This window comes from Gouania willdenowi, chromosome 8 (assembly GCF_900634775.1).
Source record: "Gouania willdenowi chromosome 8, fGouWil2.1, whole genome shotgun sequence".
Classification (NCBI taxonomy): Eukaryota; Metazoa; Chordata; class Actinopteri; order Blenniiformes; family Gobiesocidae; genus Gouania; species Gouania willdenowi.
In genome coordinates, this window is record NC_041051.1 from 31,472,054 (window position 1) to 31,616,232 (window position 144,179).

General features: G+C 38.3%; 3 protein-coding genes and 2 non-coding genes across 14 annotated transcripts in view; 2 read left to right on the plus strand and 3 right to left on the minus strand.

Moving 5' to 3' along the window:
- Positions 1-7,564: 7,564 nt before the first annotated feature.
- syt3 (synaptotagmin III) lies at positions 7,565-76,775 on the minus strand. The gene is made up of 13 exons (XM_028455924.1): positions 76,490-76,775; positions 61,111-61,285; positions 59,883-60,253; positions 40,460-40,852; positions 38,072-38,180; positions 36,106-36,282; positions 29,056-29,182; positions 22,919-23,137; positions 18,651-18,771; positions 17,018-17,189; positions 11,248-11,377; positions 10,042-10,136; positions 7,565-7,909 (listed from the first exon to the last, which is right to left on the minus strand). Exons 3-12 carry the CDS (start codon positions 60,031-60,033, stop codon positions 10,047-10,049), a joined length of 1,689 nt encoding a protein of 562 aa, XP_028311725.1. The 5' UTR covers positions 60,034-60,253; positions 61,111-61,285; positions 76,490-76,775; the 3' UTR covers positions 7,565-7,909; positions 10,042-10,046.
- A 31,395-nt stretch (positions 76,776-108,170) lies between these two features.
- On the minus strand, positions 108,171-131,619 carry LOC114468917 (protein kinase C and casein kinase substrate in neurons protein 3). Its single transcript, XM_028456091.1, has 10 exons — positions 131,431-131,619; positions 126,837-126,901; positions 121,752-121,908; positions 119,763-119,998; positions 118,717-118,872; positions 115,838-116,013; positions 114,943-115,063; positions 113,954-114,024; positions 113,801-113,880; positions 108,171-110,632 (listed from the first exon to the last, which is right to left on the minus strand). The coding sequence occupies exons 2-10, from the start codon at positions 126,894-126,896 to the stop codon at positions 110,523-110,525; spliced, it is 1,167 nt and encodes a 388-aa protein (XP_028311892.1). The 5' UTR covers positions 126,897-126,901; positions 131,431-131,619; the 3' UTR covers positions 108,171-110,522.
- A 2,767-nt stretch (positions 131,620-134,386) lies between these two features.
- Positions 134,387-134,478, plus strand: LOC114469100 (small nucleolar RNA SNORD88). Its single transcript, XR_003674725.1, has one exon. It is a non-coding gene; the product is annotated as a small nucleolar RNA SNORD88 (small nucleolar RNA).
- A 387-nt stretch (positions 134,479-134,865) lies between these two features.
- LOC114469101 (small nucleolar RNA SNORD88) lies at positions 134,866-134,953 on the plus strand. Its single transcript, XR_003674726.1, has one exon. It is a non-coding gene; the product is annotated as a small nucleolar RNA SNORD88 (small nucleolar RNA).
- A 3,635-nt stretch (positions 134,954-138,588) lies between these two features.
- Positions 138,589-144,179, minus strand: part of shank1 (SH3 and multiple ankyrin repeat domains 1) — a 102,494-nt gene continuing 96,903 nt past the window's right edge. For all 10 annotated transcript variants that reach the window (XM_028454578.1, XM_028454575.1, XM_028454576.1 and 7 more), the window contains 2 exons: positions 143,969-144,179; positions 138,589-141,304 (listed from right to left, as the gene is read on the minus strand). The exon at positions 143,969-144,179 is cut by the window's right edge and continues 680 nt beyond it. In XM_028454578.1, coding sequence (XP_028310379.1) covers positions 141,217-141,304; positions 143,969-144,179 — 299 coding nt within the window. In that variant the 3' untranslated portion in view covers positions 138,589-141,216. The remainder of the gene's footprint in view (positions 141,305-143,968) is intronic.

The window sequence follows — 144,179 nt, forward strand, 5'->3', positions numbered from 1 at the left end:
TGCAGCACCAGTGAGACTGTGCAGCACCAGCGTTTAAACAGAAAGCTCATCTAGGAGTAACGACTACACTCCAATCTGCAGAGGAGCGACAGGGGAGGAAGAGGAAGAGGAAGAGGAAGAGGAAGAGGAGGATTAAACAAATGAAGGAGGATAAAGAGGATGAGAAGGCGAATGAGGAAAACACCTAGATAGGAACTGGGCTCAGAGCGTGCACGTGCATGTGTGTGTGTGTGTGTGTGTGTGTGTGTGTGTGTAGACACACTTGCAACAACAGTTCAAGATGTGACACACACACGATCCTACACGTGACATGCACCAGTTAGCCTTTAATGCTGTGCTCTGTTGAGAAAGATGAGAAAAGGAGGGGCTTAGGGGTTGGGTGTGTGTGTGTGTGTGAGGGGTGGGGGGGAGACTGCTGTCTCCATGGCAACTTTCCCACCAACGAAAAAAAAAAAAAATTATTTAGTCGGAAAGACGTTTAACTCATTTCAGTGAGCTGACAGAGGAGGGGTGCGTGTGTGTTTGGGGGGGGTCTTATCTAAGGATGGGGCTGTGTAAATTATATGTGGTCCTAAAGGCCTGCAGTCCTGCACAGTTAGATGTGTCTCAGCTACAGAACACCAGGAAGCCTAAACATGCAAGATTGCAGCCCTCCAGGAACTGAGTTTGTAGCCTGCAATTGGGGTTCTCAACCATTGGGGCCAGGACCCCATTTGGGTCTAAGAGAATCTGGATGGGGGGTCGCCAGATGCCTCCAAAAACAAATATATATATATATATATTTTTTTTTTTTACTCTTTTTCTGCAACTATACCAAACCTGTCATATTTTAACCTATTTTTAATCGCTTTTTCTTGTAATATTTTTGTTCCTTTATTTTTGTTTCTCCCATTTCTGACAATTCTACATCACATTTCAATAAATTTTCTGCACATTTTTTCCACTTTCAAGACATTTCCACCACTTTTCTACCTATTGTTTATTATGTTGACCCAATATTGTCACTTTTAACCTCTTTTCACCATATTTCATGATTATTTTTGCCAATTTAACCACATTCACGATTTGTCATGCCCATTATTTGCCATTTGTTTCTACTTTTTAAATTAAAATGGTAAATGTTGATTTATATAGAGCTTTATCCCCACACTGAAACAGTCTCAAAGCGCTTTACATATCAGCTCATTCACCCAATCACTCTCACATTCACACACTAGTGGGACAGGACTGTCATGCAAGGCGCTAGTCGACCACTGGGAGCAACTTAGGGTTCAGTGTCTTGCCCAAGGACACTTCAACACAGTCAGGTACTGGGATCGAACCCCCAACCTCTCGATCAGAAGACGACCCTCTACCACCTGAGCCACGGTCGCCCAAAATGACATTAATGCAAGCCCCTCCCTCAATTTCTGCCACTTTTAAGCCCTTTTTACCACTTTTTCTGTCCATTTTTGTCCACTCTAATTTTAACCAATTTCTGTGGTTTTTAAAATCCTATTTCACCACCTTTTCCAAAATGTTTGTTCACTTTGAACCTGTATTTTTGATTAAAAGAAGGATTGGGTTGAGAACCACTGGCTAGTGGCAAACAATATATGAAAGAGCGGCGTTAGCCCCCCACTTTCTGCCACGTTTGAGCCAATATTGACATTTTGAACTGTTTTTACTGTAATTTGCCATTTTTAACCAATTTCTGTGTTTTTTTAAAACCCAGTTTCACCTTTTTCCACTATTTTTGGTCACTTTTAACACATTTTATTTCTGATTAAAACTAAAATTTACATCTTTAAGATGACTATATACTATGGTGTAAATAACAATAAAATTCCTGGATAACAGTAACAGTGGATATTAATCAGATAAATAAATAAATAAATGTGGTTATCACAGATTCATAGAACAATGCAGGGGTAGACTGGCCATCTATCATACCAGGCATCGTCCTGGTGGGCCGTTGACCCAAAGTGGGCTGGTCCGCTATGTTTCCTTTAATGATTGTTTTCACATGACCCATCAGATGGTTTATGTGGGGCGGTGCAAGTTTCTTCATTTTCTAAATTCACTCCAATGTGACTCACACAACTTAAATAACCGGTGCCAAAACCGTGGCAAAAAAAGAAAGAAAAGTGACGACAATGGGCAAAAAAGTAGTCGAGTGCCAAATAATTGGGTAAAAAAGAGGGAACAGGTGATATGTAATGGCAAAAGGTAGCAAACAATAGTAAAAATGTGAAACAAAGAGGAAACAAGTGGTATTTATTGGGTAAAAAGTCATGTTTTTGGATGAAAGGTTGCAAAAATGCTCAAAAAAAGGATAAAAAATTGGATAAAAATGTCAAAAAGGCAATGAAAATGGACCAAAATAGTAAAATGAGGATATTTATTGGAAAACAGAAACTAAAATGTGAAAAAAGGGACAAAAATTTTGACAAAGGAAGATACAAAAAAGCCAAAGAAAAAAGGTAAAAAAAGTGTTCTGGGGGAAATAATTAGAATGAAGACAAAGTGTCTCATGTTGAGCATCACTGACTTAATAACAGACTGTACGTGGTGACACTGATAATGTAGTGGTCTGGTCTGGATGCAAAATGCCAGCACTGGAACAATGGACCATCATTTTTCTGACTTTATGGATGGACGCCAAAAAGCTCTCCCACTTTCAGGTATAGTGGGGGTCCCTGGTCTCTGGGACCATTATTTTAAGGGTCGTGGGCTGAAAAGGTTGAGAAGCACTGATCTAAAGAAGTGTGTAACATGAGGCTGGATGATAGATATCCTTTATTTTCTTCATCATTGCTTGAGCCACAGTGTCATCCACACACCCACAATGGTCCTGACTGAACCTCTCGCTCCATTTCTCAGCATTAACCGATAAAAAAGTAAACCTCTTGAATAAATTATACATATATATATATATATTTATAAAAACAAGTGGAAATCAAAAACAAAAAAAGGAGAAATACCAATTTGAGAAAGATAAATACAGCATAAACAATGTTTTTTTTTGTTGTTATTTTTTTACCACTGCTGTTGGTGAGCACAGTAATAAAGAACTGCTAGGTCTCCGTTTAGTCGTCATTAGTAGTATTAGTATCAAGTTCATTGTCAGATTTTTGCTTAAAGCATCACTTTATATAATTTTTCGTTGCATCAAGTTGACATCATTCATGTTAATATTAGCATGCAAACATGTTTCCTCCCATGATCATTCTGAACTGCACAAACGAGAGAGAGGGAGAGCGAGGAGGAGTCGCACCTTACAAGTGGGGGTGGGGGGGCTAGGGAAGAAAGAAAAAGGAAGTAAAGATCGCTAAAGAAGAAGGGAGTGAGTAATCAGACGGTAATCAGGGACGGAGAGAGTCCTGCAATCTATCACCAGAGGCTGTAACACAGGAGCTAAACAGGGGGGGGGGGGAGTTGGGGGGGGAACGAGGCAGAAATATGGGCCTCGGGACCAATGGATCGATGCCATTCCCACTTAAACAAGCCGATCAATAATTCCCAATCTGACCAACGCACAGTAACCAGTGAGCCTCACTTTCCCTGATTTGGAGGTAAAGATACTCAATGCCTGCACACGCACACACACACACACACACACACACACACACACACACACACACACACACACACACACACACACACACACACACACACACACACACACACACAATCACACCGCAGATAAAAAAAAGTGTGTCTGTGTGAGAGAGAGAGAGAGAGAGAGAGAGAGAGAGAGAGAGAGAGAGAGAGAGAGTGGCCATTTTTACATGAGAGCTTTAATTCAGAATATAATTAAATCTTCTTTAAACTGACCTTGTAAACACTTCATTCTGAATGAAAATGGTAATTCCGAATTAAACTTCAAATCTGAATTAGGTGGCTGGTTGAAGGGTTGGGGTCAATTACATTTTCCAGATTTCAATTACCAGCATTCCCCCCCCCCCCCCCCCCCACCAATTACAATTAAATTATAATTATTTTGTATCCTCAGAAAGTCAATTACAATTACGTTCTCAGTTACTAAAGTTAAATTCCAATTAATCACAATTACTGAGCCTGAAATAAATAACCTAATAAAATGTAATCTTACTCTTGTGTTAGCTTTCTGTTAGCATCTCTTATGCTAACGGGTCCTAAATCAGCTGTAAAATACACTAAAAACAAATATATATCATTTATTTTCTGTCCTCTCTATTGGTTACTTTGTTAGGCTTCACAATCAATGAAAATATAGGTTTTAATATTTTTTTTGGGGGGGGGGGGGGCGTCTGAGCCTTTTAAGTATTAGTATACACCTAAATTTAATTTTTTTAGTGTTAAAATGCAGAAAAGCTTGATATGCATTTCCATTTATAACTTATATTAAAGTATGTAAAGTATATAAGGCACTGATAGTATCTAAGCAATAATTGACAGGTAGTGACTACATTAAACAATGTGAGAATTGAGCAGAATTTTGGAAAAAATTGGTTTCTTTCAACAATTTGAGAGTAACAATGACTTTCATTGTGTTATACAAACATGGGAAAACTGCCAACCACTGCAAATATTGTAGAGTTTTATTGGATTTGTGACAATTTCAATAAAACTCCAATTGAATAACAGAAAAGTTCTACTTCAAAATAAAACTATTAAAATGTGTTTTGTATTATGTTGCATGGATGCCAATATTTGTTTGGATATGATAGTGATTTTAGAATTTCTCCCAATTTTTGCTTGATTTCAATAAATAATTTCCATGCTTGTTTGAAGTCATTGTGTTAAAGTGGTTGTGGTCTTAGGTTAGGGTTTGGTTTGGTGTCTTTGTTGTCATTTTAAGAATCCTTTGTATACTTTGTGTGTTTTTTTGCTGCCTTTTTGTGTGTTTTGGGAGTTATTTTGTGTATTATGTTGGGCTTCATATTCCTTCCAACTTCTTGAATTACACATTTTGGGGGATTTGCTTTGGGAGCTGCCTGAGGGTCATCTGTGGCCCCTGGGCCGTCAGTTGACTATGTCTGTTCTATGTTGTAGCCGAAAAGAAAAGGTTTGTTATGTGTTTTTTTTCCCGATAGACGTAAATACGTCTCGATCGCCCCCTGTCCAACCTAAAGCAGAATTGAAAAGATCTGAACAAACCTGTTTTCAATGTAAAACTCAATTCAGAATTTCTATTTCCATCTAAACACAATTATTTAATTCTGAATAATTAATCCAGAATTAAAAACATCATGAAACCGTGGCCACTGTGAAGAAATGTCGACGCTAGCAGTAAAGAAGTGAAGTATTGCCACTGTTTTACTGAGGTTAGTCTATAGTAACACACAGCTGTAATCTGAGGCTCTGTCCACACACTGCCAGATGTTATCCGTTAAACACTGTTAGCAACACAGGAAAACCAACCCTAACCCCCCCCTCCATCCACGCATGTGACATGAATGATAAAGAGACTCATACACATGCTTACGGCTGCCCTCGGTTATTGTATTGCTCATTTTTACCCTTTTTCTGCAACTACACCAAACTCTCTGTATTTTAACCAATTTTCAACACTCTTTCTTGCCATATTTTTGCTCCTTTTAATGTATTTTTGCTACATTACTCCCATTTCTGCCACTTCTCCATCAAATTTCAATGCCTTTTCTGCACATTTTTTCCACTTTAAAGACATTTCCAGCATTTATAAACCATTTCCACCACTTTTCCACCTATTGTCACATATGTTGACCCATTATTGTTACTTTTAACCTCCCATTATTTGCCAGTTTGAACAAATTGTTCCTAGTTTTTAAATGACATGAATCAGATCCTTTTTCAGAATTGAATGAAGTCATAATAGTTCATCAAAACACACTTCAGATGAAGGTCTGGGTTAATTTTTAGTCACAGGATTACACAATCACTACTCGAACCGTAACAAGTAGCGCAAGTTTTTTAACTGGATTATGTTCGGTATTAGACATATTTGTCCATTTGTTGCACTTTCACAACATTCAATCCCCAGTTTTTAGGTGAAAAATAGCGTGTGAATGTGTGATTTTGTCTGTATTGTATTTCAGTGTTGTGATGGGGCCTAATTTTATATAAAGACATAAAAAAGGGTTAGATTTTACGTTTCAGAACCTGAATTCCGTTTAGTTTCGTCCATTTTCTGCAATCCTTGAAAATCAGAGATCCTATATGTGTATGAGTGTGAAAGAGTTCATTTTGACGGCAAATTCTAGTCGTGAAAACTCGTTTTAGTCGTAATCGTCTTTCTTAATTCTGCACATTTGACCGGCAAGTGTTAACTGTCACAGCTTTACCCACAGATGGCTGCAGTTATTGTTGGAGGAGGAGACGGAGGCAGAATCAAAGGCCATGCAGTGAACGCTGCTTTTATTAAGATATTGAAAACATTTCTAATGGGTTATTTTATATCCGTCTATCGCAAAACCATTTACAGATAGACACGTGAAAGTTCGCAAGAACAACTGGATACATGTGGACAAAGCCTCAGCGCGCCAACGTCCTGTCCTTGGACGTTCTCGTCATCTTTTATCTAGTTTTCTGTTGTTGTTGTCTCTTCTCAGAAACATCATCAAATCACACCCAACGATTTCTACTTTCTATCACTGTGCCACTGGATTTTTTAGTTTTTTTATCCCTCGGACGAACGCTACACAAATCACTGAAAAGAGTTACACAATCGACACGTACATGAGGCAAAGGGGACGCTGAACGGCTGGAAGCTGATCTCACAGACGACAGACGATACGAGTGTTTCCCCCACCCTAGTGCAATGAGGCACGTGTAGCACACGCACACACACACACACATCTGTCCACACACACAGTAAATGGCTCCTTGTAAAGACACGAGACGGACGACACGAACTTCTCCGTTTGGGAGGCAAAAACAAAAACAGAAGAGGGAGGGGGTCGAGGAGGCACAGAAACACACACGTGTCATACACACGGATACAAAACAAACACACAACACACAAAACACAGAGGTACACACTGAGAAAAGCAACACAGATGCATGTGTCTTTCCTAAAGTCACGTCAGGGACGGACGCTCAGCCCGATGGCGTCTCCTTAAATCCTGTCCAGTCTCTCACACAAAGACCATCCGACAGTTTGCGGAGGGACTTCTGTCCTTATGACGGATGATGGATCACAGTAAAAACAGCAGTTTGACCCAAAAAAAAAGGAGACTTCAAAGTGACGAGAACGCAGGAGGAAGAGGGACACACTTAAAGGTTGTGTAACATGCTTAGACCAACGAGTCTGTCCTGGTTTTTCCATCATTCCTCTGACATCAATAAGGAACCAACGCTGGATGCTCCGCCGTCGTCGTCACTCCTCTGGGGAAAAACAAGCCTGAGAGGGAGCGAGCGACCGGGGGGAGAGAGAGAAGGCCGTCCATCACGGAGGTTAGTCAGGCTGAGCACACGGAGACGTGATACAGTACGGCACATACTGCACACAAAGAATATCGACTTCTTTCCACAGTCTGTACATGAAGAAGGGCTGGAACCTCTGGTCCTGGTCAGGAGAACCATTCACTGATGGCTTTCTTTTTCTTTTTTTTCTTTTTAAAGAGAGAAACACGTCACACTCCTTCTAGATGAGTTACTACAGTATTCCGAAGCACACGTGGACTATATGCACAAACTACAAACTCACTATCTGTGTGTGAGCATCTGTGTGGTTTTTTTTCCTTCCGCTGACATCAGCCCCCGGCGCCGTTTTTTTTTTTTGGGGAGGGAAAAAAAAACGCGTCGTCTGGTTGAAGTGGAGATCGCGATTGGAACGTGTGCTGACTCCGCCCACCAGCAGTCGGACACTGACGGCGTCCCCGCGTCTCTCTTTCTTTGATGGAGAAAATTATTCACAGATGAGAGGGAAGAAAGTAAAGTCTGGAGCTGGAGAGAAGATGAAGACCTGAGGGTGGAGAACAGGGAGATTAGACAGGAGGAGGACACACACGCACACACGCACACACACTCTCTCTGAACTAGTGAGGTGTGCGTTTGGAAAGGCGTGTGTGCAAACACAGTGCAGTTTTTCTACAATGCAAACCATCAGATTAATGTACATGTGTCAAACTCAAAGGAGATGCAAACATATCAATGTGATTCATCATACGGAAGCCGTGTGGGTGTATGCAACTGTCACAGCTTTACTCACAGATGGCTGCAGTTATTGTTGGAGGAGGAGAACCAAGCCATGTTTTCTCAGCAAGAAGTCGCCATTAGGGTTGGGCCAATCCAAATAGGAACCGGTTCCTTACGTTTGGTTCCGGAATCATTACGAAGATGATTTTTTTTGTTCGATTCCTAAATGCCCGCACCAGTTTGTTTCCGCGGCTTGCTCTGTTTGTTTACGCGGGGTTTGTATAAGATGCGTTCAGAACGCGACTGCAGTCTGTGTGTGTGTGTGTGTGTGTGTGTGTGTGTGTGTGTGTGTGTGTGTGTCTGGCGACAGTTTCAGTTTGGACCGCAGAGCGGAAGGGAGATGCAGTATGAACTAATCACCGGTAAAAAGCCCAGTAAAACTCTGGAAAACACTCACCAGTAATAAATAGTTGCTCCCTGGTAAAGATAGTAGCTCTAACAACTGGTAAAATGATAAACTTGTGATATTACAGCCTGTACATGCAGTACGGGGATGCATTTACTCCTTCGTTGGGTCCTAGTGCCCGCTGTCTGGTGAAGCCTGTTCTGTTTACTGAGGTCCGTGTGTGTTTACTAAGTCTGTGTGTGTCCGTGTGAAAGTCTGCATGTTTATGCCTCCGTCCATCCACTCTTTTCATTAAATCCATGTCTTTTAAGGCTCTTATTAAGTCGTGTCGACTGGAGCCCGGGCCGCCGCCATCTTGGATTATGCCGTCACCAGCGCATCATCGCCGTAAGTCTTGCAAGCTCAAAATGACCAAAATGAACCTAATCTTTCTCAACAAGAACTGTTGATTGATTTGTCACATGACTGTTCCAGGGTTTGAGTTTGTTTTATTTAGTTTCACATCTACCTGTAGCTCTTTGTTTTTCACACTGCTGACAACTTGTTTATAGTTTTATTTCAGCAAGTTTCACTTTCACAGTTACAGTTGGGACCTTTGTAATTGAATACACTAGTTACAGTACAGCAAACAAATTAAACTGTATCAACTAAGGGAATTAATAAAAATGATTTGTGTAAAGGCTTTTTCAAATGAAAAAAATGATCCTGTGAAATCTGCGACCTGTTGACCTGCACAACTCAAAGAATCGGAATCAAGAATCGTTTAGAAAGTGAATCGAAATTGAGAATCGGAATCAGAATCATTAAAATCTAAATGATGCCCAACTCTAGTCGTCATGTGACCAGGTACGTCACGTCCTGTACCCATAATGTAATTGCGAAAAAAGTGTTTCCATGGCGCTTTTGCGATACCTTTCAATATTGAAATGTCTGAAAAATCTCCTCATGAAAGCGTAAACACCAAAGTCTCCTCTCGCCTGGAGCACCCTATTACCCCTAATACTGATTATGTTGTTGGGGTTCTTAGAACAAATGGAGAACAATTGCATAATACTGGATCTTTAAGATACATCTAGTGACATTTTAATATCACAGTATCTTATTGTGTGATACATCGTCTCACCTTTACACTCTATGCGTTAAATAGGAGTAAATGGTGATGGTTGACGCGTGTGAGACTGTGTTATGTCAACGTGGACAAACATCTGTGAGTAAGGTTGATCAGAGCGAGTGTTCCTAATGAAGTGGCCCATGTTCAGAGCAGCATAAGTGGAGTGCATGAGCAGTATGGTGCATATGTGAGGGGGGAGCGTTACGTAACGCACATTATCTAGATTATTGTGCCTCAGAGCGCCCACATCTGACAGCTCCTCAGCCTCCGGTTTATCACACACTCCCAGCTCAGTCATGCCTTTCAAAGCGTCGCGCTTCTCCTTTAAATCACTGAGGAGCATCTGCTGCTCAGAGCACGAGCCTTCACTTCAGAGCGCTGCCGTTTTACAGGCAGAAATCAAGAGGTTTGCGTGGGTTAATGACGGAATGATGAAAGTCACCGTTTTTAATCCGAGTGAGGACTGTCCACCACGATGTGAGGCTTGGGGGACGAGGCAGGGGCCGGCGTTGACACGAACGTACCAATGAGCTTCTCCTGTAACACACACAGCACACACTGGTCACACACTCATTTAACCCTCCTATTACCCTTAAGGTCAGTTTGACCCCATTCAATGTTTGTTATTCAAAAAACAATAGTAATGATCATTTTTGCTTCACATTTCATAACCTTTCCTAATTTGATTGGTACAAATTATCGTGATATTCTTTCAATGTGCTAAACACATATTGCACACACTGGTGTTCCTCTGGGGTCAGTCTGAGCCCATGCCCACAATCCCCTACTTCCTGATTACTTCCAGCAATATAAAATACATGAAATCAATAAAACTAAGCAAATACTCAGGCTTTGGATGTGCTAAAATATGATTTAAAATAATGACCAATCTGAGCATTACTGCAGATAAGAACAAAGTTTATGTCATTGTTTTGTATTTTTGCTGTAATTTTATACACTTTTTTTGCTGTTCTTGTAGTAATTCTGTGTTTTTCTGTTGTCTGTCATGTTTGTATTTTTTTATTGTCTTGTTGAGTATTTTTTGTTAAACTTTCTGTTATTTTTATGTATTTTTAATGGAACTGTGCGAATTGTGTGTATTTCTGTTGTCGTTACAATTATTTCCCCCAGAAATCAATCACAATTGCGTTTATTGTGACATTACGTTCTCAATTACTAAAGTTTAATTGCAATTAATCACAATTACTGAGTCTTTATTAAATAACTAGTAAAATGTAATTTTCCTCTTGTGCTAGCTTTCTGTTAGCATCTCTTATGATGACGGGTCGGTTTTGACTTATATCTTAAATAAATCATTTGGAAAATACACAAAAAATATTATCTATGATTTCATTTGTTTCTCATCTATTGGTTGGTACAAGTTGATTATGAAACATATTTTATTAATAAACTACGTATGTGTAAGTTCTAGAATTGTAACACGGTTTCCCAGTTTTGCATTTTAATTAAATTGTTCATGACAATTACAATGACAAAGTCAATTATCTGAACTGAATTACAATTCAATTACGGTTACAGCAGCAATATATTCATTTGTCAATTACAGTTTTAACTATAATTCTGTCATAATGGTAATTAATTACCAACTGTGCGACCCCAACCCTGCTCAGAACCATGCACTCCTTACCTCCAGAAGCTGATGCCAGTGCTCTATTGGTTTGCGTGGATTGGCCAGCATGGCCGTCCAGTGCTCCCTCCCTGGACCGTCTGCATCGCTGCCCACACGACACATTCCTATAACCTCGTTATGTCCGATGCTGACGCGCAGCAGATACCACAGCACAACGAGAGACAAGAGAGAAAGTAGTTAAATAACCACAGTTCTACATTCTACTCAAGTAGAAATACTGTTACTTGATGGAAATTGTTCTCAAGTACAAGTAAGTTATACATACAGTAACTTACTTTAACCTCACATGTTTATTGTTGGTAATAAATCTTGGTACGGGTTCCTTGCATATAGTAAACATCTCATTTATAAACTTAAAAGAAAGAGACAATATTGCACAACTGGAAGTTAATTTACTTTCCACAAAAGCATCCGTTGAAAATAAAAGGTTTGTCAAAATATACAATCCTTTTTTTTTTAAATAAATAACATAAAGCTGCATGATTATGGCCAAAATGATAATCAAAATTATTTTGATCAATATTGTAATCACAATTATTTTTCATATTTGGTAAAAAAAAAACAAAAAAAACCTGTTTTTATTTCAATACTTTTAAACAAACAATATGTGTACAGTTTACAGTGCAAAACCAAGCTTTAAATAAAAATATAATATACATATTTTTTATATTAACCCAATGTACCAAAGGCTAAGCTTTAAATAATCACTGTAATAAAAAATAATTAAAAAAAATAAACCCACTGTACCAAAGGCTAACTGAATGAATACACTATTACAGAGTGCAGAGCTCGTATTATAAATGTTAATATTAGAGACAATCAGGTTAATTTAATCATAGCCCTAAAATAACACCAATAAATTCAATTAAAAATGAAAAAAATAGTAATAATTCTCAGGCTCTAAATCAGGGGCCAAATACAGTGCAGTTTTACCTCAAATGGGCCACAGATTTTATGCTGGAAAACAAGTAATTTCAACATCATTGTGCCCTAGTTTCCCCTTCTACGTATATATAAAATACTAAATATATAAGAAACGGACAATATTCTAACAATAAGTGATAAATATCAGTCTCAACACAATCGTAACTTTAAATTTCTGAGATTTTGAGACCAGTTTCTATTTAAGTAAAGGAAATATATTCATAATTTGAGGAAAAAAATTGAAGGATTTTGAGTTTTTCAACAGTTGATCATTAAAAATGACTATAAGCACTGGGAAAACTGTGAACCTCTGTCAATATTGTTGAGTTTCATTTAAACAATGATTCATGTTTTCTCTGTTATTTTTACTTTCTCCTACGGGCCGAATTGGATGCTCCAAAGGGCCTTGATTCGGCCCCCAGGCCATGGGTTTGACTCTTGTGCTCTAAATATAGTTAAATGTGCCATATGGTCAACAACATAACAGGTGTACATTGGGTGTAGAAATGTAACACATTACTTTACTTATTCTAAAACGTACTTAAGTACAAGTAAAATGACTGGTTTTGAAATATACTCAAAAAAGTACAAATACCCATAAAAGAAACTCAATTACAGTAACGTAATTACTTGTAATTCATTATTTTCACCTCTGTAAATAATAATAAGTGTCAAGGTATTGATTGAAATCCCAGCTTTATGGGATTTTGAAATGTTTACGAGTTTCAAAACTAGTTTTCACTCGAGAAATGAAGCAGTTGATTTCCAATAAAGATGTTTTATTTCTGAGTTGATGAATTTATTGATTTTAACACTGAATAAATGATGAATTCTCTGGTGAAAAACCTTGAGTTGTAACAGAAAAACAAACAAATGTCAGCGCTTAAACATTTCAGTTGAACAATTACTTTCTCACAAACTATGTTTTTTAAATGTATTAGCTTTATCAATACCTTAAAGTTCATTTAAATCAAAGACAAAAAACTAAATGTAAAGCAAATGAACCTTCTCCACTTAATTGTTTAAGGAATGTTTAAGGAATGTTACCATTCCTTAAACGTTCAGTTATAATTCACAATTTTATTCACATTTTTTTTAAACTTTAATAAATTCATTCAAATGGCAAGGCAAGGAAAATGTATTAGTATAGTGCAGGGGTCTGCAACCTTTACTCTGAAAGGAGCCATTTTGTCTAATCTCACCTGGATTAAAATCCTTCTGGAGCCGAAAAAATACCTTCTCAACGAAGAAAATATAGTGTTTAAAATTCTAAACACTTAAAATAGTATAGAATAATGTTGTGAGTTAATAGATTGAAAGGGCTACAAAAAATAACTTGAATTTGATAACACATGATCATGTGATGTCACATGCTAATTGCTCATTTCTTGCAACATATCAAGCATGCATATTAAGCCGACATGTTGGCAAATAAATAAATCTTTCTTTAAACAAATAAAATCTCTATTTTCTTCCAGAATAGTGTTTTTGTTAGTTCAGTTATCTTAAAATTTATGGTTAGCCACAGGTGCAGGAAAGTTGTTGGTTGATGAAGTAGGAAGGTGGCACAGTTATTGCACAATGTGATTTATTTTTTAGCTTAACAAATTGTTTTATCATAATTGTATTTGAAGTTAATGTCATCAATCATCTATACCCTCTGTAAGAAAAATAACAATTCATTATTTTTTATTCTTTTAAAGCTATAGGGAGCCATTGCAAAAGAGTCAAAGAGCCACATGAGGCTCCAGAGCCGCAGGTTGCAGACCCCTGGTATAGTGCATTTCATACACAAGTCAACTCAATGTGCTATACATGATCAAAAAGTGCAACAGAAAACATTCAACAGCTTAAAAATCAATAAGAACAATAATATCAGCAGTAAAAATGTTTACAATCAGCAGCAAAACATTTAAATAAAGTTTAAATTATGAAAATGTTCCCACAAACTCAACTCGTCCAATATAATTTAATTTAAATTTAGCTTGACCAAAGTACCTTTACTGTTAAACTTTAATTTAACGTTTCTTTTTTTAATTTACAATTCAGTTTAACTACTTTATTTAATTATTTCATACATTTTGTTAAATGTTACATAATTTAATCTTATTGGATAAATTGACAATGATTAAAAACATTAAAAGTATAATTAAACAAGAAGACATAGTCATCCACATCCCCCGCCAAAAAAAAGAAATTACTGCGCGCTTCTCATTTTCGAACTCTATCATGACATTGATACCCTGAAACCACACACCGAATTTGGTTATCCTATCTTCTATCTTAGGATTTGTAAGAAAAGCTTTGCCCTTTGAAGATACCTTGAAGAGAGTAAAGAAATACGGAACAAGGGCAATAACTCTGGAAAAAATAATTGCACACTTCTCATTTTCGAACTCCATCAAGGTATTGAAACCCTGAAGCCACACATTGAATGTGTTTATCCTATCTTCAACAGTTTCTGACAAAAGCTGTCCCCGTTAACGCTAACGGACAGATGGACGGATAAAAACGTGATTAATTAAGCTAAATTATTCCAACTCGACATATAATCACTGTAGCACTGTTGCTCTGCACCGCAGACACACGATCCCTCCGGTCTGCGTTTTCTCTGCTACCTGACTCAGTTTAACTTCACAATAAGAGAGTGAGGGGTGGGGGGGGGGTGGGGGGAGGGGTTGGGGTGGCACTCATTTATCACACCGAGCACATAAAGCAGTGACGGATATTGAACACACACTGTATGAAAGCTGGAGCGCACAGGCACCAGCCCTCAGACACACACCCTACAGGGGACGCCAAATGGAGAGCGGACAACGCCACCGTCGGGGAGCGCGTACACAAACACAAACACTCCGAGCGGCCAAGTGTCGCCGCGGGCAACGACGAGACAAACAAACACAGGCAGGGCTTCACTTCTTCTCCTGCATTTGCATAAAAGGCTCGATACGACACCCAGGAGTGTGACTCATAACGGCTCGGCGTGTTCCACACAACCCCAGAGTGTGTGTGACAGCAACACACTGTGAGCACTACACAACCAGGTCAACACACTGTGAGCACTACACAAGCTGGTCAACACACTGGGAGCACTACACAAGCTGGTCAACACACTGTGAGCACTACACAACCAGGTCAACACACTGAGCACTACACAACCAGGTCAACACACTGTGAGCACTACACAACCAGGTCAACACACTGTGAGCACTACACAACCAGGTCAACACACTGTGAGCACTACACAACCAGGTCAACACACTGTGAGCACTACACAACCAGGTCAACACACTGTGAGCACTACACAACCAGGTCAACACACTGTGAGCACTACACAAGCTGGTCAACACACTGGGAGCACTACACAAGCGGGTCAACACACTGTGAGCACTACACAAGCGGGTCAACACACTGTGAGCACTACACAAGCGGGTCAACACACTGTGAGCACTACACAAGCGGGTCAACACACTGTGAGCACTACACAACCGGGTCAACACACTGTGAGCACTACACAAGCAGGTCAACACACTGTGAGCACTACACAAGCAGGTCAACACACTGTGAGCACTACACAAGCAGGTCAACACACTGTGAGCACTACACAAGCGGGTCAACACACTGTGAGCACTACACAACCAGGTCAACACACTGTGAGCACTACACAACCAGGTCAACACACTGAGCACTACACAACCAGGTCAACACACTGTGAGCACTACACAAGCTGGTCAACACACTGTGAGCACTACACAACCAGGTCAACACACTGTGAGCACTACACAACCAGGTCAACACACTGAGCACTACACAACCAGGTCAACACACTGGTCGGGGATTGGTTTGATTTGAATCCTGTCACAGGAAAAGTCTCTGAACTCAAAGTTGATACACGGAGAAAAACTAGAGACACGACAAATAACAACACAACATATTACCAACAAAGCATCCACAAATAATTGTATGTGACATTAACATTTTTACTAATATATTTACTTTTAAGTCTGAAAATTGTTTGAGAAAATAGTTTATTGGTTTTTACAGTTAATACTAACAGGCAATAACAGTAGAAAGCATATTTCTCCAGTACTAGCTTCCCTTCTTTGGCTTCCTGTAAAATCTAGAATAGAGTTTAAAATCCTCCTGTTAGCATGCAAAGCTCTACATGATCAAGCTCCTGTATATTTTCCAGTCAGAACACTCCGCCCTCAGTTTGCTGGTCTTCTAGAACTTCCTAAAGTGTCTAGAAGTAGAACAGCTGCTTAAAAAAATGTAAATCAACGGTTAAAAATGAGAATAACATTAAAAAACATAGTTTACAGCAACAAGATGCAACTTTGCATCTTCTTGAATAATTATTATAGAACTTTTATTTTTACAAAATGAATACATATGTTTTACAATTTATGTATCAATTGAAAAGATAACTGTACATCATATTTATTTTTACTAAAATATTTACTTTGTAGGGTCTGAAAATAGTTAGAGAAAATAGATTATTGGTTTTTACAGTGAAAAAAAATCACAAATGTTTCTTTGTACCTCCTGAGAGGTGTTCAAGTAGCCCTAGGGGTACACATACCCCAGTTGGGGAACCACAGGATTAATAGATAAGAAAATACAGATTTAATAATAAGAATTTCATAATTGATTTATATATATACAGTTTATACTGTATATATATATATATATATATATATATTTTTTTTTTTTTCTTTAAATCAGTAATTACTTTTTTATCCATTACTTGACATTTTAGGTGATTTAAATTCAAGGCGAACCCATATGGGGTCACAACCCCAAGGTTGAAAACCAGTGGGTTAAAGTAAATAAACGCTCTCACCAGTCGTAGTCCATCACTGCGATGAAGATGGAAACGCTCTCTATGTTCTCGTTGGGAATGTCAAACACTAGAGCTTCGTTATACGTGGGATTCAGCGTGTTCTTCTTAATGGAGGTCTTCCTCTTTTTTAGCCGTCGGCCATCACATATGAGCGAGGCCTTCACGTACGGGTCTGAGGTAGAGAGAGGTAGAGATAGAGAGAGAGAGAGAGAGAGAGAGAGAGAGAGAGAGAGAGAGGATCACTGCTTTATGTTCCCAGGTATCCATGAATGCTGCACATAAAACCCCTGGAAGTAGGAAAGCTTGGATTAAAGACACACAGGGGAAGAGACGCAGCACGGGTGGCATCACATTGGATTTACACACACATTTACACACACACACACACACTTACACACAGCTTCCACTAAGCCTTAACGTAGGTTTCAAGTATCATTCATGCACAGCGGTCACAATGAGATCCAGGAGGACTGGTTTTTATTGTAAATCTAATCCAACATGAGGCAAAAAGCAGAGAAATACAAGCAATTTCTGTTTATTCCATTAATAATTGAAAAATCTTCACCTGCAGAACATTAAAGTTTGATTCCACACAGACTGCGGAAAAAGAGGGTCGTTCCCTGTGTAAGGGGTCCCCAACCAGTGGTCTGCAGGTCATTAACGGACCACAGGGAAAGAATAGATGTGTGTAAAAAGATAGTGTTGACCTCATCGATCGATGAATCAAAGAGGGTCGCCAGATGCCTCCAAGAAACGAAGAATATTTTTTTTTAACAATTTGAGCCCATTTTTGCTTATTTTTACCATTTTTCTGCAACTACCCCAAACTTCCCATATTTTAACATATTTTTATTACTTTTATTGCAATATTTTTGCTCTTTTTAATGCATTTTTGCTACATTACTCCCATTTCTGACACTTCAACATCCATTTTAATGCCTTTTCTTCACATTTGTTCCACTTTCAACACATTTTCAGCACTTAGAAATCCTTTCCACCACTTTCCCACCTAATGTCAAATATGGTGACCAATTATTGTCACTTTTAACCTCTTCTCACCATATTTGAAGCTTATTTTTTCCAATTCCAGAAAAAGCATTGAAATGTGATGGTATGGTAAGAAAAAGTGATGAAAATAGGTTAAAATATGGCAAGTTTGGTGTAGTTGCAGAAAAAAGTTGGAACAATTAGTTTAAACTGGCAAATAATGGGCATGACAAATCATGAATGTGGTTAAATTGGCCAAAATAAGCATGAAATATGGTGAAAAAAGGTTCAAAGTGACAATAATGGTCAACATATGTAACATTATAGGTGGAAAAAGTGGTGGAACATTGTTTTCGAGCTCTGATTTATTGATTTATGAGGATTTATCTATTCATCACTATGGATTTATTTGATTAAAAAACTATTGTTTCCAGCAGCTTTCACATTTTCCATTCCTGACAGGCTTTTTCTGTCACACGTTTTCAACAAATGAGTTTTCAGTCAGACTGCTTGGGGTCCCACAGCAGGAAAGTGTGTGTGTGTGTGTGTGTGTGTGTGTGTGTGTGTGTGTGTGTGTGTGTGTGTGTGTGTGTGTGTGTGTGTGTGTGTGTGTGTGTGTGTGTGTGTGTGTGTGTCCATTATTTACCTGAGAACCCAGTCAGGTCCATGGCTTTGAGGTTGGTGGCCTTGATGATTGTAACGGTGAGCCTGCCTGCAGTGGGCAGGTAACACAGCGAGAAATTAAGCTCCCCGAGGTCGGCCTTTTCCTGTGGATCCACACACACACACACACACACACACACACGCACACACACACAGACACAGACACACACACACACACACACAGACACACAGTTCAGAAACAGAGCAGGGGGGGCACTGTAATCCCACCTCAGCAGGAGCAGACAGCTTTGATACAAACACGGTGAGAAACTGAAAACATAAGTGGGGGGTGAAATGGTCCCAAACTTTTGAGACTTTAGGTTGGTTCTTCTTTTTCTGTTGCACAAAAAGCGGCCGGCGGCCTGATTTTATCATGAATTTACAACTTTAAACGACATGTCCATGCAATTTTTTGAAGTCAACATTATCAATTATATTACTAATCAGTTTTGCGTTTTCCGTGTATTTTATTGTAGTAATTGTTCAACCAATTTCAACAGGTTCGATATCAAAACTAGCAGATAATTGCTGAAATCTATTCTATGTATTTTGCTTTTTTCTAACTTTTCAACTTTTTCATTTTCCCATCCATATCAGACATTTTCAACATCTTAAACCTTCAACTTTGAACTCTGTTTACTTTCTTAAAACCTTCCACCTTTTTCAAACTTTTTTTTTTCACTTTGTTTAGATTGTTTCAGATCCTTAAACCTATTTCAACAATTTTCATCATCGAGGGTTCATTGGCTCGGCTAATACTAGGCTAGTGCTAATGCAAGGCAAATGCTAATACAGTGCTAGGTTAATGCTAATGCTATACAAATTTTAGGCTGATGCTAATGCTAAGCTATTGCTAGGTTAATGCTTAGTTAATACTAGGTTAATGCTAAGATAATGCTAATGCTAATCTAATGCTAATGCTAGTTAATGCTAATGCTAGACTAATGTTAATACTAGGCTAATGTTAATGCTAATGCTAACTAATGTTAACGCTAGTTAATGGTAATGTTAGCTAATTTAAAAGCGAGCTAATGTTAATGCTAGGCTAAATCTTGCTAATGCTAAGCTAATGTTAATGCTAGGTAAGCTAATGCTAATGCTAGGTAAGCTAATGCTAACTGATGTTAATGTTAGGCTAATGCTAAGTTAATGCTGATGCTAGTTAATGTTAATGCTAATGCTAGGCTAATGCAGTGTTTGACGATGCGGGTCAGCACCTGCAAATATTCGAGTAGAATCTGATTCTCTTCCTATGACTGAAGCCGTTTGGTTAGTAATGATGGTCTTGCTGCACGTGTGACGGACCTCCTAATGTGGACGGGCAGAGCGTTTAGGCGAAAGGGTCGAGCTGTCACAGTAAATGAATCATATACCAATCTGTCAAAAGTCTGCAGGGTTGACATAAGTGTTAAGTGGAGTCTTTTTATATCCGTCTGCATCTCCGGTGGGTCCCGGCTGATCCTGGGCCTGCCTGTGGTCTTAGCGCAGTAATGACACCGGGCCCCCTGAGTAATCCATCTGCGCTCTCCGAAGCAGGTTGCTCACATTAGCTGAAACTGAATTCATCTGCACTGCAGGCACTCGGATGCTCTCCTTGCACCCTCTCCAGCGACTAATTTAATTGAAGGAAATAAAGGCACAAGTGATTCCTCTCATTGAATAACTGACAGTGTTAGGTGGTCCTAATAGAACATTGGTAGAGCTTAGTGAGTCCATGATCCTCCTTAGCAATCCACAGTTTGCCTATTTAAGTGTGTTGCTCCTAAACAATAATAAATGGTCCTGGAGGACTGCAGTGCAGGAGGTTTTTAGATGCTTCAAACACGCCCAAATCTTACGTATGTCTTCAGAAAACAGCTGGAATGATATGGGAACCATATTGAACCATTCGGTCTAATTACTGTAAGTGTCTTGAAAGTAGAAAAAATGTGCAGAAAAGGAGTTGAAATTTGATGGAGAAGTGACAAAAATTAGGGAAATATGAACCAACACAATAAAAACACTTCAGTCACAAGATAACACGATTACTATTTGATTTGTTACACATAGCATGAGAATACGGACATATTTGGACATATTTGTCATTTTGTTACACTTTCTAGACATTCTATCACATGTTTTCCAGTAAAAAATGGTGTGTAAATGTGTGATATCGTTCTAAAACATGCATGTGAGGCATTTCTGTGTCATGTTGGGACCTGATAAACAGAGAAAATATAAAAATCATTGACCCAACTTTCTGGATTTTGTGCCCAAGCTAGAGAACATTGCGTCAGATTGAAAGATTGTTCCTAACATTTGAACTTTAGATTGGCTTTGTTTTATTTTGAAACTCTTTCTCTAAAAATAGACTTCTGGGAAGTATTTTTTTCTTCTTCTTCTGTTGTGATGCATGAGCAGTAAAGTGCAGCATTATTCGTCTGGCTGCAGCAGAAAGCTCATCATGGCTTTCCGTCAGACTGAAAATTAAAAATCACTTTCAGCGAGGCAGCCAGCCAAAATATACAACCAAAGTCAGGAGGAAGTCACAGACAGTCTGTCAGCAGATGGGCAGTTCCCAAAAAAAAAGAAAAGTACTGAAGTAAACATCATTAAATCCAGGACTACATAAAGAAGTAAGAGCAGCGTGAACGTCTCGCTGAGAAAAACCTGCAGGGAAACTGTTAAACAGTTTAAATATAATACACTGGGTCGGGAATGGATGGAAAAATGGAAATTCACTTCCTGAAAGTCAATATTGTTTTTATTTTTATTGTTAAAAGTATTTTTATTATTCATTTTTTAACCCTCCTATTATCCTTTGGGTCAATGTGACCCTATTCATCGTTTATCCTTCAAAAAATAATAGTTTTTTTTGCTTCATATTTTATGACTTTTCCTAATTTAATAAGTGCAGTTGATTAACTCATTGGCTGCCAGCCATTTTCAGAACAGCAACCCCTCTCCCTGCCAGATATTTTAGAGCATGTCTATGTAAAATCCAGATTCTGACACAATAGACTCTACTTTCATTAGGAGAAAAAATGGTTTCTAGCTTGTTTTATTCTTCCGTAATCAGCAGTTGAATATAGGTAAGTTTCACATAAAACACCAGTTTCTGAGCAAAAGGCTGAGAAAACAGGATTTAAAAGTGACTTTGAGGCTAATGTTTTTTTTTTGCTTTAGAGACACCTCAAACATCTGAACATTGGTTTCCTTCTATAAAACAACAAAAACAACACTGAGACTGGGCTTTTGATGGCAAAATTATTATTATTTTGCAACTTCCTCCTACTCCCCGTCATGCCGAGTCGACCCGTTTGGCCCGGATTGTTAATTGTCTTCTCTCACGATTGCGACACTCGATAATCGACTTAGGTCCACACATGTTCTGCTCCAGTGTGCACTGCCGAAAGCTGCTGGAAGCTTCATAATCTTCCCTCGTAGCATCATTTCTTGCCTCATAAACTCCTTTCCTCTCACCCTAATCTCTGCTGATCACGGGTGATCTCACATCCAAAGGCACACTACTGCCACCTACATGGCACCAGTTGGTCACTACATCATAGTACCGGGCTGATATTCATGGGAGACCTCCGCCAGAGTGTCTCCTAGCAACCCTCGTTATAAAACATAATTGACGTAAATATACGTCAATGGCAGTGAGCGGTAGAATTTAAAATTACGTATATGTACGTCAATGGCAGTGAGTGAGTTGAGCATAAAATTATCATGCTGTGTACATATTGCACGCATTGGTGTTGCTCTGAGGTCAATTTGACCCCAAGCTGTTTTAGCTGTGTAAAATGTGTCTGTGTGTGCAGAGTTGATACTTTTGAGTTGATTTGAGAAAATATTCAAGATTAATTCATTCTAATTTGAAAGTTTAGCCTGATGGTGGCGCTAGAGAACAGGTCCAGGTTTCATTATCAAGGGGTTATTTATGTATTCAACTTATGAACAAAGTTTTGGGTCAACAATTTTGTGAAAATACATTTTCTGGAGGCAAATATCCCTGGGGTCAGATTGACCCCAAGGTTAAAATGCGTTAGTATTATTTGATGGAAATGTCATTTCTGTAATTTCAGCGTACAGCTTTTTACTTGCATTTTTTTCAAGTTTTAACATGAATTTTAATACTATTACAATGTAATACTACGTCATTACCTTTCCTATATCTATATCTGTATATATTGTTTTCTTTAAAGCTGCTTCATTATGTTTTTTCACTCGTCTTTGGTCTACAACAAACGTGCTAATCCAGCATCTCACCGCATGGCCCTCCACAATGTCCCTCCAGACCGGTTTGTCCCCGCTGCCCTCGCTGAAGTCCAGCAGGTTGTCCACCACCACCTGACCAATCAGGTCGTGTCTGGAGAAGCGGTCGAAGTCGTACACGGAGAAATGCAGCTTCCTGGAATGTAGCTCGTTCAGCGGCACGCCGAACTGGAACGTCTCGTTGAACACTGGGTTTAAAGTCTTTCTGTGAACCTGAGGTAGAAAACAGAGGGAGAAAGAAGTGATGTTACATGATGCTGCGTTCACACCGGATGTGTCATGAAATGTCCGTACGTCCAGTTTACATACAAAGTCAATGGATAGATGCGTCCCAGATGCGAAATCTTTCCAGTGCAGCAGTGCAGTGCGATCCGCAAGTCAAGTGCGCTGGCCGTGAGAACGCGCTCCCGATTTTACGCATATCTGCACACCTGCACATTCATACGACTGTTTCAAATGACAAAAGCCAATCAGAGTATTTGTTGACGATGACGTCACGTCAACACGGACACCGGTCTGTTCACCCATTCAACCATGGAGTAGAAGCTGTGTGTGACCACCTGGAGCTGTAGGACACGCCCTTTAGAACCAGGACTGGACTAGGAAGGATTAGGCGTGGAGGAGAATCAGTGAGGAGGTGGTAGTAGCAGGTAAAAGTTCTCTGTAGTTTTCATTTTTGAAAGTCGGCACTGAGCTAGGATAGCATTAGCCGCTAATCACACCGGCTTTTTTCACTGGTGGTTTATGTTTAGGAGAAAAAGGAGCGCAGCGCCTCGCTTCAGCAGGCAGTGAAACTCACAGACTTGGATGTGTCGCTGGTGGGCGGGGCTTCACTTCAGATGTGCGTATGATGCGAATGGGGACATTTTTTGATCCTGCAGACCCTGCGGTACGTTTCGTACGTCAGATGCGTCCGATGCCGCAGAAGACACATACCGTGTGAACGCAGCATTAGAATCCAAGTTCCCAAAGTGGGATACACAAATTGTCATAGGGGGTACATGAATAATTGGAAATTAGAATATAAATCGACCAACAGTCAGGAGTCTCCGTGCATTGCCACAAATGACACATTAGCCAATGTAAGACTACCCATGGTTACAGATTATTATTCTATTTTTTTTTTATTATTATATATTGTTCCTCAAAAGGATAGGTTAAATCCAGAGACAAATTTCACTGTAGGGCTACATTGTATGTAACATTACATCAGCGGTAACACCATTTTAATATCACAAATTTGGGGGGAAACCTTAGTGTTTCACTGGAAACGTAAGAGGAACAAGAGCGCAAACCTTCGCCAAGTTTGAAGTGCAACATCACCAGCAGGTGGTGCTGTAGAACCAGCCATTTAGCTCCAAAACCTGATCTGGATATTGTATCCACCATACCTGCCGGATCATCTCCTAAATTGAACTTGTTCTAATCTTTTGGCATCGTCTATTACCTCACCAAATTTCATTTAAATTAGTAGATGAACGGACGAATGCTGGTGAAAACATTTTTTTTGTTAACTGTTCAGGAAACACTTTGGGATCTCAAGAAGAACTGGTGAAAGTTGTTGAGAAGGTTCATTAGGGAATCTGGGGTTACTGCGACCCCAACCCAACCCAGGAAATGTGGATGGCAACGAAAACGAATAATCAATCATTTTGGCTTCTGGTTGGGATTTACAAAGAAAGCCAACAGGAAGAAGATCTTGGTGACGGCCCACGTCCTCTATTGGGATCTGGTTCAACGTTCTGGATCAGATACACTCAGTGTGGGTCCAGGTTATGTGAAGAAGAGTCTGTGTCGGTTTGCCAGGGATTGACTCAGGTTAGAACCGTTGCCATTAAAACCATATCTGTCAAGTATCCCGTTTTTCTCCAGGAAGCTACTGTATTTTACCTCTTATTCCCTCCATTCCTACCGTATTAAAATTCTCCCATATTTACCTTCCTAAAGAGCAGCAGGCTGGGGCACAGTTTCACGTTCTGTATGATTAGTAACAGATTTTAGCGTTCTGCCACAGGAGAAGGAATAACGTACTGTAAGTCAACATGAACAACCCACCAAACACAAGCACCACAAATATACACAACTCTTTTCAAAAAGGTTTTAAAATGTCTATAATAAGTCATTAATGAATACCAGAGAACCACATGAGTGAGTCTGAGAAATTAAAAGCAAATATGTAATGAAAATAAATTGTAAAAGTCAAACTTAAAGACAAGTAACGTGAAATCAACAGTAAATATGCAAAGTGCTGACTTGTATATGAACTGTAAATATATTAAATTAAAAAAAAAAGTGCTTCATATACGGTTTTACGTTTTCTGTTAGGCTATATTATAATTAGAGCTGGCTGTCATGGCCAATTTCCTGAATCGATTTGATTCTGTTTCATACGATTTGGAATTGATTAATCACGATCTCGATTCACTATTGATTGATTGATCGTTCAAATTTTATTTGGATATTAATAAGATGATTCCAAACACCTGACTTACCCAGCAGAGCATCGTCTGCATCTGCTATATTTGCACAGAATGTACTATCGCGCTGCACAGGTGCAGTAGTCGGCGTTGCTAACGCAAGACGATGGCGTTCAACTACTGGGGGTTAGAATAAGAAAAAATAACACGTTTAAGCACCAATATCTGATTCAAGATCAGTGAAATTGATTTATTTATTTTTTTACTCAGCTCTAATTATAACGTGTAATTATGTTTACAGCAAATCCAAACTTGACGGGTATGATTAAAACAGATTATTCTAGACGCTCAAATCTAACTTTCCTCGATCAAGTTTTTAAACTTGCACATTTTAAATATCTGATATTTCCATCCCACCGACAGGGATAGTATTATTCAGCGCACACATGAAGGATCTCATTGTTATGGATGACTTAAGTAGTCTAATCTGTCTTCATCCTGGATTCTATCTGCACTGTGACAGTTTTCTGCACGTCTCCCACTCTGCGCACACCTGATACTAAAGCCCTGCTGCACACAGGCTTCCTTTCATTACAAAGTGACACATATGGGTTTCCAAATCCAGCTGTTGTCCCTTCACCATTGCCCACTTATTGCACCGTTTCAGCAACTTGTTGACTTTGAGAACCTTCAATCGTAGCTGAAGTCTGACTCGAAGGATATAAAAAAAGTGCTGAAAAGGCACACGTGGCGTTAAATTCCAGCGCCAACGGTGGCGTGATTAGAATTAAACAATGGGAACAAGAGTTGCTCTATTATGTAAATTCCTGACACATTTAACAGCTTTGGGCTGGTTTTCAGGAGGCAGACGTACAATGGAGGAGGGGGAGACAGACGTTTCCCACTGATCGCTGACTCAGAGAAGCGGCGCCGATTGTGAACATTTCAAAGCCTTGGAATGATCAGTAGTTCTGGTGATATATATGGATTTCACACAAAGAACGACAACACCACTCCAGGAGGCTGTAGAGCTCAGAGATATCCTCGAGAAGAGAGAAAACTAGAGGAGCTGAAGACGTTTTAAAGGCTTTATTCGACCCAAACTGCAGCGAGAAGACAGGAAAAATCTCCAGATGGAACATACTGTATGATAGAAAATCAGTTTGTGTATTTTTAGTCATTTTGTATGTCCATTGAGTAATTTTGTGGATTCTTAAGAGTTGTTTTGTGTATTTTTCTATCCTTTTCATAATTTGTGTTGATATTTTTGTGTCATTTTGTGTGTTTTTGGAGAGATTTTGAGTATTTTTCTCGTTTGTGTTGTTTTTGTAATTTTTTTTTGTGTTTTGGAGCTCCAAAAGTTGCATACAAAAAACAATTTAATTAAACTTTTAGTAGTAAAGTTCATTCAAGCCTTTATAGAGACAGTGAAAAGAGGGAAAATATTACAGTATTCTTATTTAATCATTCAGTTTATCAGTTTATAAAACCTAAATTAACAAAAAACTGCAGGATATAAGTCGATTTTTAATGAACACAAAATCAGTTAGCTCCCATCAGGGTTCCAGTATCTTAATAATTCAACCTTTTTCTGTTTGAATAATGTTTTTGTTTTTGATGAGAATGTCAGTTTTTTTTTCTAAATGCTTTATTTGATGCACAGTCATATTTTGAGTGTGATATTATGAATTATTTCATGTAACTGTTTCCTCTGGGATTAAACAGGCTAGTTTGATCCTGGATTTATTTATGTTGGGAGCTTGTATTCTAACTAATCAGATTACCACTGAGATAGTCAGTGTTAATCACTGTCAGGGGTCTCAATGTCCTGCTCTGGTATAGATTTTGTGTCGACGCGATCTTTGGTGTCAGCTTCATGTCATTAAAGGACTAAAGCCTTAAAGATGGACAGGAAGTCTGATGGATTTGTGTGGCAATAATTCAATTACAATCACAATGCTTAAAAACAGTGGGAAAATGTGTGTTTTTATCAGTGTGGGGAAAGTTACTTTGAAAAAGTAATTTGTTACAAATTAGTTTCTTTTTAAAAAAAAAATTACTTAGTTACTGCCTCAATCCTCCTCCTGACAATCCTGCCTCCTCCTACCCTATAAGAATGTGAGCTCCGCCCTCTCAAACTACCTCACAGCTAAAACAAACATTGCAGTTTAATATAGAATATATACTTTATTGTTATATATGTAAAGCTACGTACACAAAATGTGTTCTTTGCATTTAACCCCTCCCTGAGGAGCAGTGGGTTATAATCAGTTCCATTTTTAGTACCTGTTATACTGTCTCGTTTTTGCCTTTGAGATGATCTGACGTGTTTGTGACACAATGCGACGCAGCTGTTGGACAAAACAGTGGATTATCACCTTAAATGGACTATTCCTGTAATCAGTGTAGATAATGACAAGAAAATGACGTAGCAGCTCAGATGAGTGTTTAAAGCAGCTGACTCAGCTGATTGACTCCTTTGCTGCTGCCGCACACACACCCTGAAACAGTGTTTGTCTGACTCACAATCACAACAGCCGCTTAAATATCCATGTGTTTTACTGTAATGTGGAGCTTTTTGACTGAGTTTGTGGATAGCAAATTAAATCACTAGTGATCAGCTGTTGTGTGGAGTCAGCGTCTATAGACACGCCCACTCATGAATATACATAAGTAGGGCCCTAAACAGCCTGTTTTTAGAAATGCTCAGAAAGTGACTTTTCAGAGGCTAAAACTCTGGAAAACAGGCAAGTTTGGGAAAATAAACCACAAATACTAAGTTTTTGGGGTTCTTAGAACAAATGGAGATGGGTGAAAATTTATTAAAATGTATTTATTTCAAGCTTGGCAATAAAACTAACAAAAAAGTTGTAAAAAAAAAAAAAAAAAGAGAGAGAAAAAAGGAAAAACAGTGCAAATCAAGTTTGTAAACTAAATGTAAAATAAATAAATGTTTAAAAATGATCGAGGAGTTTTTTCTGCCTCGAGGAATTGTTTAATTGAATTTTTACAGCTCAAAGCCGAGTAAATCACATGAAGACTGACGTACCATTGACAGAGTTTGTTTTTAACATCGGGGAGCTAGGACGATAAAAATGACGATAACTGCTCTAAGAAAAGACTGAAAATGTTAAGTGTGGGAACATATTAAACTGGACATGAACGTGAACAGTGAACACGTGTTTTTCCAGAAAAACAGCCCTTACATTCCACAACAGCAACTCACACTGTCTCATCTCCACGCAACACACAAAGAACAGCTAATTCATGATTTTAAGAGTTCATCTAGCTACTGTAATTCTAACATAGGGATAGGCACATCAACAGCTTTCTGATAGGTATGATCAGGGCCGGCTTTAGGTCATTTGGTGCCCCTCCAGCAGATGGCGCCCTAGGCGGCTGCCTGGGTTGCCTGGCGGGAAGGCCGGCCGTGGTTATGACTACTGTTGTTGATGGGAAGCAAAACTGCCCGTTTGAATGACTTTCTCTCCTTTGCCCTGTCATTTTTCAACTTTTAGCACACAGACACACATGTAGCAGAAGTCTACGTCCTCCCCACAAATAACCAACCAAGTATTTAGTTAGAAACTGTCATTTAATCACAAGTATTTCTATAATAACACGTTACAGTACTATGTTCCTCGAGACTGTAATATTATTGCAATAATGCCTTACACCCAACACTGGTTATTACATTGTGAGAGGTGGACTCACCTTGGTCTGGTATTTCTTCTTCCTGTCTGGCAGTAGGTAGATCTTCACGTATGGATCTGAGAAGCCGTTGGCGTCCTTCGCCGGCAGGTCCAAAGCTTTCAGTATTTTCACCACCAGCTGCTCCGTGCTGAAAGACAAGAACATCAACATCGTTAGCCCACCACGCTCTAATAATAATAATAATAATAATAATAATAAAAGAAATATTCTCATGAGAACTTTCCCACAACACAGGCATGAATGAGGTTTTGGAACAGCTCTTTCACAGTAAAATGGACGTAGTTGACAAACATAAGGAATGCTTCCCCATCAAATTATAATTTACATTTTTTATAGTATTTTCATGCCAATTACAATCACAAAGTCAATTACAATTCAATCATGATTAAAACAGCAGCAGTTTTTTCATATACAATTATAATTATGCCATAATTGTAATTAATTATCAATTATTACAACTATAATTGACCCCTACCCTGGTCTCTAATCATTTATTCGACTTAAACTGGACAGAATAGTTTGTTGTTGGGAGCCGTTCTCTGATGTATTCAGGTGTCACATTTCAGTAGGAAATCAGACTATTTCTGTTTTTATCCTAAAAATAGCTGCGAGCAGAAACACTCTCCTCAGTGCTTGTGTCAGCAGTGTTACCGCTTCTGAAACGTCACGCACAAACACATAAGCAACGGCGCGCACCGCGCACACGCCCTCATCGTCACACGGTCACGTTCGGTGTGTGTGTTCAATTAGCAGATGAAGACAAGGACAGCTTTAATCAGACCTTATTAGCACGCGTCTGCCCGTGTTAAGCAGCGTGTCAGCACTTCATTAGCTGCAGCAGGAGACAGAGGGGGGAGGAGGGGAGGGGGTTAGGACACGACCCCTGGATGTTTCCACATGCACAGAACACACACACAGCTGACACATGTGGACACATGTTTAGACGGGAATCACATCCAGTTGGATCCCTGGAAACATCAGGTCATTTACACACAGATCAATATTTAACAAGGAGGTGATAATGGACTTAATTATGGTTGAAATTGCCAGTTACAACTTAAAATGGTTTTAAAAAATTCCCTCCAAAATCAGATATAGGAAACTGATGGCCTGCGGGCCAAACGTGGCCCTCAGTTTAAAAAAATATACAAAAAAGACTCAAACAACACACCAAAATACAACAAAACACACAAAATGGAAAAAATCAATACAAAACACACACAACAATAAATGACAGGAAAATGTACAAAAACTACAAAAATGACAGAAAAAACATACAAAAACCACAACAAAAACACAAAAACAACAGCAACAACGAACGAAAGTGAAATTTAAATCACCGCAGTTTGTTGATGACCTGGATTATCTGTTATTATGGACCAGATTATGGTTTAAATAGAGCCAGTTTGTTGATGTTTGTCACTAGTGAACAACAAAAAGATTCCCTCCAATATCGGATATAAAAACTGGTGGCACGGGGGCCAAATGTTGATTTTGTGCAGCTCCTGCTATAAAGGCATAAAGTGACACAAAATATGCAAAAATTCTCCAAAAGAACAAACAAGACAATTATAAAAACACAGAAACTTTTTAACCCCTTTTGACCTATATTTCTTTAATAATTTCAAAATGTTTTGACTTTTTTTTTCAGGTTTTAGCTCATTTTTGCCAATAAATATCCCTGTTTTGCTATTTTTTGTACATTTTCATTGTCTTTTTGACACTTTCATCCAATTTTTGTCCTTTAACCCATTTTGTGACCTTTCATCCAAAAATACTACCTTTTGCCCAATAAATAGCATTTTATTCCACATTTTTGCCCTTTTTACCATTGTTAGCCACATTTTGTTCATTTAAGCAGCCTTTTGCCATTGAATATCACCTGTTTCCTCTTTTTTTGCCCAATTATTTGGCCACTCGACTGTTTTTTGTTGTTCATTGTGGTCGCTTTTCACTCTTTTTTTGCCACCAGTTCTGCAATTTTTGTGACTTGCGTTGGAGTAAATTTACAAAATGAAGAAACTTGCACCGCCCCACATAAACCGTCTAATGGGTCATGTAAAAATAATCATTAAAAAAGCAAAAAACGTAGCGGACTGGACCGGAACCCTTTGGCTCAATGGTCCACCTGGACGATGCCTGGTATAATCTCCTTATACCTATTTTCTTTGGCCATTTTGTCCAATTTTTGCCCCTTTTGACAGACTTTAGCTTCATTTTGCCAATAAATGTCACTATTTTCAAATTTTTGCAATTTCTTTTTGACATTTTTATCCAACTTTTTTTTCGCCACTTCTCATCCAAATAATCTAAGTTTTGCCCAGGAAATACCACTCTTTTTGTTCTACATTTTTGCACTTTTTCACTATTGTTTGCCCATTTTACTAACTTTTTCCATTACCTACCACCTGCTTCCTCTTTATTTGCCCATTTTTTTGGCCACTCTTGACTAATTTTAAGCCAATTTTTGCCACTTTTGGACCATTTTTGTCCACCTGTTACCATGTCTGCATTCAGTCGCTTGTTAAAAAAAACAAAAACATAGCTGACTAGACCGGCCCACTTTGGGTCGACGCCCGGTATGTTAGATGGCCAGTCTACCCCTGGTGTACATCTGTGTGTGGTCACAGATGTACACAAAGTGTGAGCATCAGGCAGCTTAAAGACGAGGAGAAACCAACCCTTTGTTAGTTTCACCTACTCACGTCTTCTCCCAGCTTAACACTCCACCGTACACAAGTTTTTCCCACAATCCCCGAGGCCTGCTCCAGTAAATACACCTATTACAGCTTGAAGAGGGAGAGCAACACTCATAGCCTCGTTCCTGGCACACAAAGCCCAAAAGGTGGTTGTTATTCCCACAGCGGGAATGTGTCAGCTTTTAATAGGAATGTCAATAGAAACGCGTTCCCCCCCAAGGAACTCAGAAAGATTGACATCGTTGTCCTGACTGTTGCTCTCCGAGCTGTGGGGTCTCACACATTAACATATCTGTATTATCACAGCTGGCACCGACACACACACACACATGCGCGCACACGCACACACACACGCACACACACACACACACGCACACGCACACACTCCTCCAACTCTCAGTCTGAGTCCTGCTCCTAAAAATGAAAATATCGCTGTTAGGAAAGTCATAAATTCCTGTCATTTAAAGTCCATGTCACCATTTTTGACGTCCTATGTTTTAACAGCAGCTCATTCTATCAAAATTACTCATATCCGATAATAAAAGTGCTAAATGTTGCACAAAGTCCACAATTAAACACGTACTGAAGGCACCGGAGCCACCATTTTGTTGGGCCACAGAATTGGTCACTACACCCGTCTAAGGACTACCATAGAACTCATTTATAGAGTTTTTACAGTTTGCTGCTGCACAGTATGGAGCATCTTTTACAGTACATGTAATTATAATGATGACGATGCAATCGAACTTCATAGTGCGTCACGGCTTATTTATTGTCACAGTTTAAAAAGCCGAGTGCAACGTGCAAAAAGCAACATTAAAATGCAAAATTTCATCTTAAAATAGACATAATAATGTTAAAATATTTAGTGGACACACAATTAGGGTCACCATATTTGATTTCTAAACATAAGGGCATTTTGGGCCGACCTCGTCATATTCTTTCAAAGTCTTGAATCTACTTTGTAACAGCAACACAAAATATACAGTAGTAGATAAATACTGTAAGTTATTATTAAAAATAATTTCTCTTTATAGCAATTACTTAAAAAAAATGACTAAAGTCAATCACCTTTATTATGCATTAAACTCCAGGCTTACAGAACATTAAATAAACATTAACTATACATACAAATCGTCCTGGGATCAGCTTCAAGCTAAAAATCAAACATCCCCTTTTCAAAATAAAAGCATCTCTTCTTGTCTTCTATTAGTTTTTTGTTTTTTTTAACTCTTTGTAAATAGGGCTCTTATTTTGAAGTTAACAGGACGTTTTGTCAGTAGCACAATGGAGGGCCTCTGAAAATCTCTCAAAATGTGTAAAATAAATGTGTTTCCATGAGTTTTATGGATCAAATGAGCACATGTTGATATACTTTCTCACTTCAAATGTTTCAGAACTTTCAAAGTAAAGGTGGAGAATCAACAGAGATATTTAGTCACAGTGTGATTCAGGTTTTTAACGTTGTCCAAATGCATCTTGGGAAAATTATTAGTATACTTCAGTGGGAACGCTCATCATCCTAATCATACTAATAGTATACAGTAGACAGTATATACTCAATGAGTTTGTAGAGTGTAGCAGGGTTGGGGTCAATTATAATTGAAATTTTTTAAAAATCCGTTGCTGTCGTAATCGTAATTAAATTGTAATTTGAGTTCAGATAATTGACTTTGTAATTGTAATTACCATGAAAATTCTATATGTACAGTTCTACACATACTGTATGTAGTTAATAATTACTAAAATGTTTCCCACAATTTAACATTTTAAAAACATTGAGTGGTTTAGTGACACAAAAAAGGCTCAGACGCCCACAGTAAAAATATTAAAACCTATATTTTCATTGATTATGAATCCTAACAAAGTAATCAATAGAAAGGAAATACATTAAATGACAGATATTTGTTTTTAGTGTATTTCACAGCTGATTTAGGACACGTTAGCATAATAGATGCTAACAGAAAGCTAACACAAGATGAAGTTTAACTTTTATTTGGTTATTTATTTCATGCTCAGTAATTGTTGAACAACATTGTAATTGACTTTCTGAGGATAAAAAAGAATTGTAATTGAGCACGGGTAATTGAATGTGTAATTGTAACTGTTTAATGTACGTGAGGGAGACATTTGGAACACAGTCGTGTCTTAAAGCAGCAGCACAGGTTCGTTCTCTGTTGTTTGTTTCTATTTTCATAGAAATTCACGCTGCGTTTAAACAACGATTCCAGGATCTATTTTAAGCTTTGCCAGATGGACACAACGTGATGAACTCAATTGAATTATTTCCACCCTCTGCTAATGAGGCCCCTCCCACTGCACCGACTGTAACAACTTAACCCTTTGTTTGCCAAGACCTTTGATCCTTTGTGTTCCATTGTGTGTGTGTGTGTGTGTGCGTGCGTGTGCGTGTGTGTGTGTGTGTGTGTGTGTGTGTGTGTGCGTGCGTGTGTGCGTGCGTGCGTGCGTGCGTGCGTGCGTGTGTGTGTGCGTGTGTGTGTGCGTGCGTGCGTGTGCGTGTGTGTGTGTGTGTGTGTGTGTGTGTTTAACTACAACAGTCTGGTGTTTTTTTATGTGTGTACTGGGCTGCTGTTTAAAGTGGCTCCACATTTATAATTCATGGCTAAAAACGGCCCCCGCTCCCTTTGCTTTGTGGCCATCAGCACTTTTTACCCTTTTTGTAAATCTGCTGCTGTGTGTCTGAGAAAACGAGGCCGTCCAACGGCAAAAAGTCTAAGAAAATCCCTCTGTCATCATCACTGCCAGAGACAGTGTTAGTCCATAGTTACACACTGAACCAAATGATGACACAATATCAATAATCAATGCAGGAATTGTTGTAAAAATGATTTTTGATAATTTAGATTAATTTTGGTCTAATTTCTTTGGTGTCAGGCTTCTTATCGTCACATTCTTTTGCTTAAAGGTCCATATCATGCTATTTTTCACTCGTCTCCATTTGTTCTAAGAACCACAAAAACATAGTATTTCAGGTTTTCCAGAGTTTTAGCCTCTGAAAAGCCACTTTCTGAGCAGTTGTAAAAACAAGCTGTTTTGGGGCCTATTTATGCATATTCATGAGTGCCAGCACATATTATATATATACTGTAGTTGTTAGTCATTATGCTATACCACATCACCCTCCACTGGATATATTATCAGCTGCAATAAACCATATTTTAGCATTTTAGAATGCTCGTCATACTCCTGTGGTTATTTTGGTGAAAGTAACTCAAAAGTAGTGTAACGCATTACAATTCAGAGACCGTAATATTGTAATGTAACTAAATACTTTTAAATGACAGTAACTACTAACATGTAATGTATTACATTTTGAAAGTAACTTGCCCAACACTGGTCTTATTATAAACACAAATTAAATTGAATACGACAACACTAGAATCTGCTCCAGTAATAGCATTTACACATTAAAGAATAGCATTTACATGTTAAAAAATAGCATTTAAACATTAAAAATAGCATTTACACATTAAAGAAAAGCATTTACACGTTAAAGAAAAGCATTTACACGTTAAAAAATAGCATTTGCACATTAAAAAGGGCATTTACACTTTAAAGATAGCATTTACACATTAAAAATAGCATTTACACGTTAAAAAATAGCATTTACACATTAAAGAATAGCATTTACATGTTAAAAAATAGCATTTAAACATTAAAAATAGCATTTACACTTTAAAAAAATAGCATTTACACGTTAAAAAATAGCATTTGCACATTAAAAATAGCATTTACACTTTAAAGATAGCATTTACACATTAAAAAATAGCATTTACACATTAAAAATAGCATTTACACGTTAAAAAATAGCATTTACACATTAAAAATAGCATTTACACTTTAAAGATAGCATTTACACATTAAAAAATAGCATTTACACATTAAAAATAGCATTTACACGTTAAAAAAAAAAGCTTATTACTCTCTGCAGAGATGTAAAAAAGATGGTGATGACGTAACTGACAATTGTTGACAACTATTTTTGTCGGTGACTAATTTTGTTATGGATTTTTGTCGACAATGTCGACTAATCGTTGCACCCTTACTACTAATCACATAAAAGTTGTATGATATTTAAAACATAAATAAAAAATCCACTTTAAACTACATTCATTGTTTTGAATTTGTAGATTAAGTCTTTTAAGGAACCAATGTTAGTGATTGTGAAGGCTCTTTTTTTACTAAGATAAGCATCATTTGTGCTCATACCATCCGGAATGATTCCAAAATAAAGACTTTTAAATCCGAGAACGTCTGATATGATTCTTGATACCTAACCCCAGGAGATTTGAATGGCGGGACATGACCAGAAAAGGTTAGGGGGTCTTACTTAAAGGCGTAGCGCAGCAGGAAGCTGATCTTTCCACAGGTGTCTCCCTGCTTTCCTTCTCCCTGGTCTCCTTTGGGTCGGTACAGCTCTGGTTTGATCTGCCCGATGCTGGTCACCTGCTCCTTCTCCTCACCATGGAAGTCTGGGCTGGAGAGCTGGTGAGTCATGGGCTTAGGCCTGAGAGCACACACACACACACACACACACACACACACACAGGACAAAAAGTATCATCATCATCACTATCATTTACCAAAAGCAGCTTTTCACACGCCTTAGTGTGTTTACATAATCAATACGTATTGATCGGCAGCAGGACGGTAACGCTCAGTCTTGTCTTTATTCACCTCTGCAGTTATTAAGCCCACACACACACACACACACAACCAAGGTTGATGAGGTCGTTCTTATCCAATCACAGCTCTCCGTTCTCCTGAGATGAACCTCCAGTTGTGTCGTTTGACCTTGACGACCGAACCTCGTATCAAACAGAGATGAGAAATAACAGAGTACAAATACTTCCAGGTATCCGACCGTACTTTATACAAGTGGTTCTCAACCTTTTCAGCCCACGACCCCCAAAATACCAATTCCAGAGACCAGGGACCCCCACACTGTAGCTGAAGGTGGGAGAGATTTTTGGGGCCAAATCCATAAAGTCACCAAAATGATGGTCCATTGTTCTATGAATCTGTGATAATCACATTTATTTATTCATCTGAATAATATCCACTGTTATCCAGGAACGTTCATTATTATTTACTTCATAGTATACAGTATATGTACTTATCATTAATGTGGTTAAAGTGGCAAAAATAAGCATGAAATATGGTGACAAGAGGTTAAAAGTGACAATAATGGGTCAACATGTGTGACATTAGTGGTGGAAAGGATTTATAAATGCTGAACATGCCTTAAAAGTGGAAAATATGTGCAGAAAATGTATTGAAATTTGATGGAGTTGCAGTAATGTAGCAAAAATGTGTTAAAAGGATCAAAAATATGACAAGAAAAAGTGATTAAAATAGGTTAAAATATGTTAAGTTTGGTGTAGATGCAGAAAAAAAAGGGGCAAAAATGGGCTCAAATTGTTCAGAAAATATTCTTAGTTTCTTGAAGGCATCTGGTGACCGCCTCCTAGTGTCTCGCGACCCCAAAAGAGGTCTTGACCCTAAGGTTGAGAACCCCTGCTTTATTCTATGGAGGAAATCAGACGTGACTATGTAAAAAACTAAAAAAAGCTGCGTTGCCAGGTTGGGCGTTTATCACTGATCAATGGACCATTTGGTTCTTGATGAGAATAAAACATATCTTATTATTATTATTATTATTGTGAGAGCTTTGGATTTTAATTTGCAATATTGTCACTTCACTTATTGCACGCATCACTCCTTCACTTGTTGTGCAGTTTGCATGTTCTCCCTGGTACATGTATGGGTTGATTAGAGTACCCAGAGGAGGGGAAATTAAAAGAGTAGTGTATTTATGGAGTCATTCTGTGTTTTTCTGTCATTTTGTGCATTTTTCTTTCATTCAATGTATTTTAGGAGTAAATGCGTGTATTTTTCTGCCATTTTGTGCATTTTTTGAGTCATTGTATGTATTTTTTTGTTTTGTTTTGAGTGTCTTCATGTCATTTTCTGAGTTTCTGGAGTCATTTCGTGCATTTTTGGAATAATTGTGTAGATTTTTCTGTCATTTTTGTGTAGATTTTTCTGTCATTTTTGTGTGTTTTTGAGTCATTCAATTAGATGCTGATGAACGTAAAACATATCTTATTATTTTTATTGTGAGAGTTCTGCAGTTTGCATGTTCTCCCTGGTACATGTATGGGTTTATTGGGGTACCCAGAGGAGGAAAAATGAAAAAAGTAGTGTACACTGAATTTTGATGCAAAAAAAAAATTATTGAACGACGGTACACACACGTACACACACACACGGTGGTATAGGCAGGGCACACTGACCGTGGGGTGACCTGTTGCTGAGAGTGGGCGTTGGGCAGGTCTTTCTGAGGCTGAGCTCCGCCCTCTGAGTTTGGAACATCTGGAGACGTCTGACTCAGCTTCAGAGTTCCTATCAACACACACACACACACACACACGCACGCACACACGCACACACACACACACACACACAGGTCAGTAACTCACACGGCTTCACTGCGCCACAGTCCGAGTGGCACTAAAGGAGCAACACTTAAGTCAGCATCATTGATTGACCTGCAGTGGAACAAAAGGACGACATCACAGTAACTCAACACACACTGGGAGGGTCCAGTCCCTCTGCTACAGGTGGGAGGGGCTTAACGTCTGCAGTGAACTACAGATGTTCTAACAGCTGGAGTCAACAGAGCTATGGGACTGTGTGTGTGTGTGTGTGTGTGTGTGTGTGTGTGTGTGTGTGTGTGTGTGTGTGTGTGTGTGTGTGTGTGTGTGTGTGTGTGCGTGCGTGCGTGTGTGTGTTTCAATGATTGTCGTTCTACTTCAATCATTCTACATTGTATTCTCGTGTTTTTTTTCACGGTGTTTCATTTTGTTCACTCAACACAGCAACGTGTCCCATGTTTGTGTAAATAAAACTATTATATTATATTAAACTTTTATTACAGTGGGAGCCACAAAACTGATCTGAGGGCCACAATAATACAGGAAAGAACTACGGTTTTGTCTTTTTTTATTGTCATGTTGTGTGTCTTTGTTCGAGTTTACTGTGTTTATTAAGACATTTTGTGTATTTTTGGATTAATTCCATGTATTTTTCTGTTATTTTGGGCATTTTTGGAGTCATTTTGTGTATTTCTCTTACATTCAATGCAGTTTTGGAGTAAATATGTGTATTTTTCCTGAATTTAATGCATTTTTGGAGTAAATGTGTACTTTTTTTCTGTCATTTTGTGCATTTCTGGAATCATTTTGTATATTTATCTGGTACAGTATATTGTGAATTTTTGGAATCCCTTTGTGTATTTCTCTTTCATTTAATGCAGTTTTAGAGTAAATGTGTGTATTTTTCAATCATTTTGTGCATTTGTGTTTATGTGTCACCAGTTGTCAATGTCAGCGTTATAATATATATCCTATTTCTTTGTGTATATCTGCCTTCAGTTGTAGTGTGTTTGTTGGAGCAGCTTTTCCTCCTCTGTGCACGTGTACACGGGGGGAAATGCAAGCTTTCAGTAACAAGACACGTACTGTACATCCACCACAATTACCATGTCAGACTCTGTATCATTTGAATTTACAAGCTAATGCTAATGCACTGCACCGTGTGTGTGTGTGTGTGTGTGTGTGGGCTTTAAAATGTGGTCGTCAAAGCATCCAACGCTCTAATCCATCCACTGTTTGTTTATCAACTCTCACGCTTACATTCAATTATTTATTTTGTTCTATTTTTATTTTATTACAATTTTGTTTACAGAATTTTCTTTTAAATTATTTTATTTTTTTTCTGACTTCATTTTATTTTTAATTATATCATTTATAGATGATTATAAATGATTTTTCTTTGGTTTTAGCTTATATTCAATTTTTTAAATTAATTGTTGTTTTATTTTACATATTTTATTTCACTTTTTTATATTCAATAATTAATTAATTAATTTTTGTTTCTAACTTTATTTTTAATTATAGCATTTACCAATGTCTTTTCTCATTTTTATGATTAATTATTTCTTTGATTTTAGCTTATATTCTATTATATTCATGTACTGTTGTTTATTTCATATAGTCTTATTTAATTTATTTCTTTTTTATGATTAGTTTTTCTTTGGTTTTAGTTTATATTTGATTTTTATTCATTTATTGTTGTTTTATTCTATATATTTTTATGTAACATATTTTTTATTGATATGTTTTTCAATATTCAATTGTTATTTATTTACATTTTTTCTGACTTCATTTTGTTTATCATTATAGAATGTATAGATTTCTTCATTTATGATTATTTGTTTCTCTCATTTTATCTTAAATTCCATTTTTATTTATTTATCTATGTTTTATTTTATATATTATTTCATATTTTTGTATTGATAGGATTTTTTTTAATATATTTTATATTTTTCCTGCCTTGATTTAGTTTTTCATAATATAATTTATATACAGTATGTCTTTCTTTAACTTTATCTTACATTCCATTTATATTCATTTGTTTTTATTTTATTATATATAGTTTAATTGAACATGTTTATTTTTTACAGTGATATTAGTGTATTCATTTGTTATTTATTTATGTTTATTTAGTTTTGTGTCTGATTTTATTGTATTGTATTGATAGGATTTGATCTTATATTTAATTTCTGTATATTTCATAAATTATTTTTCATTTCTAAACACTTAAATCTGCTGCTTTCTCACCTGCATTGTTGGGGTACGAGTCCATGTCCAGGTAGGCGTGCTCCTGCGTCTCGTTTGGCCCCCCGATCACCCCCCCGACCTCGCCCCTCTCCAGCCCCACCAGGTCAGAGAAATGTGGGTGATGCTGACCCTGCTGACCCAGGGTGGGGTACAGCGAGGACGAGGACGTGCCCTCCTTCCTCTGCAGCAGCGGGGGCAGCAGCGAGGACCCCGCCGCGCCCCCCAGGCTCCCGATGCCGCTCCCCGGCAGCAACCCCGACGTCAGGCTCAGCCCCCCGCCCTCTTTGTCTCGCCATGGCAACCAGCACAGCTTCCAGGACACGAAGAGGGAGACAGAGAGTAGGACGATGCCACAGAAAGTGACGATGACTGACAGCAAACTGACAGAGATCTCTAGAGGATCAACAGAGAAAAACAAATGATATTTAACTAATTACAACAAAAGTCACCTCAAATCTCTAATATATATTACACTATGTCAGAGATTGGCCACTTTTATTACAGTGGGAGCCACAAAACTGATCCGAGGGCCATAATAATACAGGAAAGAAGGATTTTTATATGCCGTGTGTGTTTTTGTTTGGGTGATTGGGTAATTCTTCATACTTTTGTGCATTTTTGGAGCATTTTTTGTGTATTTCTCTTTCATTTAATGCAATTTTGTTGTAAATGTGTGTATTTTTCTGTCCTTTTGTGTGTTTTTGTGGTAATTCTTTGTATCTTTCTTTCATATTAAGCATTTTTAGGTTATTAAGTGTATTTTTCTGTCATTTTGTGCATTTTTTGATTCATTTTGTGTATTTCTCTTTCAAATAATGCAATTTTGGAGTAAATGTGGGTATTTGTCATTTTATGTAATTGTGGAATCATTTAGTTTTTTTCTGGGGTAATTATTTGTAATTTTTTTTGAGTCTAAGTGTATTTCTCTTTCATTTAATAGAATTTTGTAGCAAATGTGTGTATTTTTCTATCATTTTATGTGCTTCTATTGTCATTTTGTGTATTTTTCTTCCATTTCTTGCATTTTTGGAGTCATTAACTGTATTTTTTTGTCATTTTGTGCATTTCTCTGTCATTGTGTTCAATTTTGTAGTCATTTTGTGTATTTCTCTTTAATTGAAGGCAATTTTGGGGTAAATGTGGGTATTTGTCATTTTGTGACTTTATGGAGTAATGATGTGTACTTTTCTATCATTTTGTATGTTTTTGGAGTCATTTACTTTAGGGGCCAAACAAAATTACAGTGAGTGATACTTTTTAACATATTGTTTACAGGAAACAGTTTACCCACTGTAATATCAAGTGTGTATTGCTTAATAAAACAGAAAAATCCCACCTTTCTAGTTTTTTTAATGCATATTATATATTATACTATGTCAGAGATTGACCACTTTTATTACAGTGGGTCACTTTGTGAGTTTCTGGGGTAATTCTGTCTATTTTGCTGTTATTTTGTGTGATTCTGTTGTCATTTTGTGTATTTTTCTTTCATTTTGTGCATTTTTGGAGTCATTTTGTGTATTTCTCTTGCAATTATGCAATTTTGAAGTAAATGTGTGTATTTGTCTGACATTTTGTGAGTTTCTGGAGTCATTCTGTGTATTTTTTGTGTCATATTAATGCACAGCTCTAGTTACGTAGCTATTACACACAGTGAACAGCTCTACAGTAACAGATCTACACTGTCACACTGTCTGTGCCACGGGGGAGGGATTGAGCATTAAAGCTGCTCACTTATTAACGATCCAAAGCTAAAGAGTCAAATCTCAGATTCTATGATAACATGGATCCTCTGAGTCCTCTGATAGGCTGTGTGCTGAGTACACAAAGGACGTCAAGTCATCATCGACGCAACGGGATTTAAGGATCCAGGCTCACAGTCACACCATTAACTACACAACAAACAGCAAGGACTCAGAACATTCAAATTAAATTATTTAACTGTTTATTTATTTTCTTTATGTTTGCATGTTGTCAAAGGTCATTGCTACACATAATTCAATGTTTTACTCTTGGGAAAAAAAGAAAAATGTCGGAAAAAGACCAAATTCAGCTACAAAACTGCAGACTTCCTGTTGGATTTAGATTATTCCGAAGATTTTAATTACATTTAAAATAAATAAATAAATAAAGGTGGCAGTGAATGAACGTATCTATTTAGTGAGGGACTCAGATGAACCTGGATTCATTGACTTCACTATTAAACTATAATTACATTTAAATATCAACTTTCCCTTTAGACTCACCATCAGAAACATTAGACACTTACAGATACAGAAGTGGAGGGCGGGGTTGTGTGTAAGTGGGCGTTAATAATGTTTTTACACAGTAGTAACATGATGACATACAGGGTGCGAACCACGGGGGTCTCAGCTCATGTCTTAATGAGACATGAGCTCCCCTGGAAACATGATTTGTGAAATTTTGGGGTATATTGGCACATATCCCATGTATTTCCTTCATTTTATTTTTGTATTTTTTGTATTATCATAATCATGGATCATGTGTAAAATTAGGCTACTTTTAATGTATGATCTGCGCATCACTATTTCACTTTAATAAAGAAGCTGGTCTGCATGCACTTTTTGTCCTCACCATTGAAGCGTGGGGGCGCTATGCCTTAAATGTCACTTGAAGTCAGACATCGGAAACGAACCCTAACCCTAAAAATGAAAGGAAAGCTTCTGACCTTTTTTCAACATGACGGACGTGCATGCGCAGTTCACCAAGTGCGTATACCTATTGTCTACCGTAGGAAACTTTCACTGTAGGTTTATTCTAGACTACAGCAGAATCAGACCTTGTGCACATGTTAAAACCCCTGAATAAGCACTTCTGGCCAAGTACGGACACTTGTTAAAAAACTCGATGAGTCAGCCAAAGAGGCAGTGGATGAGTTCTGTGACTGGAAGTTATAAAATAAACCACCAGGCAAAACACTGGAAAAGCATTTGTACAGTGAGCAGAACATATCTCCTCACGGTGGGGACACACTCTGATGAGGTGGGGACCCCACCTCTGAGGTGAGACGGGCTTTTCTGCCGTCAATGACACTGCAGCAAAACCTACAATAGACTGCGTGAAAACAGCCTCTCGTTGCTCCTTTTTGTGGATCTTAACGGACCCCCATTAGAGAGATTGGAGCCAACACCCTTCATCACATCCTGGATTAAATCAGGTCATCGTCTGTCCACATCATGGACTTCTGGACCAACAGCAAAGGTTGCTGATCCAGGCCTAGGTGGTCGCTTCTGTTTTAAGGTCAGTGCTAATCTGCAGGCCTATAAACTGGATTATTCATTGTTAGATTTTTATCATGATTGCGGACATTGTTATTTTTAAAAATGTTTTTATTATGATGTCGTGTGTGTTTTGTCATTGATTGGTTTGTTGAGTATTTCAGAGGTCGATGCATGTTGATGTGGACTTGATCCCTTGTAGACAAGCTGACATGTGGTTTTGATTGAGATTTGATTAAGTTTTGATGCGTGTGTTGGAGGTTGGATGTGATACTGTAGATGTTCAGACGTACAGGCTTAGGTAATAATGGATGTGTTTAGCAAAGCCTGGTTTATGCTTGAAGGGCACGAGACATCGCGACGTGCGTGAGGCACGCGCAGAGTGCGCCCCCCCATATAAGTCAGGCCCCCCCCCGACATATATATCATAGTTGGGTTGTTTCAATCCTTCTTCTTCTTCTACACTCTGGTTCAAACCCCTGAGAGCCAGTGAAAGGACGAGGGGGTTTTTCTAAACAGGTCGACACATCGACGCGCTGTGAAAAGAAGCTTCTATTCACATGCAGCGATGCGTTCAGGGACACGTCAATATGAGAGGAAATGTGATACACCTGAGAGGCTGTTCCCGTAAACGTAATGTTTGCTTCAGTCAGCGATAATGTAAAGCAGCAGGTTTGACGACAGTGAAATGATCACATGTGACAGTTCCACACATCAATGGAATATTGGTACACAGGAAGTCAGGTTTTATGATCAAGTACTGCACAAATACAGCCCTGGCATTTTGTGTCTAGACCAGCCCACTACATTATCAGAGACACCATGTAAAAGCTGTTATTAAATGATTTTAATTATTATCCCCCAGAAAACTTTAAAAAGGGGGGACTTTTAAACCCCTTTTTACCCATTTCCTTTGTCCCATTTCTGCCCCTTTTCAAAAAGTTCTGACACTTTTTTCTGACTTTAGAGAACCCTTTGCCAATAAATATCCCTTTTTCCCTATTTTCTTAATTTCTTTTTGACACTTTTATCTAATTTTTGTCCTTTCTTTTATTTTTTTTGCCAATAAATACCATGTTGACTTTTTTCCACAACATTTTGCCTCTTTTTATTCCACATTTTGTGCATTTTTTTGAGTTATTTTGTGTATTTCTCTTTCATTTAATGTAATTTTGGAGTAAATATGTGAATTTGACATTTTGTGCATTCCCTTCCTGGAGTAATTATGTGTATTTTTCTTTAATTATGTGCATTTTAGGAGTAAGTATGTGTATTTTTCTGTCATTTTGTGTATTTCTCTTTCATATTGTGCATCTCTTGAGTAAGTATGTGTACTCTTCAGTTATTTGGTGTGTTTTCGGAGTCATTTGCTTTAGGGGCCACACATAATTACAGTGAGGGTTGAAATACTGGCTGTGACATATTGTTTTTAGAAAACATTTGACCCACTGAAATATCAACTGTATATTGCTTAATAAAGCTGAAAAATCTTAGCCATTGAAGATTTTCAGCACTTTTCCTTTCCCCTCCATTACCATCAACTGTATCCATGGTAACCCCAGAACAACTTTTTGATGTACATTTTTAATTAGCCAATGAAGGACATTATGTATTAGAACAAGAATCATTGAGTTGTAGCTCAGTGTGTGATAACTGTGACCAACTTTCACATTTTCCACAAAAACACCCTCATCATTCCACCCCATGTTACACAAACATGCTGCTCATACAGCACAGCAAACATTAAATGAGCTACTACAACATTTAAATTCCAGGATTTTCAACATCTCAAATGTGTTCCTCATGAAAATATAATAATCAATAACAAGATTCTAAAGGTGATTGGGTAGTTTCAGGTTGTCTAAAGGTTCGTTCACGTGACTCTGATTAAATTCTAAATCAATGTAAATGATGCAACGTCAAGCGACCACCATTCAAGCAACGTGACCCACACAATTCCAGCAACTCAATGATGCGTCCTGACGAGGGATATACAGTATATTGATAAGGATTTAGGGCTCTAGAACTATTAACTTCCATAATACACAGTTTTAAAAATAAATAGTTTAAAGTGACCTGAGCTGAGCCTCATTAAAATATGTGTGGGAACAGTTTGTGGTCCATCCTCATCTGCATATGACAGCATGTTTCACTCTGTAGTGGATCAAACTGTGAATTTACGTTGGACATAGTATGAAAATAGTTGAATCACTGTGACCAACGTGGACAGAAGTCTGCGTCTGTCAGAGTTTTAATTAATCACACAGCAGCAGCTGAGTGATCACAGCTGCTGCTGCACGATGCACGAGTCCGTGTGGCTTCAAATGTAACTAAGTCCATATTTCTAGAGCAATATGTTTCACCTTAGGGGGGCGCTGCACTTATTCCAGGGTTAGAAGAACATAAGAGGAAAAGGACTTACGCACACCGGAAAACTCCTTTTCCAAATAGGCTGAAATACAAGTCGTACATGAGTACAGAAAAGAATACAGCCTGGTTTATTAAAATAAATATCAGGTTTATTAATATAAATCTTAATTATTCACCACTGAGAATAAACAATACTCAAATGAGTCCTCAATAAACAAATAGGAGGATTGAGTGGAATGTGTGGGGGAATGGTCCTTTAGGGCTTCCGTACTTTTTGTCTTTTCTTTCGTCTTCTTTTTTTTTTCTTCTTCTCTAAATAACAACGTGTTCACATGTAAATGTTTGTATATAGTTGTTTGTGGGTATGTGGTTGTTTGCACGTGTGCATAATATTAATTGTTTCTTGTATATACTGTATGTATATAGGAATATAAAATTTATATTTCATGTAAAAAAAACATGCATTTGTTGGAAACTTAGGTTAATATAAAATGTATAAATTGATAGAAAAGGGGTGGGAAACAACACTCCAATGAGTAAAATAAGTCCACAACTCAATTGGCTATTGGCAACATATAACGTTAGCCAGTTGACCTGTTGTGCTAATGCTAGTGCTAGCACTGGTGCTGCTAAGTGCGTCACAGACACAGCATTGCTTGAGTATAATGCTGTGTCATGTGGTCAAATGTCTGGACATATTGGTTGTGTTACCGCCTCAGACGCACAAATCCCTCTAGCGGTAATTACAGGTGACGATCCCCGACGTGTCGTCATTGTTTGTGAAACACAGCAGCTCAGCTCAGCTTGTGTGTGTGACGTCATCGCAAATTTGCGAGTGGGGTACGTTTGTTTACAGTGGCAGCACAGCCCGGGAAAAATCAATAGCGGAAGAGTTTTTGTTTGCCATTCCAAAGAATCGTTTGATTAAGAACCGGTTCCCAAACAAAACCGGTTAATGATGCACATCTAGTGCTGAGTCGCTGGAAGTCGCTTAAAGTTCAAAACATTGAAGTTTTTAAGTAACTTCGAGCAACGCTGCATCGCAACATCAAATCAGCGATGAGTTTCTTCCCACGTCACTGCCCCGACTGTGACGTCACTGATGAAGCGATTCAAGCGACTAATCACGGGCGATTTAATTGGGATGTAACGATTCACTCAATTCCCGATACGATTCAATTCACGATGCTGGGTTCACGATACAATTCTCTCACGATTTATTTTACTAAATGGGACTGTAGACAAATGATGACTGAAAAATTTTTTGGGGGGGAAAAAACTAGAAAATACTGTACTATTTTCCTTTTATTTTTCATTGTCAAAAGAATCCCTTGATAAACTATTCAAAACAATGCAATTTAACAAAAATAACTCTTTAATTAAATAAATAAAGGAATAATACAAATGAAAAAGAAGCCTATTAATTTAAATTCTGGTTCTATAGTAAACAATGCAAAACTGCATAATAGTTATTTTTAAAAGTGCAACTGAAAATGTATTTTGTGCCTTAACAATTTGACTTAAAAAAAAAAACAGTCTGCATTGTGTTTACGTCAGATATTTGTTTGGACCAGCAGAGGGCGCTGGTAACCCAGTGGTCGGTTGGCATGCAGATATTCTTGCAGTGAAGAAGAGATGCTATGCTAGCAGACAGACAGAAAAACGTGACTTTTACAAATATTCACGTAATATTACAGATATTCTTTTGGTGCTAAAGGGTTAAGGAATCATTTATGAATATGTTTAAGAGTAGAAGGCGGCCAGAAAGAAAGTAGGAGCAGATTCCACCTGCAGCCTACACTTTTGAACAAGAAGGATAAATAGATATAAAAAAAAGTACTGCGATTCAATTTTCAGAGCATCGATGTGAACCGTGATACCTATGAATCGATTTTTAACTGCCTTACGATTAATCGTTACATCTCTACTATTTAAACAACTATAGTCGCTGAAGTCGCGTTTGGTTTTAATGCATCTTAAAACCAGCCAGTTGTTGGTTTCATGTTGAACAGCTGACGTGCTCTTATTTTGAAGGAAAAGTTTGACACATTTGTTCTCAGGCTACACACCAAAGTGCTACAAGTTCATCCTCTTATTTCTTTAGTTTCCTCACTTAGCAGCGATCAGAGTTAAATAGGGCCAGAGACATGAAGTAAAAAAAAAAAACATCTAAATTTCCAGAGGAGTTATCAACATCAAACATTTCCCTACGACAGAAACATTAGGAGTGTTTTGTGCTGCGTCCACTGATGTTTGCTGCACAGCTGTGATTGTTGGAGCGGACGCTACGAGCTGTGCATGATGGGAATAAAAGCTGAAGTTTTAGGGTTTGCAGGTGCTTCTTCACAGCAGCAGAAATGACGATTTAGGATGTGGGATGAAGGTCAGGGGCGGGGGGGGGGGGGGGGGGGGTGGATCACATAAACACAAAAATCCTCCTCAGAGGAATTTCCACGTGTGCGTTTGACGTCAGTGAAGCATTTATTAGCTGCCAGCGCGGCTCAGCGGCCTAAAAAATACAAGGAAACAAATCCTGTGTGGGGGTGGGGGGGGGTAGGTGTGTGGGGGGGGGGTGTTTATTGTCTGAGAATCGCTCGACTGGATAAAACAAGCTCATTAGTATGCGTCTGGTTTTCATCCATTAACATATTCTACATATGCCTGACAAATCAACAGTAAATCACTGCATAACCAATAATCCTTAACACCTCCTCTGACACACGCACACACACACACACACACGCACACACGCACACTGTCTACAAATCACACATCATGGAGCCGTGGAGGAAAACCCGCTGGAGGCGTGAATTGCAATTTGCAGCCATCGCCTCCAGCTCAGCCAACGTCTAAATCCAGATTAAAACTCTGACAGACAGAATGTTCTATGAGGGGAGCAGAAAAGCTATAATAATTACAATTATGGAGTAATTATAATTGCAATTGTAATAAAAATATATATATATATGTCGCCGTCATAGTCAAAACTATATTGTAATTGAGTTTAGGCGGGGTTGGGGTCAATTAGAATTATATAATTGATTGAATAATAAAGACACAAATCTACCTCCATCCATACTGTGTCACACTCACACAGGTAATAAAGGGATAGAAGAGATAGGAAATATATATATATATATATATATATATATATATATTTAATAGTAATTATGCAATTTTAGAGAAAAATAAATAAACAAATACAAAATATGTAATAAGCAAAAAGTGATAAATATCAGTCTTTATTTAGAATTTCCTAGATTTGTGACCATTTTGTATTCAATTAAGGAACATTTTATGTAATAATTATAACATTTTTGAGTTTTTTCAACTATTTGACAATAAAAACAACTGCAATAAAGCAACATATAAGCATCGGGAAAACTGTGAGCACCTACAAATATTGTTAACTTTCATTTAAAACAATGATTCGTGTTTTCTCTGGTATTTTTAACTTTCTCCTGCGGGCCGAAGTGAATGCTCCAAAGGGCCTGAATTGGCCCCCGGGCCATGAGTTTGACACGTGATGTAAAGCATAATGATTTGTGTTGGATGTTGCTTTTCATGGTGCAGAGGACTTGATTGTTCTGATGTGTTTTTATGTGTGCGTGTGTGTGTGTGTGTGTGTGTGTGTGAGATCCAGGGAGGAAGGGGAGGGAGGATGACTCATCTGAATAAAAAAGTGTGTGAAGAGAGGAGAAAAAAAAAAGCGCAGTTTCAGCACCAGAGCCGTGGACAGCTCCGCCTCCATCAAAGGGAGTTTAAAGTTAGATTTCAGACCCTGAGCTGAAAGCAGAGGTCGGGGGCCACATATTATTATTCAAGGTGCATCAGATTCATCTTTTCTCTCCCCTGTGCAGACTCCGTAACCTCCTTATCCGTGTCCTGCACTAGAACAACCATGTTTTCCACGTCTCAGTAATTTATCAGAACATCTGAGGACGACTAATTATTCAGAAAACCTTTTATATAATAGAATGCAGAGCTGAACTGATCCTTCTAATGTGCTTTCAAGAATACATCCCCAATTTTCTTATTCAAAACTGACTCAACCCATTAAGAAAATGACTCAATGCTTTGTACATTACGTAGTATTCATTAAAATCTATGAACGGACCCCACTTTCAACTGCTACGCAAGTGGGGGCCAAAAAAAAAATGCGATTGTTTGGACCGAGGGCCACATTATCTCAGCATTTACAGCAGAAAAATAAACAACCTGAGCATTAATACAGGAAATAACAAAGGTTTTCTCTGTTTTTAGAGTCAGTTTTGGGTATATTTGTTGTAATATCGCAGTTATTTTTTTATTAATATTTTTTGTAATTTTACAGTCATTTTTATTAATATATTTGTAACTTTACAGTAATTTTTGTGTATATTTGTTGTCATTTTATTCTTTCTCATTGGTTTACTTTTTTGTTGCTGTCTCATGTAAATTTAAAATTAATTCTAAAGAAAAAATGTCTCTGGGGTCGCCAGAAATTTCTGATCAAAAATGGGGTCATGACCCTAAAAAGGTTGGGAACCACTGGGTTACAGTATATGGTTAGATCTTATCCTTATCTACTCTGCTATCAAAAATAACCCATTTAACAGTTTTTAATGTGTTTGAATCCTTTTACAATTACCTTAAAAACAGACTTAAATCTACATGGTGGGCTTCACCACATTTTCTATGAATATTTACATTTTCTCTCTGTCTTTGTAAGGAAGATTAGCCATTATCCAAAACACAAGTGAAAAATAAAAATAGCATATTTTATGATTGTCTCAACAGGAACAGAAGACGCCTGAACATGAATATTTATACATTTTATATTTATTCAAATGGGCCACAAAGAGTTCTTATGATGGTGTTTGTAGATTTCACTGACTGTCTTCTCCTCTACTTTACATAATGACTCACAAAGGTTTGCAAACCTGCACAGAAACACTTTTTCTTCTAAGAAGTTCTGGATTCTCAAAAACATCATGAAGTCTTAAATGTAGAAAGCTGAAAACAGACACGGGGAAAGTGTTCCAGGGGCCACCAAATGCACAAAATTACAGACTTCAGCTATTTTTTGCAAATAAATATATATTTTTTTCATTATTGCAATTTCTTTTTGACACTTTTATCCAATTTTTGTCCTTTCTTAAAAAATGTTTGCCCACATTTCATCCAAATAAGCTAACTTTTGCCCAATAAATATCCCTTGTTTTCATTTGTCCCAACATTTTGCATCTTTGTTCCACATTTTAGCCTATTTTTCAACAACATTTGCCACATTTTATTCATTTAAGCACCTTTTGCCATTATGTACCACCTGTTCTCTCTTTATTTGCCCATTTTTTGGCCCCTCTCGACTGCTTTTGGTCCATTTTAGTCACTTTTCACTCTTTTCTTGTCACGTTTTTGCCACTTTTGGACCATTTTTGACCACCTGCTGTAACATTTCTGCCACCAGTGGGCCGGACCGGCCCACTTTGGGTGATCGGCCCACCGAGATAATGCCTGTATGCCAGATAGCTTGTCCACCCCTGTATATGATAGACCGTATATATTCATTGAGTGTGTAGTACGCAAGTGTGCGATTTCGAACATAGCCTTTGTCTATTCTTTCACTCCGATCAACCCAACAAACATCAAGCAAAGAGCTAAAAAAGCTCAGAAGGCCCAGGGTTAGTTCCTATGACCCTTAGTTAGCCCTCATACCTCTGTTTGAGCACGTGGCATGATGAAAGACACTAACGTCTCGTTTCTTTGTTTTACCAGCTGAAATGTCAGTTTATTCCCCTAACAGGCGTCGTTACGAGCGTTAGAAAGACATAAGCTCTGCTAAATCACACAGAAAAGAATTCATTTTTATCTGTGGAAAAAAGGCTGACAACTGCACGAGGATCAAACGAGTGAAAACACGACAGCAGCAGCAGCAGCAGCCAATCCTCTCCTTCCCTCTGACTCCATCACATAATCCCCCTGAAACACAGCTCGTTCCTCAGCTCTTACCTTGGCTCCTTCTCCGTCCACCCCCCTCCCTCCCCCTCCCTGCTCCGCTCCTCAGATGGTCAATTATTCATCAGTCTGTGTGTGTCATTAATCAGCACTTGTTCAAAAGATATGATTGGGGGGCCGCAGGGATGGAGGGAGGGGGGGGGGATGGGCGCTGGGACATATACCCATTTGGTGTGATGTATGCATACTAAATTTGGTGCATGCGCGCACAGGCTCAGTGCAAAACAACCAGAGAACTACATTGTTCTAGCATCAGCACGCGATTGAAACAATGCCATTGTGTTGCATCGTTGATCGCACAAATAAGAGTACCAACAATTCAGGACTTCAGTTTTACAACATACCGGCTGGTGAGCATCCTTTGCAGAGGAATAGACTAGACTTATTGTTGGGTGCTATCAAGCAGAGGCTGACAGCTGACGTATCTCACACACACACGTTCATGCACGCACGCACACACACGCGTGAAGAGAGAGAAAGAGCGCTGAAACATTCTGGATAAAGTAAAAATCATCCGGTTTATGATAGAATTAAACGGCATAAAGTTGCCCAATAACCACGTTACGTTTGTACAGAAGCGATCGTGTCAACGTAATAGCTGCTGAGGCGATGGCGCGCGGGAGCGGACGGAGCACTATCTCAGTCTGGATGCAGTCAAAAGTGACCATAACAAGTTCTGATGAACTACGGCCGGAGCCGCAGAATATCTCCGTGCCAAATAGCACGTACCATGTGCACCATAGAATTTACTTGACTTTTATCTATTTATATCTAGGGATGTAACGATTCACTCAACTCCCGATACGATTTGATTCACGATACTGGGTTCACGATACGATTCTCTCACGATTTATTTTACAAATAGGGAATGTAGACAATTTTTTTTTTTTTGGGAAAAAAACTAGAAAATACTGTATTATTTTCCTTTTATTTTTAATTGTCAAAAGAATCCCTTGATAAACTATTCAAAACAATGCAATTTAACTAAAAATAAAACTTGAATGAAATAAATAAAGGAATAATAGAAATGAAAATGAAGCCTATTAATTTAAATTCTGGTTCTATAATAAACAATGCAAAACTGCATAATAGTTCTTTTTCTTTTTAAAAGTGCAACTGAAAATGTATTTTGTGCCTTAACAATTGGACTTAAAAAAAAAAAAACGTGATTACACTGATTTACGTCATATTTGTTTGGACCAGCAGAGGGCGCTGGTAACACAGTGGTCGGTTGGCATGCAGAAATTCTTGCAGTGAAGAAGAGAAGCTATGCTAGCAGACAGAGCTAATAGAAAAACGTGACTTTTACAGATATTCAAGTAATATTACAGATATTCTTTCGGTGCTAAAGGGGTAATGAATCATTTATTAACATATTTAAGAGTAGAAGACGGCCAGAAAGAAAGTATTAGCAGACTCCGCCCGCCGCCTACACTGGTTAAAAAAAGTACTGCGATTCAATTTTCAGAAAATTGATATCAACCGTGATACCTATGAATCGATTTTTAACTGCCTTACGATTAATCGTTACATCCCTATTTATACATATCACTTCATTTAGTTATTAAATTATGATAAAATTATAGTTTAGTTTTTATTTAGTAGTTGATAAAGATATCAATACATTTTGATAGAGTTTTCGTTTCATTGTTTATTTCTATTTATGTTTTTAAATCTGATGAAAACTAAAATGAAATTAAATTAACAATTTTAGGCTTTAATTTAAACCTTATGATGAGTTTGTTTTCTTGCAAGTTTCACTTCCAGGAATATTGTAGCTAAAGCCTGAGGACTCACACCCAAAAATACTTCTATCCTCAGGGTTTGGAGCCTTCAACCACAGCATGTCAGTGCACTGTTTAATGGGGAATAAAGGTCCCTTAGGAGAGCTCTTCTTCTCTGCTTCATTGTCTACTATGAGACCGCAGAGTTGGAACTGTTTTTAACCTCTTTCAGTAAACAAAAGAAGAAACATCTTTAACTTTAGAGCAACCAAGAGCAGCACAAGTTGTCATTTTGACCAAAAAAATTAGCAAAAAAGCTGCTAAATGATCTAAAAATCAGAATGAATGTTTCGCTCCGATATAAAACAATGAGATGTTTACAGGCAGTGGGGCCGTGTGACATCATCAATCACATGATTTCAGATTTAAAGATGGAGGAACACAGGCTCTAAAACTGTAAAGTCCCATTTTTAAACGTTAAATGAATACAGTGAAAAAGAATGTGTTTTGTTTGGCATAAATGTTCTAACAAGTACATTTTAAAGATTTTTCACCACATTTATAGGATCCCTTTATCACCTCTGTATTATTAGGGCCCGAGCAACAAAGGTGCGTAGGACCCTATTGTAATGCACCTCGTTTTTATTATTATTCTTCTTACAAAAAAGTGATCACATTTTTGAGGGCCTAACACACCTCTGCAGTGGGGCTCTCCAGTGATTGGATTAGAACATTGGAAGATTGGTCCTATTGTGGAGGTAGGACTGATGACATCATCACTGTAGAGGTAGGACCAATGTTCCAATGTTCCAAAATGGGTGGGGCGTGGGGGTGGGCTTTCCAGTGATTAGATTAGAACATTGGAAAATAGGGATGACATCATCACTGCGGAGGTAGGACCGATGACATCATCACTGTGTATTACAAAATGGGTGGGGCATGGAAGTGGGCTCTCCAGTGATTGGCTCTGACGCGCACGTGGCTACAGAGTGCAGTGATTAGCCACCTATTGGTTAAAGGAAATCATAGACATTATATTTGCACAGAACATTAGAGGAAGGTTTGGTCAGCTACGTCTCAACACTTTAATATTTCTGCCACACCCTGACATGCAACACACGTCAACGTGCGCCACGTCCCGACATGCGTGTGGTTGCGAGGACCCGTTCATCACTGCTTGCAGCTTGGCTTTGTTCCACTTATTGACGCGACAGAAAGTGAAGTTTATTGCTTATTTGCTTTTGCACCACATTTCAAAGCATGAAATGTCGTTTCGGTTTCTTGAAATCATTAGTGATCAGATTATTTTTGTGTTTTGTCAAAAGTGTTCGGGCCCTTTTTTGGATACCTAAAAACGTAACGAGCTAAAAGGTGAGCAGAAGAGGAAAAGAGAGGAAGTGTGTAGCAGCGAACAGAGAGAAAGTAAACAAGCTGACAGTGATTTAGAGGGAAACATAAAGGAGGGAGGAGTCTAAGCAGGAGTAAAGGTTAACGTATTGATCTAGAGGAGGAAAAACAAGGAGAGGAGTCCACAACGAGTGGCTCGCTTAAGGTTGCCAGATCAGTGTTGGCTGATAAGACCTGGTTGGGATCAAACCTATTACAGGACAGACTCCTCGTCTCCATTTATCTCTCTTTAGAAGGTGAGCAGAACGGTGGGCCACTGAGGGGGAGGAGCCACTGAAGCAAACCCACATTCTGCCGCTTTACACAAGCTCCTCCCCTCATAGATTCTGACCAATCCTAGAACTTCCATCAGCAGTGACTGACGAGCAGACGTGAAAGTAACTAATTACAAGTTCTCACGTTACTGTAATTGAGTTGCTAATTCAGCAATTTTGTTCAGTACATTTGTAAAAATAAGTAAAGTAATTAATTACATTTCTACACCCAACAGTTACTGAGTAAATTATATATTTTTTTGTTTTAAAACGATCAACAGACATTGTGGAATTACAAAAAAAAATGAAATAACCAGACAACAATCAAATGCATCACATCATAGCCGACCAATCAGATTAAACGTAGTTCACAACGCTAAAACAGCATTGAATGGAGGTTATATTCTGAGTTTCAGAGTTAATAAATGTAACTATACTTAGAGCCTGAGAATTGTTTTATTTTTCATTGAATTCATTGGCATTTTTTTATTTAAAAAACAAGTTGCACATTTTGACAAAGCTTTTATTTTATACAGACGCCTTTGTGGAAAAAAATGAAGTTCCAATTGTGCAAGATTGTGTGTCTTCCTTTTTTAAGTTTATACATGAGATGTTTACTGTGTGTAAGAGAACCGTGGATAGATTTATTACTCAAAATAAACGTGGGAGGTGAAAGTAACGAGTAAGGACAGACAGGAATACACACACACACATAGTGTGTCTATACGTACACACACACACACAGTGTGTCTATACGTACACACACACACACAGTGTGTCTATACGTACACACACACACAGTGTGTCTATACGTACACACACACACACAGTGTGTCTATACGTACACACACACACAGTGTGTCTATACGTACACACACACACAGTGTGTCTATACGTACACACACACACACAGTGTGTCTATACGTACACACACACACACAGTGTGTCTATACGTACACACACACACAGTGTGTCTATACGTACACACACACACAGTGTGTCTATACGTACACACACACACAGTGTGTCTATACGTACACACACACACACAGTGTGTCTATACGTACACACACACACACAGTGTGTCTATACGTACACACACACACACAGTGTGTCTATACGTACACACACACACAGTGTGTCTATACGTACACACACACACAGTGTGTCTATACGTACACACACACACAGTGTGTCTATACGTACACACACACACACAGTGTGTCTATACGTACACACACACACACAGTGTGTCTATACGTACACACACACACAGTGTGTCTATACGTACACACACACACAGTGTGTCTATACGTACACACACACACACAGTGTGTCTATACGTACACACACACACACAGTGTGTCTATACGTACACACACACACACAGTGTGTCTATACGTACACACACACACAGTGTGTCTATACGTACACACACACACAGTGTGTCTATACGTACACACACACAGTGTGTCTATACGTACACACACACACAGTGTGTCTATACGTACACACACACACAGTGTGTCTATACGTACACACACACACAGTGTGTCTATACGTACACACACACACAGTGTGTCTATACGTACACACACACACAGTGTGTCTATACGTACACACACACACAGTGTGTCTATACGTACACACACACACAGTGTGTCTATACGTACACACACACACACAGTGTGTCTATACGTACACACACACACAGTGTGTCTATACGTACACACACACACAGTGTGTCTATACGTACACACACACACACAGTGTGTCTATACGTACACACACACACACAGTGTGTCTATACGTACACACACACAGTGTGTCTATACGTACACACACACACACAGTGTGTCTATACGTACACACACACACACAGTGTGTCTATACGTACACACACACACACAGTGTGTCTATACGTACACACACACACACAGTGTGTCTATACGTACACACACACAGTGTGTCTATACGTACACACACACCACACCAGAGCACAGCCTCACATGGATCATGGAGTTCCTCATTACAACTGTCAATCAATGCTCACTGAGGGCTGTGATTGGAGGAAACCCTCCTCCATTCTCACAGCTTCTATAGGAGGGGCGGGGCCAACAGTGAAAGTTAGTGACACACCATGGTCACAATAATCCGTCTCAGCCAATAGCAAAATTCATCTGTAATAGTATTGTTCAACCCTTAGAGGGCAGTGACTGACATTTTACAACTAAACACACAAAATTAAAATACTTTTACTAGAATGTGAAAAGTGGGACGAGGATTAATAAACAGCACTATTCAATACCCAAATATATATGGATTCAGCAGATAAAAAGGTGAGTTTGGGGTTTAGTTACTCATTAAGTAGAGGTTAAATTACTAACATAAAAATATACTCAAAAAAGTACCCATAAAAGCAACTCAATTACAGTAATGTAAATACTTGTAATCCATTACTTCCACCTCTGCTAAAACGTCAAAAACATTTAAAATCACAATAATCACCAAAGGATTGAAACAGACCACAAACAGTTCCTCTTATGGAACATTTCCCTCATTTCAAAGAAGAAGAAGAAGAAGAAATGTGCTAAGTTGAAGGTTTCCACCCACACACTGTGGAAATATGAAACATTATCTGCAGTCATGGTGAAAAACACCATCATGTCCATATCCAGGTTTTGCATATTTTCCAACCGTGGATGGATGCACAGCAGCACTTTGACTTTGTGAGACACTGTAAAACTGTGTCTGTCAAAGCTTTTGTTCTACAGCTCACTGCTAAACACCAGTGTAGCCATTAAACATCCATCTATCTATACATCCATCCACTCATCCATCCATGTTTGCAGAAGTAACCACAGAGACAACCTACACAAGCCCACAGAGAACATGCAAACTCCACACTAAGCCTGTGTTGGGTGATGATGAATATCATAGAGCAGTGTCCCACTGCCCCCCTTTTGTTCAGACTTCTGTAAAAACACAACTATAGATCATAATGATGGAATAAACACACATTTTAAAGAATCCCATTTTATAAATACGTGGAATAAAGCATGTGTTCAGTGTCTCCTGAATAGATTATGTTCTATATCATTTCCACTCATCTCCTGCCTCGTGTATTAATTAAGGTCATTTCCATTCACATTATTATGATTAGCATTTTTAACTAAAAATAAATATGATAATACCCCATATTTTTTCATTTGTTAATTTACCTCTCTCTCTGTCTCTCTCTGAATTTAAAATACTGTAACTCCACTAATATTTGCTCTATCTGAGAAATTCCACCAGTTTCTGAAATCTCAGGAGTTGCTTTTTACAGTCAGTATGTGTCATTACAGTAAATGTTCTCACACGTGACAGAATCATAAAAGATTCCAGAGAAAAGAGACTAAAGATGGAGACCAAACACTGGTGGATGATAAAACCTCCATGGAGGTTCAGAGAGGGGGTTGAAAAACGGAGGAACTACTGGGAGAATCTTAGAATACAGGAAGTTAATCATCTGGTCTCGACCTCATCACCTCCCCGTCTCCATGACAACAGACAGAATAAAGCTCAGAGTCAACATGGGACCATGTGATGCAAACTTTCAGTTATTTATTGAAGTGTATATTTAATGATTATGTAATGTTCTGTAAGCCTTTATTTCTTTGCTCTTTTTTTAATTTCTAGATATTTCTCATTGTTTCAATGATTGAGAGATTTTAAGAAAGTTTATATGAGATTTCTCAATGACAGATTGTTATAATATATAATAAAGTAGGACTATGCAATATATCGAGATTCAGGATATATCAAATTTTCTACTTTTTTATATAGAAAATTACAATATTGCCTATACCAAGATCTTATTTTATATTAAAATACTAGTTTTAGGAGTTGCTGATTTCCTTAAAGCTCAGTTAGATGAATTTCTGAGTGCATCCTAAACGATTAAGATTAAATTAAATCGGGGCTTTCGCCTTTAATTGGCCATGTAATGTTGTTACATACATGGAATTTCTCCTCTGCATTTAACGCATCCCTGAGGAGCACTACAGAACTCACTCACACGTGCTGTCCCTTAGAGGAGAAAAAAGACAAAAGTGGCTCATATTATGCAACTATTTGTTAATAAATGAGCTTGTGTGGCATTTTGCATCAGCAAATTTAATTTATTCAGACTTTATTTGAATTAAAATTATCGAGAATGATACCGTATTTCACCATTTTGAAAAAAAATATAGAGATAGGAGTTTAGGTCCATATCGCCCAACCCTATAATAAAGGTAAATGACTTCAGTCATTTAGTCTTTGTTATAAAGAGAGACATACATTTTTAAACCTTATGGACAATAACCGAGAATGACGAGGTCGGCCCAAGTATCCTCTTTTTTGTTATTGAAAATATGGTGACCTAGAATAGTTGGTGGGCGTGTCTTACCTGAGTCCAGCGGGCGTTTGCCGCCCCTCACCAGGTAGCTGAACTCCTGGCAGCGTTCGCTCTGGCTGAAGCCCCTCGGTGAGTTAAAACACAGCTCCTCCACCAACACCAGGGCCTTCTTACACAGGTCTTCATCCCAGTCCCCCGACATCCTCCAATCCGCATCGCACTCTCACCAGCAGTCAGCCAATGGTCGCGCAGCCCTCGCCGCCCTCAGGAGTTGGACGGCGTTGGGGGGAAGGGGGGGGGAGAACAGTTGTTGGTGGTCCACCGTTTACCAAAGCAGAGAAAGAGCGAGGCTGGTGTATTCAACGACAGATGAGGACGTGTCAGGATCACAGTGACGGTCCCATTAAAGAGTGTCAGTGGACCTAAAACACACAGAAATACCAACACAGGAAAGTAAAAGTAGTGTAAGAGGGTGAACAATAAGTCTGACAAGTTAAAACTCTGTCAAAATAACAAAGCTCCTGCGTCTGTTTCCAAATACACTGACAGTCTGTCACTGTGGGGACAGACAAATGTCCAATATAAGCATGACCACTGACTGGACATGGACAACTAAGGTCTAAATATGTGCTGCCCCTAAAACAAATGCACAAAATGACAAGAAAAATACACAATATGACAAAAAAACACACAAAATTACATGAGAAAAACACAAAACGACAAGAGAAATGCACAAAATGACAAAAACACACACAAATTGACAAGAGAAACACACAAAATGACAAATAAATACACAAAATGACAAGAGAAACACATAAAACAAGAAGAGAAACGCACAAAATGACAAAAAAAACAAACAATATGACAAAAAACACACAAAATGACATGACAAACACACAAAAACGACAAGAGAAACGCACAAAATGACAAAAACACACACAAATTGACAAGAGAAACACACGAAATGACAAATATATACACAAAACGACAAAAGAAACACATAAAACGACAAGAGAAACACACAAAACGACAAAAGAAACACATAAAACGACAAGAGAAACACACAAAATGACAAATAAATACACAAAATGACAAGAGAAACACACAAACTTATACTGTATATCATAGTAATATTTGTCATTTGGTGTATTTTGTTGTCATTTAGTGTGTTTTTGTTCTCCTTTCTGTGTATTTGTTCTGGGGGCAACAACACAAACTAGCTCAGGTGTGAATTTACTGAGTTTTATTGGAGTGTGTTAATCAGTAGTGTGTGTCTTACCTTTAATAAAGTTGAATCCATGGAACGCTTGTCATGTCCAGAGCTCACAGCAGTCACGCTGCCTTGTGTTGTTGTTGTTTTGTCTGATGTGTCCACGCTCAGACGTATGGTTTGTGTCTTCACAGTGGACAGAGCTGGTTCTCCAACACATCAGCCTGGACCAGAGGCTTTACACCTGAAACACAGATCACATCAACTTAAACTCAATCTACTCCATCCAAAGCCAGACGTGTGAGAGACGAGAGCTCCCAGTCTTTGAGACAGGAAAGAAACCAGGCTTTCTTTAGCACCCTGGCTTTATTTCTGATCTCATTCTGTCAACATGAAAACAGCTCCATGCTCACACTTTTGTCTCTGAGGGCTCTGACTGAGCTGAGCTCTATGCAAAGTGATCCAACTACACACATATACACAAGAACAGAAATAGAAGAGGGAGAGGGGAAAAGGCAGGTCCTAAACTGAGTTCCCTATTGGGGATCACAGTGTAAAACTCAGAATAAACCTCATCAGCGTAAGTGATGCACCAAAAACAGACCAATGAAAGCGTTGAAATATAATCCCTTTGCTTCATTCTGATCCAGTCAGATGACGAGTGATGACCTTGGGTAAATTGAAGATATATCGAGTTTTCCATACATGCATACACGCATACATACATATATATATATATATATATAATTATGGCTTATTTTGTATTAAAATACAGGATGAAAACTACAGTTACATGGATCTGCGTCCTAACCCAGACTTTTCCCTAAACAAGCCACACTACAGAACTCACTCACATGTGCTGTCTCGTGCTGAGAAAGCCAGAAGTGGCACATATTGTGCAGCTGTTTGTTAATAAATGTACCTGTGTGGCATTTGGCATCAGCAAATTTAACCCCGAATTGTCTTTCTGGTCAGAATTTATTTGAATTAAAAAATATCAAGATTTATATAGTATATCACCATATTGAGATATGGGTTTTGGTCCTTATTGCTCAAAGAAGGTGTAGTAATGCAGCCGTTTCCGCTCATAATCCTTGCTTTGAAAGAAACTGAGCCAAAACAAACATGGCCCCCGCGACGGAGAAAACATTTAAACCTTTAAAAGACCTGGATACATCGTTGAAACTGTTGTGGCAGTTTTGAATGGAACGAGACGGAGTCAAGTTTTAGGGTTGCTGGTCAGATGCGGACACAGGGTTTATTTGGTCAAAGGGTTTTTCAGGCAGGCCGGTCTGGGATTCAGAGGTTTCCGTGTGTTGTGTCCCAATTAATCTGTAGTTGTTCTGTGCTCTCAGAGTTTTGTAGGTTGCTGAAAGCGCTAAGCATAACAATGACGGAGCCTCTGAGAAGAGACCTTGGTAAATGCAACAAAAAGAGGCTTTAAAACCATAAGTCTGTATCGTAATACAGACCATTTTGCTCTGCCATCTCCATTGAGGGAAAAAGATCAACGCTTGTCACGCTACTGTCCGGTCTTCATTTGATTGGTTACTCTGCGGAAGCTAACCCTAACCCACGTGGAAGCCAAATCTTTGGTTCCTGCCAATGCAATGCTAGTGCTGTCAAGAGATTTTTAAAAAAATGTGCGAATAATTAATTTTGCTAAGTAATGAATTCATCTATTCATTTAATCTAATTTAAAAATTGCTGAGAAAAGTCCTCAAATTGAGCTATTTTCATTTAGATTATTTACATTATTGTGGCAGATCAAAAGATGGATTAATCACAAAGTGACTTTATAAAGTTATTTATTGTTTTTAACAGACTTGAACAGATGCAGGCGTAGCTATTTACATTCTGCTGTGTTTGAGACTAGTCCCAAGGGCTACCTGTCACCTTTAGCTCTCCGTGCTAGCTGTTCGTGCTAGCTGCTACATGTTTAGCATTGAGGTAATAGTGGGGGCTGCAAAAGTTCCGGTGATCGTCAAACTCTTTCTTGCGCAATTTGCACACAGCAAGGCTTTTGTTTTCAATCTGGTGTTTTTAAAAGCTGAGAAGCTAGTAGAAGCTAGCTTGTGCATCAGTATTATGGGTTTACTGGGAACTCTTGAAATGAGAAAGGTTCCGCTCTGTTTGGAGTGCAAAAAAAAAAAAAAAAAGCCATTAATGGCTGTATATTTTCCTGTAATCAATTAATCGCAATTAACGCGTTAAAGTGGTGGCCCTATGCAATGCCTTCATGTACCTTAGGTTGAGAATCTTAATCCCAAACCCTTGTAAAGACAACATGCACTCACATTATTCAGCTTTCTGTTTCTCAGCACTGGGCCTGGTCAGACGAGACAAACACTCTATCGATCATTTGATGCATGTTGTTCGATAAGTCGTCAGCGTTGTCTCCGTGCACTGAGTGGCACCTCCCAGCCAAAGTGCTCCTTTACGCCTCCTACACCATCTCCAGCCCATCAATCAATCACTGCGTTAGACGGAGACGATTTTCACCTTGAACAAGACGCCAACCAACCAAGAAGAAGTCCTTCCCCTCTCTCTGCTGAAAGAGACGCACCTGTTTTTTTTCCTCTCCACTCGTGTTTCTTGCCAACATGGATAATTCACTCTTTGTGTGCGTCTTGGCTCTTCCACTGCAGAGCTTTCTTTAAAATATGTGAATCAAAACCTCTTCTCTCCACCCACCTCCTCCCCACTCACTCACTCCCATTAAGATAGCAAATCTGTCAGAGTGACTTCAGAAGCCACCATATCACCATCTGAAGAATGGCTATCTGGCACCAAACCGACCGCCTAAAGTGGCCCCGAGGAAGAGGAGAGTGCTGGACACACAGAGAATGACTGCACGTGTACCATGAGACAATGAAAGACAGACACAGAGGTGGACAGATAAGAAATAATCTAGCGTTAAATTGGATGAAAAACCTGGAGAGGGCTTTGAAGCTAAGGGTGAGTGGGACACAGCGACAGCAACAACAGATTGACGACATTTAGAGGACGTTTATCCAAAGATTTCACCGTCAATCACAGACATTTCTGCAGAGGAACATGAATCCGTCGCACAGACACTCCAATGACTGCACATAAGCCTGGGATCGACACACAAACGCACTAAACCCCCAAAATGACGACAAAGTACAAAGACTTACTTCAAAAACACACAAAATGACACCGAAAACTCACAAAATAACAGCAAAAATGCACAAAAATACATCAAATCCTTCAAAAACACACAAATGATAATAAAGAAATCACAACATACACAGAAATTGACAAGAAAAAAATAAAGAAAAATAATAATTGAAAAAATATTTCAAAAACTCACAAAACAAGAAAAATGCACAAATCACAAAATACACAGAAAATGACAAAACTTTTTTTTTTTAAATAATAAAAAAAATTTACAACTCTACAACAAAAATACACAAAATGACAACAAAAATAGACAAAATGGCAACAAAAAACATAAAATGCTTCAAAGACAAACAAAACAACAAGAAAATGGGCAAATATTCACAAAATAAACAGAAAATGACAAGAAAAAATTGAAAGAAAAATATTAATTAAAAAAAGGTACAACTCTACAACAAAAACACACAAAATGACTCCAAAAACACAAAAGAAATGGCAACAAAATACATAAAATGCTTCAAAAACCTCGTCCAACAGCTTCTTCTCTGCACTCACTCACTCTCATTAAGATAAGAAATCTGCCATATCACCATCTGTCTGACCTTAAGTGGCACTGAGGGAGAGGAGAGTGCTACGATAGTCCTTTATTCATCACGAAATGGAGAAATTTACAGACACACACAGAGAATAACTGCATGTGTTCCATGAGACAATGACTGACAGACACAGACGTGGACAAATAAAAGAAAATCTGATGTTAAATTAGATGAAAAACCTGGAGAGTTTGTTTAAAGCTAAGGGTGAGTGGGACACAGCGACAGATTGACGACATTTAAAGCAGTGTTTCCCAAAAAAGGTTGGGAACCACTGCACTCAATAGTCTTTCTTTGCACTTATTTACAAAATATGATTCTTTATAATGTGTGTTATCACTCCTTCATTCCATCATCATGATCTATAGTTGTTTTTAAAGAGTTTTCTAAGCAAAATGTGGTACTCGAACAAAGGGGGAACCACTCTTTTAGAGGACGGTTATCCAGAGATTTCAGCGTCATTCCCCACATTTCTGCAGAGGAACATGAATCCCTCCCACAGACACTCCATTGACTGCACATAAGCCTGGGATCGATACTCGAGTACACCACAAACACAGACGAGTGGAGCAGTGAGGTCAGCGTCCGACTGGGAGAGCGAGACAAGGTCACGCTCTAATCACACAACAATCACGCCACGCTGAGGACGACGGCAGGAGATTTGTCCCTGATCACAGGACTGAGCTGTGAGCCAATCAGGTCATTAGGAAAAAAGGAGCAAACAGTTTGGAGCGGCTGTGATGGATGCACACTAAGATCCAAACGAACATCAGAACCTCATCAAATCCAGCCAGGTGTCCCCGATGGAGGGCCGAGGCGAGGACCAGGCCAGACTGTTTAATTAGACACCACGTAGAACAGCGTTATCCAAATCAGACACAGACACACACACACATAATGACTGAAAAAATAACAACAGAAACACCACCAAAATAACAAAAATATAAATAATGACAACAAAATACACAAAATGAATACAAACATGTACAAAATAACAACATAAACCACCAAAATGACGACAAAGTACAAAAACTTAACTCAAAAACACACAAAATGACACTGAAAATGGACAAAAATACATAAAATGCTTTAAAAACACACAAATGATAGCGAATACATTTTAACTAAAGAACAATAATGAAGAAAAAAACACAAAATTACTTTAAAAATGAACAAAATAACAACAAAAAATAGACAAAATGACAACAATATACAAAAAATGCTTTAAAAACACAAAAAACAACAAGAAAACACACAAATGATCACAAAACAAAATCACAAAGTACACAGAAAACAATAATAAAGAAACTTATCAATCCACAACAAAAAACATACAAAATGACTTCAAAAAATGCACAAAACAACAAGAAAAATGCACAAATTATCACAAACTACACAGAAAATAACAAGAAAAAAAAAATGAAAGAAAAATATTTTTTTTAAAAAAACTTAACACGACAACAAAATGACAACAAAAAAGAAAAGACAACTTTTGTTCTTTCCTGTAATAATGTATAATATTATTCTATTATGTTATACATTATGCATATTATAATATTATATACATGAATGTTCATAATGTGACATCACAGCCTTACTGTGCTATTTAGTGAGGATGTATCACATGAATGAAAGCAGAATTCCTCCAATGATCCCTCTAAGTTTGGATTCTAACTTTTTTTATTTATTTATTTTTAGCTTATTTCCGACATGGTTACATTCACTTTCTTTTTCTTTTTTTGTTCTTTTTGTACATGCCGAAAAAGGAGACGAGAGAAGCAGTTTGCTTATCTAAGTCCCTTCCCCTGGACACAATAAAAACTGATCCTGATCCTGTGATATTGTTTACTTCAAATCTCAGAGACCAGGATCAATGAGGACGTGTTACTGTGGAGCAACATACGTTCATCTCTGAGGAACAACTTTGTCAATGTTCTCCAGAAATCCTGTTAAACATTGATTTTTAGGGATGTACACGTGTCCCTCTATAGGGTCACAGTAGCAGGGGGGGAAATATTATATTTAACAACTGATTTCTGAATAATAAGATGACTTTTCTAAGGTAAATGTGGGCTTCCTTAAGACATATTAAAAGGCTCAGACAGGATGTTAAAATGGTGGAAATACATCAATAAATGCCTTTGATTCTCAGGTACAGTTCAGGGAAAACACAAGTAAAACAACGACACCGCGCTCTCCTTTCTAATTACTCAGACACATACAGTATTTAGTATCAAATGCTGTCGTGTACTCACAATCTCTTTTTTGGGGCCAGTAATATTGGATTTCCTAATTCTTGGCTCAGAATGACTGGTATTTAGAAACTGCTCCAGTTCTCCCTTACATCCTCATCGACAGCTGCACCAAACAAACAGGAATAACGGTGAATGTGATACAACTCAGACGGCAGATTCTCCAGTATCAAGGATCATTTTTCAAGAGTGCCACTGAAATCTGAAATGTGTACAAAGAATCAGTCTCAGAGGGAAGGGATTGTGCGTCGTGGCTGCGTTTGGGAATGACAGCGATAAGGCTTTTCAAACACTTGTGTCTGCAGACTGAGAAGTGGATTCAAACCTGTGATCCACTGCAACACCTCCGTCAGGGTGTTATTCTCTGCACATCTGGTGAATGCAATGTGTGTGCAGCTGTAGACTTTTGGTAAAGTTTCATTCTAAGCTTTACGGATGCTTGGATTTCACGCAGAAAATGTTAAAAAAAAAAAAAAAAAGAACCTCACAGAAACAGACATTAAACACATCTACAAATGTAGCCTCCACACGCAGGAGCAAAAGGTATCCTAAGGTTAGCTGTAGCTATTTCTCTCTCATCAAATCCAGGCAGGTCATCCACATCAGACATGGGAACACACAACCCCCACAGCAAACACTAAAAATACACAAAAACACAAGAAATGAGTGCAAAAATTACAACAAAAACACACAAAATAGTAAAGAAATACTAAAATTGACAACTAAAAATACACAAAAACACATGGAATGAATCCAAATATGCACAAAATAACAAAAATCTCCCAAAATAACAAAAATACAAATAATGACAACAAAATACACAAAATGAATACAAAAATACACTACATCATTTAAAAAATGCACTAATGACAACATACAAAAAGTTACTTCAGAAACACACAAAATGACGCCAATAACTCACAAAATATCAACAAAAATACACAAAATGACAACAAAAATACACAAAATGACAACAAAATACATGAAATGCTCAAAAAATACATGAAATAGCAGAAGTAGTAAAATTGACAACTAAAAATACACTGCACGACTTCAAAAATGCACTAAATGACAACATAAACCACCCAAAATGACAACAGAATACAAAAGTTGACAGAAACTCACAAAATAACAAAATACACAAAGACAAAAATAAAAAAAACTTCAAACTCAACAAAATAAGACACAAAATAACAAAAACACAAGAAACTAGGACAAAAATTACAACAAAAATGCACAAAATGATAAAGTTCTTAAAATTACAAAAATACAAATAATGACAACAAAATGAATACAAAAATACACCACATGACTTCAAAAATGCACTAAATGACCACAAAATGCACTAAATGACAATAGCAACCCCCAAAATGACAATAAAATACAAAAAGTTACTTAAGAAATGCACACAATGACACCAAAAACTCACAAAATAACAACAAAAAGTCTCTGAGCCAACATTGCTGCTTCACAGTGATAGTATTTTTAGGTACAAAGTTACACAAAAAGTACTATAAATAAATCTATCGTGATATTTTATTTATTAATGTATTAAACACATTTTGTGTTATATACATGACTCGTGCAGGCACTCTTTGAAGCAGCAACCATCACTAACAGGCTAACAGCATTAGCTTGGTTCTTTTAGCATTTTGCTGTCCGTATAACAGCTGGGTATAACCTTCTATCAGCTGTTTTATTGTGAAAATATTGCTCCTTGTCTGGAGGCTTCAGTGCACCCTGTTGTGAAATCATTAGAAAATCTTTTGATTAGTTTTAAACACGGGCGTTTGTGACTCTGACCGAGGGAAACATTTAGTTTTATTGTCATCTGCGTTTCCAACCGTTTTCGATGGAAATCCACGTCTGGAGAAGATTCTGGATAAAATGACGCACTGATAATAAGCATATAAGTGTCTGATAGACGTTAGCATGAGCAGCAGACGTTGATGACAATGTAAATAACAAGGGTTCATGACGATGTTACAACATATGAAATATATTTTGATTTCCAAAAAAACAGGACACTGGGCCGATGTCGTCATACTCAAAGTACAAAATACAATAAAGTAGATACTAGGGATGTAACGATTAATCGTAAGGCAGTTAGAAATCGATTCATATGTATCACAGTTCACATCGATGCTGTGAAAATTGAATCTTTTTTTAAACAACAGAGGGCGATATATATTTATTCCTTCTCTTGTTCAGAAGTGTTGGCGGCGAGCAAAATCTGCTACTACTTTCTTTCTGGCTGCCTTCTACTCTTAAACATGTTCATAAATGATTCCTTACCCCTTTAGCACCGAAAGAATACCTGTAATATTACGTGAATATGTATAAGAGTCACGTTTTTCTATTAGCTCTGTCTGCTAGCATAGCATCGCTTCTTCACTGCAAGAATTTTTTAGTCAAATTGTTAAGGCACAAAATACATTTTCAGTTGCACTTTTAAAAAGAAAAAGAACCATTATGCAGTTTTGCATTGTTTACTATAGAACCAGAATTTAAATTAATAGGCTTCTTCTTCATTTGTATTATTCCTTTATTTATTTCATTCACGATTTATTTTTAGTTTAATTGCATTGTTTTGAATAGTTTATCAAGGGATTCTTTTGACAATGAAAAATAAAAGGAAAATAGTACAGTATTTTCCCAAAAAAAATAAAGAAATATTTTTCAGTCATTTGAGTACAGTCCCATTTTGTAAAATAAATCGTGAGAGAATCGTATCGGGAGTTGAGTGAATCGTTACATCCCTAGTAGATACATAAGTTATTATTGTCCATAAGGTTTAAAAAAACAACTTATTTCTTTATGACAAAGACTTAAACAAACATCTAGAATTATGGTGACTCAAGTCAATCACATTTATTATGAATTATATTATAAAAATGTTCCCAACCTTTTTTGGATCGTGACGGCCATTTTTAATCACTAATTTCTACAACTTTTTGCTAGAATTAGTTTTTAATCATGTTTGTTATACTGTGTATTGTTAATTCCATTTTCTTTTCTTCATACTGCACTTTGTTTGAAATATATTTACATTTGAGAAAGTGAAGGTACAGAATACAACTGTTTAAAACGATGTGTTGTGATTTAATTTGAAAAATTAATCACTGGAGGTTGTCCGTACGACATACGTACAAATAGACTCTTTCTTTAAATTAACGTGTTCCCCTAGATGCGTTCAGGGTCCCTGGGAATCCTGGACATTTTGATGAGTTTGTAAAATCCTGCCGTGAAAAGAGCACATGTCTGGGTAAATCAGCAGAGGTGTAAAGAGTATACTCATATATCTACTCAAGTAGAAGTACTTTTACTAGATTTAAATTGTACTGAAGTATAAGTACAAGTAAGACATACATAAAATACTCAAGTACAAGTAAAAACTAGCTCAGTTAAATAATACTCAAAGTAAAAGTTACTAGTTACTTTGGTTTATTTTTGGTAATAAATCTAACTTAATCTATCTTCCACAAACGCATCTGCACAAAATAAAAGTTTTTTTTCAAAATGTACAATTGTTTTATAAATAAAATAACACCATTGAATTCAATTCAAAATAAATACATTATTAGTACAGCTGCATTTATGAACTCTAAAACTGGGAAAATAACCTCCATTCAATGTTGTTTTAGTGCGGTACATTATGTTTAATCTGATTGGTCGGCTATGATTTGTTTATTAGCTTCCACCGTGGTGGATGCTAATCCACCGTGGTAGATGCTAATCCACCGTGGTGGATGCTAATCTTCCTGGGGTCCATAAAAAGATTCTTGTACATATAAGAACAGAAAAAAAATAAAACAGTTAAAAATATACCGAAACATTACATAAAAATGTACATCACGGCACATTTTCACTACACCAACAAATAAATTAAAAATACATTATACATACATTAACATTGGTAAGAAATAGGATTTTAAAGATGTTTTAAATATGCGTCTTTCAGGTCCCTACAGGCAATTTGTTCCACAAGTTAAAAGCTCTAAAAAGGACCCATAAAAGTGACTCAATTACAATAACGTGAGTACTTGTAATCCATTACTTTCATGGTCACCCTAACCACTCACACGTGACAAAAGCTCAGGGATTATACTTTAGCCTTGGTTTGTGTTCAGGTCAATTTTTTTGCTCTGACTTCTTTCCACTTTGTGTATCGTCTGACAACTCACTGCTGTGCTGGCAGTCCCCTCAGTCAACCGCACACTTTAATACTCCCAGATCTGCAGCTCATTCACTCTGCAACAAACACGCTATATCCTAATGCTAAAACTGATTTATTACATCCTCTAATAGATAAAATGGTTAAAACATGGCACTGTACAATCATATGTTTTTAAATGAATCAGATTATGTAAATATTTAAGCCCTATGCAGCATTTAAACTGTTTAAATAAACAGTTGGACTAACTTAGTTGTGTTTCTTGTGCATACAAGGACAATTGTGGCTACTTAAAATGTTGGGTTTATTAATAAAAATGATGAACTACGGCCAGGCCTGCATATTGCCTCCACGCAGAATAGTACGTACCACGTTCCCCAGAATTCAGTCAAATGACTCGGTTCCACCAAGTAAAAAAGGTGAGACGCTCTAGACATTCGCTCATAGAACATCTATGTCAAATTACAGCCTGATTCAACGAGCATTAACGGAGGAGTAGTCATTTGAAAAATGGGGCCCCTTAGCGCCCCCGTGCACATACGGAGTAATGGGCCCCATTCATATATTGGTATGTGTCAATGATTCGGTACCACCAACTGTTGAAATATTTGACTCACAACTAAATGAAAAAATGACTTCAATGAAAATTGCCAAAAAAATGGGGGTAGGCCCCTCGGGCCCCTAATGAAATTGTGCAAGGCATAATCGTAATATACGTTGAATTACCTTTGAAACAATATATCACACAACTATGTTCAAATAAATTTAGAAATTATCGGAAATGGGGGGTGGGCGTCTCATCATATTCATTCATAGAGAATTCATACCCAACTGCATTCAGATCTAATGAGAACTAACGGAAGAGTAGTCAAAAAAAAATAAGGCCCCCAGGGGCCCCCTGGCACCCCTGTGACATGTACGGAGTAATGGGCCCCATTTATATATTGGTATGTGACAATGATTTGGTAACACCAACTGTCGAAATATATGACTCGCAAATATATGAGAAATCGACTTTCGATTTATTGTCTTTTCGGGCCCAAAATCGAAAATAGGGCTCTGAGCGTCAATGCGTACACATCCATAGATTATAGCTACCAAATTTCAGCCCGATCCGTTCACAAATAACAGAGGAGTAGTGATTTTAACTAGTGTACACGAAGAAGAAGAAGAAGAAGAAGAAGAAGAAGAAGAAGAAGAAGAAGAAGAAGAAGAAGAAGAAGAACCACTTGTGTCATTTTGTGTAAAAGAAAGAAAGGTAAACTAACGTGTAAATGACATGGAAATAGGAATAGTCTATACATCTATTTCCTGAATAACAGTGAGTCATCTGTTGGATTGGCTCACACAAGTAAACCCACACACATCTCTGAGCGTTGGCTCGTTCCCCTTTTATTTTTTCCCAGTTTATCCTGTTCTCTAACGATAGGAAACCCTTACACTTGCTCAAATATACGCTTTTCTACTGCCTTCGACATCATCGACATGGAGCTAATGTCCACCTGCAGCCTTAAGCATCTCATCTACAAACAGGTGAAAATCAGCACACACACACACACACACACACACACACACACACACACACACACACACACACACACACACACACACACACACACACACACACACACACACACACACACACACACTCTGCATTCACCAGCAGATAATTATCAATTAAATGTTTTCAATTGTCTTTTATTCCCAAAGAGAAAGAAACTCTTGAGCTTTTTGTAGTTGCTACTTTGTGTTTAAAGTGTTGGTTTAATCTTTTCTTAAATGGGTTCTTAGTTTTTTAAAGGTTTTTTTTAGGAAGTTTTTTGGTTTTTGCTACATTTATTAATTTTATGTTATTAAATATTGAAATATTGGTATTTGCCTGTCTGCTTCACTTGTTTTCTTCATTTTATGAAGTACCAAACAACCCCGTCTCCTAAACACTTTTGTAGGTTCTAACAGAAACAGAAGTGTTGAGACATATCCCTATAAGACCCCTGAGTATGAAAAAATAATAATACATTTTTTTAGCATTTCAAAGCGTACCTGATGAATAAAACATAACCTCACCATTATTAAACAGTGCAGGCACTTGTTTAAAGATTGTATATCGTCTATTTTCACACGAAGCAAAGCAGACCAAACCATTGGATCTAATGGGACGTTTGAGACCAGCCTTCAGCTCCTGCACAGTCATTCTTCTGCTACGTGGACGTCCTTTCTAACTGACCTACTCATTCCTGCCATGGATGCTTTTGTTTTGTTAAGTCTGATGATTTCATTTAGTTTGACAACAGAACATGGAAGGAAAGCTTCACTGTACGTACGCTCCTCATTGACTTCAGCTGAGTTTCCATTACAGAATTTCTACAAAATAAAAGCGATATTTCTAATTGTCAACAACGTATAATTGTTCTTTGAACGTGTTTCCAGTAAAGGTTGTTTTGGAGCCTCTTCTCTACAGGAAGATAGACGCTCAGAACCTCTTTATAACACTCTGTATTCCTTTGTTCATTCACGTCTAATGCAATAATTATTATGTATAACTCTAAGAAATGTCTGGGTCTCCTGGTCATGTGACCAGGTACGTCACGTTCTGTGACGTGTATTAGCAGAAGAAGTGTTTTCATGGAGCTTTTATGACACATTTCAATATTGAAACATCTGAAATTCCTCCTCATGAAAGTGTCAAAACTTTTTAGCGATATTTGAGTGTTTGTTCAAAATCTAGGAGTTTCCATTAACAGTTGTTATTGCGCTATTTAGGTTTTGCGCATTTACAAGGGTAATGAAAACATAGCTATTGAATAATATTTAGATCGACTTCACTTCTGTTAGTTTTGTGTCTTTTAGCCAAACTTTACGTAGCAATATTAACAACATCCTAATGATTTGATCCATAAAACTCGCGTATACACATTTCATGCCGACATTTCGGAGATCCACCATTGTGCTACTGACAGTCATACTGGTGGTGGTAAGCTACAATGTAGCCACAGCTGCCCTGGGACAGATTGACAGAAGCATGGCTGCCATTTCACGCCCACAGCCCCTCTGACCACCACCAACATTCAAACCCATTCATACGAGGCAATGCGGGTAAAGTGCCTTGCCCAAGGACACAACGACACCAACTTGGAAAGAGCGGGATTTGAACCCCCAACCCTTCGGTTATAGGACGACCCACTCTACCACTGAGTCATGGTCGCTTTACAAAAGTGTTAAAAACCTAATGGAAGACAAGAAGAGATGCTTTTATTTTGAAAAAGGGATGTTTGGTTTTTAGCGTGAAGCAGGTCCCAGGACTAGTTTACTTTTCATTTGTAATGCATCATGGGATGGTTGAGTATGACTAGTGCCCACTGTGCGCACTTACAAAATGTCCAGTATACATCTGGGTGTTTCTCGCGTACTCAATCTTTTCATACTATCTAATGCGAACGCACTAAATACTCATTTTGACGTCAGACTTAGTATGAGTAGTACGTTAGTATGAGTAGTACGTTAGTATGAGTAGTACGTTAGTATGAGTACTCCATTAATATGATAAGTGCGTCAGTATGAGTAGTACATTAGTATGAGTACTACGTTAATATGAGAAGTACGTTAGTATATGATGTTGAACAAAGCTTGTCAGTAAGTGTGTGCTTTATGAGTGATTCTACTGCCTCCTGTTTTCAGTCAGGTGTGCCTCATCTCCTGATTGTCCTCCCTCACTATTTAAAGGTGTAGTGCTCATCAGATTATCATGAGTCAGTCGGTTTTGGTTCGGTTCCTTTATCTAGTACTTTGTTGGTTTGTGTTTTTTTTGGTTTTGATCAAATGTAATACCTTTAATATTATCAATATTTAATATCGCTCCTGCCTCTTTTCTCTGCAACGGCATCTTATTCTTTTAAACTATTCTCCTCACGACATTGTTCTTTGAGCTTCTTCTTCTTCTCTCGTCTCCACATTAATGTTTAACAACCGTATCATGATGTTCTCCACCTTAAAAATCAACGTACTTATGGACAATTAGACCATCCATCATATTTCAGGGCTACTCCTGATACCCTGGAGGTCGTGACCTCTCTTCAACAGAGCTGGCGTAGCCTCCGTTTTGCTTCGCGTCACTTCTTCTCGAGGCCAAGGCGACGTTGGCAGAGACAGTCGCTCTTTTCTGCTCGTTGGGCTGTGACAGATTGATGCACGAGGCTAAACAGATAGCATGTATTTGGGGTTACTCCACAAGGGAGATGCTGGGTGTCCTGGGACTGAGATGCTTCTTTTTTTTTTATTAGGCCAGGATTGAACAGAACACGAGAGCATTAGCGTCTATCGACTGGATGTAATAGTTTTTTGCTGAGCCCGAGCCATGAGATTGCTCCAGTTTAGCAGGTCCATAATGGCTCCATGAATCCACCATCGCAGCAAGTAAACAACACAAGCCGGGGTTTAATCACGCCGTGATATTCCTCCTCAGACTATATCTGTCATCATCATCATCATCACACAAGAGTCTCCCGCCATATTTATTCGATCCTACGTTCACACAAATGGTGTCGAGGCTTTCACTGCTTTTTTTTTTTCTCTCTCCGCCCACTCCGAGTCTTTTTTGGAGATGCAAGTGTCTAAATTATATATCTATGACACAGGACAGGAAATAGAGTGGCCATTCAGCCAGGATCCCTGGGATAGGATGGTGCACGGTGCTGCTCCTCCTGTCTCTTGCACAGCCTGTGGAGCTGCAGAGCACAACCTATTTACAGACAGGGAGTGTATTCACACACACATACACACATACATACATACATACACACACACACACACATACAGGCTCAGACTACAGCCGCCCTCACTTCATATTTCAGCTTCTGCTCTGAGTTTCTTTGAGCTCATTTAGATCGATTTTCTTCTTTTTTTTACATTTGCACACATTGGGATCAAGAGGAGAAGAGCAGAGATACGCACGTCAACCTGCCTGTGATGTGTGCTTTCCGTGTGTGTGTGTGTGTGTGAAGGGTGGGGAATGGATGGGATGACAGTGATTACACTTGTTCCAGCCCCCTGATACCTGTTCCCCACTAATTCTCTGCAAACACACGGTGAGCAACAGCGCAGTCCGACACGCAGCAGCCAGGCTGATGCACGGGTAACGTGCATGAAATATTCATGGGAAAAACCGACACACGCTGCTGGATTTAGGGCACAGCGAGGCAGCAGAGGAGGCTGATCAAAGGATGGATTGTGCACGAGTCACAGATATCACAGCAGTAGCAGCAGGAGTCACAAAGGACGCATCTTCTTACCTCAGCCCTGCAGAAGCCTGAGCATCTCCACCTCTCCGTCCACAGCCTCAGTACTCAGCAGTAGTCAGATGGTGGCTGGTACAGAGCCATTCCTCCCTCTCTCTCTTCCGCTCTCTCTCTCTCTCCGTCCAACCCTTTTCACGGTGTCTCTCGAAGACGCTCAGCCAGGAGACGAAGGATGGAACAATATCCCTCCCCTCCCCTCGTTTCCCTCTCGTTTCCCGTGTTCTTCTCTTATATTTCCCCCCACTCGTGTTTTTTTTTTCCTTCTCTTTATTTCACTATCCTCTCTCTCTCTCTCTCTCTCCTGTTTCTCCCTCTCTGTGCTCTGAATACTAATACTGTCTCCCCATCCACCAGTGTGTGTGTGTGTGTGTGTGTGTGTGTGCGTGCGTGCGTGCGTGCGTGTGTGTGTTAGAGACCCAAGTCTTGTTTTGGTCCCATTAGAGCAATAATGAGACAATGTTGCTCCCCCGGGTGCCCCCTGAAGAGGTGATGATGATGATGATGATGATGATGATGATGATGATGATGATGATGATGATGATGATGATGATGATGATGATGATGATGATGATGATGATGAGATCACCAGCGACAATTATAGAGGTTAGATTTTAGGCCCGAATTGTTTCGCATTAGAGTCGGGCTAGGGTCGGGCTTCAAGATTTTTTTTTTTTTTTTTAATCTCGATTACATTAATATTATTTTTTAATAAACACAAACACTTCTATATTGTTGTGGTATCATTTCTAAAGTGATTTCTGCTAATAGTGGGACAGGATATTGATGGTGTTGTGTTGCGTTTGGTTGTTTGTTGACTGTGTGCTTCAGTCAGGTCTGCGCTCCACGCACAGGCTGCCTGGTCTGGTCTGGTCTGGTCTGGTCTGGTCTGGTCTGGTCTGGTCTGGTCTGGTCTGGTCTGGTCTGGTTTGGTTTGGTTTGGTTTGGTTTGGTCTGGTCTGGTCTGGTCTGGTCTGGTTTGGTCTGGTCTGGTTTGGTTTGGTTTGGTTTGGTTTGGTCTGGCCTGGTCTGGTCTGGACTGGTCTGGTCTGCATACTGTAACGGACTGGGTTCTATGTTCTGGTTATGGTTAGGTTTACATGTGTTCTGAGTGTTGATTGGCTGGGAGGCTGGGGGAAAAGAGGGGAAAAGAGTGAACAATTCTGTTCCCATGGTAGTGTGAGTGTATGACGGTGTAAGACGAAGCTCGAGTCACGTCATTAAAATACCGTTTGGGCAGAGCTACGGTGCGTGTGCGCCCCCCCTCCCCCCTAGCTATGCGAGGCACCGCGCTACTAATCTACCAACTGCAATACGCTCAATAAAATAATAATTTATGTCGGGCCTACAATTAAAGTTAATAGGTCGGGTCAGGCTTTATGCCCGCGGGCCTGAGTGAGGTCGGGCTGGATTTTTTGGGCCCTGATCTAAACTCTAGACAGATAGGCACTGGTAATCTTCTCATAATGGGACAAATCAGACGGGACGTGAACATATTGTTTATCAACATTCAGATCTGCTCGTACGACGTGTGTTTAACCAAATTCACGCAAGCTTTGGTATTTTTTCATTCTGACGTGAGCGTACGCTACGATCTGATCTCATGTCAGGTCATGTTTGCAAAACTGAGTGGATTTGTGGTTCAGCAGAGGAAAATTGGCCTCAGTCTAGAAATAAAGTATTAAACTAGCCTCAGCTGTCATTAAAACATAAGCAGGCCCTCAGGTACAGTACCTCTATGCCAATTTTCAGCTCAATTCTCTGTAGCACACAGAGGTACATTGGAGGCTGTAGAACAACAAGATGTTGGAGTTTGCTGAAAATTAATAGATTTTCAATGAATTTTTGGTGCAATACGCCTGTACTTGAACGCACCATGAAGCTCCCGTCGGCTTCTGACGGCTTTACCGTAATAAGCGATGTAAACGGACATTCTACTTTAAACCGCTGATTATCTCAGGCCTTGAGTTACTACCTCGTGCCCCCCTGACGAACAACCTCAAGCCCCGACTCATTAACTCAGGCCCTAAGTTAATATCTCATGCCCCCAACTTAGTAAGTCGAGATCCCGACATAATTACCCCCCCCTTTTTTTTTTAAATCACATTCATGTGATATGAGGTCACATTGTGTTGTACGACAGAACCAACGTGGGATTTATGACACATCCGACCGTATCTGACCAATCCCAGCATTTAAATGATTGGGTTTACATGTTACGCTACATGTTAAATTCTCAATAACTAACTTAACCAATGTCTAATGATGGTTTAAATGAAATGTTACTCATCCACAGCCTAAAAGCATGAGTCCCTGATTTAATCCAGACAATTCTGTACGTTTATTCAAATGGAGGAGTCAGCCCTGGTGCATGTGTGTGTGGCAACAAAAATACTCAGAATATCTTAACACAGCAACAAAAAAATACACCAAATTACTTGCCATAAAACAACATGATGCCAAAAAATAAACATACTAAACGACTCAAAAGCACAAAATGAAAGACAAATATACAAAATGAATTTTTAAAAACTGTTTATACATGAGATGTTTACTGTATGCAAGGGAACCGTACCAATATTTATGACCAAAAGTAAAGTGAATGTAACTAGTAACTTTTACTTAGAGTACTATTTGACTGAGCTTCTTTTTTTACTTTCTTGATTATTTTCTGTAGGAATTACTCGTACTTGTACACAATTTCAATTAAGTAACAGTACGTCTACTTGAGTAGATACATCAGTACTTTTTACACCTCTGGTGATCGCTTAGAGCAGAGAAGGAAGAATTACTCCAAAACACAGAAAACAAGAAGACAATCAACAAAACAGCAGCAAAAATACACAAAATGAGTCTAAAAACAAACATGGACAACAAAACAACACAAAATGATAGAGAAATATACAAAATGATGACAAAATTACTCAAAACATCTCAACATGGCAACAAAAAATGCTTCAAATTACTTGTAATACAAACAACATGACTCCAAAAAATAAAGAATAAACATATACTAAATGACTCAAAAGCACAAAATGACAGAGAAATCTACAAAACAAAGTAAAAAAATATGCAAAAAAACTAAAACACATAAACCACATGTTGGTTTAAATAAAACAAATTTAAAAAAAAAACTGTTGATACATGAGATGTTTACTGAATGCAAGGGAACCGTACCAAGATTTATTACCAACAATAAACATGGGGGTAAAAGTAACTAGTAACTTTTACTTTGAGTACTATTTAATTGAGCTACTTTTTGAGTATTTTATGTAATATATGACTTACTTGTACTTGTACTTGAGTACAGAACAACAAAATTACTCAAATCTCAACATGACAACAAAAATGTACCAAATTACTTGCCATAAAAACATGACTCCAACAAACATACTAAATGACTCAAAAGCACAAAATAAGAGAAATATACAAAACAAAGACAAAAAAATACACAAAATAACTCCGAAAACATACAAAACCATAACAAAAACACACTAATTGACCCCTAAAAACACAAAATGACACCAAACACACACAAAATTAGGCAAATATACAAATACAAATGATACATGAGATGTTTACTGTATATGCAAGGGAACATACCAAGATTTATCGGCAAAAATAAACGTGTGGGTGTGACTTTTTACTTGTACTTGAGTATTTTAAGTATGACTTGCTTGTATTTGGTTTTTTGATCGTTGGTGCGGATCGAGTTAAAATATGTTAAATGTCTGGTTCCGTGTCCAGCTCCGATGGCGTAACACGACTTAAAGACTTACAGAATTCTAAAGTTATGTAAGACGAGTCAACCGTCTGCCCCTCAAGATGTTCATTGTATGTGGGCCAGCTGCCACCATGAATTAAAACACAGCACAGAGTGTGTGTGTGTGTGTGTGTGTGTGTGTGTGTGTGTGTGTGTGTGTGTGTGTGTGTGTGTGTGTGTGTGTGTGTGTGTGTGTGTGTGTAATCCTGCATGAAGTGAACACTTTGGTCATGTTCAGTGTGAGCAGTAGCTTTCACCTCAGTTATTTTAGTCAGAAAAAGACCTCCATCTTCCACCACATCCATGAATTATTCATCCTTTCTACAGTAAATTTTACTCAAATTGATTTTATTTATTTATTTATTTTTACTTTAAAGCACACGTGTCAAACTCGAGGCCCGCGGGGCCAAATCTGGTCCGACAGTATTCAACGTAGCCCGCAGGAGAACGTAAAAATAACAGGGAAAACATGAATAATGATGTAAATTTACATTTCTCATAACTGTATTAACTGCAGAGGGCTTTTTTTTTTTTTTACAAATCTAAATTATTATTACAGTAGTTTATCGCAGCGGTTTAGTTCTAAAAATAACCGGCAATAGGCGAAATTGGCAAAGTAGTCAGCTTTATTTTTTTTACTATCATTATATATGTTGGAGGAGAATCAGTGAGGAGGTGGTAGTAACAGGTAAAAGTTCTCTCTGTAGCATTGAGCTAGCATAGCATTAGCCGCTAATCACAGCGGCTTTTTTCACTGGTGGTTTATGTTTATGAGAGGAGAAAAAGAAGCACAGCTCCTCGCTTCAGCAGACAGTGAAACTCACTGAGTTGGATGTGTCACTGGTGGGTGAACGCAGCATTAGCCAATCAGGACGCAGAACACAATGCGCGTTCATTCGCCGTAAAAAAAAAATGCATCTAAAATTACATTGTAAAAAAATCCGCGAAACACAGAGGGCGCGAAAGGTGAACCGCGTTATAGCGAGGGACTACTGTATTTCCTCCATGGAGAACAAATTATATATTAAATAAACAACTATCCTGCCATTTCACTCCATAAAGTGTAATTTTAATTATAGTTTGCTAATTACTGGGCAGTATTTAACTCAATAAAGTGTTGTATTTTATCATTTCATAGCATTTCACAAAAAGCAAGAAATGACAAAAAGCTCACATAAAATGAAATGAACATAAAAATAAGAGAAAATACACAAAATTACAACAAAAACACACAAAGTCACATAAAACGACAAACACAAAATAAGGGTAATGCCGGAAATATACAAAATGACTCTTAGGAGCACAAAAAACTAAAATATAGGACGACAATAGCACAAAAATAAGAAAACAAATCACATAAAACAACTGAGCATACAAAATAAGAGTAAAATATACAAAATGACAATAAAAACAACATTAATATATACAACACAAAAGCATAAAACAACAAAAAAAGACAAAATCACATAAAATGACAGACATACAAAATAAGAGAAAAATGTACAAAATTATATCAAAACAAAAGAGCACAAAAACAAAAATAAAGGACAACAAACACACATAAAATAACTTCACATTAAATGACAAAGAGTAATATATACAAAATGACAACAAAAAAACACACAAAATGACAAAAAATAAGACAAGAAAAACAGACAAAATCACAAAATGGCTCAAAATATACAAAAAATGACATTACAAACATACGTACTTGGGAAAAACATACATAATAATAAAATATACAAAATGACAGCAAAAACACACAAAACAACAAAAACAGACACAATCACAAAATGACAGACATACAAAATAAAAGAAAAAGATTAAAAATGATAGCACAAAAAACTAAAATAAAGTACAGCAAAAACACACAAAATATATTTTTTATCGCATAAAATGACAGAGTAATATATACAAAATGACAACAAAAACAGATAAAATCACATTAAATGACAGACATACAAAATAAGAGAAAAATATATAAAATGACAAACAGAAAAAAAGAGTAACGTATACAAAAGGACAACAAAATCACTCATCAGATATACAGTATACCATTCATGTAAATGTCCTATTTTGAGTTCAAAATGGTGAATTTCACCAAAAAGCAACTGATTTACATGTAAGTAAAGACTTCTAGTGATCCACAATAGTTTCAAATGTCCTTCAAGCCTGAATCACAGATTTTATCTCTATAAAAAAATGACACATTTCGTCTCTCGTTGTATAAAAATGAAGAGAATAAAGTCTTTGGACGTTTGTATGGTTGAGAAACGTGAGTTGAGAGAAAACCCGTGGATGTTGGATGAGGTGGTTGTGATTAATTATCATCCTGCGATCGTGCGTCACAGGCTGATGGGTTTAGTTTGTGGACACAGAGATGGTGAGGGAGGGGGGCTGGGCTTTGTGAGCCCCGCGGTGGGCCATGATTGACTGATAAATGAGAGTAAACACTGACCTCTGCTAACTGTCACAGCAGAGCCGAGAGGCTGGGTTTTAAACAGATGAAGAAACAAACACAAGATTAAATATTTAAAAATTAAAATAAAAAAAGAGCCGTGGAGGGAAACTAATGGGACTGGAAAGGAGAAAATAACAGCTCACAGAGAAACAGAAACACCCCATTTCTCATCACTCACAACTAGGGCTGGGCGATATGGACCAAAACTCATATCTCAATATTTTTCCTCCAAAAAGCGATATACAATATTAATCTTAATATTTTTAACTCAATAAAGTCTGACCAGAAAAACAATTCTGTGTTAAAAATGAAAAATGCTACAGAGGCACATTTAATTACAAACAGCTGCACAATATGTTCCACTTTAGTCTGTTTCTACTATAAGGGACAGCACGTGTGAGTGAGTTCTGTAGTGCGGCTTGTTTAGGCCAGTGTTTCTCAAATAAGGGTACGCAATGGCACTACAGGGGGTACTTGAGAGAGGGAGAGAGTAAAAAAATGACAAAATATATGGGGTTTTATCATGTTTATTTTTAGTTAAAAAATAATAATCGTACTAAATATTACCAGTGACTCACAAATCGACAACAAAAACACACAAAATGAGATAATAATGTATGGAATAATAAAAAGAACAGACAACAACAAAAACACACAAAATGACACCAAAAACACACGCACACACTGAGAGGAAAAAAACAAACAAGATCACAACAAAATACACAAAAATAAGAGAGAAACATAGAAAACCACATAAGAAACAACCAAAAAACACACACACACAGATAATAAGATAATAGAATAATTTAAATAATACCAACAACACACAAAATAAGAGAAAAGTATATTGAATAATAAAAAGAACAGACAACAACAAAATACACAAAATAACAGCAAAAACTAACAAAAAGACACAAAATGATGATAGAAATTGTTTTTGATTAGAACATGAACAGAAAATTCAAGTCAGTCTTGGTCCCACATTAAGAAGGAGATGACTGGAAATGACAAACTATAGAAATAAATCTATTATCAGTCACATTCAGTCGCTCGTTTTCTGATGAAAAATATTGTGTAAACTGAGTCTGAAACTCATTTCAGTCGCTTGTAATTATTATTGCTTAATAGATACAGATCTAAACAAATATCATCAGACTAGAAGTGTTGCTATAGCGATGGTGAGCTACATCTGTAACCACAGCTATCCTAACACCACGGTTAAATGTTGCAGTCATCCTATAGTTTAATAAAGTCATCCTGTCAGTCATGTTTCTGTTGATCTAAGCCTTTCTGCCTCTGCTGACTGCAGCTTTATTGCATCGCGGACGTGGGTGAGCGCTACGCTAAGCTACGTGTGTGTGTGTGTGTGTGTGTGTGTGTGTGTGTGTGTGTGTTTCACGCTGATAGTAATTAAAAATCTCACCTAGGGTCTGCAGTGAGACAGTGGGAGTCCGGCCTCACCATGGTTCTGACGTGGACTCAAACACACGCTTGTGTCGCACAAACCAATCGGATGCAGAGTTTCTAATTATTACATCGTCCATTAATCATCTGAGTTTGTCTCACAACAGTCCATTCATCTGTTAGTGCTGATGAAACAGTCTGTAAATCATGTTTAAATAATAATAATAATAATAATAATAATATGTGTTTTTGGGGTTAATTTGTGTATTATGTTGTTGGTTCTTTATCTATGGAATCATTTATGTATATTTAGTGTTGTTTTGTGTGTCGGTTCATGTGTGATTTTGTGTATTGAACTGACCTCAATAGTTAGTGCTTCTAAACCAACAACCTGTCTTTTAGATCCAATCCCAACTCCACTATTTAAAGATGTTCTTCCACTAATCAGCACTAATATGATGAACTGGATTAACACATCTTTATGTACCACAGGCCTTTAAAACTGCTGTAATCAAACCTCTCCTTAAAAAACAACCAATATCTAATCTCACTTTTGTTTCCAAAATTCTTGAAAAAGTCATCACAGGTTCAACTACTGTACGTGATCATCTACTGAAGAACGATTTATACGAGAGCTTTGAGTCTGGCTTTAGAACCCATCACAGCACAGAGACTGCCTTAGTAAAAGTAACCAATGATCTCCTCTTAGCCTCAGACAGAGGGTTGGTCTCAGCTCTGGTGCTCTTAGATCTCAGTACAGCCTTCGATACAGTGGATCATCATCTACTGCTGCAGAGACTGGAAAGTGTTTTTAGGATTAAAGAAACAGCGCTGGGTTGGTTTAAATCCTACCTATCAGAGAGAACCCACTTTGTTCATGTTAATAATCATGGAGTTCCACAAGGTTCAGTTCTGGGACCAATACTCTTTACATTATATATGCTTCCACTAGGTACAATTATCAGAGTATAATATAAATTTCCATTGCTATGCAGATGATACACAGCTTTATCTCTCAATGAAACCCTAACCCTATGAACGCATATGCCGTATAATAGCGTTAACCTAACCACTAGAAACAAAGCCCTAAACCTAAAAATAGGAAGTAAAAACTAAGATTATATAGTAGAACACCAACATTATATTCAAACATGATCCACCATCTATACATACAGTAGCTCTAATGAGCTGTAATGGGATGATGTTCAGTCAGACACAGTTGTACCAGGTTGTAAACAACCCCCCACTTCTGTCCCTCGTTGCATAACTCATCATACTGCTCACACTGCTTCACACCAGTTACACTGATATTCACCCCATAGATCATTACATGTGACCAGTACAAGACGAAACCTCGTCTGTAATGGTAGCATTTCAGAGCATGGAGGATGGAGCAAGACGTTTAATATTAACCTAACCACTAGGAACGAGTGTATCATAGTGGATCATGTTTTTCTGCAGTCTGTGTCTTCTCCTCGCCCTCCGAGGACTCTCTTTTCTGATTCAGGTGTCTTGATGCTGGAGCTGGTGGTTCCTGATCGATGGTTCGCGGCTCAACTAGTCTGGAACACTCTGATGGTCTTCTATCCTATTCTGTTCACTAACCCTAACCAGTAGAACCTGGTTCCGCAGGAGATTTCTTCTATGAAAAGAGGGAGAACTTGGGTTCTTTCTTTCTTACTATGGACTTTATATTTTGTTAAGCGCTTTGAGATGACTTTGTTGTAATTTGCGCTAAATAAATAAAGTTGAATTGAATTTAATTAAATCTGCGGTAATTATTTTTTCAGTCATTTTATGTGTTTTTGGAATTGTGTGTATTTTTGTATCCGTTTGATGTGTTTTTAGAATATTTTGTTGTTGTTTTTGTGTGTTTAAGGAGTCATCTGCATTTTAGTTTTTGTCATTTTGTGTAGTTTTATTTGATTTTGGAGTAAATTTCTGGATCTATGGTGTCATTTGTCTATATTTGGTGTTTTGTGTGTTTTTATTGTCAGTTCATGTGTTTATGAAGTCATTCGGTGTAAATCTGCAGTCATTAATTTTTACTTTAATGGTCATTTTATGTGTTTTTGGAATCGTGTGTATTTTTGTTTCAGTTGTTTTGTGTGTTTAAGGAGTCATCTGCATTTTAGTTTTTGTCATTACGTGTAGTTTTATTATTTTGTGTTTTTGTAGTTAATTTATAATCTATGAAGTCATCTATGCATATTTGGGGTTGTTTTGTGGTCAGTTCATGTGTTTATGAAGTCCTTTTGAGTAAATGTGTGGTTATTTTGTGACTTTATTTGTTACTTGTAATTTGGGGCATTTTTGTGTCGTAAGTTTATAAGTAAGTTTGTCTGTCTTTAGAGTCTTCTGCATTTTGTTCCTCGTCATTTTGTGTAGTTTTGTTGGTTTGTGGAGTCAATTTCTGGAGATTTGTGGAGATTTTCTGTTATTTTGTGTATTTTTGTCGTCACTTTGTGTATTTGTTTTGAGGTCTGCACAAAATTACACAGAGAGCTGCATGTGGCTCATGTCTGCTCTAGCCTGTGAAGGTCATTAAAAGTCCATTAATATAATTCATAATCTAATGTAATTAAGATTAATTTACTCATTAAGATAATTAGGATAGGTAATCTCTTAGCAATGAAGCTCGTCTAATTTATGGCTTATTAAAAGGCTCCTCCAGTTTGTTGTGAAGACAGTGTTTATTCACAGGGAAATGTGGCACGTTAAACGGTCTGTATACATTTTATGCACTAAAGGGCAACAAAAACACACAAAATGAGATAAATACATAAAAGTAAAGCAAAAACACTTAAAATGACTACAAAAATTACATATAAATACACAAAAGGACTCCAAAAAACACACTAAATGACAGAAAATTACACAGAGACAGAACATTAAAAAAAAAAAAAACAAACAAGAGAATTTAAAATGACACAAAATGAGCACAAAAGACAAATTAAATGACAGAGAAACATAAAACACAAAATTACATTGTAAGGACAACAAAAACACACTAAATTACAGGACATTACACAACAGCACAACCATAATACACAAGATAATTCCAAAAAACATACAAAATGACCCCAAAACAACCTCAAAATGATGGGAAAACATGAACAAAACATACAAAATGACAGAAATACATAAACAACAAAAAAGACAGAAAAGTTCACCAAAAGACAACAAAAACATACAAAACTACACAAAATTAATCCAAAAAACACACTATATAACAACAAAAATACACAAAATGACAAAAAACTACATAAAAGGACAGAAATAAATGACACCAAAAAACATACAAAATGAGAGAAAAACATAAATAAACAACAAAAACGTTAAAAAAAAATGAGAGAAAAAAATACTAAATGAAAACAAATATACACACTACAACGACACAAACATACAGAAAGAATAGTAGATATACAAAACAACAACAAAGTCACACAAACCCTTTTTTCCTGCATTAATGCTCAGAATGGTCATAATTCTAAATGCTGACATATTTGTTGATCATATGAACCTAGGATCAAACTATAACACTTCTGTGGCCACTACAGTGATCAAATTTGCCCATTTCTGTAGTACAGTATGTGAATATCTTACATTTAAGGTATTCTTATTAGAATCAGTTAGTGTACTCTTTAAAATCCCAAAAACTCTCATATTTTTTCTCTTTAAATCTTCTAATATGGCTGTTTTCTCATTGGGGTTCATCACATATTTTCAGGAGTTTTGCTCTTCACAGAAAACCAAGTTTAGTCCTTCGTGGGAAAAGCAAAGAAAGTCACCACGCGTCTGATTCTTCTTTTCGTGCTACAAAGGAAAGGCAATAAAAGTCGCCCTGAAAAGCAAAGTGCACACCCAGCTTTCCATTGTCTGTCTGCTTTTCTATTGTGTTCCTTCAACACTCTCGGAGATTTCCTCATGTGTGTGTGACGAACGTTGTGCTGTGTGTACAACACACACAAAACAACAGCAAGAATACACTAAAATATACCTACAAATTACAGAAAAATACAGTAAAAGACACAAAAAATACTTCAAATAGCAAAACTACAACATAAATACAAAAATGACTCAAAACACATACAAAATTCAAGAAAATGACAACAAAAGTATATAAAAAGACAAATATGCGGCTCCCAAAGTAAACGCACAAAACTTTATTAAAATACACAAAATAACAGCAAGAATACACTAAAACATCCTAAAGAAATTACAAAAGAATACAGTAAAAGACAAAAAAAACACAAAACGACAACAAAAATATGCAAAATGACTCAAAAAACATACAAAATTACAAAAAAATGACAACAAAAGTACACAAAGAGAGAAAATCTAATTGTATGCAGCCCCCAAAGTAAAAGCACAAAATGATTATACAAATACACAAAACAACAGCAAGAATACACTCAAATACACAAAAAAATTACAGAAAAATACAGTAAAAGAAAAAAGCATGCGGCCCCGAAAGTAAAAGCACAAAAATATATTAAAATACACAAAACAACAGCAAGAATATACTTAAAAAAATATACTTAAAAAATTACAGAAAAAATGTAGTAAAAGACAAGAAAGACAGAAAATACTTAAAATAACAAAACTACAACAAAAATACAAAAATGACTCAAAAACATAAGAAATTACAGAAAGACAACAAAATATATAAAAAGACAAATATGCGGCTCCCAAAACAATATTAAAATAGACAAAACAACAGCAAGAATACACTAAAATATACTAAAGAAATTACAGAAGAATACAGTAAAAGACAAAAAATACACAAAATGACAAGAAAAATCTAATTGTATGCAGCTCCCAAAGTAAAAGCACAAAATGATTATATAAATAAACAAAACAACAGCAAGAATACACTGAAATATACAAATAAAAATTACAGAAAATACAGTAAAAGAAGAAAGCATGCGGCCCCGAAAGGACAAAAATATATTAAAATACACAAAAGAACAGCAAGAATACACAAAAATATAGTAAAAGACAAGAAAAACACAGAAAATACCCCTTTTTCAATAAGATTAGGTTTAGTTTTCTTTAACTGCAGCACAGAGTTTAAACCATTGAAGATAATGTAATTGTAGTGTAAAGAACATGAAGTAGTTAGACGTAAAGCTCCAGTGGCTCAGAGAGAAAAGGTCCCGTAGAGAAGGAGCCAATCATTTAGAGGCTTCATTAGCCTCAGGTTCCTGCTGCGTAGCTCCAGATACTTCTGCTCTGCTCTATGACATGTTGGTTGGAATGCACTGTAATGGGAACATAAAGGAAAACCCTAATGTGCAACTTTAACTCCCATCCCAGAGTCTTAATTATCACATATTTCAGCCTATGTTCCCTGGGCAGGACGTTATATGCTAATAGCAGCATGCTAACGCACAGCTGCTGAAAGGTGATGCTAACCGCACAGCACGAGCCAGGTTTAATGAGTCCAGCTCATCTAAATAAATTAAAAAGTCAAGACCAAACAATGTTGTTATATTACGGAAGTGGATTCGAGCCAATTTTGATCAAAAAATAATTTTGGACAAATCCCGAATAAAGTTGAAATGTCGATATTAAAGTAGAGATTTGTGGACATGGTTTTTGATGGCAACCCCATGAACTGCCACCTTAACGTGGTGGGTTTTATTTGAGTATACACAGTATATAAATATATATAAATATTGCAAAGGTCATAGGTCGAGAGAAATATAAACGTCAACAAGCTTGTTCACTCTGTTGATATTTCCAACCTAACAGCATTTATCATTTTAGTCCAGAGATCTTTAGTGTTTTATTAGTGTTTATCTCTCTATAAAAGCAATGAATTTCTATCTGTCTGTGTGTGTTCCTCAAATATCTCTGTGGATCAGGATCAGACTGACCTGAGAGTTTCAACATGGCTGCTGCTTGGTTCAAGGCTGTGCAACAGTGGATTTGTTTGTACGCCCCACCCCCACGCCCCACCTCCTGAGTCAACAGACTCAGTGATGATGATGTCATCAGTCCTACCTCTACAGTGAGGATGTCATCAGTCCAATTTTCTAACGCGGCACGGAGCTGGAGAAGCCACGCCTCCAGGAAGCTCTCTGCCGTGATTGACATGTAAACAGACACGCCCACAAAAGTGAGCATTTCAGCGTCCTTCGCGCAGTGCTATGTATGTATTTTCTACAGTCTATGTATGTACTGGTGAACGCCCCGCCCCCACGCTCTGTCTCGTGTTTATAAAGCAGCATGAGCTCGGCTAGGGAGTGGTGGGAGGAGGGTGGGCCGTCCTCTGGCCCTACGTCACCGTGTGGGGAGGAGGAAGTCAGTGGGCCACAAATCAGCCTGTTTGTGTACAGTTGGTCAGAAAGTGTCTTTTCAGAGGCTAAAACTCTGAAAAACAGGCGAGTTTGGGAAAATAAACCTCAAATACTAAGTTTTTGTGGTTCTTAGAACAAATGGAGGTGAAAAATAGCATGATATGGGAAAGAAACATTTTTTACTAGACGGAAACCTGCTGAGACCATAATTGTGCAATAAAATTATCTGAACCCACCCACATATTAATCCACTCAATACAAAACCAATGTTGTTAATCCCACATTTATTAATGTTTTTGATGTCGTTCCTTTATGAATAACATCCTGTTGCTAAAGTGACATATTTGTGGCTGAAATACGTTCAGATTTACCATTGTTAAAATCTGATTGTTACTGTCAATCGCAAAACACAATATGGATACAGTTGTAAGAAGAGTTTTAGAAAATTGTGTTTGAAAATGTACCAGTTGTCTACTTCGAAAAGACATTTGTGATATGAAAAATGGGGTCACGGCAAGAAAAAGTTTGGGAACCACTGGTTTAGGAGGTGATTAATTATTATATGCATGTCTATACATTTTCCTCTTTAAAGTCTAGTCTGATCATCACCCTCATGCTACCATGACAACCTCTCATTGGACCAGTCGCCCACCTCTCTCTCTCGCTCTCTCTCTTGCTTCTACTTCCTGCTGTCACTTTTCTTTGTGGTGACTCCCACTCACTCATCGTCAGCTTTCATTCAATCACAAAACGTTCCAGTTGTTTTTCTCCAACACATAATGAAGTCATTTTCCCCCTTTTGACTTTTCTTCCTCAAAAGCTGGCGTTAGCATTGCAAACATAGCCTCTTACAGGAAACCAGGGTTCAGGTCAACTGTAATTGTAAGTTCAGATAATTGACTTTGTAATTGTAATTGGCATAAAAATTCTATAAAAATTGTCAATTCTAATTTAACGCAAAACTGGGGAACCATGTTACAGTTCTATATGTACAGTTCTACACATATGTAGTTAATAATTAATATAATATGTTTCATATCAAGCTTTCAAACATTTTACCATTAAAAAAATATATAAATCTAGAGATTTAGTGACACAAAAAAGGCTCAGACACCCACACCATAAATATTAAAACCTACATTTACATTGATTAGGAAGCCTAACAAGGTAATCAATAGATAGGAAATACATTAGATTATAGATATTTGTTTTTAGTGTATTTTACAGATGATTTAGGACCTGTTATTAATGAGAGATACAGTACCAATAGAAAGCTAACACAAGAGGAAGGTTTCCTTTTACTAGGTTATTCATTTCAAGCTCAGTAACTGTGAATAACTGTAATTGAACTTCAGTAATTGAAAATGTAATTGTAATTGACTGAGGATAAAAGATAACAATTTAATTGTAAATGGAAAAAAAATGCTGGTCACTGTAATTCAATTGAACTTTATTTATATAGCACAAACACTAGTCATATTGAAGCGCTATCAAAATATGAATGTATAAATGTAATCATAATTGAGTTGTAAAAAAACATGGGTAATTGACCTCAACCCTGGAGGAAACCCTTCAGTGTGCGCTGCAGTCGTCTCAGGCTCCGTGTGCAGCATGTGTCGAGGTCAAAGGTCGCTCAGTTCTCTGGTGAACCCCAGCGACAGCAGCCAGATGCAGGGACTGTAGACCTGCGTTTAATAGACTGGCTGGTGCTTTAGGTCAAAGGCGTTTTAGTGATGGTGACACGGCATGTAAACAGCTCTGTGCTCTTTCTGTAGAACTGACACAAGAGATACTTCACGTCCAGTCTGTACCGTTTACACATATTGCTAATTAAATTAAATCGCAAATGTAATATCTTTTTTCCGGCAAGTGAGCAAACAAAGAAACATGTTTATGCTCAAAATCTCACGATATGTAATCACAAAACTGTGCAGAATTTTGTGAAAAACTCAAGCGTTTCACAATCAATGTTTTGCGACAATATCACATAAATCTAGTAGTATTTCCCCCATAAAAATGTGGTGGAACAGACACGTCAACGGTGACATGACCTGATCTCAGCGTAACACTCCCGGCTTCTATAAGATATATGAATAATAGTAGTTTACCTGTTTTGTAGGGGTGGTGGGACGATACGATACGAAACGATAGACGATAGGTTCTCTTCTCTTCGAAGGCGGTCGCGTTCCTTCTCTGCTCCTGCTCTCCTCCCCTATCTGACCCAGCTGCTGGTTCTGTGTGCTGTCTTATGGATCTAATAAGAGATTCTCTTTGTTTTCATCCAAAAACTGAAACTATGGAATTGGGCAGCTGGTCGCTTAATGCTATTGTTCACATTTACTCAATGAGAAGCCCAGGCCATGGTGAGCATACATGTCCGGACAAAACGTTCGCAGCCGTGTACACGATGAATTCCAGGAACAAGTGGAAGGTCGTGTGCCTGTCTTTACTCTCCGTGGAGGACATCCACGATATCTACATGATTGGAATCATGATAGTAGAGATGCTGTTGATTGGAACTGGCAGCTACTGTATGTGATCTATCGTAAAGTCTGATACGTTGGCAGCTGTTTTGGGAAGTCTGCCTGTCATCTCTGAAGGAGGGGGCACTGAACTCACTATACCATGTTGAACAGTCTCAAAAGTAAGGAGGACGAATCGATCTTGGAAAGGATGGAGAGGATGTCTCGGCCAGTTGCTGTTTGATGCCATAATATTTGGATTTATTGAGACCAGAAACTATAAGGCTGCTGAAAGAGCACTAGGCTGAACAAAAACAATTCTGTATCACCCTATGGTTCCCCCCCACACGCCGCCCAAGGTTGTGTCTCAACTCAACATGAATGTTTACAGATCTGACGCTCCGTCCTCCTCCTGCTCCCCCCACATCCCCCCTTTTTGCCATCTGGACTCTCGTCTTCTGAATCAGGCCCACAATAACATTCGCCCGTTTCAGAATGGGAGCAAAGGTTTGATTTTGTCTACGCCTTTGCCAGCCCTCTACCCACACCCCCCCTTCAAGCTCAGGGAAGTGTGAGAAGCGCCTAGTGGCTACACGCTGAGCCACCCAGCGGCTGGATATCCTCTCCCCGTCCCCTACACCCCGCCCCCAGACCCACGGCCCACCCGCACCTGCCCTCAGTTATCCGTGAGGGGTTTGGAGTAGAGCAGCTGCTCCTCCGCATTGAGAAGAGCCAGATAAGGTGGCTCAGGCACCTAATTTGGATGCCCCCCGGACGCCTCCCAAGTGAGGGGTTCAGGGTAGGGTTGGGTGATATGGCCTTTTTTAAATATCTCGATATATCCGCACAGTGTTTTAATGAGCATGTCATCAACTTTCTTATTATGGGGACCATGTCTTTAGCAAAATGATAAGCCACAGCTTTGGTAATATTGGGCCGTTTTTTCCGTAGGGCCAGTGAAGCCTGGAGCTCAGTGAGTGAGTGGAGGATGGAAGAGGATGGTGGGTGAGTGGGTGGGAGGGGGGATATAAATTAAAATATCTATATATCGCCCAGCATTAGTTCAGGACACGTCCTTCCGGAAGGAGACCCCAAGAAAGACCTAGGACACGCTGGAGGGACGATGTCTCTCAAATGGCTTATGAACGCCTTGGGATCCCCCCAGATGAGCTGGAAGAAATTGCTGGGGAAAGGGAAGTTTGGTCTTCCTTAATAAAGATGCTGCCCCCGCGACTTGATAGATGAGTGGCAGAAGATGGATGGATGGATGGATGGATGGATGGATGGATGGATGGATGGATGGATGCTATGATTTTGGGAAATTTAACAGCCAGCAAAGTCATTTCAACAGGGAAAAACGATGAAAGGGAATTAAAACGGTAATTGGTAAACTGACTCACTAGCTTTGTGTTTTTTAGCCTTTGGTGCTGAGGTGCTTTTGCATTTCAGGAGCATAATATTTGTAAAAGCTTCCATGGATAATGGATATATGATAGATGATTGCAGGAATCCCCTTAAAGAAGGAATCCTAGTTTTTTAATTGTCTATTGACATACAGTAAATGAGCCTCATATATAAAAATCATTGATCAAAGCTGCTTTAACATCAAACCATTGGCTCTACTTTGATTTTTCAGGCCTGCGTTTAGCTTTGAAAATCATTGAGCGCTAAACTTAGCAAAACATCCGGTGCTTAATTGAATTGGGGATGAGTTGGTTGTGCTTTGTGAAACAAACGCAGCTCTTCTTCACCTCTATTCCTCGTCTTCCTCCGACTCACTGAGCAACGCACAGTTTTGTGCCGGTGAGTGATTTTTTTGTTCTCAGCTGAGAGAATTTGGGTTTGACCATATCAGCTTTGGTGAAAGAGACGAGCCTAAGCAAACGATTATTGTTCATTATTGTCCCGTTTCATCTCGTGTATGTCAAACATCTTGTAGCATTTATTCTCTCTTTATTTTTTTACAGGAGTTAAAAAGACTAAGGTAACGTGTGCTGTTGAGCAATAACAGTCCTAGAGTTTGTTTGTAGCTCCCGCATTGACCAGAGGAAAGATAACTATAGTTATTTCCCATTTTCCTCCCCAAAGAGTACACAAAATGACAGAAAAACTAAAAAATGACAGGATATTTTAAAATTCAACTCTAAAAATATTCAAAATGACAAAAAAATAAACTCCAAAAATACTCAAAATAACAGAAAATAAAAATAACTACAAATCACACAAATTGGCAGATAAATGCAAAAAAAATACAAAATGAAATCAGAAAAATTCAAAAAAGTCAAAAAATACTCAAAATGACAGAAAAATATAAAAATCAACTCCAACAAGACTCAAATTGACAGAAAAATAAAAAGAAATCTACTCCACAAATACAGAAAAATTAAATAATCAACTCTAAAAATACTAAAAATGACAGAAAATTAAAAGAAATGACCTCTCAAAATGCACAAATTGACAGATAAAATAAACAAAATGACTCAAGTAATCCTCAAAATGACAAAAAAAATATATGAATTGATGGATAAATACACAAAATGACAAAAAATACAAAAATCAACTAAAAAAATACACAAATTGACAGATAAATACATAGAATGACATAAAAACTGATGAAATGATAGAAGAAATAAAAAATCTACTCTAAAATCTACTCAAAATGACAGAAAAGTAAAAAAAAAATGGAGTTACAAAGACTAATGTATAACCATGTGTGCTGTACAGCAGTAAAAAACGCTCCTTGTTTGTTTGTAGCTCCCACATTGCCCCGAGGAAAGAGAACTATGCAGTTATTTCCCATTTCCCCCCCCTTCACTCCACAATCACACTCGCTCTATATTTCATGTCACTTGGACTGACCTGCTGATGTTGAGATGTTCACTTTAAAGCTTGATGCACTCCTTGGGAATAGATTCACCCTCCAATGCCAACAAAGCACTTTACTGCAAGAGGAATTAAAACTCCTGAGGTTTTTTGGAAGATTGAATGTTGGGGGGGGGGGGTTATGGGAGGTGGGAGGGGCTTTAGAGGAAGATGTTGGATTTATTAAGGTTTCATTTATTCAGACAACTGTTTTTCAGGAAATTTACTTTGATCTCCTGACATGTTGCGACTATCAACAGCCAGTCTTCTTCAGAGGCATCTGCTGTATATTTTATTGTATATTTCCTGTAATTCGTATTATTTTAGGGTGACATTTCAACATTCTGTCAAGGGACTACAGATGAAAAATAGCCTTCTGGCGAAATCTGGTACATTTTCTGTATGGATATTAATGTACACTGTGTACTGTTAAATAAACGTATAAATAAATAAAATAAATGGGTAAACCCTGAAACTGACTTAAAAGTACACAAAATAACAGATGTATACACACAAAATGATTCAAAGACTACTCAAAATGACAGAAAAACAAAAGAAACTAGAACTGCAAGCAGTTATGAAAGGGGGCGGAGCCTTCCCGCCGACTCCCAGCCCCCAGGTTTTGCCCATGGAAGTCCATGGATGACGGGCTTGGGGCAATCGTCAGGACAGGCAAACGTGTCATTTGAAGTGTTGTAATAGTAATGGGCGTGGCCCAGCCCAGGTGATTCAGTGCTATTCAGGAGTGGGCGGGGCCTATGTCAGAAGATGCGACTCTATTTAGCGAACACATGGACATAAAGTTTATGAAGATGTGATTTAAAATATGAAAGTTACAGGCCAAAATGTGTTTGCACCCATTATAGCGCCACCTAGTGGCACACTTTTTGGTATGGGTGGTCTGTGTGCTCTTCTATATATACCCTGTAAATTTCACAGCTCTCAACATTATACTTGAGCTGAAATAAATATTTGTTGTTTATGTTGTAATAAGCCACGCCCACTTTGACCAATCGTGATTAACTTCAAGATATGGTCTCAGAAGCGACCCAAGGTCATACCCACCAAATTTGGTAAAAAAAATTGGTCTTGCCATTTAAGAGATATACATTTCTCATATGCACTGCCCCCTAGTGGCCGAAATTATTTAAATTTATTCATACCCCCACAGTCACATGCATTTATTTTGACAGAGACATGCAACATTTCGCATTTTTATAGCTAGCTAGAAAATTTTACTTGTTAATAATTTGCACATATTTTGACCGAACAAAACTCTTTACTAAACTCTAGATCAGGTCCAACTGAAGACTCTACATGCCAAGTTTCACACTGATTGGACAAAACCCCAAGGAGGAGTTAGAAAAAGAAGGTTTTCCAGTTTTTGCACTACACAATTATAGACGGAAATGGGCGTGGCTCAAGTGATTCAGTGCTATTCAGGGAATCTTTGAAGATGAGGTTTTTGAATGTGCGACATACAGTGTGGGAGTTATAGGCCAAACCGCGTTGACCTTGATTATAGCGCCACCTGTTGGCGGATATATGTCAATTTTTGTGTCCGAGGTAAGCTGGAAAAATAATAATAATAATAATAATCCAAACAAAAACAATAGTTGTTCCCAGCACCAGCGGTAACCTGTGGGCATGGCCCCCTAATTACATTCAAAAATTAAACTCCAAAAATACTCAAACTTACTCCAAAAATACAGAAAAAGACTCAAAGAATACACAAAATGACAGAAAAATACCAGAAAACAAATGAAACGGGTAAACCCTGACACGAGAATTTTGAAACAGAACATCGGAGGTCGTACACTTATGAAGAAATGATTTGCTGTTCAGCAAAACAAATCAATAGATATTTAGCAAAGAGTAAACAACTTCTTTAGGATTAAAAAACAACTAAAAACAACAAAGTATTCAAGAAAAGACTGTTCAGCTTTGCTGTCCCACACGTTTGGTTACTGAAGCTAATGAGCCGCAAACACTGAACAGCCAATTAACTGTGACCATCAGACTGAGACCAAGGGGAGTGAGGAAGAGGAGGAGGAAGAGGAAGAGGAGGAGGAAGAGGTGATGGGAAGGAAGGGAGCACATTTTAATAACCTGGGAATCACTAGCGCTTTTATCTCCTGCTGATGTTCACGTGCACATGCAAATGAGGAGTGTGTGTGTGTGTGTGTGTGTGTGTGTGTACCGTCAGCGCTACACACATGACCATCTGCCTCTCTCTGTCAGACAGGATCCTGAACCTGCCGTTAACCCCCTCCCTGCTGGTGTTTCCTGCACACGCACAGAACATAACGTTAAACGTGGCTCGTGATGAGCACGGCTACGACATCACAGAACATGAATGTTGTTCTTTTAGCTCCTCATAACGCTTGTGGATGCTGAAAGAAGCAGAGCGCCGCCTCCAAGGGCTCAAAGATGGATGGTCCTTTCATGGCTGTGCGTGCATGTGTGCTCGTGTGTGTGTGTGTGTGTGTGCGCTGCAGGCTGTGGAGGAGAGAGTAAATGGTTAATTTCTTATTCTGACTGCTGATGCAGTGTTCCAGCTGAAACCCTTGGAGAGACACACACACACACACACACACACACACACACACACACACACACACACACACACACACACACACACACACACACACACACACACACACACACACACACACACACACACCTGCCTCTGTCATCCTTCTTTCTCTTTAATTAGGCTAATTGAAAGGCGAGAATAACCATTTTCCTGATTGCATATTATTTGAAATGAAATGCACGTCTTGGTGTATTCATGCCAGGACTCCGGCGCCCTCCCCTCCCCTCGGTGCCCTCCCCTCCCCTCGGGGCCCTCCCATCTCCTCGACTGACCCCGTGCCCAGCACGGATTAAAAAAAACCAAATCCTCGAGGTCGAATCCGTGGCCTCGTCTGTTTTGTATTTGTTTGTTTTTTTCGCTATGACCTCCAGTGTCAGTAGCTCACTCCTTGTACTGTTCATTCTTTGGTTATTCCATTTTAAAATCAAATCAAAATAACAAATAAACCAAAAAAACAAATAACCTTGGTTCTTTGGTTATTCCGTAATAAAGAGAATAACGAAAGTTACGTAAGTAACTACGATTCTATGAATCTCGGATGACCGCCAGAGGCGGTGCTTTAGCACTGGATATCTACGTCTCACATATGCACTGGTCGAGCACCTAAAACAACAAGGTCACCTGTGACTTCCGAGTGACCCTCCGAAGTCTATAAGTTCTGGTGTCACCAGTGGATTTTTTCCTCACGAAACCATTCCGAGTGTCTGAACGCTCTGGCGGTCATCCGAGATTCATAGAACCGTAGTTACATACGAAACTTTTGTTCTATTTCATCCCTACTGCCGGCCAGAGGCGGTGCTTTAGCATTCGATGAACAATGTCAACAGTGTCATGAGGAATCCAGACACCTACCTCACATAGTGGATGCTGAGGGATTGATGGCCAAAGACCGCTTCCAAAGGAGGCGGCGTAGCCACGTTGACCCTGTAGAATCTGGTAAAGGTGCTGGGCGAGGTCCACGAGGATGCAGCACAAACAGCTTCAATGGGTACTGCCTTCAGGGAAGCCCACTAAGTAGATACACTCCTCGTTGAGTGACATCTCACCCTGGATGGTGGAGGGAGAGCACAAGCCGTGTCGGCGTGTGTAATGGCGTCCACCACCCAATGGGATAGCCTCTGTTTTGACAGGGCCCTGCCCCGCCTAGGGCCGCCGTAGTAGACAAACAGCTGGCCACATCGGCGAATGTTCGATGTAGCGTTAATGTAAGTCTCCAGGGCCCGAACTGGACACAACAGTTCTGACACCCCTTCTGACGCTGATTAATGTATGGGAGAAAGGCCATGTTTGGTCACAACGTGACCCCACCCCCTTTCAGGGTGCCACCTCAAACATGTGTCTTCCACTGAAAAGGCATGTAGCTCCCCAACCCGCTTAGCCGAGACAATGACTAAGAGAAACGCAGTTTTCACTGACACCCACTTGAGCTCCACTTGTGCCAAGGGTTCGAAGGGATGTCGACCCAGCACCTCAAGTACCAGGGGCAGGTCCCATGCCGGGGCCCTCTGAATCCTCGCAGGCCAGAGCCTTAAGGCCCCTTTTAGGAAGCGGGTCACCAACTGGTGGGAGCTCACCGTGGCCGAGTCCACCAGGGCATGCCTGCTGGAAATCACGGTAACAAAGACCTTCAGCTTGGAGTGCGAGTGGCCACTATCCAGGAGGGACTGAAGAAACCCCAGGATAGCAGTCTCCTGGCAGTGGACAGGGTCCAGCTGCCTGTCTGCACATCAAGCAGAGAACCTCTTGAGCTTGTTCTCATATTGCGTTCGGGTGGATGGTGCCAACGCGTTCAGGATGGTGGCTCTTACAGCATCGTTACAGTCATTCAGCAGTGGGTCGGCCCCTGCAATGGCCAGGCTCATAGTTGGAGAAGCCCTGGGTCGGGGTGCCAGATCTGACCCCCAACTGTGAGAGGAGATCTCTCCCGCTGGGGAGGCACCACAGCTGAAGGCAACAGAGCCTGCACAGCAGAGGAAACCAGGTCCTCCCCGGCCACCGAGGAGCCACCAGCAGCAGGCGGTGGCCCTGCTCGGAGACCCTGTGTAGTGTTGGCGGGATCGAGGGCAGAGTGGGGAAACCGGAGAGCAACCCTCGTGGCCAATCGTGTGCGAGGGTAATTCCTGGTGAGAACCCTGTAACCACACCATTAATTTGTTATTTTGATTTGGTTTTAAAACGGAATAACCAAAGAAGGAAGGGTACACGGGTCATTCAGCTTCTTTCTTCACCTTTTGGTAATTCTGTGCACTAGCTTTTCTTCGCATTAGCAGGCAGAACATTGGCTACAAGAGAGGGAGTGTTGTTACGTAAGAGTCAGGTGGGATTTATCAGACATCCTTCAGACTGATGGTAAGAGGCAGAGGGAGCTTGAGGGATGAGAGCCTCTACAGGTCTACAGGTGGTTGCTGTGGTCTCTGCAGGGCGTATCGGCCATGATGATGAAGAAACACAACGACAGGGAGCAGGAGATGTCAGCGAACATGCTTCGTGTGTGTGTGTGTGTGTGTGTGTGTGTGTGTGTGTGTGTGTGTGTGTGTGTGTGTGTGTGTGTGTGTGTGTGTGTGTGTGTGTGTAAATAGTCGTATGTTTTTGAGTCATTCCCTCAAAACTGCTTCACATGAATACAAACAGGCACGTACACCATCATTCGCCCCCGACAGCAGCGCGTGAAACCCAACTATGTTTTATATATATCAGTGGTCACCAACATGGTGCCCGTGGGCTCCAGGTCGCCCGTATGGACCACAAGAGGTGGCCTCAGGCCTGTTCTAACAGGAGCACGAGTAACCAATAATATTTGTTAAAATCATATTTACTTGTCACTAAGGCTGAACGATTAACTTTAATCGCATCGATATTAAGGTTTTCACTAGTGCGATAACGTAACCTGAGACGCTCCGTCCGTTTCTCATTTAGCGCTGCTGCACTCTTTGAAAACATGAGTCAGCTTTAATCAGCTTCACCTGCTCAGAGTGTTTAAACATCTCATCAGAGCTACAGAAGATCTGTGGATAAAGTTGTTCTATTGTTGTGGACGAGACCATCAATACCAGGGATTGTAGAGTCTGAAACATCATAGATTAATGATAACTTCTGATACTTTGTCCATTTATTTTTGTTTAATCATTACGATCATTTAAATTAGGTTAATTTAAATTAATTTGGGGTTTTCCCTGGCATTCCACTAAAGTGTAATCATTTCTGTTAATGTCTGTCTACTGTTGATATTAATGTTTCGTTGTATTTTAAACTGTGCCAAATAAAAAAAATTAAATGACCGTATAAATGTCTGCATGTTTATGCTTCCATCCATCCCCTGGTTTTATTATATCCATGTCTTCTAAGGCTAAATAAATAATGTCGGCTCCAGTCCAACGCTTGCTTCAGGCGGCCATCTTTGATTATATCGTCACCAGAGCATCATTGCGACAGGACGAGCATGTGCAGAATGACAGGAATTAATATGAAGGAGAAATAAACATAAAGAATTATTCCATTTGGAATTAAAATCAGAATAAACCAGCCACTTAATTCAGATTGGCGTTTAATTCAAAATGGCCATTTTCATTCAGAAGAGGTGTTTACAAGGTCAGTTTTAATCTTTTTAAAGAGGATTTAGTTTTCGTTCTGAATTAAAACTCTCATGTAAACGTAGCCAATGGCAGATCGTCTGGTGTGTCGTTAACAAGTGTCCAAACAATCCTCCACGCCAACAGGGGGCAGTAGCAGCACAAAAAGAGAATGGGTTGGAACATAGAAACTATTTTCTAACATGTTCTACTTTCATGCTTCGATGCTGGTGAATCTGAACATGACGTTGAACCAGACGTTCTGCTCCAGGGAGTCCATCAACCACAGCAGCATGAAGCCAGTCCATCCATCCATCCGTCCATCCATCCGTCCATCCATCCATCCATCCATCCTCACTACTTTAATCTTACACTATCAATAATCTTTGTCCATCAATATCAGACATGGGAAACTGGTGGCCTGAGGACCACAGGTAAAAGAATAACACAAAGTGACGGAATACACAGTGACAGAAAAAACATGACAAAGAATACACAAAATGACAAATAATACACACAATGATGCCAAAAATACACAAAGTGACTCAAGTAATACAGAAAATAAATATGACTACAACAATTCATAGAATTGTCAGAAATATGACAATAAAACAGTGAAATTACAACATAAATAATACCCTAAAATGTTTATTTTTTTTGTATTCGTCTTGAGTAAGGCACCTTAGACCACTATGTCATCTTTCATACGGATAGACTGCCGTTATATAGATACGTATTATGTATTAGGAGACACTTCCCAACAGAAAATACACAAAATGAAACAAAAATACACAGTGACTCAAAGAACACACAGAATGAAATAAATAATAATAATAATAATAATAATAATAATAATAATAATAATAATAATAATAATAATACACAAATTGACTCGTAAAATACACAAAGTGACAGAAAAAAGAACATGAAAAAACACAAAATGACTCAATTATGCACAAATTGACAGATAAATATGCACTATGATTCAAAGAACACACAAAAAACACATGAAATGACGGAAAACTTCAAAAATCAACTTTAAGAAATGTGCAAAATGACTCCAAGAATAAAAATCTCAGAATCAGAATCAGTTTACCACCAAAAATACACAAAATTATAGAAAAGAAAAAAAAAAAAACAATGCGTGAAATGACAGAAAAACCTATGAAATGGGAAAGAACCCACTCCAAAAATTATTTAAAAATAAAACACAACACGACAACAAAAGCCACAACGTGACAAAATCACTTCTTTCCTGTATTAATGCAGCACTCAGATCATATAATCAGCTTTGCTGTGATAAAAGCAATAAAAATGTCACATATATTTGCACTAAATTACAATGAAAGGTGATGATTTAAAGTCCCGCAGGTTGATTTTATTTACTTCCTCCATGTGTCGCTCAGTGTTGATTTATTTTCTATGTACATTAGTGCCATCTACAGGCCATCACAGGTCAGTGACAGCAACACAAACACAGCATTATATATGATGTTATTATAAAGGTGAAGGTTATTATTATTATTATTATTATTATTATTGTCTGTGTGTCTGTCTCACTCACCCACAGACGCTGCATCACCGTCACGTGGCCCTGGAGCCATTGTGATGTGCTCATTAACTTCACAACATGTAATGAGTCCATGATACAGAGCGACTTCTAAGGCTGCGTTAATGATGGCGTATCCATGGCAACATAAACTTTGTGCCTGCCACCGCGTGACAGATGCGGGAAATCAAAGTCATTTAGTCATTACGGCGCCACGAGCACGAGCACGAGCACGAGCAGCAGTATGATTACACCTCAACACAGTGACAGGACCACGTGCTGCTGGTCCTTTAGCGCCCCCTGCAGAGCGTCACGAGAATCACACGCAGAGTTTCTGTATCACTAAAAATAAAAATAAAAACAAAAAAACGCCTGATTTTTTTTTTTAATATATAAAACTTTATATTATTAAACTAAATATTCCTTTTGTGTTATTCTTAGATGAAATGTTGAGTTTTTTCCTCTACATGTGAAACACATACGGAAGCTTATTGCATGTGGTTTTTATGGGTTAATGAGATAAAGATAAATATTTAAAAAACAAACAAAAACAATTGGATCCGTTTTACTGTTGTTATAGGAAATGTTTTTTGTTTTTCTGAGTTGATGAGATAAAGATAAGTTTTTAAAAAACAAACAAACAAAAAATTGGCCCCGGTTTTTTGTTGTTATAGAAAATGTTTTTCATTTTTCTGAGTTGATGAGATAAAAATAATAAAAAAAATTTTTTAAATTGGCCCCGTTTTTCTGTTTTTATAGGAAACGTTTTTCTGACTTGATGAGATAAGTTCTTACAGGAAATTCAGAAAAACTGAAAAATATCTCCGATAAAAACAGAAAAACAAGGCTTTTTTTAAAAAAAAAAAAAAAAAAAGAAGACTTTTTTTTCTGTCAATTCAGAAAAACCTAAAAACAAAGATTCTTCAGTGAATGCAATAAACTTGGAAGCCTATTAATGCATTCACTTCCACTTATTTTAATCAATAATTTATTTTATGAAAGTGTCTATTTTTACGGTTGCTGTACGGACAACTCCCGATGCTATTGGTACGGTTACCGAAGTACACGTACGTAGCGTCTTAGGGTTAGGTTAGGGTTAGGTTTCGGTTCAGGTTTAGGTTTAGGGTTAGGTTTAGGGCTAGGTTTAGGGTTAGGTTAGGTTAGGTTAGGTTAGGTTTAGGGTTAGGTTAGGTTAGGTTAGGTTAGGTTTAGGGTTAGGGTTAGGTTTAGGTTTAGGGTTAGGTTTAGGGTTAGGTTTAGGTTTAGGTTTAGGTTTAGGGTTAGGTTTAGGGTTAGGTTAGGTTAGGTTAGGTTAGGTTAGGTTAGGTTAGGTTTAGGGTTAGGTTAGGTTCAGGGTTAGGTTTAGGGTTAGGTTTAGGGCTAGGTTTAGGGTTAGGTTAGGTTAGGTTATAACCCAATATTGCAACAATTTTTAGGATTATAGTTAGGTTTAGGGTAAAGTTTAGTCTTAGTCACTTGACCTAAACTGGACAAATAGGGGCACTGCGTACAAATAGAATGTCAGAATATTGATACGACAACCGTACGAATAGTCACTGCCTTATTTTATTGGTTTTGTTTTATGGGCTTTTTTTATGTTCTTTGGAATATTTTTTTCCATTTTTCATGCTAATTTTTTCTGTTGTTCGTACTGGTTTTTTTCTCTGTTTTTCAAACTTTTTTTTCTCCTGACCTTAGAGAACATTTGAAACAAAAAATGTATTTCTGTCTTTATGGAGAGCAAATATGGTCGGTTTGTTTAATTTGGTAAAAATGTACTTTCGACTTGGTTAAAGACACCGTGACATGGTTTTATCTTTAAGCCATATTAGTGATGTCGTTACAATCAGTCCATGGACTTTACGCAGGCACGTTGAGCACTTTGCGGTTGTTCAGAAGGAAAACTCATTTAGATTTGCGGGACATAACGTTTCTCCTGGATCAGTTGGACAGATATGGCTATGTTCCATGGCTATAAAATAATGCATGTGAAGTGCATTCAGCCTGGCTACGTGGTTACCATAGATACGATCAGGACAATGCTGAAAAGGAGTCACAATAGGATGGACGTTCTCGTGGGCTTTCCAAGTATCTCCATAATTCAGGGGGGGAAAAAACAGCATCTTGTTTATATTATTTTACGTTTCATATATTTTTTGCTCTGTCACACTTGTAAGCACACGTCTAACCCCTTTGTTTACACTTACCTTTGCAGTATCAAAGCACTGGGGTGTTTCTCTCTAGTCTACACGTCAACACACTGACTGTACATATTTCACTATAATGCACCTTCAAATTACAGCCAGTTTGACCTTTATACTGCCACCACTATATTTTACTGCTATCAGATGATTGTTAACTGGTAATTTAGTGGTTAGCGTCCACATGTGACGTCAGACAGCGTTGGATGTCCTTCCTATCAACAATAAGCATCGTCTAGTCTTATAATTACTAACTGTAAACTCGTGCTCGACATCCTGTCTGAAGATGTTAGAGTCAGAAATGCTACGTCTGGTAGGGGTGACATCATTATCATTATCTCTTCCTCACTCATCCAATCAGATCATGTGTATATGTATGTGTGACAAGCATAGGCAGAGTTTGAGATTCTTGCTAGGAGGGAAAATAAATAATAGAATTAAATAAATTATGGACCGTCTCAATGTTCGTGGCAACCACAATGTGTGTAACATATACAGTAATGAAAAAATGATAAGTGACATAGTATATATATTATATATATATTATAAAATATTTTCAAAATAATTGGGAAATTTTCCTACTTCCTTTTTAGGCTATTTTTTCTTTTTTTTTAAATTCACCACAAACAAACAGTACTATCAATATGATGTGGTTTCATTTAATCAGATACATTTTTTGAGGAAGTTTACTTTGATCCATAACCTCCATGTAATAATTTGAATTATTATCAGTGCTATGACTCAATAAAAAACTATGTTATCTTGTAATTTATTGAAACAGGATTATTTTATGCCGTAGAGGCCATTTTATCTCATTTATAACAATAGGAGACAAAAATTAGCTACATTTTACAAAGGAGACTGTATTTACTTACTATTAAGTAATCACATTAAAGTTGCATTTTAAAAAAACAACTATATCTATATATTTTATTCAACTTTTAATTCATTGTTTAGAATTTGTAGATGAAACCTTAGGGAACCAAACAGAGTTAAGGGTTTAGGGGAGCTCGCTGTTCCACAAATCCTGGGAATTGTCTCTGACGGCCGTGAGTGGACGAGTGACTTCATCGTAAAAAGCGCCGTTTGACCCGAACGCGACGCTGTTGACATCTGACATGATTCATGAGTGTGTGTTCGCCCACAGGGCGACGAGTTGGTGACACACACACACACACACTCATGCCCCTCACAACTCTGAATACACACACACACACACACACACACACACACACTGGTTATTTGTGAGTGTATGAACATTTATTTTGGAAAAACATCATGACAAGAGATGAAGGTGAAGAAGGTCTTTGGCGCTGATGCCTTCATACTGTACGTACACAATGTGACACAAAGAGAGAAAAACAGCTTTGTTCCCACATTAAGGGCCTGTACTATGAAGCTGGATACAGTGTATGCTGATAACTCTCCGTTAGCTTCACCTAACCAAACATGGTGAAAGGGGATTTTAAAAACCACAGAAAGTGACCAAAAAATGGACTGAACAAGTGAAAAATGTGCCAAAAATGTCTTGAAAGTGGAAAAAATGTGCAGAAAAGGCATTGAAATTTGATAGAGGAGTTGGAGAAATGAGAGTAATGTAGCAAAAATACGTTAAAATCTCCCAATGGGGTCTTGATCCAGGAAGTTAGCGCGATAAAAGGAAATCCAGCTTTGTAGTACAGGCCCAAAGAGACACATTGAAGGTAATATTCCCGATGACTCCACCTTCACGACTGCCTCGCAAAATCCAAATCTAATAACAATGATTACAATGACTTTTGTTCTGTAGTTTCAGCACCGACAGCAAAGTGACACACATCAGCCTTGGTGATATGACCAACATGTGCAGTAAATAACATAGATGATCTTTTTGTTATGATGACACCTGTAAGAAAGAAGGCTGTACTCGCCTCAAAGTGGAGTAGAAAATGTCCGACCACTTGGTTCTCATTGTTTTAACCCTCAAATATTACCAACACATTTCACCGTTGGGGTCAATCCGACCCCAGGGATGTTTACCTCCAGAAAAATGATTTCCGGACAATTGTTGAGCAAGTTTGTGCGTCAGACACTTTGTTTGTTTGTTGAATATATAAATAAGTCCTTGATAATGAAACCATGACCGATTTAGTGCCGCCATCAGACCAAACTTTTAAATTACAATCATTTAATGTTGAATAGTTTTCATCCAAAGCGTCTTAAATTTACTGACGACATTAATGACCAGAACAGTATGAACCCTATTGGTTGTAGTGATGATATGACCTTTCCTGCAGCGCCACCATCAGGTCAAACTTTCAGTTTTTTTATCTTTTCTAATTTAAGGTGCACATTCATGACTCTCACAGAATGAATCTTATTGATTCACATCTTTCCTCATAAACATATTTTACTAATTTTTGCAACATATTTGGGGTTATTCACTATAAAGTCCTCTGTCTCAGACACATCCTCCTCTATGTCACTTTCACTGTGAAAGAGCTGTTCCAAAACCTCATTGACAGTAAACCTACCTTTCTCCATGTCATGTATCAACTCAAAAGTATTAATTCTGGGGATGTAAGGTCACACATGGGTCACACAGAGCTAAAACAGCTTGGGGTCAAATTGACCCAGAGGAACACCAATGCGTGTAATATGTATTGAAAACATTTGATAGTGATATTTTTATGCTTAATCGATTGTACTAATCAAATTAGGAGAAGTTATGTAATATGAAGCAAACAAAATAAAAGTCAACTATTATTTTTTGAAGGATAAACATTGAATGGGGTCAAATTGACCCCAGGGATAATAGGAGGGTTAAAGTCAAACATAACGCAGAAAAACTCTATTTTAACTTGTAAATAAGAACATAATGTGAATTCTAAATGTTAAAATACTTTAAATATGTTCTTATCTACAAGTGAAACGGTCGTGTGATGTACTTTCTTAGCAGATACCTGTCCATGCGTCCATTTCTGTGTAAATATGAGGGTAGATAATATCATATTTCTGTCCATGTTTTGTAAGTTATTTATAATGTTTTATGCATTGTCTTACGCTTTATTTATCTCTTTCTGTATTCTCTGTGAGTTGCTGTGAGCTGAATACTCTCGTTTATTTATTTAAATCCAAACAGTGGATGGATGGCAGTATATCTGTGGGGTCCTTTAATAAAAAAAACTGTGAAATGAGCTGAAATGGAAAGATCTGCTGCTCGCCTGATTTATTTGTGAATTTTTTTACTAAAATGCCACTTAGTTTAAGCCAAGTCAACTAAAAAAGATATTTTGATGAAAATTTTCTTTCACATGTATTTTTTTTAAATTTGTCATAGTCTTGTTAATGTCACTGTAGTCCAAGAAAACTATGACGGAAATGTTTATTTTCATTTTCATACAAAATAAACACATGGTCAGGGATGATCAAAGGCACCTCGTCATTAGTCCTGATTGGTGTAAACACGTTATCAAAGGAGACCAAGCAGCAGTTTAAGCTTAAAGCCATGTTGATTATACGGTTTCATTTTAAGAATATGTGAAAAAAAAGAAAAAGGTAAAAAATCTTCACAAAATAATGTAGAGAACCCTTAAAGGGACACGGATGCATTTTATTATTTATTAATGAGTTTCTTGTGCTCGTTTGACAATAATAATAAATGTAAATGTTTGTGTAAAACCTTTACGTGTTTCAGAGAAGATGATTCTATCTGATGTGTTTCATGATTGGAGGAATCTAAGGGTGCGCTCACACATGGAAACGTTTGACGCCTCAAGTCCGGTTAAACAAAATAGTGAACTTACAATACAATATGAAATACGATTTAGGGCTCACGGTAGGAAATACTCAAGACGCGATATTAAAATTGACAGAGTAACAAATGTGTCACATAAATGATTGTTGATGAAAAACAATTTGACTGCAATAGTTGGAGACAGTGTGCGGGAGTGTTTTGCTTCACAAATAAAGAATTAAAAGGTTATTTCACTGTTTTCGACCGTGATCCGTCTCAATCTCTGCTTAGAAGAGGCTTTGGGCATCCGTTTACAGACAAGCGCACGGTGACTGCAGTGTTTGCTGGTTCGCTGTTTCAGCCGCGTTGTTTTATCGGTGCATCGCTACATGTAACCGACTTATGACTACGGAGAATCCACTATCTACTCGTTGTCCTCCATCTACAGCGTGTAAGCTGCTACGGGAAGCAAGAGGGTCAAATGTCATCGCGTTCCTTCATGTTCTTGAATTTTTTTTTGAACTTGATTTTATTTTGTGCGCCTTTAAATTTTATATCACCGCTTTTTTATTGTTCACATTCCTAAGCGTTACATATGCAATGTGCAAAAACGTGGCGATTATGTACGCATCGAGCGGGCGCTATTACAAAATAAATCTAGAAATTTGCAATTCGTCATATTTTCATTTATTTATGTATGTACAGTATGTATGTATTTTTCCATTAACACTACATGTAGAGCAATACTTTCACGTCAATTTTGCATGTTTTTTGCTTTATAAAACAAACTACATAAATAAATAAAAATAACTGGAGTCTAATGTTAACGTTGCACCATGTGTGTCGTGTATAAACGTGATGTCGGTTAGTGTGAGCGCGCCCTTAATAAACCTCTGTTGATGGAAAAACAAAGTGTGGAAGCAGAAAAAGCTACTTTCTTAGAAAGCTAAAGGTTTTATGTTCACGTGTGTTTGATAAAAACACAATACGTATGTAATCAATGATCCGTGTCCCTTCAGGGTGTCTGTGTCCACAGGAAGAGAAACGTCCTCCTGTCTCTCATAGTGATTTTACCAGCATCAGTTTGCTACGTGTTGAATCTTCTCAACATACGGTACGGTGAGCTCCACTGGTCAGCACCAGTCAGACCACCTCCACGTAGTTGGCTGGGTAAAGACCCTCCCACCCGTCGTCCTTCATCCCCCGACACCAGCCTTGGTCGTCCTCATCCTCCATCTTCAGAAACTCTTCACCTGTCAGCAGAGGTGAATAATAATTTGTTGCATTTCTACACCCAACCATTACTGAGTGAATTACTTTTTCTTCTATTTAAAAGATCAACGGACATTGTGAAACTACAAAAAATGAAATAACCAAACAACAATCAAATGCATCACATCATAGCTGACCAATCAGATTTAAAGTAATGCACCGCACCAAAACAGCATTGAATGGCGGTTATTTTCTCTTTTTGAAAGTTGATAAATGTAGCTATGCTTAGAGCGTGAGATTTTATTTTTTATTTAAATTTTTAATTCATTGGTGTACCCCTGCCTAGCGCCCATTATGAGTCAGAGATAGGTACCGGCAGACCCCCAGGACCCTGAAAACAGGAACACGCAAATCTGAAAATGAATAGATGAATGAATGAATTGGTGTTATTTAATTTAAAAAAAGATTTGTACATTTGAACAAACTTCCTTCCAGCAGATGTCAGCTGTCCTGGGCCGGTACGGTCGGCTACGTTTATTTTTTATTATTATTTTCACATGAACCATTAGATGTTTATGTGGCGAGGTGCAAGTTTCTTCATTTTCTAAACTCACTTCAATGCGAGTCACAAAAATTGAACAACCAGTGGCAAAAAAGTAGTCGAGTGCCAAATAATTGGGCAAAAAGGAGTAAACAGGTGATATGTAATGGCAAAATGTTGCAAACAATAGTGAAAAAGGGAAAAAATGTGGAAGAAAAAGTGGGGGAAAAAGAAAACAAGTGGTAATTATTGGGCAAAAGGTAGTATGTTTGGATGAAAAGTCGCAAAAATGGTCAAAGAAAGGACAAAAATTGGATAAAAGTATCAAAAACACAATGAAAAGTGACAGAAAATAGTGAAATAGGAATCTTTATTGGCAAAAGGAAACTATTGTCTGAAAAAAGTGTCAAAACATTTTGAAAAGGGACAAAAATAGGACAAAGGAAGTTGCAAAATGGCCAAAGAAAAATAAGTAATAAGTCCTTTTAAGGACATAAAGAGCCACATGTTGAGAATCACTGACTTAATAACGGCTTCTACGTGGTGTATACTTGAACACAATTAAAAATAACATTACTTCTACCTGAGTAGGGTATATCTGTACTCTTTTACTTCTGCCTGTTAGAAACAAACATCATATTTGTACTTAATAAAGAAGCCTTAGAACCAGATGAATGTTCTCTGCTGTGGTGTGTTTAAAATGAAGGTTTGTGCTTGAAGTTCCCTCAGAGCCATTAAAGCGTCTCTCGTTCAACCACAGACACCTTTTTCCCCCTCCGAGGCCCAATATTGAAAAGAAGGAAGTGATGTGACAATTACGACGAGCTATCGACGCGTTCACCGCCCACAGCTACTCTGCTAACCTCAGTAATTAGAAAAAGTATGGATCAGTCATGCTGTGTCCCTTCTTCACTGCTTTCTGAAGCTCTTCCATCACCCGCAGCCTCGTCCACTTCCTCGTTTGTTTGACCCCGTGTCAGCCTGTCGGGCTATTATTAGGAATTTTAGAAAATGAATGCAGAGGTAACGAGTTCACGCCGTCGCCAGAGGCACAATCTGAGGAAATGGTCGATTACATCACATCATCTTTCTACAGTTCTGTCCATCACTGAGACGTTAAGGCAGGGGGTCAAACTCACTTTAGTTCAGGGGCCAAATACAAAGCAGATTCATTTATTTTAGGCAGGAAAATTAATAATTTGAACATTATTGTGCACTAGTTTGTGCTTCAACGTATAAATACATTATAAAACATGTACGGCACTGATGATAATAAAGCAATGACACATATCAGTCCCTGCAGAGTTCACTTCACTTTACATTTTTAAGTTTTTGTGGCCAAGATTTATGTCATTTGGGGAAATTTTGTGTTTTGTGTATTTTGGGATATACTGTATCTCGCTGATTTGCAGGGGCTCACAGATTTCCCAATGCTTATATCGCATTATTGCAGTCATTTTTAATCATTAAACTATTGAAAAACTCTATTTTTCAATTTTCTTCAACATATGACATAACATTTCCTTTAATTTAATAGAAATTGGTCACAAAATCTCGTGAATTTAAAGTGAAAATGCTGTTGGGACTGATATTTATCACTTATTGCTTGGATATGGTCAGTTTCTTGCATATTTTGTATTTTATGTATCAGTTATTATTATTTTATTATTATTATTAGTGTCATTCTTCACGCTCAGAGAACCAACGCTCCCAGCAACTATATATATATATATATACAGGTATATATATATATATATTTGTATTTAAAACATGTTTTTATTGCAACTGGATGCTGGTACAAAAATCCATTTATAATTGTGTGAGTGATAAATTAAGAATATTGACTCTTGAAATGAGTCAGAAAAGCAATATTATCATTTAATTATCATCATGACTCCATTTTTATGGGTTAGAGTTATACTGTGCTTTCATTGTACCATATCTTATTGTGTTGAAGTCTGGGGAAACACTTACAAAACAAACCTATAAAAGTTGTGTTTTTTACAAACATGAATAATACAGATCATAAATCATACAGGATATCTGGATCATACCAACCCACTTTTTCTAAATCAAAAGAACTTCAGTTTATGAATTTGAATATGTTTAAAACATCTCAAATTATGTATAAAGCTAAATACAGAACACTGGCAAAATATTTAATATGGCAGTGGGAGTATGATTTATGGGGGAATGAAATTTTAGTAGCACAACATTCCAGACAACTTTGAAAAGCATGTGCACCTCAGTTTGTGGGGTATCGCTTTAGAACAGTCTGAATATTAAACTTAAGAGTTGTAATTTGTTTTTATTTAGCAATTATTGCTTTATATTGTTTTTTTAATGTTTGAGATTAAGAAATAAATCAAAATTTAAATGTGGTTGATCGATGCTAGCTTATTTCATTAATTAACAAGTATTAGCACTGGCTTGTCACGTTTTTAGTGTTTATGCTATAAGGCAGTGGTCCTCAACCAGCAAAGCAGTAGAAAGTTACCAGAGAACAGATCATTTGTTTTCTGGGCCACAAAGAAAAAATACAGTTGTAAAAATCATGTTTTTTCTGATTTTCAGGCATTTTACTTTGAAATATTCTAACATACTATTTACTTGATGTGGTTCTTGTTTTGAAGGTGGCGAGTGAGAATGTTGTTGTGTTGATAGTGACCTGCTTTGAAGGACAGCTCATCCGTTTCCTGGCCAACGTAATCATACAGAGCTCTGACTCTGACTCCTCCCATCATCACACTGGGAGAGAAAGATGAAGATGAGACAAACAGGTGTTTAAATGCCTTTACAGATGTGCAGCTTCACTACTCACGCCTTCTCTAATGGGACTTTCTTTTCCACCTCTTTCTTCCCTTTCTTGGTTTTCTTGTCAGGTGTCCACTCCTGGAAAGATAATCAGTTATTAATATAAATAAAGTCCATGTGTAACCAAAAAAAACTTCATGAGAATATTTGCTTTTCCTGAAGAAAATGCAAGTGAGGATGCAGGTGCTGGCCCACATCGCACTGCATTAGCTTAACATTACCTTAGCATTAGCATAGCATTAACTTAACATAAGCATTGAACTAGTATTAACTAGCTTTAGCATTAGCCTAACATTAGCATTGGCCTAGCATTAACACTAACCTTGCATTCGTCTAATATTAACACTAATCTAGCATTAACATTATCCTAGCATTAGCATTAACCTAGCATTAACACTAACCTAGCATTAACATTAACAATAGCATTAGCCTATTATTAGCAGTAAACCTAGTATTTGCTTGGCAAGAACATTAACATAGCATTAGCATTAACCTAGCATTAGCATTAACCTAGCATTAGCACTAACCTAGCATTAGCATTGGCCTAGCATTCGTATTAATCGAGCATTAGCATCAGTCTAGCAATAGCATCAGCACTAATCTAGCATTAGAAATACAAAAGCATTAGCATTCACCGAGCAATAGCATCATTCTAGCATTGACAAAGCATTAGCATTAACCTAGTAATAGCATAAACCTAGCAGTAGCACTAACTTAGCATTAACCAAGCAATAGCATAAACCTAGCATTAGCTAAGCATTGACCTAGCATTAGCATTAACCTAGTAATAACATTAAAAAGGTTGAACTATTAGCTGAAAACTCAATGCAGTTTTACAGAAAAATTAATAACTTAAAAGGTTTGAAAGTTACAAATTACAAGCATAAATCTTGGGAACTTTTTGAACATTTTGATGACTTATTTGTCAAAATCGATGTAGAAAACCAAAAAATAGTGATGATGCAGCACTAGAATAGATCACAGAGGCAGGAATACCTGGAAGTGAGGCCAGTCGGTCGGCATTCCAGGCCCGTGGGTGTTTTTCCACCAGCGAAGGTCCTCCTGCTCATCGATGGCCATCAGCGTGTTGTGGAGCTCGCTGTAGATGGCCTTCACACTGAGACACATTAACAACTCGTATCAACACTGGGTTTAAACATTACCTGAATGCACCAGTTCATATGAGTCATAAGTCACTGGACCAAATTAAATGTCCACTAACCACATGTTTGAGACCAGATCGACTCATACCATCTGGGTTAATGTAGAAAAGTGACGAGTGAATCAGTCTTAACCAGAGGTGAAGAACTCACGTATGATTCATGTTTTCTCTGTCATTTTTAACTTTCTCTTGTGAGCCAACTTGGATGCTCTAAAGCAGTGATCCTCAACTGGTGGGTTGCAGACCTGTACAGGGTGGGTCGCTGACAGCTGGTCATGTTGAACTCGTCTTTTATTTTGAAAGAAACTATTATTTTGACAGACATGCTGTGAAATGCATCTTGCACAGGAAAATATATAGATTTATGTTTTAAAAAAGATAATATATATGTGTGTTTTCAACAGCTATTTTTGAAAACCTAAAGTGGGTTGGTTGATTTCTAAAAAAAATTTTTAAAAAGTGGGTCGCGATTTAATGAATGTGGCAAAATGTGGGTCCCAGGTTGAGACCAGTTGAGAACTAATGCTCTAAAGGGCCAGATTTGGCCCCTGGACCTTGAGTTTGACACGTGTCCTACACAGTAGTGTCGGACTTTCCCTAAAATCATTTGTCTGACGTCTCATAACAACAATGGCTGCCGTGCAGAACCTCAGGTCAGCGTTAATACAGTAAATACAAGTATTTTAACGGCAAAAATATCAGGAAATGATGACATGGTGTAATGCTGACCTCTCATTGGTGGTCACGTCCAGATGTTTGTGGATGGACAGAAAGGCCTGTTTGAGAAACACAATCCTCTTGCGCTCCTCCTCCTGTGATTGGTCGAAGATGGACTCCATCTCCTCCATGTAGCGAGGAGCGTAGCGGTTCGTTTCCTCCAGGACCTTCTCATAGCGGGATCGGACCTGAACAGACACGTCAAACTTTTAGATGGTTTTGGTTTTCCTTCGATTCATATTTTTCTTAGGTCCCAATTTCTGCATCTCTGTTCACCGTGTGCAACACTGACTGACAGGGAAAGTGAGAAACAAATGATACGGATAATCGTACTTTGTGTATTTTTTAGAAAAGAGTGCAGTGTCCGTAGGAAGTATGTATTACTATAGAAAAGTGGGAGGTTCAGTAGCTTTTTCATGGATGGTTAAATTAGGTTGTGTTTGAAGGTGGGACATCATCACAGTGGACGTAGGATTGATGACATCATCACTGTAGAGGTAGGACTGATGACATCATCACTGTAGAGGCAGAACTGATGACATCATCACTGTAGAGGTAGGACTGATGACAACATCACTGTGGAGGTAGGACTGATGACATCATCACTGTAGAGGTAGGTTTGATGACATCATCACTGTAGAGGTAGGACTGATGACATCATCACTGTAGAGGTAGAACTGATGACATCATCACTGTAGAGGTAGGATTGATGACATCATCAATGTAGAGGTAGGATTGATGACATCATCACTGTAGAGGTGGGACTGATGACATCATCACTGTAGAGGTAGGACTGATGACATCATCACTGTGGAGGTAGGACTGATGACATCATCACTGTAGAGGTAGGTTTGATGACATCATCACTGTAGAGGTAGGACTGATGACATCATCACTGTAGAGGTAGAACTGATGACATCATCACTGTAGAGGTAGGTTTGATGACATCATCACTGTAGAGGTAGGTTTGATGACATCATCACTGTAGAGGTAGGACTGATGACATCATCACTGTAGAGGTAGAACTGATGACATCATCACTGTAGAGGTAGGATTGATGACATCATCACTGTAGAGGTAGGATTGATGACATCATCACTGTAGAGGTAAGACTGATGACATCATCACTGTAGAGGTAGGACTGATGACATCATCACTATAGAGGTAGGATTGATGACATCATCACTGTAGAGGTAGGATTGATGACATCATCACTGTAGAGGTAGGACTGATGACATCATCACTGTAGAGGTAGGATTGATGACATCATCACTGTAGAGGTAGGATTGATGACATCATCACTGTAGAGGTAAGACTGATGACATCATCACTGTAGAGGTAGGATTGATGACATCACTGTAGAGGTAGGACTGATGACATCATCACTGTAGAGGTAGGACTGATGACATCATCACTATAGAGGTAGGATTGATGACATCATCACTGTAGAGGTAGGATTGATGACATCATCACTGTAGAGGTAGGACTGATGACATCATCACTGTAGAGGTAGGATTGATGACATCATCACTGTAGAGGTGGGATTGATGACATCATCACTGTAGAGGTGGGACTGATGACATCATCACTGTAGAGGTAGAACTGATGACATCATCACTGTAGAGGTAGGACTGATGACATCATCAATGTAGAGGTAAGATTGATGACATCATCACTGTAGAGGTAGGATTGATGACAGCATCAATGTAGAGGTAAGACTGATGACATCATCACTATAGAGGTAGGATTGATGACATCATCACTGTAGAGGTCGGACTGATGACATCACCACTGTAGAGGTAGGACTGATGACATCATCAATGTAGAGGTGGGACTGATGACATCATCACTGTAGAGGTAGGACTGATGACATCATCACTGTAGAGGTAGAACGGATGACATCATCACTGTAGAGGTAGGACTGATGACATCATCACTGTAGAGGTAGGACTGATGACATCATCAATGTAGAGGTAAGATTGATGACATCATCACTGTAGAGGTAGGATTGATGACATCATCAATGTAGAGGTGGGACTGATGACATCATCACTATAGAGGTAGGATTGATGACATCATCACTGTAGAGGTGGGACTGATGACATCATCACTGTAGAGGTAGGATTGATGACATCATCAATGTAGAGGTAGGACTGATGACATCATCACTGTAGAGGTAGGACTGATGACATAATCACTGTAGAGGTGGGACTGATGACATCATCACTGTAGAGGTAGGATTGATGACATCATCAATGTAGAGGTTGGACTGATGACATCATCACTTTAGAGGTAGGACTGATGACATAATCACTGTAGAGGTAGGATTGATGACATCATCACTGTAGAGGTAGAACTGATGATATCATCACTGTAGAGGTAGGATTGATGACATCATCACTGTAGAGGTAGGACTGATGACATCATCACTGTAGAGGTAGGACTGATGACATCATCACTGTATAGGTAGGATTGATGACATCACTGTAGAGGTAGGACTGATGACATCATCACTGTAGAGGTAGGATTGATGACATCATCAGTGTAGAGGTAGGACTGATGACATCATCACTGTAGAGGTAGGACTGATGACATCATCACTGTAAAGGTAGGACTGATGACATCATCACTGTAGAGGTAGGACTGATGACATCACACTGTAAAGGTAGGACTGATGACATCATCACTGTAGAGGTAGGATAGGACATCAACACTGAGTCCGGTGGTGGGGCGTAGGGGTGGGGCGTCCAAACAAATCTGACGTTGCACAACCCTGAACGAAGCAGCAGCCATGTTGAAACTCTCAGGTCAGAGATATTTGAGGAACAGACAGACAGACAGAAAGACAGACAGACAGACAGACACACACACACACAGAGCACTTTGCAGACCTTGTCCGCCTCCTGCTGAGCGACCTCACGCTCCTCCTGCAACTTCTTCTGTCTGTCGATGGTCACGTCCGGGTTTCCGTCAGCGCGTGACTCTCTCTCTCGCGCCGCCTGCTCTTTGCGGCTCACCTTGTGGTACGCCCTTCTGGCTTTATCCAGCTGTGGAAAGACCAAGGCAAGCCTTTACAGGAGGGATGGGCAACTCTATCACAGCGGGGGCCACAAGAATGTGATTGTATGTGATCCGAGGGTCACATGATCAACATTTACGTCAGGCTCAGCGTTTAGAATAATGACTGATCTGACCAATAATTAATATGGGGGTGGGGGTGGAGGGGGGGCTGTTTTCTCTTTGTTTTGTTTTGTTGTTTTGTCAGTTTGTAGTCATTTTGTGAGTTTTTGGAGTCATTATGAGTGCTTTTGTTATTTTTTATGTTTATATTGTCAATCTGTGCATTTTTTGGTCACTTTCTGTATTTTCTGTATCTTTTGTTGACAGTTTGTGTCATTGTAGCTATTCTGTAATGTGTTGTTTTTTCATGTTTTCATAGTCATTTTGTTTGTTTTAAGTAGTTTTTGTGTCTGTCTTTGTTGTCATTTTGCTATTACATACCACCTGGTTCCTTTTTATTTGACCATTTTTTGGCCACTCTTGACAACTTTTGGCCAATTTTAGTCACTTTTCACTCTTTTTTTTGCCACATTTGTACAACTTTTGGTTGATTTTTGGCCAACTTTTACAATATCTGCCTCCACTCGTTCGTCAAAAAAAAAAAAAACGTAGCGGACCGCACCGGCCCACTTCGGGTTAACGGCTCAACGGCCCACCGGGACGATGCCAGATACGCCAAATGCCTGGTTTTTGTGATTTAGGGTCATTTAAGAGTTTATCATTTAAATTGAACAGCTACAAGCAGGCAGCCTTTTTATTTGTTTGTGTAGTGTAGTTTCTGTGCGTCATACGCATGTAGTACTTAGTGTTTATTGTTCCAATCGGTCATATTTTGGGCTGATTTGTGACATTTTCTCTGAGTTTTTCCCTTTTCTACCTTTTTCAGTCGTTTGGCCCACGGCTTCTGAGCGCGTACGAAGCCCGTCTCGGTATCCTGGGACTCTTTGAAGCCTCCGAACAACTTCTTTTGGAAGGAATCCTTCTGCCAGGTTCGGACCCGGTCGCTGTCCTCAGACGCCACGGAGCGGCAGATGGAAGCATGCAAAGAGGTCAGCTGATCCGCCGAGGACAGGAAACACTGCCACGCCTTCAGCAGAGACCCGTAGAGAGGACCTGAGCGATAATCACAGAAACATCAAGCATCACAAAGGACAAATGAAGTCGACATGTGCGAGGGAAACGATGGATGGATAAGTATGTTGTGTTGGTTTAAAGTCGTAAAGGGTTGTTTCTAAAATCTTGTAAATGCTTGGATTTCATTGAAATCTTTTCTAATTTGGGGTGCACATTCAGGACTCTTAAAGAATGAACCATTCCTCTCATAAACATATTTATTTACTTATTTTTTATCTCCTTTTTGCAACATATTTGGGGTTATTCTCCTCCATGTCACTTTCACTGTGAAAGAGCTGTTCCAAAACCTCATTCAGTAACACTCAACATGGATCTTTATGTCTTAATTCAAATTATTATTCCTGTAGAACACCTTAAAAGGAAGAAACTTTTTAACCCCTTTTTACCTATTTTTCTTTGGCTATTTTGCACCTTCCTTTATCCAATTTTTGTCACTTTTCTAAATGTTTTAACATTTTTATATATCTTAGCTTCCTTTTGCAAATAAATATCCCTGTTTTCCTATTTTTTGTCCATTTTCTTTGTCTTTTTGACACTTTTATCCAATTTTGGTCCTTTCTTTGACCATTTTTGCCACCTTTTATCCAAAAACACTATCTTTTGCCCAATAAATACCCACATTTTCGCCCTTTTTCACTATTGTTTGCAGCATTTTGCTGATTTAAGCTACCTTTTGCCATTACATATCACCCAATTATTTGGCACTCGACTGCTTTTTTGCCCATTGTGGTCGCTTTTCAATCTTTTCTTGCCACGTCTTTAACACTGGTTATTCAATTTTTGTGACTGGAATTGGAGTGAATTTTAAGGACAAGGACCCTACAATCACAATAACATAATCTCTGTGTAAATTTGAGAAGCAGAAATATATTGAATTTTTGGAATGTACTAAGTTGAAATTTTTGCAACAGGAAAAAATACATTTTGAAGTCACTAATTCAGTTTCCAAACATCCATCCATCCATTTTCATACCCGCTTATTCCCGTTTAACAGGGTCGCGGGGGTCTGCCGGTGCCAATCTCCGGCTCTCATAGGGCACTGAGCGGGGGTACACCCTGGACAGGACGCCAGTCCATCACAGGGCAACACAGACACAGACAACCATTCACTCCCTCATTCACTCCAATGGGCAATTTAGAGACTCCAATCAACCTTACAGTCATGTTTTTTGGATGGTGGGAGGAAGCCGGAGTACCCGGAGGAAACCCACGCAGCACGGGGAGAACATGCAAACTCCACACAGAAAGGACCCAAGTGTCCACCCCAGGGCTTGAACCCAGGACCTTCTTGCTGTGAGGCGGACGTGCTAACCACTAAGACACCGTGTGCCCTAGTTTCCAAACAGTAAATTCAATTTGAAGTTGTTACTTTCAAATTCAATACCAATTATTCAAATTCAGTTTCGAGTGTTTTACACAGCTAACACAGCTTAGGGTCAGATTGACCCCAGAGTAACACCATGTGTTCAGCACATCGTAATAAATAAAAATAAATAAATAAAGTCAGCTATTATTTTTTTAAATGATAAACATTAAACGGGGTCAAATTGACCCCAAGGATAACAGGAGGGTTAAGTAACTTTTCTTAATCAACGTCCCTGACTATAGAGACAAATTACAACTATTGCTCTATATAAATAAAGTTGAATTGATTTGAATTGGATCATTTAACGTCATTACGTAAACTCTCTTTTAACAATTTCATCCTTAAATCAGTGTTTTTTTCACTCACTGGCGTCGACCACTGGTTTCCACTTGTGGCTCCACTCGCTGAGCTGAACAGCGTACTGACGCTCCACACGTGCTCGCTCCTGGAAACACGTTATGATGTCACTGCAGGCCTGGAAGGCGTCTTCAGTTCTCCTCACCGTGCTGTGATAGTTCCCAGGCTGAGAGACACACACACACACACACACACACACACACACACACACACACACACACACACACACACACACACACACACACACACACACACACACACACACACACACACACACACACACACACACACACACACACACACACACACACACACACCAGTTAATGCAGACACTCCACATAGACATTAAGTCAGATAAACTCATTGCTTTGAAGACTAAAGCTAAATAAATAAGCCTGCGTGTTTGCATAATAAACCCACAAATGACTGTTATCAATAACTTAGAAGGTTGAATACAGTTACAGCTACTGAAGATTACTGGTAACACTTCACGTGAAGTTTTATACATAAAGATTGACATTACGCTGTCATTATTATGACATGATATCTGTCATTAGCATTGACAAGGTGTCATGTGTCGTTCTTCACACCACTAGATTTCTCCACCTTACCCAAAAAATGCCAACACAGCCTGTCTTCATGACACCTTATTCATGCTAATAACAGATAATATAGTGTATATCAGGGTTGGGGTCAATTATAATTAACTCATAACTACAATTATGACGTAATTAGATCTTTATTGGAAATGGAAAAATGTTTTACGGTTGTAACTGTAATTTAATTGTAATTGAGTTCAGGTAATTGACTGTAATTGGCATAGAAATGATATAAAAAACTGTCATTTACAATTTAATTAAATGCAAATCTAGGAAACCATGTTACACTTCTATAGTCTAGATATATGATACATAGTTAACAATTAATAAGGTTACATTTTATGGGGTTATTTAATAAAGACTCAGTAATTGTAAATCAATTGTAATTGAGAATGTAATTGAAATTTACTTAAGGGGTAAAACAATAATTGTAAATTTAATTGGGAAAAAATGCTGGTCACTGTAATTGTAATTTAGTTGCAATTGAACACGGATAATTGAAGACCTAATTGTAATTGAAAAATGTAATTGAGCCCAACCCCCGTATTGAGCGTTGATTGACAGCTCCATGCGGAACCGTGCAGTGCTGTGTGGGTGGGGCTGCTGTGACTGGGCGTGTCTTAACCACGCCCATAATCAAGGCATTTTTTTAATGATTCTGAATATCGGTTCATTGTGTGACTGTGTTTCACACCAATCTCTGCATTGTGCGTGTGTGTGTGTGTGTGTGTGTGTGCGTGTGCGTGTGCGTGTGTGTGTGTGTATTTTAACCCACGTAAAGCACTGTACGTATTATTTGAATAAAGTGGGATTTGATCAAGAGGTGATGGTAAATCAGCTCCTTTTCAAACCACTGTGAAAGTCCAACAACCGTGTGTTTTCCTGTAAACGCCGTACATTTACCCTGTTTATTCTGTTTAAAAGTTCCTTTTGCCTGGCGGCCATCATATATATTTCCCATTACCAGTCCAGCTCGTGTGAAAACGTGCACACACGGCCCATAAAAGTGATTTAGCGTCACACGAACAGGCCTCAGAAAAGCCATCACAGCACTGAGTGCACTGCTAATGAAACACTGTATGTTTTATGCTTTCATCAAAATCACAATAGCACACACACACACACACACACACACACACACACACACACACACACACACACACACACACACACACACACACACACACACACACACACACACACACACACACACACACACACACACACACACACACACACACACACACACTCAGCCTTTGTTGTGGTTGGCGCTGCCTGCTCTCTGACATAAACAGAAACATCTGCAGGAATCCAGTTGCAGCCCAGAGGCAGAGCAGCTCTGGCCCAGTTGGCCCATCATGGCTCAGAGGAACGTCTACAGGCTGCATAGCCTCACACTGTGATGTGACAGACAGACATGACACTGAAATGGACGAGGAAGCACCAAGAAGCAGCTTTCACCCCAGATCAGACGCTTAAAGGAACAGAACGAGTTGATTACAGTCAAACAGACACATGATGTTTCTTTTAATGCATGATGATGATCTTATGTTTCGTTTCAACCCAATCAATGGCGACTAAACCCCAACATTCAGTAAATACTAGAGAACAGAAATAACCAGCACGTACCATGTTCCCGAGAATTCAGTGAAATTCAAATTAAATTGAGCAATGTAAAATCTACGTTGGCCTTTGAAACGATATATCACACGACTGTTCCGATAAATTTAAAAATTACCGGAAAAGGGTGTGGGAATTGTGCGAGGTATAATTGTAATCTACGTTGAATTACCTTTGAAACAATATGGTACATGACTATGTTCCCATAAATTTGGATATTATCTGAAATTGGGGGGTGGGGTCCCCGGGCACCCTTTCAAAAAAAGAGCATCTCATCATATTCATTCATAGAGTATTCATACCAAACTGCATTCCGATCTAAGGAGGACTGACGGAAGAGTAGTCATTTAAAAAATGGGGCCCCCAGGAGCCCCCAGTGACACGTGCCCAGCCCTAATAATTAAACACTGGAAATAATCACTAAATTTGTCATGAGTCACTTTAGGGTCTGAAAAGTCATCATTGTACACTTTATTAATACCACATGTCACTTCCTTAGTTCAAACTTTAACTATTGCTTTGTGGAAAAAGGTTAAAAAAATAATAATTTGTGACTATTTCAACATAAAATGTACAATAACATTATATATATTTTACCTCCATCTCCTCCTTGTTTCATGAATGGGATTTTGTCCATGTTCCTAATAAAAGTTTCCATTCTCTAGTGCTTTTATTACTAATCACATATTAATTAGACTGGTAAACTAATGATTAGAATCTAAATGTAATGTAATAATCTTTATTATAACAGTGTAATGTGGGTGTGAATAATATCATTAGGAAACAAAAAATAGCCCTAAACCATTTGTGGTAGATGTGGTCTCTTCCTTTACTGTATGCAAGGTAACCATGGCAACGATTTATTACCCAAACAAATGCAACAATCGGCAACAAATGGTTAAAAAGAGGGCGTGGCTGCCACACATGCAAACACAGTGAGGGAAACTCTGCAGACGTGCCATTTCCACGTCAACGCGCAGGACGACACAAACAGGAAGTGGAAGCTCAACGGGAGGCTGGACAAATTACAGGGGGGGGGGGGGGGGGTCAGACCAAACAGACAGAGGGGGGGGAGCCCTGCTCTATCATTGGTGAGGCAGCTCAGATACTAAATCATGGCTTAACAACACAAATCAAAGCTTCTCAAAGTGTTGCCTAAACATCATCAGACGTAACATTTAGAGACTACAACACGTCTCCAAATCAGCTTTACCTTTAAAATGCATTTGACTTTTCTAAAATGGCGACATACAGACCTTGGTTTAACTGTTGTGAGGCCCCTAAACAAAACACACAAACTGACTCCAAAAATGAAAAGAAACCAAACCAAAAAAAGGCTCCAGCAACAAAAATACACAAACAAAAACACACAAAGATCACCACAACAAAAATGACACAACAATATACAAAACAATTTAAAATGATATATTATACGACTACAACTATACAAAATATGACCAAAAAAACACACAAAGAAAAAATGTATGTAGAAATAACACATGAAATACAAATCATAGACAAAAATACACAAAATTACACTTAAGATCACTACAAAAATATTACAAACAATTACAAATGACATAAGACGACTAGAAATGTACAACATATGATAAGAAAAATACACAAAGAAACTCCAATGACATGAGAAAAGACAAAAAATAAACAGAAATAACACATACATTTACAAATCATAAACAAAAATACACAAAACGCATCAAAATACACAAAATGCCTCCAAATCGACATAAAATGACAATATTTTTTTTTTAGAAATGACAACATAAACATACAAAATGACAAAAAAAATGCACAAAGACAAATATGATGCCAACAAAAAACATTAAAAAAAATAAAAATTGAGGTTTACTTTGAAGACATTGTTTAGACTCAACCTTTTCAGCCCACGACACCATAATAAAGGTTTCAGAGACATTGATCATCTTAAAGATATAAATCATTGTTTTAATCAGAAATAAAATGTGGTGAAAGTGACCAAAAATGGAGGAAAAGATGTTGGAATGAAATTTTAAATGAAATTAGTTAAAAGTTACAAATTAAAGCTCGTTCTCACGTTTAAAGAATGAAAGCACCGCCTTATTTTTATAAACACACAGTATGAGCGACTGAAATGAGCCTCTTGTTTTGTCTGGAAGGTTCCATTGGAATGGGAACACACAAGGAAAAGCTATCTATTCTATCTCACACACACACACACACACACACACACACACACACACACACACACACACACACACACGCACACACACACACAGACACGCACACGCACACACACACACAGACACGCACACGCACACGCACACACACACGCACACACACACACACACACACACACACACACACACACACGCACACACACACACACACACGCACACACGCACACACACACACACAGACACACACACACAGACACACACACACGCAGACACACACACACACGCAGACACACACACACACACAGAGACACACACACACACACACACACACACACACACACACACACACACGCACACACACACACACGCACACGCAGACACACACACACACACACACACACACACACAGACACACACACACAGACACACACACACGCAGACACACACACACACACAGAGACACACACACACACACACACACACACACACACACACAGACACGCACGCACGCACGCACGCACGCACGCACGCACGCACGCACACACACACACACACACACACACACACACACACACACACACACACACACACACACACACACACACACACACACACACACACACACACACACACACACACACACACACACACACACACACACACACACACACACACACACACACACACACACACACACACACCATCCAGAAGCTGCGGTTGTTTGCGTCCTCGGGGCTGTTTTCTGTCTGTGGGGTCGACATGTTCTCTGCGAAGACAAACAACACAGTTAGCATTAGCATTAGCATTTCCACTAACCCTAAATTAATCCCATTTTCACTTTCTCTCAGACTAAGAACAACAGTTTACAACAAACACTGATCAAAGGTTTGAGCGTCTCATCATATTCATACCAAACTACATTCTGATCTAACAAGAACTAACAGAGGAGCAGTCATTGGAGAAATGGCCCCCTCGTATGAGGTAATGGGCCACATCTATATAATGCTATGTGCCAATGATTCGGTTCCACCAACCGTCGTAATATTTGACTGGCAAATAAATGAGAAATTGATTTAGTTGTTTTTCTTCTCTTGGGGCCCCTTGGGGGCGTCGATGCGTACGCATCAATAGCTACCGAATTTTTGTTTTGAGTCCAGTAGATGTTGAACGCTCACGGCCCACTGAAAACACTCCAGTGACCCAGTATTGCATCCCGACCAACAATTTGAGAACCTCTGTAGTGAGGGATGATTAAAACTTCTTTGTTGGTTTATTTTGTGTTTAAACAACATACTGTATACTCTGGAAGATAGTTATTATCAATAGAAATATTGCATCGTTTTAGTCAAAGTTACAGAAATAACACAAAATGGTTGTATTTAATGCATTATTTCACACAACAGAGACATTATTAGAAGCCAACATTTGGTCTAATTATGTGAACATCGTTGGACGTCCATGTGACGCTGAAACACAATGAAGTCTTTTGGGTATATTAATAATTCTCATGTGTGTGTGTGTGTGTGTGTACTAAACACATGTTGCTAACCACAGCACTGACTCAACCTTCCCAGTGTTCCCAGCTGGGAAACACAAGCCCTTCCTAAGAACCAGCAGGAAACGAGGGGTCATTGAACGCATCCCATGCTTCAGTGTTTTAATGAGTGAAGCATCCTCTGAACCATACAATTATTAATATAATGTACATAATATACACATGTTTTAAGAGTCATTAAACACAGTGACTGTACAAAATAAATATTAATTCATTTGTTGTTCATTTAAATATACAAGTTATTTTTTGGCCATCGAGTCATGTGACTTCTGTTGCGCAATTCTTCTTCACAACGTAAATGGTGAAGCGACACTGCACCCAGCAGGTCATGTATGGTACTGCAGCAAACATGAAGCATGAATTTACAACAATGAGGAATGAAAATGAAAATGAAAATGAGGATTTTTTTTTTTTCTAAATCAGGGCGGAGCTACTTTCTTTATGTGAATAAGATGTTTAATTTTATTGTTTTATGGCACTTTTACTGCGTTTTGGACTAAATGCTGGGATTCATTAACACTTCAACACTTTAGATGGAATATATGGATTCATTAAAACATGGTATCGCTTGTTTACGTCATTTTTTTTTTCCAAGTTTGACAAAATAATTTGAGTGTGTTTGCTGTGATGGTTGTGTCTTACAATGGTTTATATGTTTTAAAACGTAAGATTCTAAACTTTCAAATGCTATATGATAGTTGTGATATGCTGCTGTATTTCAGAAGCATTTTAAGAGCGTGAGTAAGTGGGAACATGTATTTTGATCCGTATTCAGGACGGTGGAAGTTATTAAACGACGCGTCGACGCAAATTTTTCGTGCCAATATTATCGATTATGTCACTAATCATTTTTGCATTATTGTACATGTTACACACATTAGGGTTGGTGTGAATCTCGAGACTTTCTATATATTTCACTCTATTTTTTCTTTTGCCCCTCCCCCCCCGACAAGAACCTCAAACTCTGCCTACGACTCTAAACCATAAGCTGTAAAAAATAATGGACGGGACAAGCTCCCTGGTGGAGTGAAGCTTTTATTTAGAGCTCCCCCTACTGACTGGCTGCAGTATAGGTCATAAGCCCCGCCTCCTCAATGATAACAGATGGGATGTGGGTCAAACTCTAAAGTTAAAATACTCGCTACATATTTTTTTTCCAAACCTAAACTCTGCTGTGATCATGAGTTATAATCACCCTACATTGTGTTCAAATGCTCATTTTTCTGTGAAGTTTGTTTTAAATAAGTTATTTGAGGTTGAAAAGCGATGACGATGATTGACAGCCGTGGATCTCGTGAATAGCAGTTACGTCGTGAAGGAAAGCAGAGACGCTATTTGACTTTTTTTCCTCTTTTTTTTGAGCTGTGAAAATGAGTTGTTCTGCAGTAAACGGTTCTATTCGACCTGTGGAACCTAAAGAATCTTTGCAGTTTTTCAGAAACTGATGTTCGTGGCGTAGCTGGGCTGCGTAAGTCATCAGGGCAGTACGCTAAATGGGAGGAGCACGTTACCAAGGCTCCTCCCACTGGACCCTACTGCACAGACTGTAAGATTAAAGCGCCTCTAAGCTCTGTATTTTGGCTTCAAGAACAACAGCTACCGTGCACGCCCACTGCTCTAAACGTGCACTGAAGTGACATCTTTGATACCATTAATAAGACTTTGATGTCTGAAATGACTAAAAGGCTGTTTTCTCCAATCCTCGTGCTTCACAATTAAAGATCGCATGATTTAGCTTCACATGGTTTGGCTCACGGGACGTCACATGCTCACAGACTCATGTCTCTCTCTCTCTCTCTCTCTGAATCTTCTTCTCAGAGTTTACAACCCCAGAGATCTGCTGCAGGTCACACAAATAATGACTGCTTTTTCCTTTTAACCCCCCTGACCTGGACTTCCTGTCCCAGTAGATGCTGGTTTCCATTAGGCGGAGGGTGACGCTGCAGGATTTGTCTCCATTTCACAAACTTTGACGACTCTTTGATTGGTTCGATGGAAGAAATACGTTTCTCGGTCATGGAGAGCTCCTGTCCTGCTCGTTTTTAGACGTCTCCCTGAATCTAATGATGATGTCATCATGCAGCTCTACAGAAAGTCTGCAAACGATTTGAGCTACACTAGGGTGACCTCGTCATACTCTAAAAGTACTCTACAATTTATTGAATCTATCACGTAATAAGTAATATTAATAAGTGTTATTGTCCATAAGGTTTAAAAAGCAGAAAAATTAATGTGCTACAGAAAAGCAGAAGAATTTTCTACATTTAAATCTGTCTCTGAACCTCCATTGCTAAAAATGTTCATTAAATTCACTGGTATTTGGTTTCGTTTAATCAATCTTGGACTCAAGTCTTTCTCTTTCTCTTCTTCTGTAAAGAGAAACTCCTTAGCTTTCAGAAACTGGTGGAAATCCTCAGATGGAGCAAATATTAGCAGAGTTACAGTATTTTAAATGAACTGTTCCCTTAGATGTGTTCAGGGTCCCTGGGAAACCAGGAAATTCTCACGAGCTTTTAAAATCCGGCCTGACAAAACGGGAAAAGTCTTGTAAATGTCATACCAACGTACTACTCATACTAAGTCTGACATCAAAATGAGTATGTAGTGAGTTTACATTAGACAGTACGTGAGTATGTGAGAAATACCCTGATGTATACTATATGGAGACATATTTTAAGTATGCACGGTGGACACACTAGTCATACTCAACCGTCCCATGATGCATTGTGAGTGGAATGTTAAATGGTCCTTTCAAAATAAAAGCATCTCTTGTTGTCTTCCATTCATTTTTTGTAAACAGGGCTCTTATTTTGAAGTTATTAGGGAGTTTTGTCAGTAGCACATTGGACGGTCTGCGAAATCTTTTAAATTAACCGTATGAAATGAAATGACAGACTGAAATGTGTCTACATGGGTTTTATGGATCAAATGAGCATATGTTCATATATCCACTCTCTCTCTTTCTCTTTCTTGTACCCCTGTAGTGCCATCACGTACCTCTAGAGGTATACATACCCCCATTTGAGAACCTCTGTTCTACTTGGTCACTTTCTCACTCAAAATGTTTTCAGAACTTTCAAAGTAAAGGTGGAGAATCAACAGAGATATTTAGCCTCAGTGTGATTCAGGTTGTTGTCGTTGTTGCTTCCAAATGCATCTTGGGAAACTTGGAAGTATACTTCAGTGGGAACGCTCACTATCCTACTCATGTTTATAGTCTATAGTATAGACAGTATATACTCATTGAGTTTGTAGTTTATAGTACGGAGTATAAGATTTTGAACACAGCCTCACTGTATCACCTGAATAGATTTATTTCTGTAGGTTTTATTATTTCCCTCCAGGTGTGGGACCTAGATTGACTCTTATATTTTTAGGTCACGTTCTAATCAAGATCATTTCCATCAATATTATTATGACTAAAAATATACATTATAAAACCCCATATTTTTAATGCTTTTATTTGTTAGTTTTCCTCTCTCTCTCTCAAGTACCACCTGTAGTGCCATTGCGTACCTCTAGGAGTACACGTACCCCTATTTGAGAAACACTGCTTTAGAGAATTAACTATGTGACTCGTTTACTGTTCTCACAGAAATGCATGACTGATGCAAAAAAGGCTCCAAACTTTTAATGTGTTGAATAAAATGTGACTTTACTGACGCCTTTCGCCCAGAACACACACACACACACACACACACACACACACACACACACACACACACACACTCTTTTCTTACCTGCCGTGTGTCTCTCACTCCTCTTTTCTTTTATTCCTTCTGTTCTTTCACCAGTTTAACCTCCCCTTCTCTTCCTGTTGCCCGTACTGCTCTGCTCTCACTCCAGCTCTACTTTTCCAGGCGGGCCCCTCTGCTCTTCCCCCTCTCTGGCCCTCTCTTTCTGTCAGATGAGTTGGCTTCTCTCTGTTTTTTCCCTCTTCTTCTCCTTCTCTCCCTCCCCCAGAGTCTCTCCCTCCTCCTCTTCCTCCTAAACAGCTGCAGGAGACTTTATTCTGCTGTTGCACCACATGTTAATGACCGGTGTGTAGAGTAAACACATAAAAACACTTCCCCTCTGTTCTCAAAGAGCTTTTCTACTTTATTTTTTACTGAGCTTTGAATTCACTACATTTCCCAGAAGCCTCTGTGGTGCTGAACACTTTGTGTTTGTTTCAGCAGCCAATCAAACTTTGATCAAGCTATGGTGTTATAGCTACATTTAGCTACACTACATTACATTATGATGCATTATAATATGTAAAGTTACACTACGTTAAATGTTATCATACAATATGATACTTTATGATACAATACTCAACAATATTAATTGATACAATATTGACTTTACAATAATTTTGAATGTGTTACGATATGTTACATTATGATGCAATACTTCACGATATGTTACATTATGATGCAATACTTCACGATATGTTACATTATGATGCAATACTTCACGATATGTTACATTATGATGCAATACTTCACGATATGTTACATTATGATGCAATACTTCACGATATGTTACATTATGATGCAATACTTCACGATATGTTACATTATGATGCAATACTTTTGCGATGTGTTACATTATGATGCAATACTTTGCGATGTGTTACCATGTGTTACGATATGTTACATTATGATGCAATACTTTGCGATGTGTTACCATGCGTTTCGATATGGTACACTATGATACAATATGTTACATGGTTATACAATACGTTATAATATGTTACATTATGATGCAATACTTTGCGATGTGTTACATTGTGATGCAATACTTTGCGATGTGTTACATTATGATACAATACTTTGCGATGTGTTACCATGTGTTACGATAAGGTACACTATGATACAATATGTTACATTATGATACAATACTTGCAATATGTTACATGGTTATACAATACGTTATGAAATGTTACATTATGATACATTACTTTACGATTGTAAAGTACCAAAAGTGACCAAACTCCTGAGAATCCGTGTGTTGACTAACCGTTGTTACTCCAGCTGTTTGAGGGAAACCTCACCACTCTACATCCCTCAGGCATGAGTTTGATGATTCTTCATCAGGGGGAAACATTCGGTGTGTGTGTGTGTGTGCGTGTGTGTGTGTGTGTGTGTGTGTGTGTGTGTGTGTGTGTGTGTGTGTGCGTGCGTGCGTGTTTCCCACTCTTTGGTGACATAATCCCACAGTGTGTGAAACAGAACATGTGTGTACATGAGGAGACAGAAGCAGCACCTTCACTTTCTGCTGCATACGTCATTCACTTCATATCCAGATGTTTGACTTTAGTCAGTTCTGTGTTCTTTTCTGTATGTAGTGTTTCCCAAAGGTGGGTCACGAGCTTTATTTTATATATACAGTATATAATCTGTTCTTTTTTTTCATGAAGGGGATTTACACATGCAGAGTTACGTTTACTTTTTAGCAATAATGAAGATTATCAAAAATATAAAATCGATTGTTGTATTTTTGTGTATTTTGGGGCCGAACAAACTCAAATCTATTTTAAATAAACATGCGTTTCCAATTTTATAGGAAAGGAGGCGGTAAAGGGTTTATTTAGAGGGAGGCATTATTTTAAGTGTCAATCTTGTGTGCAGGGCACTAGACTCCTGTGGGCAATTTGCCGATCAAATCAAGTTAAGATAACCAGATTAAGACTGGGGCATTGTGGACTAGCTGCATATTTAAATGGAATAGGCAAACATCCAGATGGATTATGTCAGTGTGGTCAACTTGAGACTATTTCCCATGTTCTATTGGCCTGTGGATGTTATTCTGTTGAAAGGGGAACGTTATTTAAAGAACTTTCAACTCTTGGGCTGACAGTGTTTTCAATAAAGTCAATATTTGCACCAAGAACAGAGTCGATTTTAATAGATAAGGCAGTCGTGAGGGATCTTCAATCTACCAACCTCTATTTGAGAATCTAAAATGGAGTGACTCTAAGTGAACAGAAGAGGGCAGCATTACGCTTCTTTTAGTGTACAGCCTATCGGAAACCATTAGAAGAAGAAGAAGAAGGGTTTATTTCCTCTTCCGGTGACGTCATCATTGAAGAAGAAAAAAAAAAAAAAGCCAGAAGAAGAAGCAGTCAGTGTGAGCTGTGGTGTTGTTCCTTCTCTTTGGACAAAGGTGAGATATTTCATCACATTTCTCAGCTTTTACGTGTTTGTTTAGGAATAAAAATCATTAATTATGGCGGAAGTAATATTTAGTGCAGTGATGTGGATGAGTAAGTTGTGATACATGCGGAAAGGTCGAAGAAAACGCGGCTTTTTAAACTTATATTACATTATCCTTCACCGATAATAACGATAGAACTGTAACGTGTAATTGATTAATTTTAATGAAGCGGTATTTAATAAAGACCACATGGTTTTAACTTACCACGTGGTGTAGCGGCTCCACACGTGTGTTGACTTAAACATGCTAATGGACTTTTAATCTGTTGAATTTAAAGCGTGTTTAATTGGTTTTGTTCTATTAAGATAATTAATGGCTTGAATAACAACGATTTAGTAACATTCTGGGCTTGTAAACACGTGGTGAGCTCATTAGCATCCATGCTAACGCCATGTTGAGCTAAAGCCAGTGTTGTTTTCTTACCTTTACTGGGACTTTGAAACGTTCCAGTGTAAAATCCCAGTGTTTATTGATCCTAGAGGTGTGCTGTTCTGTTCTGTTCCTCCTGTGATGACTTGCACTGGGCTCTGAGTCCTCGTGGAGACACGTGCACGCTTTGGCCCTGACAAGCCAGAGTTTCTGAGGAGATCAATGACGACATAAGACAATAATAATGATTAAAGCTGAACATATATAAAATTAAACGGAGTGCAGATTTAGTTTGTTTCACTTACATTAGAGAAATAAAACTCCATGATTTACTTTCTCTACAAACTTGTGGGTGAATGTCATTAAACGGCCACTAGGGGGAGCTCAAAGTTAAGATACATAAAAGATTAAGAGGAAGTAACTTTTCTTTGTATTAAATTTTCTTATAAAAGCTCAGATGTTTGACGTTTTTCCTCTGATTCTGGTAATAATGTCATTAAATGAGATAAAGTGACTTTATTCACCTGATCTTTTCTTCTCACCAGGCTTTTGGAAACATCTGGAAACCCCTGATCAGGTGTGTGTGTTAAACATCCTGTGTGTGTGTGTGTCTCTAGTGATGTCGTTGCACTGGGCTCAGAAAAGCGATGATGACGATGTGCAGCTCTGCTCTGACAGGCAGAGTCTGAAGAGACGTTAAATGTACATTTAAACCCACGGAGGACGTTTAAAATAATTTAATTCACTAATGTTTTCTTTCTTTTTTCAGACTCGTCTGCTGAGCGTGAAAATACTCCACCGTGTTTGTTCTGATTAAATAAAGAATAAAATTGTAAGAAACTGTTTTCTTTGTGATCCTTACATTTAGTGTGTGTGTGTGTCCCTTTGGTGGGTAAATGGAAGTACGACACTAAACTAAACACCTACACACAGTAATAAAGTTAAAAATTGAGCAGAAATTAAAAAATCATTAAATGCAAGGTTGTGGTGAATTAAATTTGTAATCACGTATTGATGATAATTACAATTAATTTCTACTACAGCACTTTTACATTTGTTTGATTTATTGTGAAAAATGTTGATTTTTGGAATGTATTGGTACAAAGTGGGGAATACTACAGAAAGATAAAGAACCACTGCAGTAATACCAGTTTAGAAACATGAGAAACAGGAATTTGAAAAGTTTCCATTCAGATTAAAACCCATAAGTGATAAAACTTGAGGCTCATCAACAATTCGTCCACTAAATATCCATTATTTAGTGACAAAGCTCTATTAAAAAAAATGTTTTTAACCAGGTGGTTTAAACTTAAGTTAAACTAAGCTGTAGAATAATTCAGTTTTGTTTAAACTAGTGAAACCAAAATGCAATAACTCATATCAGATATTAGCAATTTTCGTCTGCATACACCTGCAGTAATCCATAAGTGTTTCCTATTTTAATAAAATATTGCAACTTCTCACAGAATTCCCCCCCAAAATGTTACAAACTTAAGGAATTCCGATATGTTCGATAGGCCAAATTCAAATTAATATACAAAAATACTTAAAAATGCCAAAAACAAACGTTCTTTCCTGTATTGATGCTCAGATTGGTCATTATTTTAAATGTTGACATGAATAATGATCACGAATCAGAAAATCCTAGTTTTGTGCTTCACTGTGATAAAGTTGTTCATCTCTGAGCGAGAAAAACAGAATTAAACAAACATGAATTGATCCCAAAGGGCAAAGCAGACGTAGTGTATGTGGGCTGAGAAGTTAAAAAAAACACACCAGCGAAAACTCAAGTCAACACATAAATTCACAGTTTTCTGTAAACTATAGAAATGCAGAAATATTTAGTTGCAAATTGTAAGAAATGTCAGAATTCCTACATATTACGTACGAAAGTTTGAAGATCCTGGAAATTAAAAAAAAATGTGTTTAGCATTGAAGAAGAGTACAGTCATTTCTCTGTCCTAGTACAGATCAAACTGGGCCGTAAGTGGCCCCTGGAACTAAAATTAACAACTGGGGGCCACATAGGGCCCTCGGTCCAATTTTACGCAGCATCCAAATATACTAAAATAACGAGGAGAAATACACCATTGTTCTTTCCAGTAGGCCAGTGTTTGTCAACCTTGGGGTAAGGACCCCATGTGGGGTCGCCTGAAATGTCTAGTAATTGATGACAAATATTTCTTGTAATATTTTTTATATATAAAAGGGAATGAAGGGGAGAGAAAGTCAGCAAATGTTCTATGAACCTGTGATAATCACATTTATTTATTCATCTGAATAATATCCACTGTTATCCAGGAACGTTTATTATTATTATTATAGTCATCTTAAAGATGGAAATCCTTTTTAAAATCGGAAATAAAATGGATTAAAAGTGACCAAAATGGTGGAAAAGATAGTCAAATTTAATTTAAAAAAACCACAGAAATAAAAAGCTGCAAATTAGAAACGGACAGAAAAAAGTAGTAAAAATGGTTAAAAGTGGCAACATTGGAACAATTAGTTTAAACTGGCAAAAAAATTGTGTTAAAAAAGGTATTAAATATGGTGAAAAGAGGTTAAAAGTAATAATAATGGGTCAATATATGTAACATTAGGTGGAAAGTGTTTCTAAGTGCTGGAAATGTGTTGAAAGTGTAAAAAATGTGCAGAAAAGGCATTGAAATGTGATGGAGAAGCGTCGGAAATGGGAGAAATGTAAATAAAATACATGAAAAGGAGCAAAAACATTACAAGAAAAAGTGATGAAATATAATAGGTTAAAATATGGCAAGTTTGGCGTAGTTGCAGAAAAATGCTGAGAAAAAGTAAAAATGGCCTCAAATCGTTAAATATCTTGAAGACATCTGGCAACCCCCTCCCAGTGTTTTAAGTCTGATCCCAAGGTTGAGAACCACTGATTTAAAGGGCCGTATTCAGTCCCTGAGCCTTAGGTTTGACACACGTGACCAGAATGACCCTTTTTATATAAATAAAGGAACGGTTTGGTTTTTAAATGAATGATTGACCTGAAGTATCACGTGACACATTAATTCAGACAATGGATGGTTTGAGGAGAACATGTAAACTCCACCACACACAAAATAACACGTGACATCAAAAATTACCAGCCCGCGTTGCTTTATTTCTTTATTATAACTAACAATGTCTTCTTCTGTTAAAACATTTGAATTAATTCATATATATCCATATGAACGTGTGTGTGTGTGTGTGTATATGCAGCTCACATATACATAAATATTCTATAGGTTACCTTCATCAGTTCTTTCACTTTGTTTTTTTATATCTTAAACGATCTCTTAAAGGAGAAGGAAATGCTTTCTACTGAGTCGGACTGATTCCTGCAGATCTGCACGCCTCCAGGAAAAGTCCTGGAGGAAAAATAAAGATTTAAAGAGCAGAGTGAGGGACGCAGGAAACGGGTCGGACTGCGTGGAAAGCAACATAGTTCATAAATAAATAATAAATAAATAAATAAATACAGGGTTTTTTTCCATTTCAAACATTATTTGGAAGACAGAGATTTTTTAGAACTTTTGTGATATTTTTTTTCTTTTTTTCTTTAAAACATCCTAAACCAAAAGATGACCTTTTCTTCGTCCTTATTGCTATTATCCCTCCGCCTCATAAACTAGTCCCCTGTGAAACGCCTACTCTGGAGTGGAAATAAAGATGGAGTGTGTTTGATAGATGGACAGAATAAAGGAGAGAGAGAGAGAGAGAGAGAGAGAGAGAGAGAGCCCTTCATTGGTCAGCTGTGGCTTTTAAACGTGAGCGTTTCTCAATGTTATGGTACACCAACCAAGGCACAAAGAGGGGGTACGCCACCACATTATGGCCACTAGCAGGTGAAGTATCGTTCCATTGGTAATAATAAACATAATAATGACCTGAGATGTAACAATAATATCTGTAGAGAACGAGTGCTTAACGTAACGGTGCAGAAGACGATGGTTTTGAATCAGATAAAGACTAAACTAGACTGTATTTACAAGGTGAATATGTAAAAATAAAAACCTGTATCTAGATTTGTTGACAAGTTTGTTCTTTTTACTAATTAAATAAAAAGTAATAATGCAGGAAAACTAGAAGACTGACCTTGAACTTAAATATGAAGGTCACACATTGAACGGAAATGTTGTTCAATGGTACCAGTCTGAGCACTGGATCTCAATTTGTGGCCAAGTTATAGGAAAAAAGTTCTTTTTTTTTTGGTGACGTCATGAACTTTGACCCCTACTGATCTTTTTACTGGGAGGTCGTACAACTTTTGTCCAATGAAATAAAATACTCCACTTGAGATGAGCGTTTCATTCATGTAAGCATCAAACTTGTACGATAAATATTTGTAGAGATATGGAAAATTTTAGTTTTTAACACTTGACGCGACCTTGACCTTGACTGCACATCAGTGACATTGTCCCTATGAGATGACATACGTGTCATTAGTGCTATCTGATAGAAAATAATCGCCTCCAGCAGTTTTACGACCCGCGGGAAAAATCCATCCAATCCAAGTAAGTTTTAAGCGTCAGATTTTTGAAGGGCTTTGGTGGAACGTTTAGAACAAAACAGAAAAGAACAAATAAATACTTGATATATTGTATGTTTTTTTAAAGAAAATGATAAGTAGTTATCATGTTGAGAGAAAAATGATCACAGATAAAGAAATGAAACGTCAGACTGTTCCATAATTAAACAGAATAGTTTACTATACTAATCATGTAATATGTATATGTGCTTTATTATAATACAATATTAATATACTATACTTCATTTGAATTTATTCAGACAATTTTTTTTCCCCAGGAAATTTACTTTGCAATGAAACATCAAAGCGATCGGCAGATGCCTCTGAGGAAAACTAACAGTTGGCAGTCGAAACATGTCAGGAGAACAAAGTCAATTTCCTGAGAAAAGTTATCTGAATAAATGAAACCTTAACATATTATACTATAATAAACTTATAACAATTATTATAAACCAGTACTTTGATATGTATTATAATAAAACTGCTGCTTTTACTGCAGTTTTTCACTATATTGAATAAATATTGCACTATAATGATGTAAATAAAACTACTTGATTTTTATTTATTAATTTGCATATTGTTAAATATCATAGAGTGGTTCTTTAATGTGATGGATTTGTTGTTGTCCTGATAATAAATATGAAATAAAGAAGCTTGTAGCTTTGTGTTGTTAGTCCCTGAAGTTCTGAGATTTTTACCACTTGTTTTCTACTGATTTAATAGTCACACTGTAAACTTTAGTTTGATCTATTAAATACTTTTTGAGATATAGATAATCTAGTGGGGGGGGATGTGTCAATTTTCGTGCATCCTTATTGTGACTATTAAATGACGGAACAATTGGTGGAAATTTCAGAATTTATTTTAGACCGTAGTGCGTGGATCATTTGTTGAAATAACAATGATCGACCCTTTGGTAACTTGAGATTTCTGCTGAAGTTAACATAAAAAAACTAAATGTGGGAGGAGTTAATGAACTGTATTTAATCCATAACTGAGTATTGCATCTAAGAAATGCAAACAAAATGAAACGGTTTCCTTCCGTAACCAACAGCGAGCTAGGCTAAGCTAACTGCCCACTAGCGCCCCCTACAGTCAGAGAGTGGAACCCCTGAGGCTCTAATAGCAGTAAGGACGATGACGGCCATGTTAGATAAATAGTAATAATAAATCTCTTCATATTAACGTCAGTGTTCCAGTGTTTCCCATTGAAAGTTTTAAAAACTGTAAGAAGAACGGTGGTATTAAAATGTTTCTCCTCTCCTCGGCTTTAGTTGGAGCGACAGGAGGAGCAGGAAGGACTGAAAATGGCAGTTTGTTGGTTTTCTTTGTTTTGTATTTTCTCTTTAAACTCCTTCCCTGCGCATCAAACGTCCTGCGGTGGTTTTCTGTGGAAGTCTTTCTGGATGAATAAAATCCTCTGGAGGTTTTGGTCTCCGCTCGGCTAGCTGGGGTGGCCCCGCCTCCCGGTCCGGGGTCCAAACCCAACGCGTCCGTATGGAAGGTGTTCCCACGACACCAAATGCTGTGTGTACTGTCCACTACACACCGGGTGGGTGTGTGGGTGATGCATGCAGGCATGTATAGAAGTAAAGTCGTGTGCCTGTGTGTGCATATCAATGTTTTTCATTTTCTTTTTATGTTGTCGGTCTGGGCACTTAATATTTTTGCTACAAATCTGTGATACAGTGACCAGTCTGTTTATACTTTATATATTTATATATATATATATATATATTTATATTTATATAAGCCGTAGTAAGACTTTAGATAGTAAAGAAGCTATAAATAAAACACGTATGATCTGGATCACGAGCCCTACCAGTGTGAGGTATAAACACAGCCAAAGCCAGACTTCCCCCGGCTTTGAACCATCGACCTTTTCCAAAGACGTGGAAGCTGTCTTGATAATGTGCCGCCCTGCCCTGCGTCGTCCTACATTCACTCTCTCACTCATCCAATCATCATCATCATCATCGTCAGCACGCGTACGGACATGCGCTCGCTCACACAGGAAGGGGCGACCGCTGATTGCACTGGATATGTTCCGCTCTAGAAACCTGAAGAAGAGATGAAGAAGGGACGAAGAACCATCTGGACGAAGGACGAGAAGACGACGGGATGCCCCCCTCCCCCTCCGTCTCTAGGCTATGAGGCTATGATTGTCCCTCCCCAGTATTTGGTTGGACTCGTCTACTCGCCGTAATCTCTGCTGCACGTTTGGATGGAGGAGTTTTTAGGACGCGATGCTAGTGTGGCCGTGCATGCATGTGTGTGTGTGTGTGTGGAGGAGGGCGGGGGTCGTCAGCCCTTCTCCTCTCCGTCCTCCATGTTTTTGGGGTGAAATCTGTTGCCTCCTCCTCTGTAGTCGTATGAATTCCCTGGTGGATGACTCCACCTGTGTCGTCTCTGTGTTTATGAGGAATCAGCTTCGACTCCCATCGTCCCTCCTTCGTTCAGATTGTCCTTCCCGTGGTGAGAGGACGGAGATGGGAAACGGGCTGCTGGACAGTCTGGACACACAGAGAGAGAGACGGAGAAAGAGTGAAACGGTTGTCGCCTTCTTCTTCCTTTAGGACAAGTTCTACAGAACTGTAAACGCGACTGAAGCGACTAAATTACATTAAAAATCAATGTAAATGACGCCATCTCAAGCGACCTTCCTTCAAATGACCCGACTTGTACTATTCTGGCGACTAGGTCCTGCACAAAATTTCAACTTCAAGTAAGTTAGTAAGTTTTATTTATAAAGCACTTTTCACAGATAAAAATCACAAAGTGCTGAGCAAACATTTCAGTTACATCCCGTCCAAAGAAACATGAAGGAAGGGGTAGATGGAGGTAGAGACAGGAAGGGGAAAAGAAAGGATTGCCAGCCCCAGGGGCGTACGCGTGTGAGGCCTCTGTAGGCGCCTCACATGCTCCCTTGTAGCTTGCAGAGAGGGAGGGGGGACGGAGGGCGGGCTGGTGGAGGCGTAAAAGAATAAACCCTTTGCTTTCCCTCTGAAACAGTCAGATGATATGTGACAACCTTGGTAGATCTGGTTCAGAAAACAAAAGTCCAAGTGGCGATGGGGAAGAAGGGGGGGCGAAGGTGGGGGATGGAGCGTCAAGTCTGCATTACGTCCTCTGTGAGATAGAAGACAGACAGCCAGCCTTAAGTGGCTAGCGTGTGGGGGAGGCTAACGATTTGTTTATGATTCAGGCTAGCACACTTTAGGTAGCCTTTAGTCTTTGGTCTCCAGCAGGAAAAACCACTAACGTGACCTCAAACTGCAAGCCGAGCAGTTTGAGGTCACAGCCGCTTCAAGTTGGTTTCAATCTTGCGTAAACGCTCCAAAGAAGCCTCCTGCTTACTTTTGAGTTTGTTCATCACATTAGTCTGAGTGTTGCGTGTTCAAGCATCAACTCCCCCAGCCGTCACTGTCTGTAGAGCTGAGGCAGCAGCCCCTCCCTCCTGCTACAGTGAGACGGCAGCAGCAGGAGGCTGTACACTTCCTCACAACCACTACCGGGGCAAAATTAAAGCGGTTAACTTCTTGAATAAGACTACATTCTTGGAGAACTCATACTTTAGTAACTTGGTAAGTTGATCATTTAAACCGTAAAAGCGGCGTTGTCTATGTTATGTGCTGTAAACGTACGGCCAGAGAAGTAGTGATCAGCCCGTTCTCTGGCCTGTCACTATCACGTCACTGGAGCGATGAAGTGATGGATTGACCAAAAAGCGCCACTATGTTCAAGTGACTCATCACGGTTGATTGTAGTCACTAAAGTTGTGTTTATGATGACACACAACTATATCTATCACTGAACCCAGATGACTGTGGTCCCATAGAGGTCTTGTGTGATTACTTGGAAAAAGTAAAAACTGCTGGATGAGTGAAAACGTCCTTCAACGAAATCATGACAATCATGGACACAGGTCAGATAGTGGAGCCCAGAGCTCACAGTAAACAAGGTGATGCTGTTTTTAGTTGTTATGCTGCAAAGAATTGGAACAAACTGCAGCAGAGCTGAAGTCAGCATCACATGTGAAGATTTTTAAATCAAAGTTAAAGGCACTTTTTTCTCTACTGCGAATGATTGAGAGAGAGATTTTTAATCATGTTATTGTTGATTTAATGTTTTTTTGCTGCGGATTTTAATGTAGTAGTAGTAGTTTAGTTTTATTTGAAGCACACAATGAAAAAGTGTAGAGTTTGTACAACATATGACAATTATTAATTATTCCCAAGTCTTAATACAATAGCTTTGGTTTGATCCACTTTCTTACACAACACAAGCACATATATCTTTATACATTTAAACAATATGTTAACAACAAAAAATACAGTTAAACCAACTCATTTTCCTTCATTTTTATAATGTTCAAAAATAATTTCTTTAAATTGTTTTATAATTGGACATTCCTTGAGCTGCTCATTGAAGCTGTTCCACAGTTTCACCCCTTGTACGAAAACTTCCTACTGTGTACCATCGATATTATTATGAAATTTTCCTCGTAACGTAAACCCTCCTTCCATCTGAGTAAATAACTTTTGTACATTTTGAGGTAAATCATTGCCCTATATGGAAATCCACCAGATCTTTAAATCTTATTCATTTGGACTCTACAAAATATATATTAGTATGTTCCCTATAATGATACTTAAAGCTCTCTTCTGTAAAATGTAGTGTGAAGATTTTAATGTTCTTATTGATTTTGAAACTGTTGAATGTTTTCTGTTGGATCATGTAAAACACAGGAAACATTTCACCAAAACAATGACGTTATTTCATTCACATTATGTCACTTTTCAAGTTCAACAGTACATTCTGTTTTCATTGGTCGATTCCGTGATTCTGTTAACGTAGAAGTCATAAAGCCCTAGAAATATCTTTAAAGTCATTTAGAAATCAACCTTCAGCCCTAAACACACAGAATATCTCTTTAGATCGTGGACGCCGCCATTTTGGAGAGTTCAGCCAACCAGCGACTATGAACGGCCGAATAATAGTGTCTAAGATTTTAGTCTCATGCCGTCAACAATAACTAATCTACATTTTTATTAAAAATGTATTTTTAGTTTGTCATATTTCTTCATAAATTAGATTCAGGAGAATCTAACAGTTCACACCTAAAGCCTTTCATTTAATAATAATCATGATTTACGTGTGGCGTTTAGGGTCCGTACCTGTCTATCACACATCTGAGCGCTCTCTCAATGTTCATCCTGTGACCAACCCGCGTCACACCCAGATCCAGGAAGTCGTCCTTGGTGAGGGAGGGGAGGTGGCTGCCGTCGATCTCGTTGTCCAGGAAACGCTCTCTGTGCTCCCCCAGGTTCAGGTACCCCAGCCAGTCGGCCACGTCGTACTTGGTCCAGTAGGGCAGCGGTTTGGAGG

Excerpts from the sequence above, each read along its gene's own strand:
- syt3 (XM_028455924.1), bottom strand. The coding sequence starts at position 60,033 with ATGTCGGGGGACTGGGATGAAGACCTGTGTAAGAAGGCCCTGGTGTTG. Across the intron at positions 29,183-36,105 it reads CTGCTGCGCTACGCCTTTAA|CACGGAGCAGCTGGTGGTGA; the intron begins GTAAGACCCCCT and ends CTTGTCTTTCAG. Across the intron at positions 11,378-17,017 it reads GCAGTGATGGACTACGACTG|CATCGGACATAACGAGGTTA; the intron begins GTGAGAGCGTTT and ends GCTGCGCGTCAG.
- LOC114468917 (XM_028456091.1), bottom strand. The coding sequence starts at position 126,896 with ATGTCGACCCCACAGACAGAAAACAGCCCCGAGGACGCAAACAACCGC. Across the intron at positions 114,025-114,942 it reads CCGACTGGCCTCACTTCCAG|GAGTGGACACCTGACAAGAA; the intron begins GTATTCCTGCCT and ends TTATCTTTCCAG. Across the intron at positions 113,881-113,953 it reads AAAGTCCCATTAGAGAAGGC|TGTGATGATGGGAGGAGTCA; the intron begins GTGAGTAGTGAA and ends TTTCTCTCCCAG.